At 36.2% G+C, this 137,230-nt stretch overlaps 6 protein-coding genes, 1 long non-coding RNA gene and 4 pseudogenes across 18 annotated transcripts; 8 read left to right on the forward strand and 3 right to left on the reverse strand.

Moving 5' to 3' along the window:
• Positions 1-1,825: 1,825 nt before the first annotated feature.
• LOC132274490 (PLASTID TRANSCRIPTIONALLY ACTIVE protein 6, chloroplastic) lies at positions 1,826-14,337 on the reverse strand. The gene is made up of 6 exons (XM_059775758.1): positions 13,798-14,337; positions 13,436-13,504; positions 13,162-13,266; positions 11,465-11,584; positions 2,564-2,653; positions 1,826-2,474 (listed from the first exon to the last, which is right to left on the reverse strand). Exons 1-6 carry the CDS (start codon positions 14,287-14,289, stop codon positions 2,358-2,360), a joined length of 993 nt encoding a protein of 330 aa, XP_059631741.1. The 5' UTR covers positions 14,290-14,337; the 3' UTR covers positions 1,826-2,357.
• Positions 14,338-15,818: 1,481 nt separating this feature from the next.
• On the forward strand, positions 15,819-30,635 carry LOC132274491 (ubinuclein-1-like). Its single transcript, XM_059775759.1, has 14 exons — positions 15,819-16,378; positions 19,743-19,829; positions 19,985-20,077; positions 20,227-20,303; positions 21,112-21,691; positions 22,563-22,662; positions 22,759-22,868; positions 23,016-23,102; positions 24,429-24,551; positions 24,909-25,046; positions 25,155-25,202; positions 25,590-25,691; positions 28,991-29,692; positions 30,461-30,635. The coding sequence occupies exons 1-13, from the start codon at positions 16,151-16,153 to the stop codon at positions 29,429-29,431; spliced, it is 2,214 nt and encodes a 737-aa protein (XP_059631742.1). The 5' UTR covers positions 15,819-16,150; the 3' UTR covers positions 29,432-29,692; positions 30,461-30,635.
• A 12,123-nt stretch (positions 30,636-42,758) lies between these two features.
• Positions 42,759-50,009, forward strand: LOC132274492 (NAD kinase 2, chloroplastic). 2 transcript variants are annotated; one of them, XM_059775760.1, is made up of 8 exons: positions 42,759-43,231; positions 44,536-46,503; positions 47,728-47,849; positions 47,955-48,096; positions 48,190-48,414; positions 48,624-48,698; positions 49,163-49,264; positions 49,567-50,009. In XM_059775760.1, the coding sequence occupies exons 1-8, from the start codon at positions 42,992-42,994 to the stop codon at positions 49,768-49,770; spliced, it is 3,078 nt and encodes a 1,025-aa protein (XP_059631743.1). In that variant the 5' UTR covers positions 42,759-42,991; the 3' UTR covers positions 49,771-50,009. The 2 variants fall into 2 exon arrangements, with proteins under 2 accessions (XP_059631743.1, XP_059631744.1); XM_059775761.1 differs by having other exon boundaries at positions 44,545-46,503.
• Positions 50,010-51,018: 1,009 nt separating this feature from the next.
• LOC132274493 (cysteine-rich receptor-like protein kinase 45) lies at positions 51,019-58,939 on the forward strand. Of its 9 annotated transcripts, none has more exons than XM_059775762.1 (8): positions 51,020-51,284; positions 51,523-51,597; positions 54,111-54,202; positions 54,469-54,533; positions 55,277-55,471; positions 55,553-55,691; positions 57,092-57,219; positions 58,669-58,939. In XM_059775762.1, the coding sequence occupies exons 5-8, from the start codon at positions 55,280-55,282 to the stop codon at positions 58,804-58,806; spliced, it is 597 nt and encodes a 198-aa protein (XP_059631745.1). In that variant the 5' UTR covers positions 51,020-51,284; positions 51,523-51,597; positions 54,111-54,202; positions 54,469-54,533; positions 55,277-55,279; the 3' UTR covers positions 58,807-58,939. The 9 variants fall into 9 exon arrangements, with proteins under 9 accessions (XP_059631751.1, XP_059631745.1, XP_059631748.1 ...); XM_059775765.1 differs by having other exon boundaries at positions 54,126-54,202; XM_059775763.1 differs by having other exon boundaries at positions 51,020-51,260.
• A 170-nt stretch (positions 58,940-59,109) lies between these two features.
• On the reverse strand, positions 59,110-81,941 carry LOC132274495 (uncharacterized). Its single transcript, XR_009470440.1, has 3 exons — positions 81,761-81,941; positions 74,925-75,173; positions 59,110-59,340 (listed from the first exon to the last, which is right to left on the reverse strand). It is a non-coding gene; the product is annotated as an uncharacterized LOC132274495 (long non-coding RNA).
• Positions 81,942-83,160: 1,219 nt separating this feature from the next.
• LOC132275497 (U2 spliceosomal RNA) lies at positions 83,161-83,279 on the forward strand (annotated as a pseudogene).
• A 168-nt stretch (positions 83,280-83,447) lies between these two features.
• Positions 83,448-83,562, forward strand: LOC132275501 (U2 spliceosomal RNA; annotated as a pseudogene).
• A 579-nt stretch (positions 83,563-84,141) lies between these two features.
• On the forward strand, positions 84,142-84,263 carry LOC132275833 (U2 spliceosomal RNA; annotated as a pseudogene).
• Positions 84,264-84,407: 144 nt separating this feature from the next.
• Positions 84,408-84,526, forward strand: LOC132275494 (U2 spliceosomal RNA; annotated as a pseudogene).
• Positions 84,527-94,463: 9,937 nt separating this feature from the next.
• LOC132274497 (probable serine/threonine-protein kinase PBL11) lies at positions 94,464-113,018 on the reverse strand. Of its 3 annotated transcripts, none has more exons than XM_059775773.1 (7): positions 112,843-113,018; positions 112,496-112,576; positions 111,982-112,202; positions 111,713-111,857; positions 111,148-111,275; positions 110,913-111,039; positions 94,464-95,029 (listed from the first exon to the last, which is right to left on the reverse strand). In XM_059775773.1, the coding sequence occupies exons 3-7, from the start codon at positions 112,192-112,194 to the stop codon at positions 94,608-94,610; spliced, it is 1,035 nt and encodes a 344-aa protein (XP_059631756.1). In that variant the 5' UTR covers positions 112,195-112,202; positions 112,496-112,576; positions 112,843-113,018; the 3' UTR covers positions 94,464-94,607. The 3 variants fall into 3 exon arrangements, with proteins under 3 accessions (XP_059631756.1, XP_059631758.1, XP_059631757.1); XM_059775775.1 differs by having other exon boundaries at positions 112,812-113,018; XM_059775774.1 differs by lacking the exon at positions 112,496-112,576.
• On the forward strand, positions 101,090-103,746 carry LOC132274496 (uncharacterized). The gene is made up of 2 exons (XM_059775772.1): positions 101,090-102,740; positions 102,843-103,746. The coding sequence occupies exons 1-2, from the start codon at positions 101,406-101,408 to the stop codon at positions 103,656-103,658; spliced, it is 2,151 nt and encodes a 716-aa protein (XP_059631755.1). The 5' UTR covers positions 101,090-101,405; the 3' UTR covers positions 103,659-103,746.
• Positions 113,019-137,230: the final 24,212 nt, after the last annotated feature.

Genomic DNA, 137,230 nt, shown 5'->3' on the forward strand with positions numbered 1-137,230 from the left:
GGGAGTATATTTCTATACGGTTCCCACAGACGGCGCCAAAGTGTAGGTGCAAAATTTCGCTCAACCAATAATGACTGAGAAAAATAAAACAACTCACTCAAAAACAATAAAAATAAATAAGAACAATCTGTAGAGAAGTGTGGAATTGCTTGATCCTTTATTGGAGGTCTTAGCCTCTATTTATATACAAAAGATTGCAAAATTATGGTAGGACTCGCGTTGCTTGCCCTCCAATTCTTTCTATATAACCATACTTTTCTAATAGAGTTCTTTCCATTGTTGAATTTTCCATACATAGAACTTGCCTTGTACAGAACTTCCTATCCAAATTTTCCTTCTACGGTAAATTCTTCAAATGGTAGGATTTGTGCATTCTTGGGCTGAATATATTTTGATCCGGCTGGGCTTGGGTAACAGGCCGGATGTTAAATACTCATATCTGGGCTGACGACAAGCTGGGCTGATGGCTTCTTGAGTCGGCCTTGATGGAATGGTCTTGGGTTATAAATACCCTCAACTTGGGCTTGAGCATGATGGACCTTATATGTCCTTGGCCTGTAGATATGGGTAGTGGTGACGTGTGCGTTTTTTATTGGAGGGAGTTTTTTTCCCTCCACAATATCTATTCCAATTGGTGAGGATGATTTGAAAAACACTTTAAAAAAATGTTGAAATGCAAGGTGAACGTCTCAATGTTGTAATATGTATCACAAACCATACTCACCGACTAAGACAGATTTACTGTTGCGCCAGAAAGAATTTTGGAGAGGTTGGAGGTTGGAGCCTACAGGGATAAAAAATATAAATATATAATTAATTACTTATTTATTTATTATATTGATAAAAAATACACTCATATATTCTTTGTCCACACCAGGGAAACCCTTCTCCACCTCTTTGAGGATGAAAAACTTATAGCATTGAATTAAATTTCTTTTAATAATAATAAAAAATACAACAAATATATGTTTGCTTGAGCTTTTGAATAAAAATAAAAACAAATCGTATCTTTCAATTTCATTTTCAATGCCATGAACACGACTTAAAAATCATTGGCAAATTTACTCCTATTTTCTTATTGGGTTAATATTTGGTATTCTCAAGCATAACTTAAGAATTTATCAATCAAAAAAGAAAATAATAATAAAAATAGCTCAACGATGAGAAGATTTTGAAAATGTTTGTATTTTATAGTAGAACCGTAGGACAAAATCGAATTTTACTTTCTTTATCAAGTTTAGAATAGAAAGAATCATTTAGTTACTCGAGTTATTTGGAAACATGCGTGTTTGTAAATTATCCGTGACCACATCATTGTTGATTTAAAATCAAAGTTCCTTTTGTTTAGCCTTTTTAAGTTACGAAAATGCCCTAATAAACCTGGTGCACACCCAAAACATACATGACCTACCTTACAGAATTTAAACCTATAAATAAACCACAGTTGATTTCAAAATCAAGATTGGATTGTTGCAACTTGCAACTTTAACCAACTTCCAGCCAAACAATGATAGTGCAATTATTCCTATATAATGAATGATATGAGGACACCAACCATTTTTGGTACTGCCATTGTATTACCATATTGACAAAAACAGATACTGTCATGAAGAGGTGATCTTCCTTTGAGCACCAAAGTCTCTTCAACTCAGTGATAACTTTGTTTAGATCCAGAAAACGCCACAAAATTTAAGGGAATGAACTTCCACCAAAGTATCAATTTACGCCGTTCAGGTTTAATCAAATTTTAGGTTTGATCTGGATCTGGTGCGAAGAAACTGAGTGTTAAAAGATAATCAAAATGTTGTAGCCAAAATACCATATGGAATGCAAAAGGAGAAGGATTTAGGCTTAATATATAAAGACTATCTAAACAAAATCAATAATCTGGCAAAGCATATTATCAAGCATGGTTACCCACTACATCAGAATTCAGAATGAACTAATTGCCTTCACAAATATTCCAAATGTTGCACAGTTCATTTAAGTCGATGCCTTTGCCAACAAATTAAAATAGATACAACCTAGACTCTGAAAATAAACAGTGGCACTTACTGCTCTTGAAGGATCTGAAGTTTTATGCTGCTTTGTTTTACAATTCATGGTCAAGGTATTGACTTTCACATACTTGCAAAATAGGAGCAGGGGGGAAAATGCCCAGAAGTTGACGAAACCAAAATGTTTCGTGCAGCATTCAGCATCAGCAGAAAATCCTTTCCTTTCAAAGGATAATATGCGCTCATCATTGGCAACCAAAAAGCTCATAGATTTTGCCCATGTGCCGAAAAATCTTAATCTTCAAGCACTTGGTTCTTCACACAGCAGGATCTGAGATTCCAAACCAAAGTATCAGTTGACTAGAACCAATTTGAAACGCTGAAGTCCCGTAGCTTTCTCAGATGTTTCTCCATATCTTCTCTAGTTTTATTCCACTCTTCCCTCTCAATGACGGTGGTTGGATCTTCTCTTTCACTCTGAGATGGTAAAGAAAATAGTAGTGTATCAGCCGAATGCATAGTGGGAATAAGAAATGGAACAAGTGTTTTGGGTTAGAAATAGTCACCGAATTAATTATCTTGAAGGAGTTCCCATTATCGCGTATAACAAGCAACTCGTCCTTTCTATCTCTGTTTCTTCCTCCTGGAACTGTGACCTATTTAAAGAAAAATATGAAACGGAAAAACAGGAACACAAGAAAATGCTTAGCAACTCTAGCAAGACATACATCCAAATAATTAATAAATCATAATAAACCAAATAAATAGAACATTTTTTTAATTTATTTTTAAAACAATTATTTTACAAGAACACTTTGATAGATTACAATAATAACAGAGGTTCCTCATACAATCAGAAAGTCATCACCACATCATGAACAATGTTCAATGATTTGGTCAAAAGGTTGCTCTGCCAAGTCTCTACTTCATTGTCACTTCATTTTAACATGATTTAAGTAGGCCAATTTGTGAAAATTGTGATGGAAGTTTCAACATAAACAATTATAGGAATGACTGGAATATGTGGAAGTGACTAAAAACGCAGTCAGTTCTTGACGGATTTCAATGAGGTAGATGGGATAAAAGAAGCAAATCCATCAAGGGGAGGAAGCTGACATTTCCCTTCCTCAAATAGATGAAGGAACAGGCTTGAAATAAAGTCCACTTTCCATTTTCTTGATATACTTCATCCCCAACTTTACTATTCCTGGCTAAGTGGCTCAAGAAGATTCAAAGGGATTTCTCATTGGGAGGTTTGAGGGAGGAAAATTAAATATTATGCATGATTAGTCGAGATGGGATGAGATGTTGATTCATGCTAAATGACAGTATCTCATCTCTAATCTCTGTCTCTTTAATGAAGCTCTTTTGGACAAATGATTTTGAAGATTTGACTCTTTAGGGGATGGATTTTCTGTTTTTACTTTTATTTTTATTTTTTTTTATATATTTTTTTACTTGTGTGTGTGTGTGTGTGCTAGGTAAGATTTGAACCTAAGACCTACCCAACCGTACTCCATCCCTCAATCACCTGAGCTAAGGCGCCGAGCAAATAGAAAGGGATTCTACAAAGAAAGTGGGGGAGGAGGGTTTTAAATGGGGGATCAAATGTAGAACATAGGTTGCAGTATGTTGAAAGCATTCAAAAGTCCTTACAAATGCGAGGTCAGAGAACAGAAATAATACCAAGCATGGATGCTTGACATCCTTAAGTTCTTCTAAAGTGTCCTCTATTCTTTTCTTTTTCCCAAATGTGTGTGGTGTTGGTGTTGGTAGGAGTGGAAGTGGAGCTGGGGCAATTATTATTCACAAGATCCATAGAACTGACAATTTTGTTGCAGTCCTCCAAAATTAGTGTTGCGTAAGTAGGCTCAGAAGCCAGCCAATCATTATGGTGTACTGTTAACAGGGATAGTTGTTATTTTGTAGTACTCTCCTCAGTTTATTCTCTCTAGTATGGTTGGAATTTTGTCTGAGACTTTGTTAAAGGTGTGTGGTGCATGAGTTTAAGCATCCACTTCTTAAATTTTTTATTTATATTTCTCTATTAATCGTCTTTAGTTGTTTGTGGAGTTTATGGAGGATATCAGTTTAATTGCGATTTTCTTTTCAAGGGCTTTCTACTTTGTCCATTTTGCAAGTGATGAAACTGTGCCGCCTCCTGTGCCATAATAAAAAAAAAACCCACCACATTTGTTAACTCAATATTATATATACTGAAAACCAACATCACCGAGGACGGAAAAATAACAAGTAAGCTCTCCAATGTCAAACGTTCAGAAAGGTATCATGTATTGGTCATCTTAATAAAACGACAGTGTCAATACCCTTTATTCTTTTTTTTCTTTGATAAGTGACAGTTGCAAGAACCCCTCGCACTCAATAACCTAGTCCTTTAAGTTTATACACTATAAAGTCACTGCTTTAAATAATAGATGGCCACTCACTTAAATGCAGTATAAACAAGAAATCTAGAGCCTTGTGGCTTAAGGAGGAAGAATCGTGCCTTTTCTGAGATTGCAGAGATCGATCGGAAGGAGGGGATGGGTGACCTTGAGGAGGCTTTGAGGAATAGGAGGGTGGAGTGCAAGGCAGAGAATGCAGAGATTGTCACCTTGGATGAGATTTCTTGGAGGCAGAAATCTAGAGCCTTGTGGCTTAAGGAGGCGGATAGAAACACAAACTTCTTCCATAGGCTTGCAAATGCTCATCGTAGAGGTAACCATATTGGGAGGACTCGTGCGGAAGGAGAGATGTCTTGCAAGGAAGAAGAGGTCTATGAGGAGGAGGGTGTTGCCTCTTTCTATAAGAAGTTCACAGAGAGTCATAGTTTGGTGGGATGCATTAACAAATTTACGGGTCCTTGCATTGAGGTTGAGGGATGTTTTGGATAGGGTCATTTCGGATTTTCAGAATGCTTTTGTTGGAGGCCGTCAAAATTTAGATTCCGTTCTAATTGCTGGTGAGTGTGTGGATTTTAGCCTTTACAGTGGGATCCCAGGTGTTAGTTGGAGCTTCCTTCTCTATTTATTGGAGAGGATGGATTTGGTGAGAGATGGATCAAGTTTTTATCTCTAATGTTCGCTTTCTCGGTCCTTGTGAACGGCTCTCCGACAGGATTCTTTAGTAGTTCGAGGGGCTTGAGACAAGGTGATCCGCTTTCACCCTTTTTATTCCTCGTTGTGATGGAAGCCCTCAGTAGATTGATGAGGAGGGTTGTGGATTTGGGCTTTTTGCGAGGTTTTCGGATGGGTAGAGACGTTTCTAGTCAGTTAAAGATATCTTATTTGATGTTTGCAGGTGACACTTTGGTTTTTTGTGATGCGGATGAGTCTCAGATGAGGTACTTGAGTTGTTTATTTACCTGGTTTCAAGTCGTTTCTGGCTTAAGGGTGAACGTGGGTAAGAGTATCTTGGTTCCCGTTGGGGAGGTTCCGGAGATCTCCACTCTAGCTGACATTTTGGGTTGTAACATCGACTCTTTTCCTATTTCTTATTTGGGGTTGCCACTTGGGGCACCGTCGAGGCGAGTGGGATGTTGGGACCTTGTTGTGGAAAGGTTTGAGTGGAAGTTGGCTGGGTGGAAAATGCAGTATCTTTCAAAAGGTAAGAGAGTCACTTTGATGAAGAGCACTTTGTCAAGTCTTCTAACCTATTTTCTCTCTCTTTTTCAGATTCCTTTTTCTGTGGTTGAGAGGATTGAGAGGCTGCAACGTAATTTCCTTTGGGGTGGGATGGGGGATGAGTTCAAGTTTCATCTGGTTCGATGGGATTAGGTTTGCAGTCCAATTCTTTTGGGAGGTCTGGGTAATAGAATACTGGTACCTTTTAACAAGTGGTTGTGGAGATTTGGGGTGGAGAGGCATAGACTATGGAGAAGGATGGTTGCGAGCAGATTTGAGGAGGAGAGAGGTGGTTGGTGTTCTAGGGAGGTGAGTATCCCTTATGGTGTTGGGGGTCGGAAGTCCATCCGCAATGAGTGTGATGAATTCTCAAAACACATTAGATTTTGAGTGGGGGATGGGAGGAGGATCTGCTCTTAGGAGGATATTTGGTGTTGCGATCACTCTCTTGCCATCACTTTTCCCAGGCTTGTAAGGATTGCTATGGATAGACACGTTTTTGTGACTGACTGCTATTGTCTTGATAGTAGGAGAACTGTTTGGGACATACGTTTCTTGAGGCATTTTCAGGATTGGGAGATCAAAGATGCCATTGGTCTTTTGGAAATGGCACACAGACAGGATTTTACGGGCAATGTTTCTGACTCATGGGTGTGGGTTCCTTCTTCCCAGGGTTGTTTTAGTGTTCGGTCTTTCTACAGGTGCATTATGGAAGCCCATGGGGAGTCTTTCCCATGGAAGGCTATTTGGAGATCCAAGGCCCCTCTCAAAATGGCTTTTTTTGCATGGACTTCGGTGTTAGGTGTAATACTCTTAATTTTAAAAGGATAGTCTCGGTATTTATTTAATTGTTTTAATTGCATTTTTAATTATTTAATTGATTATGTGGCTATTTGTTTATGTGTTTAATTGAATTAATTGTTTATATGTAATTTGTGTGCTTAAATGATTTATTTGAATTTATTTGTTTAGATGATGCGTTTAATTATTTGTAATTAATTGTAGAATTAAGTGATGATGTGTAATTCTTTGTTTACATGCTATATGTTTATTTGTATTTAAATTATTTACTTTATTTTATTTTATTTTAATTTAAAAGGAATGGTTTTGGATAGTAGTAATGGACCAACCAAATAGATCACATGGACTACTTGGATAGGAGCCTAAATGGATAGGAGCCTAAATGGATAGGATTATGACCCATGGGCATTGGTTTTATATATATATATGGATATTATTATTAGTATAATAATAGTTATTATTATTAATAATAATGTATGAAGTAGTTATATAGATATACATATATATAGTAATGGGCATATATATATATATATGTATATACGTGGATTAGCATGGTATGTATTATTAGTATTTATTATTATTAATAATACATGGTAGTTTTTGTAGATATGTATATATATAAATCAATATATATATATATATGGTATATATATAATATTATTATTATTATATTTAGTAATTATATATCATGGAGGAGTTATATATATATATATATTTTATGTGTGTATATATAAATATATTACGTATCAGATGATATATATAGTTAGTATTATTATTATTTTAAGTTATTTTATTTTCTTTTCTTTTTCTTATACAATTAGGATTTGTGTAGGGTTAGTTTATGATAGCTTATATATATCTATATTGTAGTAGTTTGGGGAAGGCTATTTTACGGGAAGTATATAGAGAGGGCAGAGAGAAGCCGAGAGTTGAGAGAGTTATAGAGAGGGAGAAAACGTGAGGTGGTGAGAAGAAGAAGAAGAAGAAGAAGGAGGGTTGCTGTGGGTGACGCACCAAAACAGCAGGGTGGAGGACGACGGCATCCAAGGTCACCGCGTTCAGGAATTGGCCGGAGAAGAAAGGAGATGGGTTTTTAATTCAAAACCCTTAAAAGCAAGTTCTTTGTTCTACTCCTCTTCTTTGATCTGGGGTTCAATGCATGTCTAGGACTACTTTAGAGTGATTATACAAGATTAATTAATCTGTTTGCATGCTTTAATCGGATTAAAACATGAACTAATTATGTATTTATTGTGGGTTCTTGATTGTATGTGATTCTGTAAATTAATGCGTGATTCTTTGTTTTAATTGTTGGGCCTGTGTATTTTTGTATTAAATAACACAGATAATCATATTAGAATTCAATACAACAATTTAGGACCCGAACAGTGGAATTACAGGTCTGGAACAGCCGTCGCGAGGAAGAAGACGACCTGTTTCGGTCGACCGATGTAGGTGTTTTGGTCGACCGATGTGAGTGCTTCGGCCGACCGATGAAGGTGTATCGGTCGACCGATATAGTTGTTTCGGTCGATCGAATTAGGGAATCGGTCGACCGAAATTCCTTGTTAAGGCAGCGTATTCTATTGTCTGTTTTTGGTTTGTTTTAACATTGTAAGTGGTATTTTTGTTAATTAGTGATTGGGTATTTGGATAACGTTTATTGCTACGTATTGGTAATAAAATATATCGTACATTATATTAATTTATTGATACATATTTTATCCTAAAACTATTATAACCAATAGAATAATATAACGTGTAACGTGGTTAATTAATATAACCACTTTTGGATACTAGTTAGTGGACCAATAGGATAATAACATGAATATCAATATAATATAATGTGTAACATGATATGTGGTTAATTAATATAACCACTTTTGGACACTAGTTGGTGGTTGGTTGGTTTTATCACTTTAGTGAAAAATAAAGATAATGTTTAAATTGGTAGTAACGTGGTATTTATTTTAATACAAGTAATTGGATTAATAAATGATTTTATAAATTATTAAATTGTAAATCATTTTTGGGAGAATGTTATATGCATTTAATTAAATTCATATTATTAATTATGATTTAATTATATGAACGGATGTCCTTGTGATCTATAAAAATGGTCTTTGGCTGTGGTATTTAATTTATCTCTAAAATAATATTGTGGATGAGACTAATGTTTATATGGGATGTGATCATGGAGGTAGTTAATAAGCTACGCTTATTGATAATATATTAATTAAATATGGTTGGATTAAATTGTTTTAATCAATTGTTTAGATTTAAATTAATTTAGTTAGAATGTGGAGGTGTACAATTCAATTGAGATGCATGTTAATTTCTTATGACGTAAATTAAATGCATGCTACTTAGAATTGTTACATTTTGCTCAATTAAATGAAAGGAATATTTGTATGATTTATATCATGCTATGTATGGATTTATTTGATGTGATATTATAACTGTAGCATCATTTGTGGATTGTATGCATTATATGCACCAGTATGGGATGGTGGCATATTAAGAACGGATTAACTAAAAACGTTAAATCCTACCTATTCATGTATAAAGAAATAGTTTAACTAAAATGTTAAGTCCTACTTATATTCATGTCAGGTCAATTGAATCAGTTAGATGACATACCAGATTTATTTTATGTTTGGATAGGACGGATTATATATATATAGTTATATGACATGATATGAGCTTGCGTCTCAGGATCATGGATCATGATTATGGTGCGTATATTGTCAGGGATGTGTAGCAAGATATAGTGTAGTTGTATACCCTGATAAGTCTAGGTATTTATGCCCACTATATGTGCGTTTTTGCATATTGCATACTATTCAGGTTGAGACAACCCTATAGTCTAGTGAGGTTCCTCTAGTGTGTATCTATATATATACGGACTACTTAGCTATTACATGAGTTGACTAGGATGTATTCGTTCCTTAGATCTCTGTTAGATGTAGTAGAAAGAACTTGTTTGTGGGCCTGACCCATTATTTATTTTTCAGGTCTATTTAGATTTTGATCGTACAGAGCAGAGACCAGTCATTATCATTCTTTCGGATCTTCTACATAAGATGTTACTTTATATTTCAGTATTTAGATGTAATCAATTGTTACTGTTGATTATCAGTTTGGGATTTTCTATGGGTCCACACAGTATGGATTCCCGAGTTGTATTTTGGAGGATTGGATGTATCAGGAGATTTATTATTTAATGGAAATATATTATGAGGATTTTAAATATTGGATTATCAATTTAGTTTTTTTTTTTTTTTTTTAGCATCTTATTTATTCTTATTTATCTTTTTGTATTCTGTGTTCGTTTATTACCAGTTTGTTTTTTATATCTCCGGGTATTCAGGCGTGGGCCTGGCCAACCCGCATTCGGAAATCCAGAAGTATCACATTAGGGAAGATCTTAACCCAGGAGAACTTAAGAAGGAGAAGACAGGTAGCGGTCAATCAGTGTTACATGTGTAAAAGAGATGGGGAAACGGTTGATCACCTTCTTCTGCATTGCACCGTGGCTTGGGCCTTACTGCTGAGTTTGTTTGGGGTATAGTGGGTTATGCCCAAATCCCCTAGAAATTTGATTGAGGCTTGGCGAGGTTGTATAGTGGGGGCACAAGTTCGTGATTTTTGGAGGGTTACGCTTTTTTGCATCTGGTGGCGTTTGTGGCTTGAAAGAAATAGGAGGTCCTTCGAAGGAAAGGAGACTCCTATGGGGGAGTTCAAATTCTCTATTATTAGCACTTTTTTTTGTTGGGTTATAGAGAGATATTGAAAATCATGGAGGAGATAGTTGATTTTTTGGACCCTCTGAGAGTTTAGAGGCCCTATTAGGCCTTGTGTATTTTCTAAGAGATGCGTTCCCCTTTTGAATGCTTCTTTATACAATTTTTACTGATTTAAAAAAAAAAAAAATCCAGGTCTTCACGAAGATGCAAGAGAACTAAATAAATTGGTACGGTAGAAAATCAAGATTTCTGGATTTCATTGTTAGTTTTCACAGGTAGTAAATATTCACTACATTTTGAAGGAACTTTTGGGAAGTTAATACCACGAGTATTTCCACTAAATTGGCCGCGTTAAGGTCAGAAAGAAAGAGGATGTATCATGGAATTAGGGATGGCAACGGGGCGGGTTTGGAGCGGGTTTCCCTAAATCCCGCCCCACCCCTTTTATTTTTTATCAAGTCCATGCCCGCCCCGAGACCCTCGACGGGTTGGATTTTCCTGTTCAGTCCCGCCCCGTTGGGAAATACTGTGCCCCCGTGCCCGCCCAGCTAACAAATTTTTTTCTCCCACTTTTTGGAACTTAAGCTCATGCTATTTGAATGTGGAAAGCCTGGGAATGGCACAACATAAATGAAATTATATATCCCAACAAAAAAAAAAAAAAAAACATGCACATAACATAATTCAGAGAACATAATAAACAAAAATAAAAGTTTAATACAACCAAATCACAAGAAGTTCTAAACTCCAACTTCCACCATATCCAAAACAAAAGCAAATTTAATACCAAGTTTATATATATATATATATATATATATCTATATATAAAATATAGTTATATGCTTAACGGGGCGGGGCTCCTAGGATATGTATACTGAACCCTTACCCGCCCCGTGACCCGCGACGGGTACAAAATTTGTATCCATGCCCGCCCCAACGGTATAAAAAGTGTTTCCATATCCTTTATTAACGGGGCGGGACGGAATGGAGTTCCGGCGGGGCGGTAAAAATTGACATCCCTACATGGAATGGATGCCTGTGTACTTAGGATTAAGAGTAAACAACCTTCAGTCCCACATTAGGCACTAGAGTTTTACCTGCTTGCTAAAATTAAGGTTCATGGTCAAAGTTCAGGAAACTATACAGAGGTAAAATGTTTTGTGCAGAACACAAGTAACGAATAATCACTGTAAATTAAAGCAGCTATTGTAAAGGAACTGCATACTTGGTTCTCTCTAATCAATGGGCTGCAAAAAGGTTAAAATGGAAGAAATTAACAGTCGAAATCATTCTTTACCAAAACTTTTGCTCTGGTAATTGACTTCGTTCTTGAATCAATAACATAAATCTCCTCGAAATCTAGCGCGAACTCTGGATCTCCCAATCTCCGGTTCCTGTAGTGCTTTGTCAAGAAAACCTGCAACAAATAACAAACTACTTAGACACTTCAATAACTCAATTAGTAAATGTTAACCTTTATCATCTACATTTGTTAAAACATCTTATATCATTAATTCTTGATAAAGTAGCTATAACCAAAATGTCAATATGAGAGATCAGAATGACCATCTGAAACTCGATCTCACGGGACTGCAACCGAAAGATATGTAGGATCCCAGCTACCAACATAGTTTTTAGAAAAATCATCCCTATAATGTTATATGTTCAGATGGGCTTAGATAATGGTCTAATATTAACTCCAGCAAGTGCAAATTAAGGTAAAGAGAGTCCCCAGCCGATTCTCTTTGTCTCACTCTCCCCTCTCAGTTTCATAAGTTAAATTTGTGTTCATCCACTGTAATAGTTGACCAGAAATGGTGAGAACAAGTATTATCAAGGAAGAGAAATAATATGTGGTGGAGAAACAACACCGAATAGGGTTGAACTACCTAAGAAAGATTGAGATAATGGTGTCTAGTGACTAAAAAGAATACAAATTGAAAGTGAATTTCTCTACCTTAGTGGACGCAGAGATGTGACTACAGCTTTTTTTATTTATTTTTAAACTCCTTGAACAAAATTATCCATTAATCATCTTAAACTCAACCTCATCTGGCCAGCCTCAAATGCAAAATGGAAAGGGATTATTCAGGTTATGGCACTTAGATCAAGGCTGGACTGGTTGTAGATGAGTAGCACAAGGATCACGGGTTTACCTATAGTTATTGGATTTACTAGAACAAATATGATAAATATCCACAACTCCAAGAAACATAACTTGAACATCACCTGTGAAGGACCCAACACCCAATCTCTTAACAGTGTTAAAAAGTTAAAACTATGAAGGAAAGATAATGATTTAGCTTTGTGGGATAAGGTCCATTTTACATGACCACTTCTACGTTAAGTATCTATGTTTGACACAGGCCCTGAAGGTATGGCTATGGCACGACCCAACATGTCTGATTGAAGATGCACCTAGGCTACGTATCATGCATATCCCATAATATTAAATATGTCCAATCCACCTTGCCAACACATCAACCATTTCTACCCAATTAATAATCTATGTTGTTGGCTATGATGTCTAGGAAAATTTAGAAGTCATTTCACTAAGAATGTGATCCAATGTCTTCTAGTGCAAATTATACCACATAGATCATTGTGTTATACATATTTGTTAACCATTCTTCAATTTTTCAGGTGCCCTGTAAAGAAACTACTTCGAGCTCACTTGTCAATGTAAACTTTTAGTTTCCATCCCTTTTAGACCAACAACAACAAAAAAATAAAAAATAAAATAATCATTTCTTCCTTGACTCCTCAGTTCTATAACTTTGTTACAGAAAAAAGAAACCATGATATGGAATTGATCAGCTGTAATACTTTTGTGAGATGTTTTGGCGCAATCCCCTAAGCCTTAAAATGTAGCAAAGCTCAAGACATAGATAACGACATATATAAAACCGCAACCATCCTCCAAGTCATTAAACAGAATTTTTATATCAAATACATTAATGGGATGGCATACAACATAGGATGGTTCAATCATACCTTTGAGATCTCCCTCTCAGATTTATATAAAGGATCTCTAGGAGCATCAATAGGTGGTTCCGTAACATTGTAGCATCCATAATCACTCATTGCACATCGGATGTACTATAAATTTAACACAAAGCGTAACAACATCAATTAAAACAATAAACACAAAAATTGTACATTAAAGTAGCTTCTTTCAAAATTCTATGCACAATAAACATCTAAAACAAGATCAAACAATAACAGTTCATGAACACTACCCTTTGATTAGAGACGGAGAAGCATGTACCTTCTGAGGCATCGGTGCGAGAACCCTAGGAATGGCGTAAATATCCGTATCTGGAGGAGTAACATACATCTACACCACCAAACAATCCCCTATTTCATCAGCATTTAAATACAAATTCTTTCTAGTAATGTTAAAAAAATAGTTCTTTGTGAGACTTCACCAAACAATCCCTGTATTTCATCAGCATTCACATTCAAATTCTTTCTAATATTCAAAAAGTGTTCATTGTGAGGGTTTCAGAGTTTGAATTATAATCTTATAAAATTCTACATTGACAAACATGTAGAAACTATTTAGCAACACAAATGTCTAAAATTAGTACTATATGTATATTGCGTGCGAGTCTAGAGAGAGTAACGCACTTCCCTGAAATCGTAAACATCGTTATCAGGATCAGGGGGCTTCCTGATAAAGAAATCGCAATCGAGCAAGCTAATCTTGTGAAACTCGTCCTCGTTTATTCGATAATCCACGATCGTCTCCGATTCCCAACCCTGAGTCAACACGAAGCTCTTGCTGTGGACCATCTCGATGTCTTCGTCACCGCCGCCAACGGCGGCTGCGGCTGCAGCGAGTGGGTCATACTCAACGTCATAGTCCTTCTTGTTGTCAACCTCCTCGGCTTCCTCTTCGTCCATGTCATAGTCGTCCGGGCCTCCGCCGTCGGCGTCCCCATCGTCGGCCCAGACCCTGAAGTCGGGCCTGGGGGCGGAGAATGGGCTGGGCTTGGGTTTGGGCCTAAGGGAGGGGAAGGTGAGGGTGGGAATCAGATGTGGTGACGGTGTTGCGGTGAGTGTGGAGAGCTTTGGAGGGAGGAGTAGTGGTGGAGATAGGAGGAGGGAAGAGGCTATCATGGCTTCGAAGTTCGAAGCTTTCAGTGGGTATTGTGGAGTGAGGAGAGAGAAAGTATTTGGAAAATGTTTGGATTGGATATTATGGTTTCGCTACTGTGCGGGTAGAAATTCTGTAAAAAAATACAATCGGCTATTTGTCCCACTGGAATGAAGCCATGTGGACACAACAAATGTTTTTTCGTTTTTTTGGGTCCAATTGCAAAATTCAGAGGGAAGTGATACAATAGTTTCTTTCCTTTTACTCATGTGTCATCTATATGGAGGAGGGATCGGCAACATAAACTATATATATTTTTTATTATTTCACATTATGCATTATGTATTATTTTAGATTTATTTTTTAAAATCTAACTCATTATATCCAAACGAAATGTAAAAATACACATAGTAATAATATACCAGGTAAAAAAATATATATATATATGTTACAAGAAATTTATCAATTAATTAAAATACATATCAATGTAAATCAGTTATAATATCTTTTTGTAATTTTGCTCAAAATTTAAATAGCACTTAAAATAGTAAATTTTACTTAAAATGAAATGAAATTTTAAGTGAATGTCAATTTTATCCTAATTTTGAAATTTTTAAAAATTAAATATTTTTTAATTACCATTTTAAAACTTTACTACTTAAAATTCAACCCAATTTTTAGTTTTATCTAGAGGTGCATACGGTACGGTTTAGATCAGATTGGAAGTTTTTTTGGACCAAACCATCTATAACGGTTCCACTATTTTTGAAACCAGACCGAACCATAATGTCAATAGAATCAAACCAAACCAAATCACAAAAACCGGTTTAATTCGATTCGGTTTTAGTTGATTTCCTATTTTATTTTTTAAAAATAGATTTTTTATTTTATTTTTTCCTATATATAATACATCAACAACAACCAACAATATGGGCTTAGCTTGTGAAATAACAAATAGATTCAATATATATTTATTATATATATATATATATAATACAATTTAACAAACACTACTCTTCCACTTTAGTGTTTAAAAAACCAATAATCTACTCTGGTCCATAATGGTTATGTTTTATTTTTGCACCATTTGGTCTCTAATTGCGTAGTTTTTTATTATTTGGTATTTTTCATATGATGTTTTTCTTCTTGTAGCCCATCATTTCGCTGCTAGCTTCTTCATGGCCCAAGAAAAGTTCAAAAAATATGAAAATTGGGTAAATTGGGAGTAGTTTTATTGAGAAAGGTGGGAAGTGGGAGTAACTTATGTCCACTCAGAATTATAAGTTATATCATATATATATATATATAATATAAATTATATAATGGTTCGGTTTAGACCGGGTTAGTCCGGTCCAGCAAGACTTTAAAACAGGACCGGATCGTAAAATTACGGTTTTATAATTTTGAGTCGGACCAAACTACTATACTACTAGCCCAAACCATCCAGTTCAGTTTCATCCGATCCAATTTTTCAATTTATTGAATTTTTTGAACTCCCCTAATTTTATCAAACATTTTACCAATTTAATCTCCATAAATATCATTTTCCAAATAAAAAAATGTGAACCTAAAAAGAAAAGAAAAAGAAAAGCGAGAGCACAAGCCGTCGAAGTTAGGGACGACGGGAAAGGAAAGGGAAAAAGTTGATTAGCGGTTAAAACTCCAGACGTTTCTGTGTCCCGCGCATTTCTCAAAGATCGAATAAGAAAAAAAAATTCAAAGAAGAGAGAGAGCGCCCACTCCCCCTCCTTTCTTTACTCTCTCTCACTACTCTTTCTCTCTCTAAGCAATTCGTTTCTTGAACCTAGGGTTTACAATCACCCTGCTCTTTGCAATGTCAAAACCCTAGATCAGATTCCTCTGCCTTCGATTCTGCACGATTCGATGGAGGAAGCCAAGGGCGGCACTGGAGGCGGTGAATCTGCGAAGATTTCGTCATCTTTCATGGCAGCCGGTGGTCGCAAGAGGTTCACAGTGGAACTCAGACCTGACGAGACTACAATTGTTTCGTGGAGAAAGCTTTTGAAGGATGCGAGCAAGGCCAATGGGTCCACCTCAGCCCCTGAACCACCGTCCAATGCTCGTCAGGCTCTGGAGTCTCGCATTGCTCCGGTAAGAGTTGGTTTGATCCGTACTTATCAAAAAAAAAAAAAAAAAAAAAATGAGTTGGTTTGATCCAATCGGTGTTAAATATGTCTCTGAATTTGGTTTTGGAGATTTATTTGTTGTCTGCTAATCACTGTTTAGTCATGTTAATTAGCTGTTTTTTACTAGTTGATGCTTTATGATGCAGCAATTCTGGTTGGTTGTTTCGGTTGTCTATTGCGTTAGGTATATGAAGAATGAGGCTAAACCACAAGTTTTGTCAGTTGGGGGATCCAGGAATTTAACAATAATAACGTAAACATTTTTTTGAAACAAAACAATTAGTACAAAAACTTTAATATTTGATAGAGTTAGAATATTTATAACTCTTCTGGACAAGTTTTTATGTTTCGAAAGCTTTGCACGATAACCTCAATCAATGCATTAAGCATGTCTTTCTAAACATACACAACCAAGCTACAGTAAGTGGTTGAATGACATAATGCACTGTTATTGAAGCTGATAGTAGCTTATTAGGTCAAGCTACAAGGTCGCAATAAAACATTCAACTTGTGAAAAAATGTCATTCATATCGTGGCTCGTTGGGTTATGAGAACTCAAATGTCACACAGTTATAATTTCTCAGCATTCAGGTATGTGGGTGTTAATCAGCATATGCTTGAAGACTTTTAGCTGATTGTCTTAGGTTATGTCATATACTTTTTCATAGATAATTGTAATTTGGTATGATTTTGAGAAAATGGTTTATATGAAATGAATTACAGAACAGTATAACACTACTTACCTTTTCTGGGGAAAAAAAAATTACATAACACATTATGTGAATACTAGTTTAGAAAGTAACCTAAATAGTAAACACACGGCATCAACCCTAAAACTAGAGTGAAAATACAACTAAAAGATTTGCAAGTTCATGGATTTCTTTTAATAAAATAGAAAATAAAATATATTATAAAGCAAATAAAGAGCAGAGACAAAGTTCTAACCCTACCCTGAGTAGGAAAAAAAAAGTAAGAAAAAGGAGAAAATTCTAACCTTAAGAACTTAAGCTATCGAAAACTAAACTTAGAAAGATGCTGGAACGTGCTTCTTCCGCCCTCCTCCTACTACTCTTCCTCTCTCTCTCTCTCTCTCTCTCTCTTCCTCTCCCTCTCTCTTGCTTTACATTGGAAGAGAAAAAAACTAATGATATTTTTCATTTTGGATGTCAAGACTAAATTATTATTATTATTATCTTCTTTTTTGCAATTTTGAGTGGGGACAGCTGGCCCCACTGGTCACCACGTCACTCCGCCACAGAGTTTTAGCACTGGAGAATACCAGATACAAGTGCACTTAAATGTAGGTGAATAGAAAATAGGTCATTGTAAACAAAGGATAGTTTGACCTTGATTTGCAGCTTGATGTAATTGGTGTTTTATTAATTTTATTATTATTTTTGGACAAGTAAAATATTTTTAAAAGGCTAACAGGGTTGGCAAGAGTGGCAAATCACCTAAAAATATTTAGAGAAGAATCAGTAGAGATAGAGGCAGCCTCATTAAGTCAAAGAAAGAGGTAGATAAGAATCAAGAGCTTCAACTTCTAAGAAAGGAGTTTCAGTCCTTCAAAAGGTCTTCTATTTCTCTGCATCAAAATATTCCAAATGACACACAAAGGGGCCACATCCCAAATTTAACACTCCTCTGAACGCAGCCCCTTCCCTGCTCTTTAGTAAGCCTCTCACTGGCATTGGCCTTAATCGACATCACTCCTCTGATTCAAGATATGTGAAACTGTGATACGAGGTGCTATCATGTTTAAAATTGTACCAGGAGTGATTTCATACTCTGAATGCAACAGATTAATGTCAGATTAATGGTTCCACAATGTTTGAGAGGCTCACTCATCTATTTAAACATTCAGTTTTTCTGTTGGATGACCATGCAATCAAAAAGGCATGTAAACATCTAATAGCTACACATCTCATTTCCTTATGCTTAGCGATGTTTATTTCTGTATAGAAATGTGTGACTGAATGCTACGGTTTCATACTTGATCCTACACTTTTGTCCTACCAAAAGCTTATGAATTGTCATGTATCCTGGGCATCAATACATAATAATTATATTGCAAATATTAATTTAGTGATCCTTATTTTATTCTTTGTAACTGAAATGATTCTGTATATCATGTCTTTTTCTTTTATTTGGCTTCTTTTTGTTCTCCAATTTAAAAAATTATTCTCAAGTTTTGAATTTGGTGGTCTCTATAATTACAAAAAGTTTGGCTTTTCTATGGCTTATGTATTATCTGCAGTACTTATGCTATTATCGTACTTGTAACCTGTTGTTGAATTTTTATTTCATATATGTACTTGCATTTATATTTATATTTGTTGGACATGTCTCTCAATGAAATTGATATTGCTTGATTGTGCTTGTAATTATGTGATTGTAGTTATGTGATTCTTTGCGTTTGTAATGGTCATTATATGTGTTAGTAATGAATAGCATTCGTGACTACAAATATCTCCAATACATTGCTTGATGGATGCTTGCCTATCTAAATATAGGACAAAAGTGGAGTTTAGATTAACATGTAAGGTAGTGACATGCATATGATATCGTTATGCGCCCTTTTTTGGTAGGCATGGATACTCATAATCAGTATTGCTTTTTTCATATGCCATGCAGCGTAATTCTTTTGTGGTATCACATGTTTGCGGTCAATTTTGTTTACATGAATATGCTCAGTTTTGTATCTTATAACACAAACTGTGCTGTATACATTGTTTTTTTTTTTTTTTTTTATTTATTTATTTTTAATTAAGATTTACTGCATGTGAAATAGTGGTTTTGTTTTGTTAAAGTGGCTTTTTCATAAGATGAACATTGCATGTTACCCAAGGTTATCTCATTATGAATGTCCTTTAGTTCCCTAGCCTCCATTTAAGTCTTTGTAAGCATAATCTAGTGCATAGTTTTGCAGACCAGTCTAGTCTCTGGCTCTCTGCAACTACGTCAAATTCAAGTCAGATGCCGATATATCAGTGGGAATTTGAATCACATGAGACTCAACCAAGTCCTTAGGCACTTGGGCTGAGTCAGTACAAGGCATCTGATGATGTGCGAGGTTGGGAAAATTTCACAACCACGATAACCAATTACAATATGTCACATCCGGTACCGCCCCATGTCCGTTACACTATGTCCAACGTCCGCGTTCATGTCTTCAACCGATGATCTAGTGTTAATTACATCAAGTATCTTTGCGTGCACTTTCTATGAAGTGATATTGGATAACATACAATATACCTGTATCCTTCTCCACTTACAATATTGTTTTGAGTCGAGTCCTTGCAGTTGTTAATTGTGCTTCACCTTTGTAGGGGCAACCTGCTGAGAAGGAATTGAAGGATGCACCCTCTGGTAGTCGTTTTAGCGCGGTTATTGAGAAGATCGAACGGTTATATATGGTGCGCAATGTTACTTTTTAATTAACTTTCCACTTGTATGAGTCTCTTGTGAGTGCTGTGCATTTGGACAACTGTTTTGATATTTATATGTGATGAAAATGCAACATTATGATATTTAAAATAAATTTGCTAATGTGAAGAGTTATACTGTTCAGGGTAAGCATAGTAGTGATGAGGAAGATCTCTATGATGTTCCTGATGATGATGAGTATGACACAGAAGATTCTTTCATAGATGACGCAGAGCTGGTTGGTATTGGTACCTATTGTCTAATATATCTGTATTTTTTGAATGGCTGGTTAATCTTTTTTGCTCAAATTGGTTATATTATTCATATGAGAAAATTGCATGCACTAATGTTGCTATTCATAATGCTCCTTGTTTTCCTATTGTGCAGGATGAGTATTTTCAAGTTGATAACTCAGGAATAAAGCATGATGGATTCTTTGTTAATCGGGGGAAGTTGGAACGCATGTGAGTTTCTCTGAGCACTTTGTTAGTATTGTTTCTGTTGTGATAATTTACATTAGTTGACTATATTCTAGTTTTTGTTTGCTTCCCCTTGTATTTGGCATAGTTAGAAGATTTAATGATAAATATGACCATCAAGACATCCAACCACATGTTGCCTGCGTTATAATTCAAGAAATTCCTTAATGACTTAATCGTGGGACAGTCCTGAGATTTGTAGTTTTGTATAGTAAAATGTTGTTTGAAGATAAAAATTTTCTCTCAAGATATAAGTAGGCATCTGGAGCTTTAATTTTTCAAATGCTTTGATAGTGTTATTATAAATAAGTTTGGAGGATTGACACAATTAATAAGAACTGCAAGGTAATTGAGTATCTTTCCATAAGGAATGGGGTGTCAACTGTCAAGATCTGAAATGGGATGTACACTGTCATCAGCAACAGTACAATTATGGATGCATACTTTTCTTCTTAATTATCTGATAAGTTTTCAAATTTTCTTTTGGTGGCGGAGAAAGAATCCATTATACCTTGTTGTTGATGGCATCAAGAATTATTTGTCACTCACCTTTGAACTTTCCTTTTTGGTACATTCATTTATGTTTCTTTTTGTTAAAACTGGATGTTGGTAAAGTTGACTTGTTTCACTATCCTAAATTTTTTTAGATTTTGGGAATAATTTTTTTGTGTTTTCTTGAGAAGGCTTTATTTATATTGGTTTATGCAAGACAAATGGATTAATGAACTTTTTTGCTATATTTATTTGGATATTCTTTTTTCTTTCCTGATTCAATCCGTTTCCCGATTCCTAGCAATGAACCCACTTCATCGCCTCACCAGCAACTGAAGAAGCGGAAAAGGAAAGATTCTGCAAAAGATCATGGTAAGAATGATGATGGTCATGTGCCGAATAAACAGGTAAAAGTCAGAAAGGCGGCTGCTGGAAGGTCACCGTCATTGTTTGTGAAGAATTCTTCTAGTCCCTCTCTGGGTATGGCCGTGACAACTGAACATTGTGAAGATGCGAAATTTCGGAATCAGATGAATGCTTCTGTAATTTGTTCAAAAAAGAAATCTGCTGATACTAAGTTGTTGGATCTGTATCCTTCTTCAAAAGTTCCAAATGGTGGTGCTGCTTTATCTGTTGTGGAGGGGAAGGATTTTGAAAACCAGAAGACTGGAGTCCTCCTGTCTAAGAACCATGGTAACAAACTGAAAGATGGCACTGAACTTTCTGATGCTTCACATCAGAAATCTCGTGACAAAAGTTCTTATCCACAACTCAAATCTCAATCTGGAAAATTATTGAACAATGTCGATGAGTTAGAGCAATCAGTTCAGCGGAAAGAACAAAATGGTATTCTTGAACGTCTTGACATCAATGTCCCAGAGGCAAGTATTCCATGCAAACTGTGGTTAGTAGTCTTAAGTGACTTCTTATTTCCCTATGTGTTTCTGTCACATCAATGGATTGGTTTGTTGTGTGCTAAATCTCCTTGCCTTTTACATCAATGGATTTTGGATTGGTTAGTAGTTTATGGCTTTTTGTGACTTAGTTTATTTACGCAACATGTCATTCATCCCCAATTTAGCTTCTAAATTTTGTTTGTCAAATTGAGCTCAATGCAAGTTTGAACGTTGTTATTTTCATTTCTGTCTACAGTACGTTACTTTACTTCAGCACAAGTTTGTGCCAAGATTCATCTGATGAATTTATCACTTTTGATATCTTCAAATTTGTTATCATCTTTAGCCTGCATTTTCATCATCATTCCTGCAAGTGATAAGCCTGTAAATTTCTTAAAGAGTTATGAAGGTTTCAAGAATGTCACAGGTCTCAATGCTTATTCTTTTAATTTGTAATTGTGTCATTTCCGTATGCTAATAATTTCTTATACTAGATATATTGTTTCCATACTTATGGCACTCTTTTAGCTACTATGGTTTTAGACTGTTGGGAAGTGAAAGACCGAAATTAACACAAACATGGGTAAAGTTAGTAAAGAGATATGATATCATGTCATTTGACTGAGCTATGACCTTAAATAGAGCATAATGGAAAAATAGGATTCATGTAGCCGACCCCAAGTAGTTGGGAGAAGGCTTTGATTGTTTATCGTTGTTGTTGTTGTTCTGCATTATGTGCTTGTAAGTGCAACTTAAGCAGTTATATTCTGCCTTAAATTTGCATTTGATATTATGTGGGGATCTATGTTTTATAATTTATATCACCGATGTTACTTTTGTATCTAAAATTGTGCAGAAGGTTCCTATCATGCACAAGAAGGAAGGTTCTAGTGTTCGGTCAAAAAGTACAATGCTCGAGAAGGCCATTAAGGAGTTGGAGAAGGTGGTTGCAGAATGTATGTTTGACTATTGTTCCGACAATTATGACATAAATTTATGATAATTCGAGGAAGTTCCTTTTAAATTGATTAATTACTCTGAATATGTGACAGCAAGACGACCAGTTATGGAAGTTCCGGATGCTGATATTTCATCTCAGGCAGTCAAAAGGAGGTTACCGCATGAAGTAAAGCAGAAGCTTGCTAAAGTTGCTAGATTAGCGGTACTGGAGATTAGCTAACATGACTTTACCTAGTTAATCCTTGTTTTTGTGCTTTTATGGAATTATTGTTTCTATCACATTTTCTATTTTATTTTTTCCAAACTGAAGCTTTTGAAGAAAGTAACATTATATTTTTGGGTGCTGCAGCAAGCAACCCATGGAAAAATATCAGAGGAGTTGATCTATCGTCTTATGAGTATTCTTGGTCACTGGATACAGCTCAGATCGCTAAAGGTATCTCTTTTGTAAGAATAACTGACATATGCATTTCGATATCTGCTTCTTCTTTTCCAAGTGCCCAATAATTTTAATTTTCTTCAAAGGCTCACTTTATTTTGCTGGCTTGTAGCACTGATCTGTACGATATGAAACTGGTGACAGAAATGCAAATTTGGCAAAAGTTAGGTGCAAGGATTGGAATAATTCTTGAAAATCTGGTAAACTAGTGTGAGTACACAAAATAAGAAAGAACAAAAAAAATCGTGGGAAAAGCTTAAGAATAATTTGGGGCTTTTTACGAATGATAAAATTTTAGTAAGAATGAGGAAAGCCCAGAGGGCCACGTAAATGTCAGGTATACCCAAGGAAAAAAAAAATACTACCCATTCGGGAAACCCAAGGACTTGATGAAAGAGTGATTCTTGTAAACCCCATAGAAGATCCTTAGTGCAATTCGTTTGATGGAAGATTTTTTAAATAAACGATCAGCTCTTTTGTTTCTTTCCTTTTTATTTTTATTTTTTGATAAGAAAAGTAGAAGCTCCTCTTCTTTGAAGATTGCTCTTCAATATACACAAAAAAGTGTGAGGTGTCCCACTCCTAATTCTTTTATCCTCCTATCCCAACTCCAAACACCCATCACACAACCAGATTGAGGGCCCTTTCTGTCAACAACAAATAGATCTCCTGCCAGAGAAAACATTGATCCCACACTACCTTGCAGTGCTAATCAAGTGATTTACCAACTTCACCTCTATGCCTATTGTATGTCTATTTGGGATAAACCAATTTGTGTGTAGCTTATATAGTTATATTCTTCACTAGCGTCCAAGGGAGAAAATTATTTTTCTTCTTCTTCCTCTTCTTCTTGTTTGAGTAGATGAAAGCCGTATGATTTCTCATGAGAAGCTGATATCACCATTATCAATGAACAAATAGGGATAGCGTTTCTGAATGTTTGGATCATAATCATTATATATATATATTTGACTATTAGTGGATCAAATTTCAGGTTTTATCGAAGTAGGATAAAATATTGTGTATTGCCCCCAAGCTATGTGAGAATGTGCCTGACTGTGTTAAGAAGTTGCAATAATTTGTGTAGAACAATAAGGTTGCAGGATGTGTTTATGGTTGTAGAATTTAGTTGCACTGCATTTGGCAAAGTTCATATATTCTACTCATTTTCCTGATTGCAATGATATTAGCATGTAGGCAAATTTAGATTTACCATGAATGAGTTTTTCGGGCAATCATATTCTTCTATATTATTTGTAGCATATGCTTTGTTTGCAGTAATTGTATTTGATTATTGATTAACACAGCATGTTCTTGCAACAGAGAAACTTAAAGGTCATGGTTAGTATGGGTTTGTCAGCTAAACAGCAGAAAGATCATAGGTTTCAGCAGATAAAGAAGGAAGTTGTTGAGATGATTAAAGTGATTCCCTCCCCGAAGTCCAAGGTACATCTTGGTTGAAGCACCCTCTTTCCCTTTCCCCAGCGCCCCACCACCCGCCCGCCCCCCCCCCCCCCCCCCCCCCCACACACACACACACACCAAAAAAAAAAAAAAAAAAAAAGGTAATTCCTGAGACATCTGGACTGGTATTTGTGTGAAGTCATATAATTATGGATTACTCACTGTTCTAAATGAGAAACTAAAGAGAAGATTTCTTCCTGAAAATAGTTGAGTTGGGAATAGGGCTTTGTCGAGTTATGTGGATAAAATAATATCTTCCTGATGGCGATTGTGCTGTATATTAATGAGAAAGTTTATATAATCAGATCTTGATACATAATGCATAATATATTTTGTCAGGCACTTGAACATCAAGCTGGAGCATCTGATGATTTTCAAGATATTGGTAATGAAAAGAAAGAATCACTTAAAAGAAAATGTTGCATGGATGAAGCATTGGAAGAGAAGATCTGTGATCTCTATGACCTTTATGTTGAAGTACTGTTTTCTGTTTGCAATATCCAAATTTAGAGGATAGTGCTCCATTGGAGAAAATTTTCTCTTATTGTATGATGTATCTGACTCAGTATTATTGTTTGTATCTAGGGACCGGAAGAAGTTGCAGGTCCACAAGTCAGAAAGCTGTATGCTGAGGTAGTTGGATTGAGGATACTTGTATATTTTGATAGATGGAAGGGCTATTACATAATTATTTCCCTGCTTTCAGAGGGTTTGATATTTAGCAGGACGTATTAGATTGCCCTGGAAGAAGTTGAATCAGTTCTGATAATAGCCTTTTCTGAATGCACTTGTTTGTTTGTGTCTAAAATTCTTAATTAAAATTTCAATATTTAAATGTCTTTCACCTTAGAAGGACATGAGAGTATGTATCATGTTTTTGTCTCTATTATCTTTTGAGTTTAGAAGTCTTCCTCTCTGTTCCTTTTCAGTTGGTTCATCGTAGTTCATTGTTGTGGCTGTGCAAACATTCTTCATTTATGTCCATAAAACTTCATTTTAGTTATTGTGGCTCCAACGCAGCTTGCAGAATTGTGGCCAAATGGATTAATGGACAACCATGGGATTAAACGTGCTATATGTAGAGCGAAAAATAGGAGGAGGGCAAAGTACAGCCAGCAGAAGGTATGGATGTTTTTCATCTTCTGTGTGTATAAACATTCTATTTTATACTCTCTTTTCTCTCTCTCTCTCTCTCCTTCCTTTTTTAAGCTTCTGCTTTCTATATGCAATTTATTTGACACTTAATTCTTTGGATGGTAGCAGAAGTCCGCTTCTCTCAACATACCTTCTTGTTCTCATAATTATCTACCTTTGTCTGTGATGTCTAAATTTGTTTTGATTTGGTTCAACATATCAGCATATGAGATTATTTGTAACCTAATACATTTGGACTCATGTCAGTCTAACTGTGCATTAAATAAAAGAAAATGAATTCTTATTCTATAGACATGTAGTCAGTTGCTGCGTACACGCCATTCCCAAAATCAAGAAACAAGTGCACCTCTTTTTCTATGAAAGAATTAATTGGAATAAGAGTGCACACACTTTCATGCATTTATTATGCCAACAATGTGGCATGTCCCTGATCACTAATTTGCTGTGAATAAATAGAAGAAAAAAAAACAATAGTAAAGGAGTGCAATGAAATTGCATAACCAACTTGCCCAACATCTAACTTTAAGGTTAATAAAGGTGACTACTTTTTAATGTTCAACAGGTGGTCAATATGCAGTTTTGATGGGAACCCCCCCCCCCCCCCCCCCCCCACACACACACACACACAAAAATAAATAAAAATTCTAGAGATATCACTAGTTATTTCTAGTGTGCAGAAGGTTCAATACATTGTGCGTGGACTTTAAATGAGTAGGTGTTGAGCAAGTTTAGGCATTCCTGTCTGCTAAGTTTCTACCAGGTTTTGGAGATTGATGTCTATGGATTTCACTGTGTCAGATTTTTCAAATTAGTCTACCGCGATGGCACCGTGAGTCTGTGATCATGACTATAGAAGAGATTGTGCTGGCTTTAAGACAGTTGCTGAAAGAGATGATCGGAAGGACGATCCGAACTCTTTAAGAGTATGTTGGCTTTACGATGGTCATTGAACTGTGTTTGTGATTATCGGCGAGATGATCGAAGATGTTGCTGGCCTTAAATGTTGTCAGAAATTCTTGCTGTTAGTGGAGAGTAGGAATGGTGTTGGGCAGGGGTGCTGAGAGAAATGTAAATTGTAAAAGAAAGTGAGGGTAATATATATATATATATATATGTATGTATATGAGGGTGTTTGTGGAACATTATATTGAAGGGTAAGATGTAGTTTCTCATGTAATTGGGGCGAGGCGGGATAGCCACATATATGTTCCCCCCCGAACCCAAATCGGGTTTATCCTATTTACTTAAAACCTCCTAACCCGTACAAAGATATACAATCCCCATCCCACTAAGGGCTGGGCAGGAACTTGCCAGGTTTGGGCAAATTGCTACCTTTTAGGTGGAACAGTGGAAGTGGTTAAATTTTAAAGACATGACTTCTTGTGGGTTCTGAATTTGAATTTCTTATAGTTAATACTTTGAATATTGACATCTGACTACCTTTCTTGACTAGGATTGTGACTAGCATAAGCAAATCATAAAAATCACCAAATATTCAAATTTGCATTGGTGCAGCTTCATATGATGGTAGAGCCATTTCTTGGAATTCAACTTTTAGACTTTCGAACTCTCTGGTCTCAAGACTAGGACTTTTAGCTTGTTATTTGGACCATGAAGTCATAAATTTAATTAAACTATAAGAGAAATGATAAATGCACTCTTCTTGAATAATTGGACTGTTTTTTTTTTTTCCTTAGACTAAATGACGTAAATGCCCCTCATACTTGATTCTCAGGTATTGTGTCAGGACAATAATGTCATTTTACATTAAAAGTGGAGTGCATTTATCACCCCCCAATAATAAAGAACCATAGTTTTTGAATGAAGAATGGATGGAAGATGAAAAACTGAGATCTAAGAGTTTTTTTTGAGGTACTTGTCATATTCACGTCTTGTAACAGACTATAATACAACATGCAAGAAACGTTGGATATGAATTTCTACAATGTATCAGTCCTTGATGGAATGGAGCCCATTGATACCATTACGTAAGGGGTATTGGCCCATTTCCTACAATCTTTCTTTTTTTCGTATTTTTTTTTTCATTTCTTTTTTTTTTTAAGGATTCTTAATTTAAGCCCTTTTATAAAATGCTCTCATTTGGGTTGGCCTACAAAGAGAGGAGAAAAGGTGAGTGGGGTGAAAACTTGAATTACGCACATACAACTTGGTGGAAAGGAAAAGAAAATCCATATAAAAAATATAATCAATACGATAGATGGCGGAGTGTTTCACGTGTTAGCTGGGCCCCTGATCTTTGGCCTCCCGCGCCAAGTCTATCTTTTAGGCTTGGCTTCATCCCGGAAGCAAAGCTTCTACGATGATTCGCTTCTCCCCTGAGAAAAATAGAAAAGAGAGATTAGTATTTGAATTTGAATCTGGCAGTAAACCTATTTATCCTCTCCTCCTGTAGGGATAAATTCACTTTTTAACACCCTCTATGGAAAAAATGTCTTAGTGTCGTGATTTTAGAAAAACTTTTTCTTCCTTAATTACGGTATTTTACTGAAAATGTTCAAGGAAATATTGTTCATAATACCATGGAATCATTTTTTCTGAAATTGCACAATAGACGTGTACCATTTTTTAACAAGCTTCTTCTTTTTGTGATGCAATTAAGTTGTTCGAATAATTATATTGTTTCAGTTTTCATCTCACTGATACCTAGGGAAGGCTACATAATTTTGGGGCTGAATAAATTAAAAGTTCATATTTTAGGATGCTTTAGTTTTTTGCTTCAAAATAAATTTGTGCCAAGGAGTTCTTAATAGAAGAGAGACGTTCTTTAATTTAAGAAAAGTTAATTGATATGCAAGAAATATTTCTCTCCCTCTCTCTCTCTCTCTATATATATGTGTGTGTGTGTGTGTGTGGAAATTCCTGAAAACTAATACCAAAGAAAATAATCAATTTGTAAATTAGTATTTAATAATAAATTTATGTGTGAAAATCCTCAGATAACAAAGAGAGAAAAAAAAAAGGGAAGGGGCAGGCTACTTGTATGAAGCAGGAGTATTTGGAACTGCTTTAGTCTCCATGTTGGCCGTATACTATAATGTGGTATCATAACTTGAAGCAATATGTAGACACTAATTTCTAAGCTCCTTATTTATTAATTTGGGTCGAGGCAGGATTGGGGTTTGAAAAAAAGACTAAAAAGTTCAGTCCCACAGTCTTGCAAATGTTGTATGTGGAGGTCTCTTCTTCTGTTGTGATGCAACTTTATTGTCCCGTTCACTGATCACTCAATTCCTACTTGTGTCTAGGATCAGGAGAAAATCAAGAAGGGGAGTGTTCCAGTTGAAGCTAATTCTATAGCTCAGCCGCAGCAAGAGAAGTTGGTTACTGATTCGGGTAACCATGGTCTAGCTTCATTCAAAAGGCCAGTGCCTGATACAGCAAGTGCACCTACAGCAGTCCGAATGCCCAGTCCGTCAGGGAATGGTCCAAGTTTGGTCTGCACAAAACAAGAGAAAGTAAAGGGAAGTTTAGGCAATTCCAACGACACAAGGAAATTGGATGCTTTGATGAAGAAAAAGGTAAAGAGAAAAGCAGAATTGGAGTTGGGCGATGCTTGTTTCCGTCAGCAGAAATTAACTTCTGCACAGGGAGAGGAAAGACGAAAATCTCAGAAGCAGGTTGGGGGTCCTCTCCAAAAACAAAACCTTCAATCTGCTGCTCCTCCAAACTTTGAAAAGCTCAACTGACCGTGATGTAGCTTAATTAGGAAGTTTACACAGCTTAATCATTTTCATTCATTTTGACAGAGTCGGTCTCTGGTTTTGTAAATAAATGTTTTTGACGTGTATTTTGACTAGGGGGTGACACAAAGCTGTAAAATTTGGCTGTTAGGTTTGCGGATGGACTTGACTGGAAATTTTTCATCTCCATTGTCATCCTCATTTGTTTAAGCTGTAAAAGACATGCGCATCAGCTGCTGTGAAGCTCAATTTGATGTAGAAATTGGGGTATTCTGCTCTATCAATTTTTTACATATCTTCTTCTTTTTTTTCAAAGTTTCGGGGTTGATTTTGTTGGGTTATGTTGACATTTGCGTCTAATGGTGCGTAAGGTTAATTCAATTGCTTTTACTTTCTAGTTGTGGAAATTGATCCTCGCACCACAATCCACCTTTTACATATCTTTTATGTAGCTGAAAATTCTGCCCTTTCAATCTGAACTTTTGACAATTAAGCACGACGGTAAAACCTTGGTATTGAAATAATTCATGATTACAGAGGTCTTATGAAAAGTATCATTGATAATTTTTAAAACAATCTAAGATAGATGTATGACTTATGAGGAGGAAAAGTGATTTGTGATACATTTGCCCTATGTTTTAATAAATCAAGAATATATATATATATATATATATATATCAGATCTTCTATGTTACTTAAGAATTTATGAGGTGTGGGATGAGTGGGGGCATTCCATGGCAACGAAAAGTTATTGAGGGGACTCACCATGAGCATTCTCCTATGATTTTTTTAATTGTTGAATTAAAATTAAAGTCACATAATTCTTTTTAACAGCTTTCGGTTCCACCTTGTGTGACTTAGATTTTATCATTTCTCTTATAATTTTTTTTCATTGCTAAATTAAAAGTTTAAGTCACACAATTCTTCTTATGTGTGATTTATATTTTATCATTTCTCCTATGATTTTTATTATTGTTGAATTAAAAGTCAAAGACACACAATTTCCTATGTTAACGCGTCTGTTTCTATTTGCAGTGGACTGAAGGAGTGATCGTAAATTGTGATGCTGAATGTTGTTGGTAGCAGTGGGTGGGTTAGGGAAGTTGAATTCTGGTGCTGCTATGGACGATATGAACTTAATTCAGCAGGCGCAGAGGCATCATCGTCACCTGGTGGTTAGGGAGCTTGGAGAAGAGATTGATTTGGAAATCGGGGCTGGGATGATTACCCCTCATCCTTTGCTAACACCCCTAATCACTGTGATTGGATTTAATCTAAGATGAAATTCGGATTATTGCTTTTGGAAATTTATACACTATTTCTATTTTTGGAAATTATATATTCCATTTTGAAAGCAGGTAAAGTACACCAATACCTCCTGAGGTTTGTCAAAAAAACACTCAAATGAAAGTTATATGTTTTTGGGACAATGACACACCTTGAAGATTGAAAAGTGGACAAAAGCACCCCTTGAAGCCAACTGGCATAATAAATTGACCAAATTGCCCTTTGACCATTTAGTTGACCTTTTTAACTTTATAAGTTAATAAATTGAACAAAACTACCTCTTATGAACAAACCGTCACAATGTTAGGAATACAGACTACATATATATATATATATATATATATATATATATATATACATCCTGGAACAAATTAATAAATTGGACGAGAGTACCCATGTGTGAATTAATAACAAAATTTTTGGTAAAAAAAATACCATTTGTTTTCATTCAGCCACAATTTCTCAAAATAACAAAATTAATAACAAAATTGCATATTTCTTTTGCTGTAATAAAATTTTAATTTCTTACAAAAAGAAAAAAGTTTGACCTATCTAAAAGGGTGTCTATGGGTGCTACTTATCCTACTTATATCTGTCAATGTTGTTCAATTTTGCCTTAAAAAAATTGTGAGATATTATGGATGGGTTATTCTCTGAATGATGTCTTTCAAGAGCTAGTTGATGCCACTGGGTGTTACTTCGCTTTGTAACCCACATTGAATTCACTATTTTAGTTATTTTCCATTCCATTTTATGGTAATAACAAAATTGATAACCCCCATTTGTTAAAATAAAAAATTAAAAAAAAATTAATTTCATTCTGTCACAATTTATCAAAATAAAAAAATTTTGGTAAAAAAAAAAAAATCACAAATTAGTAAAGAAAATAATTTTAAAAAACCCATATTTAGAAAACTGCATAAAGAAAACCCCATATTTTCTGTACATTATTTTTTTGCAAGAAAATCCCATTTTAGTAAAGAAAACTGGAACGAAATTTTCTGTACAATTTTTTGTAAGAAAATCCCATTTTAGTAAAGAAAACAAGAATGAAAATTTTGTTTTAAAAAAAACCCATATTTGTTTGTAAATTAATAGATAATATATTAAATAAAAGAGGAACAAAATTTTGTAAAAAAAGAAAAAGAAAAAACAGGTCTAATATTTTGCAATTCACGGGTTGTTAATCTGACGCCAAGTGGCATTAATTTGTGGCCCTAAAATTTCAGGGGCAATTGCGTCATTTGACATATCTAATATTTTGTAATAAATAAGAATTTAGTATTAAGGGGCAATTTTGTCTTTTCATATGATTTAAGACTTTGTTTGGATGAAATTTTTTCAAGGGGGTGTCATTGTCCCAAAAAATAGGTAACTTTCATCTACGTGTCTTCTAGCAAACTTCAGGGGTGATTGTAGGTGCAAAATTTCACTCAACCAATAACAATTAAGAGAAATAAAACAACTCACTCAATCAGCAATAAAAATAACCAAGAACAGTATATAAAAAAGCGTAGAATTGCTTGGATGCCTGGATCCCTTTTATTGGAGGTCTTGGCCTCTATTTATACATAAAAAAGTAGTAGAATTATGGTAGGACTCGCATTGCTTGTCCTCCAATTCTTTCCATGTATGACTTTCTTTACAATTAGAATTCTTTCCATTATTTAATTTTCCATGCACAGAATTTGCTTTGTGTAGAACTTCCTATTGCAAAGCCTTCCTTCTATGGTAAATCCTTCAACTTATAGGATTTGTCCAATCTTGAATAACTGGGCTGGTTATACCTTTAATCGGCTGGGCTTGAATAACGGGCCGGATGTTGATATTAGCAAATCGGGTTGATAACGTTTTGATTCGGCCTGGATAAAGGTTGGAGGGCAAATAACAGTGATCATGGGCTAAGAATACATTCAATTTGGGCTTGAGCATGATGGGCCTTTGAAAGACAAATTTGCATCCGTGATGACGTGGAGTAATCTTATTAGAGGGGATTTTTTCCCTCCACACTTTGCCCCCAATTCCTCTTTAATTGGACTACAGCTCCTAATTAAAAGGGAATTGAAGTTGTGCAGTTACCACTTTTGCACGAGGCGTTTCCAGTTGTGTCTATTGTTATTCTCACTCAAGGACTTCTTCAAGACTTGCTTTTGTTCTTACTGCGCTCGTTTCGTCCCTTGCGTTCTTCACATTCTCATATCACTAGGTTAGTTCTTCATCTTCTTATTTCAATCTTGCATTATGAGTACTTCGACTACTCCTGATCATGTAGAAATCGCGGATTTTGAATCCATGCTCTTGTCTTCTTCTAACCTCATTAGGGTTCCTCCTCTTAGGGTTTCTAACTTCCTTAGATCTGCAAATGACCCGACCAATCAGCCGGGTATTTCTCCATTCCAGGCTGAGACATCCACCTCTAGGTCGGATAATGTTTTTACTAACGAAGAGAGAAATGCAATTTTATCTGTTCGTCGTATTAAGTTTTCCATTGAATCCATAATAGAGGATTTTGAGATTCCCGAGGAGGTAGGAATTGTAGAATACCCCAAGGGCACCGATTTTTGTGCCGGTGAGGGCGTCGGCGATGACGAGTTGCTCCTCTCTGTTGGGCACCTTAACACTCTTCGATTCCCCCTTCACCCTTGTTATCATTTAGTTTTTAACAAATTAGGGATTGCACCCCTACAAGTAAACCCTAACTTCTTCCGAATAATCTTGGCATTCCTAGCTCGCCGAAGGCTGAAGAGTCTTGATCTGACTCTTGCTGACTTGCTGATTACTTATGCTATTTTCAAGCACGGGACCGAACCTGGTCGCTTTTACTTTACTTCTTCCTCGCACCAGAGGATATGTACAAACCTCTCTTCCTTTGAAAAGAAGTGGATAGAGAGGATGATAACCGTTAAGGGAAATGGGCTGTATCTCAATCGAGCAAGCTCCCAATCCCACGCAAGTTTGGGAAGCTAGGTATAGATTATGCCCCCTCTCTACATAAAAATTGTTCTGGTTGTTTCTCATGTCAAGTTTTACTCTTTCGGTATACTTATGAATTTTTTGGTCTTGTTTTAGTGACATTCCCTTCCTCTATTGCTAAGAAGAGACTTTCCTTTCTTGAAAAGAAAGTCTAGTGCGAGCCCCCTTCTATTGAGGATTTGCTTACCTCGGCAAACCTTAAGGAAATCGCATCCAGAGTTGAAGCTGTAGACCTCATGGATTTGCCTCTTCCGACCTTCGATAGTTTCCCAATGACTGAGGAAGGAAAACAGAGGGTTGAGGCCCTAAAGAAGAAAGCTGCTGAAAGACCGGCCCTTAGCAGTTATCAGGTCGAATGAGCATGAGACAGAGGTCGATGAGCCTCCTCTGAAGAAGACTAGGCCCAATCCATCTTCCTCTGGCAGGAGTAAGACTCCTTCTAAGAGTAAGGGGAAAAAAGCTGAAGAGACTGAGCCAGAGGATGAAGTCAGAGCATATGTTCTGGCTAAAATTGGGCACCTTCCTTTTCTTAGGGCTGATAAATCGGTCCTGCACTCTGGTGATTCTATGATCACCGATCCATCAGCTGCATTGGTGGTTGCCCAGGGAATGTGGTTCCCCAAAGACGAGAAGATTATCGGCAGAATGGGACTGGAATAGTTACTTCCATCTGCCCCCGTTCGCGCCATAGAGGTCTGTTCCTTCTTCCTTCCTTGCTCTTTTAGTTCTTGCTTCCACTATACTTACATTGTTATCTCTGTTGTTTGATGATGTAGGGTCTATATCATACTATGGCCCTGTGTGCCACTGCTGAGGTGCAATATCTCTCAATCAAGAGAAGCTAGAGAAAGACCTTGGCAATAATGAGAAGAAAGCCTCGAACGCATCCCTGAATGCGAAGATTGCTTCTAAAGCAAGGGATGCCTACAAGAAGCGCTTGGCTGAGTCTGCAACTAAGGTGGAGATGTTGGAGGCTGAAGTCCAGCGCTTGACTGAGTCAATTTAAACTTGTGTCACTGCTGGGAGACAGATGCAAGGCCGTTACTCCACTTTGGTGCGCTTGTCTAGTGCAAAAGCTTACCAGTCCGACTTCAATCAAGGCTCAGGCCCCAAAACGATGGATCCTGATACCTTTGATGCAAACATAGGGGTGTCCATCCCTTACGATGAGGGTCCGAAGGCTCAGGAGGCTGAGGTGCTTTTTGCATCCTCCAAGCTCATCAACTCCTGTAACTCCTGGTCCTTCAATTCCTCCAACCTCAAGCTCTACTGTAGTGGATGCTTTTGATTCTGCTCCCTTCGATCTGATATCTGAGGATTGCTTCTTCCTATAGTGTTTTAATTGTCAAGGGAACCTTTCTTGCCATGGAATTATATGGAGTATATATGTATATACTTGTTATTTCCTGTGTGTTTTCGCTATAGGACCAATGTATAACGGGCCTTACACTAGCGTGAGGCTTGTGAAGGAAATACCCATGAAGTATTTTCCTCAGCGTTGATCATAAAAGAGGAGATACTCTGAACCGGATACTTAGGGTCCGAAGCTTTTTGAACCGGACACCTGGGGTCCGAAGCGAATTATTCCCCAGCGTTGAGCCTGTGTGGGAATGTGCTGAGCCGGACACTTAGGGTCCGAAGCATCTTATTCCTCGGCGCTGAACCTGAGAGGAAGCTTTGCTGAACTGGGCACTTTGGGTCCGAACTGATTTCATTCCTTGGCGTTGAGCCTGAGAGGAAACTTTGATGAGCCGGACACTTTGGGTCCGAAGTGAATTGTTCCTCGGCGCTGAGCCTGAGAGGAAACTTTGCTGAGTAGGACACTTTGGGTCCGAAGCGTTTTATTCCTCGGCGCTGAGCCTAAGAGGAAGTATGCTGAGCTGGACACTTAGGGTCCGAAGCGTTTTCTTCCTCGGCGCAGAGCCTGAGAGGAAGTATGCTGAGCCGGACACTTAGGGTCCGAAGCGTTTTCTTCCTCGGCGCTGAGCCTGAGAGGAAGTATGCTGAGCAGGACACTTAGGGTCCGAAGCGTTTTCTTCCTCGGCGCTGAGCCTGAGAGGAAGTATGCTGAGCAGGACACTTAGGGTCCGAAGCGTTTTCTTCCTCGGCGTTGAGCCTAAGAGGAAGTATGCTGAGCCGGACACTTAGGGTCCGAAGCGTTTTCTTCCTCGGCGCTGAGCCTGAGAGGAAGTATGCTGAGCCGGACACTTAGGGTCCGAAGCGTTTTCTTCCTCGGCGCTGAGCCTGAGAGGAAGTATGCTGAGCCAGACACTTTGTGTCCGAAGCGAATTATTCCCCAGCGCTGAGCCTGAGAGGTAAAATGCTGAATTTGGACACCTAAGGTCCGAAATGATTAGTTCCTTGATTTCTGTATTCGCCTTAGAGGAATTTTATTGATGCCCTCGGACTCTTGAGGTCCGAGGCTTATATTTACTTTGATACATTCGGACTCTTAGGGTCAGAAGCTTGTGGTTTTTTGGCTTTGCGCCTTAAAGGAATTTATACTGATACTGTCTAAGGTGATAGTATTTACTAAGGATAACTTCCTTAGCTTGTGGGCTGCCCTCAGTCTGGATCGGTACACTTCTTCTAACTCTTGGTCGTCCTCTGATCTCCTATGTATTGTATGAATGAATTTTACTTGATTGCCCTCCACTTTCCGAGGGTTGACCTCCCGAGGCTTCACGTACTCTTTGGTGTGAGGTAGTCTGATAACTTACCTCTGGTTATCATGTTTTTCACTTGCTGCCTAAGGGATCTGCAATCATTAGTTGTATGCTGTCTAAGGGATCTGCAATCATTAGTTGTATGCTGCCTAAGGGATCTGCAATCATTAGTTGTATGCCCGTAATCCCTAATCCCTATGGTAGGCGCAGTGTTTGTTCATGTCCCTTTGCTCCAAGGGTTGCCTCATTGGCTGATGGGCTGCGAATCTCACCTTATTTTCTTGGAATAGTCGAGCCCAGGTGGTACGAAGAGGTGTGAACCTTTCATCTATCCTTTTCCTCTTCTCAAGTACCGGAGCGACCGGTGCTGACGCATGCTGGCTTCTTTAACTTTTTGAACTTGAAACTTTTTCCCGAGGCTTATTCTCCACTGTGATGAGGGTGGCATATTGTGCTCGGTGGGCTACATTCTCCTCAAATCGAAAGTATGTCTGTGCTCTATCATTGAGAGTCTACATGTTTGGAGGGGAATATTTGAATGTCTCTATAGTGAGATAATATATATTCTTCGGACTCGTGGGTTCGAAGATTTCAAAAGTAAGAGAATATATTTTCTTTTCTTAATAGCTCTTTAGGGCTACTTATCTTGCCCTCATTACAGAAGGTATTGCCCCCATTAAGGAAAGAAAAATATGTCTCGTTGCTGTTTTCATGAAAGTTTATTTATCGGCACTATTTTGTGCCTTACAAAATTTTTACATGAAAATTTAACCTTCGATTTATTTGAGTTCGAGGTAATTTTTATGTAATTTTATTCCTCGGCAGCTCTTTGTGCCTTTAGAGGAATTTGAAGTCTTTGGACTCTTGAGGTCCGAAGATGAATTTTCATCCTCGGCAGCTCGTTGTGCCTGAGAGGAAATTTGAAGTCTTCAGACTCTTGAGTTCCGAAGATGAAAATCCTCGTCGTGCCTTAGAGGAAATTTAGACTCTTCGAACTCTTGAGGTCTGAAGATGAATTTTCTTCCTCGGCAGCTCGTTGTGCCTTAGAGGAAATTTGGAGTCTTCGGACTCTTGAGGTCCGAAGATAAATTTTTTTCCTCGGCAGCTCGTTGTGCCCTAGAGGAAATTTGGAGTCCTCAAACTCTTGAGGTCCGAAGATGAGTTTTCTTCCTCGGCAGCTCGTTGTGCCTTTAAAGGAATTTGAAGTCTTCGGACTCTTGAGGTTCGAAGATGAATTTTTTGTGGTTAGGCTTGCCCCCGCTTTTTGGTGCTTTGACGCCACATATAGTATAACTGTATAGTTGGACTATTTGTCACTTCACTTGGGGATTGATCTTTATTGCAATGCGAATAAATCAAACCCAAATATTAAGCAACCTACGAACACAGAGCAAATACAAAGTTATTTGTAAGCAAAGTTATCAGTAGCATGCAAAATGATGACACGTAGCATATAGCAACTGATTGATGGAAAGTAAGAATTTTAAGAACTTCTTATATATCACAATTGAATTTGTAACTAGAAATTCTAATTAGCAATAAGTATTTACTCGCTCTTGTTTATTAAGTATATTGAAATTACTCAATGTATGTAATATTTTAGGACTTCAAGTAATAGACTAACTAGCACAGCTCGTGCATTCAATAATGCCTCTGGCCTCAGATCTTTATTCAATTGTAAATTTCAGAAGTCAATGTAGAGGGTCAAAATCTTCTTTTAGTTGAGTAGTGATGAAGTTGTGCATCCCTCTGAAGGGTCTGAACCAACAATATCAAGTGATGTGGTCCTAAGGCTCTGTTTAATTATCAACCTTCAGTGAACAACTAATGGGTATAATCTAAAATTTTGCTCAAAGTGTGAGCAAAACAGCTAGTGAATATAACTAAAATTACAATGCTGAAAATCCTTGATGAAGGAGAGAGGGATGAATCCGTAGAGGATTATAAATCAATAGAGTATACTGAATAAGCAATTTGGTTTAAACTAAGTCATAAATCTTTATATATAATGAGCGTCTACATGAATAACAAAATATGATTGCATCATGTGCAAATATATATAATATGTATTTTTAACAAAAATTCGTATCATGAAAAGCTTAACCCAGATTGTAAAAATCAAAGTTAGGAAACTTATCTGATTAGAGAGATAGAAAGATTCGCGTCTGAAAAGGCCTGGGATGTTTGAAATGCCCGGCCGATGAGTCTGCTAAAGTTTGTGGCGTTGAGCGGCAACCCATTTTTAAAAATTTTCTAAAAGCCTTTATTTCGCCGTTAGCCTTAAAAAAATAGAATGCTAGGAAGAACTTTGCCGACCTAAAAGACCGCCTTCTTCAGGTTCTTGGAAGACCAAGCTATTTTGGAAGACAAAGCTTTGAGTGCTCCAAAATGAGTCCCCACTTCGATTTTTTTTTCCCCGAACTAGGTTACCACAGAACTAGTTCTCAAATGAGGTTACAAAGCGGGTTTAGTTCTGAACTAATCCTAAATTGGGATAGTTTTACCTTTGCAGCCAAACAGTAGCTATTAGTTTATATATATATATATATATATATATAACTGATAAAGGTAGCAATCAACAGAGGAAGTGAGCGAGGAGAAGCTTAGATGTGATGGACGACGGGCTGTTCCGCTTGTGGGCGATGGCTCGGCGAGGATGAATATGGCCGACAAGCTCACTGCAGAGATGGACAGCTAGTGAGATGAACACCGCCGACAAGACAGAACCACGAGCTTGGAGAGGGAACACCGCCGGCGAGACAAATCCAAGAGCTTGGTGAGGATTTGCGGCCGGCGATGATGGAGGCAGCGGTACAGAGTGCAGACAGGTGGTTCGGTTGGGATGAGCTCCGGTCCGATTGTGAGGAAGCAGCTTCAGCGGTACACCGGCGAGCTTGGCCGGTGGTGACAATCATCTGCTCATCTCTACTAGTTACACACCAATACTCTGCAATGTAGAATGTTTATTCTCCGGTATACTCTGTAACAAAATAATAGTCCTACGAAGATTCCGCTAGTAGATCCAAATTATTTCGAGGAGCCTCCAACCCACCAACATGTCTTTTGTGTGCAAGAACTTTCTTGGCCATGCCAGAGCTAAAAACTTGTTTCACACCCTAGCTCAAATTCCAGAACTTGTAACCATATAATCGCCAAGAGTTTGTGAAATTCCAAGCAACAAATCCTCTGAACTTGACTATCATCAAGTGCATTGAAGATAAAAAGTAGCTGATTGACAGAGGATAATCGCTGAAAAGTGGAAGTTCAAAGCTGGGTCTGGTTTGAAATTGAAACCAGAATGATGACGATGATGAAAACAATAATAATTGAAGAAAAAGTATGCTTTTAGTATGAGAGTCCATTGCTGGAATGCTGTAATCCGAAAGAATCCTCAAAACCTTAGTCACAATCGCCAGACTATTGCTCGAAAATTCGACCGAATGTTCGATCAAACCGTTCAATTCGTTCTACAAAGTGGTGGCAATTGTCGTGACATGTAAGTGCCGAGATCAACCATGTCCTCGCGTCCTCAATTCTGGACAGTGACAGTAATTTCTTGTCGTCGTTTACCCCGTCATTAAGGATATCGAATCGTTGGGCAATCGAAAGCGTTTTCAAAAACGCTTTGACAAACAATCAACGCTTTCTTGGCTCGTTCGTTGCTGATCTTGGAGAGCAATGCTTCAGGCAACGACGACACCTTCACGAGCTCGTTGAGAGCCATGTGCAGAGACAGCTTGAAGATCTCTTTCGGGTCGGTGGTGGTCTCCTCTGCTACCAATGCTCTTGATGCAAGAATCTAGGTACTGGGTCACGTTACACACTGCCTTGACAGACGCGGAAGGTGTTATCGGAGAAGCAGAAACTTCATCAGAATCGGAGTTAGACTTCTTAGCACCAATGACGACGCCGGCGATGACAGCCACTAGAAAGACCGCGGCGACTACGAGGTAGATGACATGATTGTGGGTCTTTTGCCGAAATGCTTGGTCGTCGCTGACCTTGCCGTAGGTTTTGATGGACTTGATTGAGTCCATACTAGTAAGAGAGAAGAATGTGGTTTGTGCAAAGATAGAGAGAAGAAAGATGACTATGAACTTTCGGCGGTGCACCGGCGGGCTTGGCCGGTAGTGACGATCTAGGTCGCTGGGGTGATGGCAACTTGTGCAACTGTAAGCGACGGTTTGGCTTAGATGAAGGCGATTCGTGACAGATCAAATGAGAATGACGACGAGCATGGGCCTGATGGCGGTGCAGCGACGATAACTCGGTTGACCTCGGTCGGTGAAACGGACGATGGTGGCCAGCGACTGTGGCTGGGCTTGATGGCATCCGGCTCGAATGGATTCTGTTCCACCTTAGAGCTTAAATCAGAGATTGATTAATGATATTTGTAAAAACAATGATGCTGTGATTCACTTTTGTGTCCAGAAATCTACTAAAATTAAGGCTAAAAATGTTGACAAAAACTGCGAATTGTCTATTGTGACATCAGACTCGTCACAGTGCTGGATGTATCATGTGGAAATATATATATATAATGATGTATATATGTATAATATGTATTTAATTTTTAACAAGGATTTAACTATAAGAATCAAGTTGAGACTTGACATGGGAAACTTATCTTATTAGAAACCCATCACCAATGGGTGTTGAGCTGTGATTAAAATGTGTTGGCCGGATCTATATCCTTCGGTAGATCCTTCGGCTGTGTGAGGAACACGGTGCGTTGGGTTGTCTGAAAATCCTTTGGTCGTGTGTGGAACACGAGCTTCGAATGTCTGAAAAGGGTTGGATTCAAATCCATACTCTCCTTCGACTTCGTCACGTTGTTGAATTTTGGAATTGGGACTTGGAGTGACTTTTGTGTTTTCTCCGATTCCCACAGACGGCGCCAAAGTGTAGGTGCAAAATTTCACTCAACCAATAACAATTAAGAGAAATAAAACAACTCACTCAATCAGCAATAAAAATAACCAAGAACAGTATATAAAAAAGCGTAGAATTGCTTGGATGCCTGGATCCCTTTTATTGGAGGTCTTGGCCTCTATTTATACATAAAAAAGTAGTAGAATTATGGTAGGACTCGCATTGCTTGTCCTCCAATTCTTTCCATGTATGACTTTCTTTACAATTAGAATTCTTTCCATTATTAATTTTCCATGCACAGAATTTGCTTTGTGTAGAACTTCCTATTGCAAAGCCTTCCTTCTATGGTAAATCCTTCAACTTATAGGATTTGTCCAATCTTGAATAACTGGGCTGGTTATACCTTTAATCGGCTGGGCTTGAATAACGGGCCGGATGTTGATATTAGCAAATCGGGTTGATAACCTTTTGATTCGGCCTGGATAAAGGTTGGAGGGCAAATAACAGTGATCATGGGCTAAGAATACATTCAATTTGGGCTTGAGCATGACGGGCCTTTGAAAGACAAATTTGCATCCGTGATGACGTGGAGTAATCTTATTAGAGGGGATTTTTTCCCTCCACAGTGATGCTGTACTTTATCCTTGAAAGTATTTCTTGTTCTCTCGATCTATTTCTCTGCCCTAATAACTATGATTCGATTTAATCTAAGATCGGAAGCCGGCCATGCATCAATCATTATTCCGGCCATTGCTATGGGCTACGAATTTACCCAATCACGTTCGAATCACACAAATCACTAATTCTCTCAATTCCATTACGGGTGATTTAAATTTTGTCACTTTCAAAATGCTTATGCAGTCATCTGCATTTTCCGCAGCACATATTGGGCCTGGTCTCATCTCAGGCTATTTCAAGGATGGGCTCAAAACAAGGCTGACGCAGAGCCTGGTCCAACTTCACTGGTGACAATGTAAAACACGCGTTCTCAAGTGCGCGTGAACGTACCTCCCTTTCCCAAAAAAACTAAAGTGAAAAGAAAAAAAAAAAAATCAAAACTCAAAACTCAAAAAACGTGCATCATAAAATAATGGAGTACTAATATAAATAAAAAATTCTCAGCTCCCTTTCATTGAGGTCCAAAACACCAGCTGCGTACCGAGAATTTTTTATTAGCTGGTCAAATTTGTAATGTAAAAATAAATCTAAATAAAAATAATTATAAATTACTAAATGTATAAAATTAGAAAAATAATACTCCGGTATAAAATAAAAACTATATTTGATTTTTTTTTTTTTTTAAACATATTCCTTAACCTCTGGACTTCTAAAAATAAGAAGTAAAAGATTCAAATCCAGATTTCCTCTAAATTTTAGGACATTACATGTTCAAATATTAAGTATTTTAAAATTAACTATTTATAAGAACTACTACTCTATTATTTAAGAAATTTTACAAAAACAAAAAATAAATAAATAATTGTTTTCCAATCCTGACAGCAACATCACATCACATCAAAGCAACACAGAAATCGATCAAAATGAAAACTGAAACAAGAAAGATGAGAATACAACAAAACAGAATAAACACACCACCAATTATAATGCTATCACCCGCCAACAACGATATTATCCACAAAAGAAACACAATTCATCCAAAATCCAAATAAGAACAATATATCTCTCTCTATATATACTCCTATATAGATTAAACATACGCATATACATATATCTATATACACATTAGACCCACGATTTCTATGGTGGCATGGCGTATTGTTGCTCATGCCACCTATTCACCGCCGATATGACTCAATCCTTTGCTGCCGGAGCAACCCGTCTTTGTTCCCTCAAGTCTCACCAATTCAGGAACACCAAAATTTCCGGGTTCAAATTCGAGTTCTTGTTGCAGAAGAAGGTGCGGCTGTCGGAACGGCGTCGTCTCATCTCCATCGTCAGTGCGGAGCTCTCGAGCTCCGTCTCTGCGAACATTAGTTTAGACTCCCAGGTGATTTTGTCATTGTGTTCTATATACATATGTGTGTGTCTTTGTAGGTGTACAAATGTGTTTGATGAAATGACTGACTAAGCTGTGGGTGTAAGTTTTTTTTAGTTATATTTGCTTTGTTTCAATTGAGGGTATTGTTTAGATTTTGATAATTGGATTGTGTTTAGATTTTGATAATTGGGTTGCAATTAGATGTTTGTTGACTCAATAGGGGGAGAATGATTGCATTGCTTGTTTTCATCTTTGAGGGTGCATGCTTTAATTGAATTATAATGTACTATATTGCCAATAAAATTCATTTCCTGCTGTTTGGTATATGGCACAGCAATATTACAACTAGATTATTGTTGATTTTACCTGTGGGGTCAAAATCTAATGTACTATATTACCAATAAATTTCATTTCCTGCTGTTTGGCATATAGCATGGGCATATTACAACTATCTTGTTGATAATTTTACCTATGGGGTCAAATTCTTGAGACCCTTTAATTAATTGGGACTTGAACCATCTGCTGAAGTCAAATTGTTTAGCCGGGAATGTCCAGATCAGAAGGAGATAGGGAGATCATCCCTATTCAGCTTCATTCTAGCTTACTCTTTGCGTCAATTTAGCTAGTGTCTTCTGTTTATGAGTTTGAATATCTGAAAGCATTAATTGGTTAATTTTCTTGAATTTTTTCCTAATATTTTCCCATTTGGCTCGATAAACTGTTTTACACAACAATTCTAATAATAATAACAATTATTATTATTATTTCGTAGAAAGCAGTGGAAGATCTCAATGTAAGTTGAATGTAGTTGAAGTGTTAAAGTTCTGATTAACGTTGCCTGGTAAAATGACAGGTGACAAAAACTTGATGCGGTCTTCTTCACTAAAAGATCCTAGTTTGCTGAAAGACTATTTTTCTTGTTTTTCCACTATAAACAGATAGTTTGAAATTGTTTGGCTATAGAACACTGATTGTGTAAACTGGTCGTTGAATAAAATAAACTGAAATTTGGTTTTAATCTGCTCTTAAGCTTAAAAAAATTTCAAGTTGCGTTGTGAGTTTTTTGTGACATGCTTCCACTAAAATGCTCCTTGAGGTTATTATTATGCATCTTTCCATCCCATGCTGATATTGCACGTAACACTTGGATTTTAACACTGCTTCCCCCCCTCCCTTTCCTGCTATGGTAAATTGTTTTCCCTTTAATATACCTCGTATGATAGTGCTTGGCTGTGGATGTGTCCTTTTGTAGAAGAGATTATGAGTTGATTGCTCTATATTGTAGACTGACACAGCTTTATTTGGTTTTGGAGACTGTCCAGTCTCGTGATTTATCAAAATTGCCTTGGATTGGCCCTCTGCCTGGGGATATTGCAGAAGTTGAGGGTTATTGTAGAATCTTTAGAGCTGCTGAACGGCTCCATAATGCATTAATGGAGACGTTGTGCAATCCATTGACTGGTGAATGTAGTGTTTCGTACAGTTTCCAATCAGAGGATAAACCATTATTGGAGGATAAAGTAGTGTCTGTTCTTGGTTGCATGGTATGTCTCCTAAATAAAGGAAGGGAGGATGTTCTTTCTGGAAGATCTTCCATTATTAATTCGTTTCGTGCTTCAGATCTCAATGTAATAGATGATAAACTGCCACCACTTGCCATTTTTAGGGGTGAGATGAAAAGGTACTGTGAGAGCTTACATGTTGCTCTTGAAAACTATTTGACCCCTGATGATATTCGAAGCTCGGATGTCTGGACTAAACTGCAGAGGTTGAAGAATATTTGCTATGATTCTGGCTTTCCCCGTGGGGATGGTTATCCTTGCCATTCGTTGTTTGCAAACTGGAATCCAGTTTATATCTCCACAGTGAAAGATGATATAGAACCAACAGATTCTGAAACTGCTTTTTGGAAGGGGGGTCAGGTAACAGAAGAAGGTATGCAGTGGCTAATAGAGAAAGGATTTAAAACAATTGTAGATCTCAGAGCAGAGATTGTAAATGATATTTTTTATCAACTAGCACTTGACGATGCTATTTTGTCTGGAAAAGTTGAACTGGTCAAACTTCCAGTTGAAGTTGGCACCGTACCTTCAATGGAGCAGGTTGAGAAGTTTTCAGCTATAGTGTCTGATTCAACCAAAAAGCCCGTATATCTCCACAGTAAGGAAGGAATGCAGAGAACTTTTGCTATGGTGTCTAGATGGAGGCAATACATGGCTCGCTATGCATCCCAGTTAATTTCCAATCACTCAGTCACTGCCTCTGACATTCCATCACGAGATAAAAGAAGAATGGAAGAATTGCACATCCCATCAAACTTTGGAGAAGATAAAGCCTTTGACAATGGGAATGGACTTCTGCAAGAGAAATCGGATGCAGCTCATAGTGCCAAAGTACAATTTCTCAACCAGGTCTCTCCGGCCACAGAAAACAAATCTCAGAGCAGTAATGGGGCCTATAACGGCATCGTCTCTCACAAAGGCTCCACTTCAAGGCAAACATTTGATGGCAATGCAGTGGAGTCTTTACTGGACTTCTGCTTTGAACTCAACCCTCTTGAGTCCCAGCTACCCCCTTGTGATTTATTCTCCAGAAAGGAGATGTCCAGGTTTTTTAGAAATAAGAAAATTTCACCTCCCACTTACATTAATTATCAATGGAAAAGGTTGGAGACAATCTCTGAATCAAGAGACAACTGTTATGGTGAAGTTCAGAGAAGTGGCATCACCGAGACCAATCCTGAATCAAGGCTTATGGAAACAAGAAGTTCAAATGGTTCACCAAATGGTAAGAACTTATCCTTGGAGCCTCATAGTCCTCCTGCAAGTAATGGGACTTATCTAGGTCGTAATGGCTATGTGCCCTCTCTCCGCACTTCAAATGGACTTGTTACAAGGGAAAGTCATGCCATGAGTAAAATGGATGATCCTACGAGTACAACCATTGAGTTAAATAATAATTTTATTTCGAAAACCATCACAGAAGATAAGAGGAACAATATTGAAGGCTCCACAGCTTTGGATGATGATGAATTGGGGATTATTGAAGGAAATATGTGTGCTTCTGCAACTGGTGTTGTGCGGGTGCAGTCAAGAAAGAAAGCACAGATGTTCTTAGTACGGACAGATGGAATCTCTTGTACGAGAGAAAAGGTAACAGAATCTTCCTTAGCTTTCACTCATCCTAGCACCCAGCAGCAGATGCTTATGTGGAAAACTACACCAAGAACTGTATTGTTGTTGAAGAAATTGGGCCAAGAACTTATGGAAGAAGCCAAAGAGGTAGCATTTCATAATCTCGCTAATTAACTCAAAAGGAAATACTCTTTGTTGTGATATAATCTGTCGGTATTATTGAGTTGATACCTGTTTCCCCCCTTTTCTTTCTTCCCACTCCTTGATCTTGATGGTGCACTCTTGAGGGCAAAGTACTACATCAAGGAAGAATATGTGTATCATTGGGACTGAAAAAATATGCAAAGAAGGGAAAGCAGAGACTGGAATGTTGTATTAGGCAGTGCAAGTATTTGTTACAGTCATTGTTCTTGGCATCTGGTTTTATCACAATGAAGACATGATAAACCACCTTTTGTTCTCATTAATCTTCATATAATTGTGTTCAATCATATTAAATCTGGTAAGTTATGCTGAATTTATATTCTTTTTCTGAACATATTTGGTACTGATTTTATTTTCTCTATTTGAGGTGGTAAAAAGTATGACTTATTGTGCACCAACACCAGATCGGTTCAACTTTTATATATATTTTGTGCATGTCAAGGTTGGGCTGCAACCTACCCCCATGGTGCACTTTAATGATATTTTAATTTGGAAATATTTTTTTGAAAATTACAACTGGCAGATGCATCCTATTGTCATTTTCGAGAGCTAGTTGACATGTGACTTGATACTGCTGTATAGAACCATGGATATGTGTGACTTTCCGTGTCTTACTCGAGCTTCCTCTCCCTAAACAACTTGAGTTGAGATCAGTTTGAAGATTTAAAAGATTTTAGTATCTTGAGCGAAAGGTTTTTAGGCAACATCAGTTTTAGCTATACCATCTGGCCTCTGTGTGGTTTTTTCATGCTTTCCATTCTGTGATTTTTATGTATGACAAACAGCTTGAGATGAACTTACTATACTAGACCTAAACCATTCTTGTTACTCGTGAGGTGGAAGGCCTGTTAATCTGTCCCTAAAATGATTCGTTTTGATGTACATGCTTTTAAGTTTAGTTCACTTTTATGATTTTATATGATTCTATTGAGAAGAGCAGGAAATTTCCATTATGGTATTACCCAAACTTTTTTGCTCTTCCCAACGGAGGGATGTCTAGCTTGAGATGTTGATTTTTTCGGAGGTATTCTGACTATTATATGTCTGCTTCTCCTACTTGGAAGAGGGTCTGTGTAATTACTTCATCAGCAGCTGTATGTGCTTGTTCAATCATTCGTATATTTCTTTTTTAGCCATTGAACATAATTCTTTTTTTCTGTACTGCAGGTTGCCTCATTCTTGTATCACCAAGAGAAAATGAATGTTCTTGTTGAACCTGAGGTACATGATATATTTGCAAGAATCCCAGGGTTTGGGTTTGTTCAGACCTTTTATAGTCAAGATACCAGGTACTAGAACTCCTTGACTTGAAGTGCAAAAGCATTTCTACGTTCTGCATACAATTTATGTTGAGAGTTTTTCTCACCTTACGGCTTATGTTATGTCCTTGGCAGTGATCTTCATGAGAGGGTTGATTTTGTAGCCTGCTTGGGAGGGGACGGGGTTATACTCCACGCATCAAATTTATTTAGGGGTGCTGTTCCCCCTGTTGTATCATTTAATCTTGGATCTCTTGGATTTCTCACTTCTCATACTGTAAGCTTCTTAACTCAACTCTGCGATTGAACATTTTGCCCCCTTTACAAAAAAAATTGCCTTTTCAATTATCTTGCATTTCCTTTCTTACAGTTTGAAGGCTATAGGCAGGACTTAAGACAAGTTATCCATGGGAACAACACAGCGGATGGTGTTTATATAACTCTCAGAATGCGTCTCCGCTGTGAAATTTTTCGAAATGGAAAAGCAATGCCCGGGAAAGTATTTGACATTCTGAATGAGGTTGTGGTTGATCGTGGTTCTAATCCATACCTTTCCAAAATTGAATGCTATGAACATGACCGCCTTATAACAAAGGTATGGTCAATCTCCTCAACCAAGCCCTTAGCATTCAAATAGTAAACCAAGTTATATTTGCTTGTGCTCAACAATGCTAATAACAAAGTCAAAATTTATTCTAATCTTTGAGTGCAACCACTGTTTTTGCTGCATTTCTCACCTAAACTTCGAAATATCAGAAAATGTTTTTTTAACCCTTATGAAATTGTCAATCATTTATTTGATAGGTGCAAGGTGATGGAGTTATAGTAGCCACACCTACTGGAAGTACAGCTTACTCTACAGCTGCAGGAGGTTCCATGGTAAGATAGCCTTCTCAAATTTTGGGTTTTGTTGCCTTAGAAATCCTATTAAAGCTTGATACAGTATAAATTTGTTAGTTCTGGGAGTCAACTTTAACAATTTGTTCTTCCATTGCTGAGTGCAAGTTTAATTTCCTTTCATTTGCCTTCAGTAACATCAGTAATTCTTGATTTATTCTGTCCTTGTTGGGATTTGAACTGAGTTGTAAATTTATTGATGTTATTCTCTTCTTGCTGTCATCTACTGATGTTATATATGGCTGCAGGATACTGACAGAATAAATGAAAGATGGGATACTGCCTAATAGGAAAATAACTTGGACTCAGTTATAAATTTAGACCATAATTGATGTTGTGCAACAATTTGGATTATTGGTTTTGCCTGTCAGTAATTCTTGATTTATGTTGCCTTTTTATTTGTAAAATCTATGTATGTTTTTAATAATGTTTAATCTGTAATGCAGGTGCATCCAAACGTCCCTTGCATGCTATTTACACCAATCTGCCCACATTCCCTCTCATTCAGACCTGTCATACTTCCTGATTCTGCACGGCTTGAATTAAAGGTGAACTCATTTTGTATTCTATAACCATTACATATCTTCAAAAAGATATAGTTAAACAGCTCTACTTTCTCATTTATATATATTGATGTGCCCCAATGTTGAACCATCTCTTTCCCTCTCTTTAGAGGCAGTCATAGATTCTTGATTCCTATATAATTTCTGATTTCATTGCTCCACATAGCTCGTTGACTTATGCTTTTTCTGTCTTTGGCAACATGTACATGATTGTTGTTTTCATTAATATTCTTCGCTTTTGGAGGTTCTGATTTGTATATGTATATATATATTTGTGTGTGAACCAGATCCCAGAGAATGCAAGAAGCAATGCATGGGTCTCATTTGATGGGAAGAGAAGGCAACAACTCTCTAGAGGGGATTCTGTTCGGATATGTATGAGTCAGCATCCGCTTCCAACCGTCAACAAATCTGATCAAACGGGTGATTGGTTTCACAGCTTGATTCGCTGTCTAAATTGGAACGAAAGACTAGATCAGAAAGCCCTTTGAAGCCTCTCAAGACCTAGTCCATCGTCGGGTGGTTGTAAATTGCTAGCTAGCTAGTTGTACACAGTATAGGTCAAAAAGAATTACAATCCAGCTCTGAAAGAGCTCATATGATTTCATTTCCCGCATTGGCTCTCTTATTTGGAGATAGTGTGTCCTCTCTCTCTTCTCTCAAATGTTTTCATATTCTAAATGTAATTGTATGCTGGCTATATGAGAATATAGGTTTAATCTTACACTTCTCATGTGTGTACTGCATCAAATTGCGTTTTATTTCAACGCCAAGTGCATTGACTATGTGGCCACAAAGCCAACCCTGATCAAACAATACAGTGCAACATTGGTATTGTAGTCCCATGGTTCATATCTTCGGTTCAAGTCTTATAATGACAAATTGAGTGGATGTGTTGTAAATATATAGTTATAATACATTGGCTCCAAGGTATTGCAATTCCTAAACATGCAAGTAGAAGATGTGCAAAAATCACACACCAAACATAGAGGCAAGAGATTTCACTATGTAACGAAATACAAGATGTACAAGTCTCTCAAACTCTAGAAATTGATTTGAAATCTCTCCAAAATAGAAAAATGAGTCAAAATTATTTTTGCATGCGATGCGGCCTGGTCCAAACTCACACACACGTATATTATATATAATAGGAAAAAATTATTGGGAATTTTATAAAAAAATTCACATGTATTTTATAACTTGAAAAATATGATTAACAAAAACTACAATATTTTTTAATAATTAAATGAGTAATATAATAATTTGAATAAATAGAATCAACATCACTATTTAAATGATAAAAATAATAATGATACAAGTAAACTCATCTAAAAACACAATAAATAATATGATAATACTAATATGTATAAGAGTAAAATAGATTTAATAAAAGTAAGAGAAATTTGAAGTTTGAGGTTGAGGCATTATTCTTGTTCAAAGAATAATGATACTTGGTCCGATTTTTGAAGACCGAAAATCATCCGACTCTAATGTAGTAAATTCACGTCATCCTTCACAATTTTTTCTGAAAAATTAAAACTTCTTCTTTCTCGATTCCCCCTCTCTTGAGGTAGATCGATCAAGATTCAAGGATTTGAACAAGCACTTCGTTTAAACAACCACAGTTGAATCTAACAGGTTAACCCATGAACTAAGCACCATAATTGCGATAGATTTCAAGAACTAAGAGGAACTCAAAATATAAGTGGTGGGTAAAAAATGGGCTCCCAATGTACTCTCATATGGGCTATCAATTTTTGAGATTCTCAAATCTCATCTCAAATATAGCAGCTAGCAATTTTTTTTGGCAAATTTGTTATTTCTCTGCACGACGCCGTTTCGTATCTCTCTCCCTCAATCCCATCTTTCGTTGCATTCTATCTGTCCCTTTCGTTGCCCTGTCGTCTCTCTCTCCCTCTCATCTGCAACGACCGGCGATTATCGACGGCGACCGGCGCTTAAAGGCGACGAACACCGACCGGTTAAATTCTCTCTTCTCAGATCTGTATTTTCTCTTCCCCTCTCATCCTCATATATATATATATATCTATCTCTCTCTTCTCAGATCGGTAATTTTGCTGAAAAAACTCAAATATGTAATTATACATGTAATGTCTTCTAAGTAGCCAAACATATTACATAGCACAAACCCCTCCTCTCCTCCTTTACCACGCTTCTTCTGTGCTTCCCCTCTTTCACTTTTTCTTTCTCTCTCTAAAACTCTCTCTCTCTCTCTCTACCAGTTAGCATTGCATCGTCTCTACGCCATTAATTTCGACGCACGCGGTTTCAAAACCCAGTCTCTCACTTGAGTATCGGTATGTATGTCTTTCTCTAACTCTTTATACATGCAGGTCTCTGTTTTTCTCTTTAGATCTTTATGCTTATTTTCTGAACGATTGAGGAAACTTTTGTTCAACGAAAAAAAAGAGAGAAGAGTATGGATCTCAGATAATCTCAGTGTGTTCATCTTTTGTAGATATTAGTAGTTCTTGTATTATATATGTATTTGTATGTATATGTCATATGTGTGTGTGTATGTATAAAGGTTTTTTTGTTCGTTTCTTGGGTTTCTTGTTATTCTTTTCAAGCTGTTGGTATATGAATATTGGAGACTAATTGTGAAAGAACCTCATTGTTATTGACATTCACAGAATTTTTCTCTGTTTCTACTTCAATTCTTTCTTATTTCTTTGTAAGAATGGAATTTTACTTTCAATTTGCAAGGACATGGCTTTATGCAATGTATTGAGCATATATATATAAGAATAACCTCAAAACCACTTAACTTGCCACTTACTTTCAATTTCCATTGTACCAAAAAATCACCTTTCATGGGCTGAAGTAAGAATAACCTCACAACCACTTAACTTGCCCACCATACTGAGTTTTTCGCTCTTCAAAGCCCCTCAATGACCAATTCTTGAATGACTTGCTAAGGATCCATTAAGTCCAACATTGATTCCTTTAGAAGCATCAATTGGACACAAACACCTCTAGTGAAAACAACCAGTGTGGCCTAAACAAAGCAATTTTCTCCCGTTGGCCATTGAGTCCATAGATTAGAGATAATGGGAGTAAGCTTGCATCATGGAACCAACATAATCAATTCGCTACCCAATCCGGTTTTAAATTCCCAAGTTCTTGTTTCATGGTCTCTGTGATATTTCCCACAAACCGGGTTATAGCTTGTAGGTGCAGCAGAGATCATCTGAACCAACTTCTTCCTTGAATCAAGAAATATAATCAATACACCTTTGTGGTAGTCAATTAGTAACTAATATATTATGTTTTTGAAGATAGATGGGTTCTTATGATTTTGCAAAAATTGAAGAGGAAAACATTGCATTAAAATTTATTTTCTTGTTGGTTCGTTGGTATATCTCTTCCCGTTTGTCAATTTTTCCTCTATATTCGATTATGTCTTTCTCTCTTCATATCTTTTACATATATAAACCCTAATCTTCTATCTCTATCTAAATCTAAAATTGTAAACCCTAAATCTGAATAGATTCTCTCTTTTTTGATTGTTTTCTGTTTTCTTGGTAAGTTGGCAAAAATCTTAATTTCAATGGGCAAAAATCTTTCTCTCTATGTTTTTGTGTTTCAATGGGTATTCTGTTCTTGCTGTTCAAATAGACAAAATCAAAATAAATTCTAAAATGATCTAATAAATTCGTAATAGAGGCATAGAGCACCACAACATTCAATTCTTCTAAAGAAGAAACGTACATGTTTCTTCCTCTTCGTGCCAACCAACAGATCAATGACACTTTTCCGTCCCTTATAGTCTATGGCTGCCAGCATCATGTAATCATATACTATGATGCAGAATTGAACATTAGTGATAATTTAACTACTGCTGATTAGCTGCTGTTGATCTTTCACGGAAGTTGCATGCAACAAAGGTCTCATATCAATGAGAATGGGAATCTTTGTTATACGAAATACTGACTTCCACATTGTGTGTGGCAATTGAAAAAATTTGTTCATATAATTAGTATGGTTGAGAGGATTTGAGAAAAAAAAAAAAAAAAAAAAAAAAAAAAAAAAAAAAAAAAAAATCATATTACTATGTACAATATGCCTCGTGAAATGGAATTCTGCCTTTTGTCATCGGCCATGAGGTTTTGCAATCCGTTTTATCTTTCTTCATATACATGCATGAGTGCATGACTATGCTTCACCAAAATAAATAAATAATAATAAAACACACACTCAATTATAAGAACATAACATTTTAATACACTTAATTGAAATTTACAAGGGTACTGCTGCACAAAAATGGATTCAAAGATATTGCTGTAATGAATTTTCAATTCTGTTTTTTTTTGGTTAGCACCGACCTAAGTTACTGTCAAACTCAAGGGTGGTAATGATCCTCTTTTGTTATAAAACAACTAGAACAAAGTCAAGTTTTTAGTTTCAATTGGTGGCTTTTGGTCTGAAAGCTTCAACCCCTCTTTGCACCTTAGGAGAGTGTCACACGGTGGACTTGTTTCACTGCAAGCAACCCAGTGCCAGGTTCTCTATTTGAATACTGGTGTTAAAGAATTAGAATCAAATATCACAAAAAAATACTGCTATTTCGACTTTAGATGGTTCACTCTTCACCTCTCAGCAGCTTACATAGCCAGAATATGCAGTTATGTACTTGGTTAGTCTTTTAATTTTAGGACAATAGATAATTTTTGTTTTGGTGGAACTAAAATTTAAAGACCCTTTTCATTGCTTCAATTCGCTCCATTTGAAACTGCATTCACTGCACATGTACCATAAATAATGCAATGTTCCAAAGGTGTTCTATGAGTGAGTCTATTTAATGTTTTAGGTGCTATTCATATAGGAGAAGACGAGGGCTCTCTCTCTAGCGTGCGAGTGAGACAGCGATCCCAGGCTTCCAGCAGCAATCCACCTTCTCTGGTATGCTCTCTCTCTCTCTCCCCTCCTCCTCCTCCTCTTCTTCTTCTTCTTCTGTTAACAATTTAGGGCTTTTTTGGTTGCCCTAGCTGTGGCCAAATTGTGTGTCTTCTTAGCATTAACAATTTGAACAGGATTAGTATTAAAATGTTCACTGATAGAAGTGTGAAATGTGCTGGAAAATTAAATGTGTGGATGTGAACCATTTAATTTCATTGATTCGAATGACGATTTCTAAATCACATCTAAAAAATTAATTGACGATATAGGGCTCTCTCTAGGTTGCGAGTGCAACTGCGATCCCAGACTTCCAGCGGCAATCCACCTTTATCTCGTATGCTCTCTCTCTCTCTCTCTCTCTCTCTCTCTCTCTCTCTCTCTATTTATTTATGTTTACCACATAAACATTTAAATTTGAAGTTTCTCTACACTTAATTGATAATATATCCTCTTTTTCTAGTTCATGGTATTTTAGAACTCTTAGGCTCCCCGCCACATATTTGATTACCAATAAGCTGTCTTAGGGATGCGTTCCCCTTTTGAATGCTTTCTAATACATCTTTACTTATCTTAGCATTATTTTAATTTTTATTTTTTGGTTAAAGAATGGTCCATCTTATTTAGGAAAATTGTATCATTTTTTCCTTCGCAAAGAATTCCCACAATATTGAACCCTCGGCCTTTCATTTTGAAAGGAGAGGAGATACCAATAGCCACATGTCTGTTAAGACAAATTATATCATCGTCACTCGAAAATACTTCTTTAATTCACCTTCCTTTTGTAGGAAACTCCTTAAGTGCTTTTTTGTCCTTTTAGGGCTCTTTACATCAGCATGGCCAACTTAATGGTGGAGGGTATCTTTGAAATTTCTTGTAGGAGTAGGACGTCTTCTTACCATTAGTTTTTTTATAAAAAAAAAAAAATCAGACAGTTAAGAGTGATTATAGCCGGGTGAAAGTTAATTGCTTAATTGAATGTTGCTATATATTACTTGCTTGACTAATAAATCATAAAATTGTTAGTTTTCTCCAATACTCTATATATTTATTTTTTAATTTTACTTTTTGGTTTTCTAGGAGATGGCCATCGAGTTCTCGTTGGATGAGATCAATGGCATGACTAATTTTGACCAGATACTCGGCGGTGGTGGCACCTCAACTGTGTATAGGGGGAGGATCCATACCCCAAATGCTCATAATCTAAATGAGCAAGAAGTTGCCGTGAAGGTGATATCTGATGAAAACACTGGCAACCGTAGGGCGATGTGGCAGGTTTGTTGATTTAGGCACTTTCAATTATAAGTGTTAAATAACATAAATGACTACCTATTTGTTTTCTATTCTTTTTTGCAGGCTGAGGTGACTTGGCTACCACTGCTGATTCATCCCAATATAGTCACCCTGGTTGGATACTGCGAGGATCCCGCAAGCAACACATTTTATATTGTTTATGAGTATGTGTCCGAACACTCCTTGGAAGATCGTAGAAGAGGTGAGCTTCTGCCATGTGCCAAGAATACTATAGAATTAGTTAGGAGTTCAACTAGGATCAGTATTTAAATTTGATTTTGTACTTTGTTGGGATTCGTCACAACATTTACTCAAACACATCCAATAATAGATGCTCTCTATATCCATTCTAATACTACCACCATCACAATCATTAATCTGACTGCCATACTTGTACCATGAGATAAAATCAATTTTAGTTTTGAATTCTGTAGGATGATAGTTCCATTTAAAGTCATATTTCTCTCTCTCTCTCTTTTTGTGTGTGTGTGGTGGGCGGGCGTTGGGGCGGGTTAAGGAATTAATAGGATCTCTTAATTTCTTTGTAGTAGTATAACTTCGAGATTCTTTTCCTTTTTTCTTTTATACTTTACTTTTTTTCTTTTGGATGGTTATTTTTTCTAGGATATGTGATTTTTGCTTCAACCAACACTTCAGGTCATTGAATTGGATCTCCATCTCTTTGTCTATAAAGCTCACCACGTTTACTTCAAAATAAGTCAATCTTTTATCTACACGATTCTTCAGTTTTTACTTTTCACTTTCTCCCTATGTTATATGTTATACGCTCTCTTCTAGTATCTTTCGGATGAGTATTTGAATATTTAAAATTAGATTTTTTTTTTTTTGCTGTGAAGAGTTTTTGTAAAAATATAAATGATGACTCGTAAATCTTATTTATTTAATTCGATATTCTAACATGATGGGATATGTTTTATTTGAATTAAACATTTTTTAGCTAATAATTTGCTTATGTGTGACCATAATGTGCTGCAAAATTATTAGGGATAACTTTTGGGGGTTTTCGAGTTCCAAGTATTGTCTAGATCCTTTTTTTCCCATGTATTCTTTTAGAATTATTATTGCTCAAAAATCAATACACATTATACTTCTCATTTTGTGGAATCAATGATTCTAGACCCGATCTACAATTTGATCCTGATAACCCCAAATTGATGTTGTGATCGTGCTTTGCAGGTTTTTCTTTGGCATATAATCTAGTTCTGTTGACCAGTTTTGCCACTAAATGTCCATTTAAAAGCTGAAATGTTGAACTTCCTTTGAGTGGTTTATTATTCTAAGGAAGATGATGTTTCAGATACATTGATCAGTACACTGTCTTCAATGGTTTTTGAAGCAGCTGTTGAAGACCAGTTTATCACAGCTCTTTCAAAAGAGAGTCGAGTTTTTTAATATGCTACTTCCTGAACTGTCTAGTTTATTTAACAGTGAAAATGTTAAGAGAATAGATCTATATTCAGAAGGTTATTGATGTAACTTATTGATTGATCTTGGATCCATGCGTCTTTTATATAGTTGTCTCGTGTGCAGTTTTCTGTCCAATACAAATTCAGCCTTTATATTATTGTTATTTACTCGCAGGGTTGAACTGGGAGGGGGTGTTGAGGGTTTTAAGAGGTGTAGCAAACGGTTTGCTGCACATACACAGTTATCGACCTCAAATTCTTATGTATGGCGATTTGAAGCCAGAAAACATTGTCTTGCAGGAGGTCAGTGATTTTTCTCTTTTCCTTTTTGGTAGCTAACTTACATTTTAAAGATAGTTTTAATTGATGAAGATAGAGAAGAGGTGTAGTGCAAATTTGGAAAGTAAAACGATTAAGAAGTAGGAATATAATAAATATGTAGATTGTACATTTTTTTAAATATGGATATAAAAAAACAATTAGCAATGCAGTGAAGATCGAAGATCAAGAGATATCAAAAGTGAGCATTTCTACTATTTATACTCGATTGCACACAAAGGACAAATTAGAGATACTAATCGGAGAATAGAGGTGGAATGGTTAAATGGAGGAATGGGTTTGGAATATTGTGTGATCCTCTAAGGGCCCAAGTTTCCCTAAACAAATTTCTCTCTCAACCATTTGCAGTAAAATAGTGAAGGATATTCCATTAGTAATGAAAAAATATCAAATAAAATAATTAAAGGAAGAACGTCTTTCTCTGTTCATTACCTTCCTACATATATAATCTCTGAAACACTATAAAGCAACTATTGACACTTACCATTTTTTTATGGACAGAATGTTAGGGGTATGCATAAAATGATGCAGAAATGTGGATGTTTGAGATGGGAGCGCTGCAAGACATGAAATGGTGGAATTAAAAATGTTCACATGCATTAGGTGGTTGAAGTGCGCTTTTTATAGAAAAGTATCAATGCAACGATTTCATTCGTTCTTCAAGTTCTGTCTGGGTATCATTCTCTCAGATTACCCTGCATGAATCTCTCCTGGTGGAGAAAAGATTTAGCAACTAAAGTCACTAACATAGGGGAGAGGGGGCAACCAACGTTGCCTCAAAGCCCTTCCAGGGAACTCAACAGACTACTCTTTTTTTCTTGTCTTTTATAGTTTTTTATGGGAAATCTTCCCCAACATTTTTTTTCCTAGTTGATAATGTTGGGACATCGTCCCCAACATTATCTGCCCTAAGCCTGTATTCACTGATTCGGAATGTGACTCAGACCTCTCTGTGATTTTCCTTGTTCTCTAGTTCCATTTACTTGTAATATTTTTACTCATGCATTTCTTCATCTGCTAAAGCTCTAATCAAAACATTTCTTTTTTGTTTCTTTCATGAAAATCTTGCATATTCTGTTTTGTCATGGCCATTGTAGTGCGCAGCAATATTAGTACCATTGCTTATTTTGTTTGTAAGCCAGACCCGTTTCAGACTCAAGATAACTACATTTTTTGAGATCTCTTCTAAACCTTCTAGGATGAGAGCCAAACTAAACATAAAATGCCATGAATAATAAAAAAGATGCCGAATAGCAGGTCAAAGACAAGATGAAAAAACTAGGCAAAAAATTGGGGTTTGAGATCTAGAATTACTCTTGATCCAATACGCTGTTGTAGAAAAATTAAAATTTTACAGTTCAATACTTTTTTGTTTGTTTATTATTAGATTGACACTCTTGTTATAATGATCAGGATGGTGAACCGAAGATTATTGATTTTGGGACAATCACAGAGGAGAATCTGGAGCAGCTTAATTATACAATGCACTACGCGGATCCTAGTTTAATAGGCGGAGGTATTGAAATTCAGGCTTATATATGTAGAATTTGATATCAATGTATTTATGTATATAATACTTATTGCATTGAACAGAACCAATGATTTTAATTTTAGCATTGGGTTTGTGCTTGTGTGAGAAAGAAACGAGCCTTTTTTAGTATTGCAAATTGCAACTCTTATTTTTGATGAATCAAATGGGTGCATGTCTAAAGTTTGTTAATTTTTATTTTTAACTTGAAAAACCTTTCAAAAGGGTGATATTTTGATGATCGAATGATGATGTGCTTGGTGCTGGAAAATAATGACAAAATTCATTGATTGGTCATTTAAATTAAAATTCTCTCACATAAGTCATATATAAAAGGGTACTAGGGTATTATTGCTGGAACTGCCTGCTCATATGAACATTTATACTTGAAAACATTTGGAACTTCATACGTTACATGTTACAAAAAGAAGGATCCACCATCTCCACTTCAGGATACTTTAATATTTACATAACCCAAACTCTAAACACATCAATTAGTACAAAATATTATTCCCCATCAACTCATGTGACATGTATTTGTTCACCACCGGCAGGACCTGAAACGTTTTAGGAAATAGTGAGTTAAAAGAGCCCAGTATGAACTTCTTTCTATAAATTTTAGGAAAAGGATAACTGGGAAATTTCGAACCATGAACTGAACATAGTACTCCGCAAAACATACCATTTCAAATCACTTGTAATCCAAACTCCATAAAACTCATTTCAAATCACTAGCAATCCAAACTCATAAAACTCAACTCATCTCCACAAACAACATTAATTAATACTCCCTTCGTCCCATATTAAATGTCCCTTTTGGGGACTATAATTTTTTAAGAGGGCCTGTAATTATCGCATTTTCCCCTACATAATCAAGTTTGAAATTTTTTAAAAGTTTAAGGGTACCTTAAGGAAAGATGTGAAATGTGTTATTTAATATTTGAGAATACAAAATATCATAGCAAATCAAACAGTTTACCCTATTCTAGAGATTCCTATACGTGTTTAGTTAAAAAAACACACAAATCAAACTATGATTATACAAGAAAATCACCCAAAAGTATGCTAATCTCAAAATTTCCAGCAAAAACCATCTATCTTCGAAAATTTATAGAATAAAGAATATTAATTCATATTGTATCAACTAAATCAATTGGTACTTTAAAGTAAATATATAATTCCAACAGGGAAATTCATACGTGTTTCAACCCTTTTGTTGTTGATGAAAAATTCAATAACATAGAATCATGCCTTCACATATGACAAATCGAGGAATTTGAAAATAGAATCATACTTCCACATATGAAGAATCAAAATAATCTCTAAGCTTTTAAATAAACAACATATTTAAGCAAATAGAAAAAGTGGTGGTGGGAAACCTATCTCTCAAATTGAATCTCCTTTTCATTTTACTCTATACCTTTGTAAAGAATACTTTTGGTCAAAGTACGAAGCTTCTCTTAGAAGCTTTTAGGTACACCAGTTACCACACACGTCTCCCTTTACAAGTAAATTCATATATTTATTTATTTATTATCACCTTAAATATATAATAAACAACTCTCGCATTTCATAATTAAAATCATTGTCAAAATCTCAATATCAATTAACTAGTCTAAATCATGTAAATTTCAGCCATAAATCATAATGTTTAGAATTTCATCACAAAACTATACTTCAAGTTCAAAAATTTCAACCCTTTTGTTGTTGATTAAAAATTCGATAACATAGAATCATGCCTTCACATATGACAAATCGAGGAATTTTCACATATGATGAATCAAAATAATCTCTAAGCTTTTAAATAAACAACATTTTTAAGCAAATAAAAAAAGTGGTGGTGGGAAACCTCTCTCTCAAATTGAATCTCCTTTTCATTTTACTCTATACCTATGTAAAGAATACTTTTGGTCAAAGTACGAAGCTTCTCTTAGAAGCTTTTAGGTACACCTGTTACCACACACGTCTCCCTTTACAAGCAAATTCATATATTTATTTATTTATTTCATCTTAAATATATAATAAACAACTCGCGTTTCATAATTAAAATTAGACAATAATACACTAATCTCTTCTTGAGATTTCTTCTAGAGAGTTGGGTGGTAGTTAAAGGGGAGGTGATGAAACCTTTCCATGCTTTCATTCTCAGGTGTTTTGAGAAGAGCTTGAATACAACATTTATTGCTCTTATTTCTAAGAAGGGTGGAGTGAAAAAAAAAAATGTGAACTTTAGAACTATTACATTGGTGGGATGCATCTACAAATTAATTTATAAGGTTTTGGCTCTAAGATTGAGGAAGGTCTTGGATGGGATCATTCAAACTCTCAAAATGCTTTTGTTGGTGGACGTCAAATTTTGGATTCAATTCTTATTGCAGACGAATGTGTTGATTCTAGATTGTGCAGTGGGTCCCAGTGTTATGCAAACTGGACATAGAGAAGACTTGTATTCACGTCACTTGGAGCTTTCTTCTCTCTTCTTTAGCAAATGGGTTTGGGAAGAGATGCAAAAAATGGATTGAGTTCTGCATTTCCAGTGCTAGACTTTCGGTCCTCGTGAATGGTGCCCTGACGGGCTTTTTTGGCAGCTCGAGGGGGTTGAGGCATGGGGATCCGCTTTTCCCTTTCTTTTATGTTGGGAAATGCATAATATTTGATATATAATTTAAGATGCATAAAGTTATACTGGTACCATATTTTTTATTTTTAAGGAAAATAGATTGATTTAATTTTTTTAGATGAAAGAATTAAGTATCTTAATTTAAAAATAAAAAACAAAAAGAAAAGAAGTAATAACAAAATATAATTTATTTGACATATATGTATTGAATCAAAAAATCATTTTAGACGTCTACATTTTTAAGAAGTTGGGACATTAATAAAGTAAAAAAAAAAAAAAAAATGAACAATATAAAGTTTTTTTTTTACTTTTTTTTTTTATGCATAAATTATTCATAAGGGTATATTGGTCCAATTTATTAAATTGTAAAGTTAAAAAAGTGTCCTAAATGGTCAAAGAGTAATTTGGTTAATTTTTCATGTAAAGGAGTGTCTTTGTCCATTTTTGAACCTTCAAGGGATATCTTTGTCCAAAAAACAGGTAAGTTCTTTTACCAAACCTCAGGGGGTGTGGCTGTACTTTACCCTAAAAGAAAATAAGGTTAGACAATTAGAACTATATTTGTATTGTTCTCAAGGTTGTGTTTGTATTATATAAGACTATTGGAGAGTGTAAGGTGTGTCAGCCAAGTATTCAAATTAATAAATATATTTTTGAAATATGGACACGTCCATGAAGTATCAAACATGTCTCCATAAAGTTCCCATGGAGTGTTGTGCCTAACAAGGTGTCTGACACCGAGATGTCTCCTTTATAGAAGTGTCTATGCTTCTTATGATATACAATTACTAATTGTTGGGGCAACGGAAGTGCGCGAAACACAAAAATCCAATAAAAGCCAACAAAGCAATCACACACAAACACAAGATATACATGGTTCAGCTAAAATCGGCCTACATCCATGGATGAGAAGAGATTCCATTATGATTCGTATAGATATTACAACAATAGAGTACCAACACTACATACATGTTTTTTCACCATGTACCACTCCACAAGCCTATCTCCTCGCTACTAGTGTCATTGGTGTTTTTCCTACTCTACCAACCCGTATACTACCTCTACCCATCAACTCTCTCATGAGACTACATCTCTCTCAATCTCATAAGTCTCAACCCAAAGCCTATGTATCTATTTATAGAGTTCCAAACCCAATACCTTGTTGGACAAGGATTACAATTCCTTAGAGGCCAAGACTTGCCAAACAAGAAATTACCTAACTGAATACAACTCTAAAATGGAAACATAATTGGAGTAGGAATTGAGACACAAATCCCAACAATCTCCACCTTGGCTCAAATTCCACTGAGCCAATCATCACTTCCACGGCGCATTGATCAGAACAATTCTTTTGCAGCTTCAATCTTGTCGATACTCCTGCAAAACTCTGATTGTCCACATTATATGTTGCTCGATCAGTCAAACCTCCAAGGATCCACCTTGACTACTCAAGCTCCAGGCCATGTAACCAAGCCGATTGACTCCACCTACAATTGAAGCCCGTTACAGCACATGTTGAGACTTCTTGTGTCTTCTGGATCTCCTTCACCTTTGGCTCTGATACCAATTCTCTCAATTCTGGTACATGCCTGACATCAGTTAGTGTCCTCACTATGCTGTCATACATCTTGATTCGAACTGTACCGATACCTACAACCTTGCACGCCGCATCATTCCCCATCAGAACTTTCCCTCCATCAATAGATCGATAAGAGGTAAACCAGTCCCTGTTTGGACAAGCATGAAACGAGCAACCCGAATCAAGAATCCACTCATCACAAGAGCTGCCAACTGAAATTGTAAGAACATTACCACCATCTGAATCATTACCCTCTGCAAAAGCCACACTTTCAATTTCAGAGGATTTTACCTTTCCCTTCTTACACTTCAGACAATCCTTTTTGAAGTGCCCTTCCTTGTGACAGATGAAGCATCTCAACACCTTCGTTTTGTTCTTAGACTTAAAACGACCTTTACTGCCAAACCCTCCCTTTTGATTTGTCCTCCCTCTAACAAATAATCCCTCTGCCGAACTTTATATATTGCCCTCAAACGCCCTTTTCTACAACTCCTTAGAATTCAGAGCTGCCTTCATGTCTTCCATAGACAAGGCAATTCTGCCATACATCATTGTATCGACAAAGTTCTCATACGAGGGTGGTTGAGAACACAACCGAATAATAGCCTAATCTTCATCCTCTATCTTGACATCAATATTATTCAAATCTATGATGATACGATTTACCTCATCAAGATGGTCTTTCAAAGATGACCCTTCGTGGAGCCTAATCTTCATCCTCTATCTTGACATCAATATTATTCAAATCTATGATGATACGATTTACCTCATCAAGATGGTCTTTCAAAGATGACCCTTCGTGGATCTGAAGAGTAAGCAACCGCTTCTTTAGATACAAGCGATTCACAAAAGATTTCGTCATATACCGGGACTCCAACTTCTGCCACAGCCTATCCACCGTAGTCTCTCCAACAACCTCTCGCAGAACCAAGTTACTCAAGCACAACAAAATCGTCCTGTGTGCTTTCTCCATAACTTCATCTTTGTCCTTGATCTTTTCTGGCAGTGCATCATTCCCCTTCAACGCCTTGAATAACCTTTGTTGAACCAACAAATCCTACATCCTAACCCGCCACAAGTTGAAATTGTTTCTGCCGTTAAACTTCTCGATTTCCAAAAACTTGGACGACATCCCTGCTTCAAACCGAAAGCTCTGATACTAGTTTGTTATGACAAACGCAACGAACCCAAGTTGAATAAAGAATCACGACAGAAAAGTAAACACACCACACAAATAACACAAAAATTTGTACGTGACTCGACAACAGCCTACGTCCACGGTTGAGATCCGGCGAAAGTTTTCACTATGTGTAAAATCAGAGATTACAAGATTTCAGCCCCACTCTGTTTCTATACGAATACCAGAGTCTCAAATTCCTATTCTAATTATGTAGAATAGAATAGCTCTGATACCTAATTGTTGGGGACAACGGAAGTGCGCGAATAAATAAAGATCCAATGAAAGCCAACAAAGCAATCACACACAAACACAAGATATAAATGGTTTAGCCAAAATTAGCCTACGTCCATGGATGAGAAGAGATTCCACTATGATTTGTAGAGATATTACAACATTAGAGTAACAACACCATTTACATGCCTTTTTACCATGTACCACTCCACAAGCTTAATCCCTCGCTATCAGTGTCACCGGTGTTTTTCCTACTTTATCGACCCATAAACTCCCTTATGAGACTACATCTATCTCAATCTCATAAATCTCAACCTACAATATATGTACATATTTATAAAGTTACAAACATAATTCCTTGTTGAACAAGGATTACAATTCCTTAAAGGCCAAGACTTGCCAAATAAGAAATTACCTAATAGAATACAACTCTAAAATAGAATCTATACTCCTGCAAAACTCTGATTGTCCACATTATATGTAGCTCGATCAATCAAACCTCCAAGCCTCCACCTTGACTACTCAAGCTCTATGCCATGTAACCAAGCCGATTGACTCCACCTACAACTGAAGCTCGTTACAGCACATGTTAAGACTTCTTGTATTTTCTGGATCTCCTTCACCTTTGACTCTTAATACCAATTTGTTGGGGAGCGAAAGTGCGCGAAACACAAAGATCCAATGAAAGCTAACAGAGCAATCACACACAAACACAAGATATACATAGTTCAGCCAAAATTGGCCTAAATCCATGGATGAGAAAAGATTCCATTATGATTCGTAGAGATATTACAACAATAGAGTACCAACACCACATACATGACTATTCACCATGTACCACTCCACGAGCCTATCTCCTCACTACCAATGTCATTGGTGTTTTTCCTACTTTACTACCTCTACCCATCAACTTCCTCATGAGACTACATTTCTCTCAATCTCATAAGTCTCAACCCAAAGCCTATGTATCTATTTATAGAGTTCCAAACACAATATCTTGTTAGACAAGGATTACAATTCCTTAGAGGTCAAGACTTGCCAAACAAGAGATTACCTAACTAAATACAACTCTAAAATAGAAACATAATTAGAGTAGGAATTTAAGACACAAATCCCAACACTAATAATTAGCAAAAGAAAAGTTATAAATTACTAAACATCTACCAACAAATTTGATAATTTATCGTCAGATATGACATTTTAATAATTGAACTCAATATCAAAAGTCCTCAACATGTAGGCACGACTGACTTTATTACAGTCAGCAAAGAACAAATCCTTATGAATAAATAATATGATAAAGTGAAAATTACCTAAATCAAGAGCTTCAATGGGCATGTAAGCAATGTTATCCACAATCAAGCATTTCACAAATTTAGGTGTAAGGGAACTTGCATTGATCAAGGACACGACCTCAGGTGGACTCGGAAGCAACAGTGAAAACAAGAATAATTAAAATCACATAAGATTCTTTACCTTGAACAATTTAACTTCTACCAAACTTAAGATTTCAAAAACTTTGCAATTCTTTTCACAAGATTCCTCGTAGTGTTCCCATTTCTGAATTTCAGCCCACACTTTCTTTTTCCAAATACTTTGAAACTTTGATTTGAGGGGGGGGGGGGGGGGGGGGGGGAATGGAATGACCGTCTAAGCTTTTGATACTGAACTCTCACCACTGTAGGAGATTAAACTTCAAAATAACAAAAACTAACATATTTGTAGAGAGGAGGATCCAACACAAAAGCCGGCACTAATATTATATTCACTATTTCAATATTACTCCAATACAACAATACTAATCAAATTTACACTTCATTTTGATAGTCATGACACTTAAACAAGGATCCAAGTTCATAAGAAACTTTCAATGCCACAAACTTCATGAGAATGTACATTAGACGTAACTATAAAAAATCCAATCACGCGAATAGTGGCAAAAGAAATTCTATACAAAGACGAGCATCATTTCAATCACTAGTGGTAAAAGGTCCATAATTAAGTTCTATAGTAAAGGTTTCATAGTAAAGTCCATGAATCTGTAGTGAGGCAAAGTCTTTGATTGGAATTGATCAACGAATTCTTGAATTTTTTCTTCTCAGCTCTTACTAGCATAAAATGCCAAGCAACCCATTCCTACTATCGTATGTGAGACGATTGTGAAGGTTTCAACACGCTACAAATATAACGAAAACCAAACTTGAAAGGCAACTCATCTATAATCAAATATCTCGGTCATGTTTACAAAGACCAAAGCTACTATTATTGTCCTTTTCTGCTACCGATTGAAATGATAATTTTTTTGTTTCTTGTATTGAGTGTAAACATACTTGGCACAATATAAAATATGTTTTCTCAAAATGCTATTTCCATTCTAACTCACCCATGCAAAAATTGAGTTAAAATATTTACATTTAGCACCTTTAAATTTTCCTTCCTCTTCATTTACAATTTTCATAAAATGACATGAGACGATGACCACATTTTAGGACATACCTTTGCCTCAGTAACATTGGGGACATTTTTTTTTTTTTTTTTTTTTTTTTCGATAAGTCGGTAACACACTGGGGCATGAGGAAGCTCGCTAGTATTATTTGGCTCTCAGGAACTTTATAACTTTATATGGGGGAAGTGCAAAAAACACCCCTGATGTATACCTTTCATAGCACTTTTCCCCACTATTTAAAAAAGTGTGCAAAAAACACCCCTATTCTTTTCAATTTGTGCGAAAACACCCCTCAATTAATATAATGTCCATTTTACCCTTTACTCTTCCAAAAATGTCCTTACCAAACCTTATTCTCCACCCCAAAACCACAACCACCGGATCTTGGTCTGGAACGATCCGGTTGTCCAAATTCCAGAAGGGTTTCAAAGCTACCTTATTGCTGGTGTTTGGTCTAACTGTGAGAATTTGAGTCGGTGAAAGAAACCCAAAGAGGTTAATATGACGTATTGGAAACTGCAAAAGCATGGAAATCCTCTAGAGAGTACCAATTTGAGGAAAAATCCAGAACTGAGCCTCCGAACCAGTCATGGCAGCCATCATCGTGCCCAGATCCCCGCTCGCTGGCGGCCGTCAATTAGCCGAAGCTGTGTCTTTGCCGTTCAGTCCTCGTTGGTCAGATCTCCACAGCGTCCTCTCCACCCACTGCTGCACCAACGAGCTCTCCTCAGCCAACCCCTCCATCGCCGGTCAAATCATCCCGCCCATCACCAGAATAGCGACTTCTCTTGTCGTTGCTGTCACTGCCGCTGGGCCATTCCTCTATCGTTTGTTCACTGCCATTATCACATCATCGAGGTTGCCGTCCTCCAGGTTTTCTGCACCACCGATTCGTCTCGCCAGATCCTTGTCGCCGCTGTGCCAGTCCTCCATCATCATTGATTCAGTCCTCTTTGGCCGTCGTTCAGTACATTGTTCGCCTAAATTTGTTAGGTCGCCACCTAAATCTGTGCTAATCGTTGCGCCATTGCTTTCTCTGGTAGCCGCCGTGAAATTTCTGCTGATTGTCCCTTTTGTTGGGTCTCTACTATGTTACTCGTTTTGGATAGTGTATGTATTAAAGAGTACCACAATAACGCTGTTTGGCTAAGGACACAACATTATTCCAGTTTTGAATATGACAAGAACCAATGATGGTTTCACGGCGGTGGCAAAAGTCAGAAAGAGGGGGATGTGAGAGAAAAGGTGGGCCGGTGAAAAGTGGGTTTGAGGTGTCATCTTCTCTTCCTCCGACGAATGGTGCTTTTTAGTCATTTCACAAAATATTAATTTTTTATATATATTATTAAATGTGTAGCTAAGGGCATTTTAGGCACAAATGTGTGAGTAAGACCTATTTGCACAAATGTCATAGTTTAGGGGTTTTTTTTGCACGTGATGGGTGCAATATGCATTGAAAGCATACTATAGGGGTGTTTTCTGCACTTGACCCAACTTTATATCTAACATCAACAAGAACAAATAAAATAATAATAATTGGTTAACCCCAATTATCTAGAAAATGTATTTGCAAAAAATGTAAAAAACACTGAATTTGAGAGCTCAAAACTAGAAAAACAATTCAAATTTTGATCCTAATTATACAGATCATGAAAAGATCAATTATCAAGATCCCTTAAAAACAGCACACACACACACACACACACACACACACACACACACTCGCATTTCATACCAATTATATAAAAAATTGAATATTTGAACTCCATAACAATAATGTTTGCCGTAACTTAGAAAGATGAAGGTGTTTAACTTTACAAAGTTCAGAGTGGTTCCATCGCCAAAGATGGTGTGCGTGAGTGGTGAGGTATGGTCATTGGATAGGGTGATGTAAGACGGTCTGAGAGAGAGAGAGAGAGAGAGAGAGAGAGAAAAAGAGGAGGCAAAAAAGTGACAATGCCGGTGGTGTGACTTGTGTGTGTGTGTGTGTGTGAGAGAGAGAGAGAGAGAGAGAGGACGGTGGCGGCTGACAAAGGGTCGAGGGTAGTTGACGGTCAATGGTAGCGGTGGCTGAGGGTTGAGCCAATGTAGGTGAAGTGCTAACTCTGTGTGTGTGTGTGTGTGTGTGTGTGTGTGTGTGTGTGTGAGTGTGAGAGAGAGAGAGAGAGGTGGTTGATGGTCGAGATGGTACACGGTGGCCGGGAGAGAGGGGGGGAGGTTGAGGGCTGTGACATCAGAAATGATAATCTTGACTCAGGATTAGGGAAGACAAATATTATACATCTCATATATAAAATATATATTTATTTTGTTAAGCTTCGGTCTACTAGGACCCTAAACTGAGAACTGAACCGCTAGTCAACGATTCCTTATTATCTCTGTCGTCCAACACTTTTTCTCGCAAGCTTGTTGCTCATACTGTTCACACATCTGTCCTTCCTTAGAAAACTCTAAATGAATGCAGAGAGAGTTAAACTAATAGAGTCTGGCCGGATTCGGGGATCAGATAGTGAGCAATTAGGTAGGGATTTCATTAAGAGTTGGTCAATCAATACTAGGTTTCTTCAGTATGAAGAATGAGACATGGAATTCAGTCTGCCATCAAATCAAATGAAGAGGAGAAAAATGGCTAGTTATGTGGAAAAACCAAGAACATGAACTGAGATTTGATGACAAACTCGGTTACAAAAGTCATGGCTACAAATGAGGTGTATATAACTTAGAATTGCTTAAAAAACACATAACCCCCTCCAGCAGCATAAAGGACAGATACCTAACAATAGTGTCGGGTGCAATAATAAAACCATTAACAATAGCAAAAGCATGATTATATCCACAGAACTGATAAATGGTAAGATCTTAATAAAATTCCAAACTAAACAACACAGATACGTATAGGTGACACGGATAAAACGCGACATGGAGACACGGCGACATGACAAATAAAATTGAGACAAGACCACTACGGGGAGATAGCAAAAATATATATATATTTTACATATGCGATCATATATAATATTACTTTCCATCAAATTAAGAATTAAAAATTCCATGTCAGTATAACTAATGAACCACATCAACAATTCTCTATTTGAGCAGAATTAGGCTGCCTTTTTTTTTCATAGTTGGTACTCACACACACATGCCTATGGTGTTGAGAGAAAGAACTCATTTGAGTCCTTTACTCCTGTAACCTTTGTTCTTTCTTTCCTGTTCTTTTTACTTCTTGATTTCTTTTTGGTGTGAATCTTAAGGGCTCGCTCTGCTCTATTCGAGGAATTAAGCCAAATTCATTAAGGTAGCGACTATCCCAAATCTTCCAAAGCACGGAGTTGTTCAGAAGCATTCAGCAAGGGGCTTTGATATTTTCTCGATTATTCAAAGTACATTGGTGGGGAAGTTCGATCGAGATGTTGAGAATTTGGAAAAGATGGAAGAAGTTCGATCGAGATGTTGGGAAGGAGAACTCAATTGTTTGCTTATGAAGTTCCGCATTATTTCATGGAATGTCCGTGGTCTCAATGATACGGATAGGAGGAAGGTGGTGAAGTTGGTGGTGAAGTAAGTGGGGAGCTCAAGTGGTGTGTTTCTAAAAAACGAAACTTGCCTCAATTTTGAATAGGGTAGTTAGGGGTCTTTGGGGTGGGAGATTTGTGGATTGGGTGGCTATGGATATTTCGGGGGCATTCTTCTAATGTGGGACAAAAGATTTCCAAGTACGGTGTGTGGTTCAGAAGATAAACGGTGTATTGAGCGTTCTCTACAGAGGACGATACTTTCATTGGGTCTTTTCGGGTGTTTATGGACCTATAGAGGATGACGTGCGACACTTGTCATGGGAAAAACTTGGTTCTGCTTGAAGGAGATGGCCCTTTCCCTGGTGTGTTGGGAGGAGAATTTAATATTATTTGTTCCCCAATAGAAAGTTCGACCAAGGGTGGGTGGACTTCGGCTGTGGAGCAGTTTTCAAGGTTCATTGGCGACTTTCAGTTACGTTGGAGGGAGCGTCTTTCACTTGGTCTAGCAGAAGAATGTCTCAAACGCTCTCTCACCTGGATAAATCATAAACACCTGTGATAACTCATTAAGCTAGGAGTTAATTGGCTTATCCTGAGGTTAGTATGATCTTTGATGGAAGTTAATCTTTTGCTGGAAAGAGAAGGATAGTAGGTGGAAGATTGGGAACTCATACCATAATGCTTGACATGGTATTTAGAGGGAACAGAACAAGATAGCCTCTGGAAACATGGAGCTTCCTTGTTCTTATAATGCCTTTAGACAGAATTTGTAATAATATGAAATAAATAAATAAATAAGTAAATGAAAGAGCTCCTTAAAAAAATCATCAAATTGGGTTTATATTCCGTGTTAAATCTAAGGTGTCAATTGTAGACAAAACAATCCAGACACGCCCGTAAAAGACACTGGCAGTAAGAAAATCTAAGTAATGCATGTGGATATCGCACTCATGAATTCTTTGGACCTTGCATAGCTTGATAAAAGAAAATTATATTGACTGACAACTTCCAAGTAGATTTTGTTAAAAATTTACGGGTATTTTAAAACGATTCGGTTGTTCCTATATTTGTACTTTTTACTCAATTTATCGCCACAAAAGCACTTTAGATGTAAACTAAATGAAAAATAACCAAATAAAATGCATTAAAACAACATTCACGTATAAACTTTTATATATAAATATATACATTGGTTCCTTAAATCATACCAGAAATTGCATAATCTGCAAGAAAGAAGGCAACCGACAACACGCTCTGACCAGATTGCAAACACTAGATTTGTCAATTTTGAGAATCATTTGGTAATTGACAGATCGCAAACCCTAGATTAATAACTTGTCTGTCCTCGTTTTTTTTTTTTTAAGAGTTTGTTGGTCATTCAATCCAAATCCTTTGTTCTTGTGTGGGATGATTGAAAGCCTACCTTCCATCTACACTATTTTGATCGATCTCAGTGTTTTTGTTTCTAGAACTAAAAAAATTGTTCATTTTGGTTGGGCAACTGTTGTTGTTGGCTTCATCTTTTCAATCACTAGTACATTTTCAAGATATGATCTTGCCTCCTAATCTACTAATATAGATATACATATAAACAATACAAAGACAATTATATATAAAACAAATATATAAATAGAGTTGCTCATTAGCACGTGAATACGTAAAAGTATATATACTGCTAACATTGTCTTGTTGGCCTGTATTCATCTAATCTAATAAGGTGATTGGTATGGCTTCGTCTAAATTATTATTTTTTTGAATTAATTGTAGATCGATTTGCGTGGCATCATGTAATTTTTATTTATTTTTAACTAATCATAGATCTGAAATGTATTCAACTTTTTGTCCATCCTTTTTGGTATGTTTTAAATTTGTTTGATATCAAATGGTCTAATCTGTATTTTGAACGTATATCTGATTTGCTGGAATGTTTACCTCATTATGAGGTAGCTGATTTGTTTGAATCACTAGTGTATTTTCAAGATACGATCATGCCTCTAATCTACTAACATACAAATACATATATATAACGTATATAAATACACAAAACATACACAATTATATATATAATTCAAATATATAAATAGGGTTGCTCATACGCACATGAATACATAATAAAAATATATAGCGGTAACATTGTCTCGCTGGCCTGTATTCATCTAATCTAATAAGGTGTGGCATCATCTAAAATTTTTTTTTTTTTTTTTTTGAACTAATTGTAAGGTGATTTTCATGGCTTCATCTTTTTTTTTTTCTTTTTTTTTTTTTTACTTTAGATCTGAACTGCATTTAACTTTTTGTTTTTGTCCATCCTTTTGGTATGTTTTAAATTCGCATGATATCAAATAGTCTAATCTTTAATTTGAACGTATATCTGATTTAATGAAAAGCTTTTCTGTACAGTTTATTTGTTTGAACTAACTAGTATTCTTTCTTTCCTTGGCCAACATTTTGAAATAAAACTGGACCGACAGGTATGCAAGCAAAACAAAGGGCTGATATATATAGCCTTGGAGTGCTGATCCTAAAACTAATTACAAAAAAAGACGAAATGTTAATTGCAACTCCAGGTCATGCTGATCCCCTAACAATTGTTGAATGGGCTGAAGAAGAGACAATAAAACATGGGCATGCAGTGAACCGCAATCTAAAGAAAACCGGATGTAGAAAACAGCACGCTTCAGATATAACAGATTTGGCACTGCGGTGTGCAACGATAATACCTTTTGACAACGACTTTGAGGATATCAATGTTCGCCCAACCGTAGCTCAAGTTGTGGCAACACTTCAGCGTCTCTGGGATCATAGACGACGTAGTCCCTTCCAAAAACTAGTTCACAAAATTCAACGTTTGTCTGGAACCACATGAATGATAGATTTTTTTTTTTTTTTTTTTTTGTGTACAAAAACTGCATCCTCAAATTCAAAGATATGAAGCATATTGCCAGTTCATATTAATTTCCTCTACACATGTAGCATGTATCATGTCGCATTGAGAAATATTGCGATGTATGCTAGTAGCTATACCGTGAAACATGCAACAAGTAATCTCTATGTGATTAGTGATGAGCTTTTCTGTAACTTCATTTTCCGCATTCATGGCTTCAGTAAATATATGCCTCTGTTTGTGATCCGAAAATAGTAACCGTTGGCTCATCCAACAGATGTCAGGAAAACAATCACTTTTAGGTACTTCCAGTAATCTCATTCCAAAATTCATTCCGAGAATTCACCAAAGTAGCTTAAATATGTTTCACCTTGTTCTAGGAATCAAAGCTTCTACTTGACCAGCCTAAGTTCTGTTTACTATTCTCACATATAGCACCAACCGAAAGAATTGATGAATGGCAAGTTTCTAGAACAAAAAATAAGTGAAATAAAATTTCAATTGCAAGAGGGACGAGGAGTCTGGATCATCTCCTTCTCCATTGCCCGGTGATTAGATTGTTGGAAAATGCTTCTAGGCATCTTCAAGGTTCAATGGGTGGTTACACCTTTTTCTATGATGAATGCTCTTGAGGTTTGGAGAAGGGGCCTAGTGGGTGCTCAAGCTCGAGATGCTTGCCTTGTTGTGCCCCTGTGCTTTTGGTGGTCTTTGTGGGAGAGATAGATAGATCCTTCGAGATAGAGGAAACTCCTATTTGTGTGCTTAATTTTTCTAAACTCCACTCTCTTTATTTTGGCTTCGGGGGAGAAATTGTAAATCTATAAGGAAGAAAGCGGATTTTATGGATACGTTGAGTGTGTAGGGAACCTATTTGGTCCTTGTGTAGATTTTGGGATGCGCTTCCCTCTTGAGCGTTTTCTATAATACGTTACTCATCAAAAAAAAAAAAAGGGGGGCACTCCATACGTTACTTTATTGAAAAACTTTACTTATCTAGGTCATAGCAAGCATGAATAAATGAAAATGAAAAGATTGCATCTAGAAGCACTCCATAAGCTTGACAGAGTTTTTTACTGGCCCTAGGTTTCTACCTCAGTCCAAGCTCTCGAGAAAAACTTAGAGAACAGAAAATATAGTTGCCTTCCATATCCTTCAAATGTAAGACATAATTTTTGCTTCATAACAATTACACTCAATTCTTGAATTCATGAACCTAAGCTCCCAAACAACTATATGAGTGATGTAACATATTCAATGCAAATTTTTTTTTTTTTAATAAGTACATTCAATGCAAAAATAGGTTGGGGATATTGGCAATTGTAGAGTTCTTAATTTCATATTTTGCTGCTTCTGTTGAAACTTTGACGCCAGCAAGAACCCAAATTCGATTATAAAAGACAAGATTTGAGCTGTAAAATTTCTGAGACCTGAACTAAACCGGACTTCGGTTGAGGTATTGGGCACAGGGTGCCCAGAAACATGAAGTGATGACAATAAGTAGAATTCTAAATAAGAACATCAAGAGTTTTTATAAAAATGTAAGTGCAAACAAATCTATTATATCCACAAATATTTGGTAAGCACGTACAAAGATAGTTTTAGTATATAATTACCAACATTATTAAATTAATAAAATAACAATGAACAGAACTGAAGTAATTTAGGAAAGCAGTAGGAACTCACCAGATCTTCACCTTTCAAGGCCACAGATTCCTGCCGCCAATCTGGACTGTGTTTTACATTGCACAAAGGCACATTCATGAGGCAGTTTGTAGTTACCCAAAACAAGAAAGTCAGAGATCCGCATCCCACAAATTAGCCCCAATTTCTCAATCCGTAATTTCCGAGTTTAGAGCACATCCTTCTACTCAGGTGGGCAATCACAGGCATTTTCTCATCTCTCTCTCTTTTCATCAGCTCATTTTCTCTCTCCTAGAAAAGATGACAATTCATAAGGATTGTAAATTGACAGATGAAATATGGAAAAATAAGCAAAAACAGGGAGCAAAAATGGTCAGCAAAAATTAATGAGTCTATAATCTTAGAGCCAATCACATGATTTAAGTGCTCGTCTCCTTAAAGATGCTAGTTAAATTTATTTACAATATTAAATTATAAAGACTCGTCATCTAACTTGGAATTCCAATTCCAACAGTCTCTTTTCTTCTATGTTTCAGATAAGTTAGAATTTATTATCTGAAACAGCCATATGGAAATGGAAGAAAAACCACAGGAAGCAACAACAAGAAAGACAACGATACAACCAAAAAAAAAAAGAATTTACCCAAATGAAAGCACAATCTCTACTGCTAAAAAAACAGAAAACAGAATAACCATACAGAGACGGAAGAAAACCAAGCAGCAACAAGGAGGGGGGCAAAAAATTCATCAACTCGAAAAAATACCTAGCACAAAGAAATCCCAATCAAAACTGCTAAAGAGAGAAAACACAAACCACAATCCTACTCAAAGCCCAAGACAGGGCTCTAAATACAATGAGACTGCAAAAGAAGACATGAAAAGTCTCACTTAAGATCGATGTGAGCAAGGGAAGACAATATTCATAACAGCCTTCAAGAAGTTACGGATTAAGCAAAAAATGTCAGTCTTGTCAATTCCATGCAAATTTCATACATCAGCCGCCTGAGCTATTGCACCCTACGATTACGTCTTGGCCATTTGATGCATGGGGACTTGACGTAGTTGGACATTTCCTGAAATCTTCAAAAGGTCACTTGTACATCCTTGCAGCAACTGATTACTTTTCAAATATGGCCGAAGCAATCCCAGTCAAGAAAGTGAATAGAGAGACAGTGGTGGACTTCATCAAATCCAACATTCTCTTTCAGTACGGTGTTCCTCATCACATTATCACTAATAATGGAAACCCTTTCAAAAATAGTTTGGTGAGCAACTTATGTGAAAGGTTCAGTTTCAAGTAAACACAAATCCTCAAGGAACAATGCACCAGCAAATGGACAAGCATAAGCTTTCAACAAGACTCATTATAATTTACTGGAGAAAGTAGTCTACAAGTCCAAAAAGAACTGGTATGAAAGAGTTGGAGAGGCTCTTTGGGCGCATTGAGCTAGCAGTATCCAAAGCCTAACTGGAGAAGTAATCCAAGTGGGAGCAGCAAGCCATACAAACCATCCAAACAACCCTCAAAACCAACAAACACAACCTCTGGAAAGAAAAAAACCGGAACAATTATTCATCTCGAATCCAAAAACATCTACCTAAATACTAAAACAAAGCAAACCAATCTGGATGAACATATCTGAACAATACACCCTCTGTATCAGAAATTACTTAAGCTTCCTTTTTTAACATAAGAATGCAATTTGAAAGTGCCAAGAAATCTGAATATGCCTATTTATACCAGTATTAGAAACCTTATGCAAACTCATTAACTGAAACGAATCGGGTCCATAACGATCTTGATGATAGAATTAGATTCTGTATATCAGCTTTCAAACTGTATTTTATTCCTTTCGTTCCAAATATGATACACAGTTGTTGAAAAGCAAGCTTATAAAGAGTATACTTTGGATATATACCTTTATATGAATCTACAGCCAAATAAATCAAAATTTTCCAAGCGATAATACCAAAATCTTCAGCCCTCATTTTATTTCAAACCAAAATACCCAACAAGCATTAGGTCTCTCTGAAGAGGAGGTGATCCAGCCGCACCTGCCTTCGGCATCCCCCTCCTTGCAGTTAAGGTAACGACTTCAGGCATGGCCAGCTACCATAGTGTGAAGGGTGGTATTTACAAGGCCCAGGAACGAATTCACAGCCGGATAGCTGACCAGCGATTCCGGCTTCATGCGGGCGAGTTGCAGCCTGCAATCCGAACTGATGCCGGTTTTTTGGAGTTAGCTTACCCTAGAGGGATCGCGACCCTTTGTCCCGGCCATTGTAGCACGTGTGTCGCCCAATGCATAAGGGACATGATGACTTGACGTCATCCTTGCCTTCTTTTGGCTTATCACCGGCAGTCTGTTCAGGGGTTCCAAACTCAACGATGGCAACTAAACATGAGGGTTGCGCTCATTGCAGAACTTAACCCAACACCTTACACCACAAGCTGACAGCCTGTCCGAAGTCCCGAAGGCACCCCTCCCTTTCAAGAGGATTCGCGGCATGTCAAGCTTCTAAAGGAAAAGGAACAAATGGTCGAGATACCCACTAAAAGTCTTACAAATGCAAAACTAATGGAGATAATATTTCTAAGAGATTATCCTGAGTCAATAGTTTAGATCACGATATGTACAAAGCCATATCCGGGAATAGATTTTGGAAACCAGACCAATCCATACCATGAAACTTTAGGCAATAAGGCTTAAGATAATTGCAGGCTAATTTAGCAGTGAAATGACATGGGAAGAAGGAATCCAAACAATAATATCAGATTAGTAAACTTATCAAAAAATATATATATATCAGATTAGTAAAGATGTAAAGGTTGCAAAATGATGTCCATCAAGATCTGCAATTTGAAGATTAGGAAGGCCGGAATGATGGATGATTCTATCCCCCATGGGCTGCTCTATAGGCCCTATGGGAAGCCAATTGTCAAACCATAACGAAGTATAAGGTCCGTTACCAACAATATGCTTTATACAAGGTCTAGAAATAGCGCTAAGCTAAAGGACTTTCCTTTGTGTCTGAGAGCAGTCTTTAAAAGGATAATATCCCAAAAACTTCTATGCTTAAAACGTTGTATTCGATCCATCTATTTCAAACTAAAAGGGAGTAAAGCAGCATTAAAAACCAAGTTAGTTTGGCCATTGTTGCACGGTTCCAATAATATACATTCTTAATATCCAAACCACCTTCAAGTATATCACATGTAAGTTAACTGAAGACCAAGCAACTCTAAAGCATACAGAATTTCAACACCCTTCCATAGAAAAGATTTGAATTTTGCCTCAATTCAAGCAACCACTTTACCATGCAGAGTGAAATTTCTAGACCAATATACTTGAGTAATTAATAGAACTGCTATGACCAGCTTTAATCTCCCAGTATCATGGTTCCAAATCGCGAGTGTAGTCGCAGACGGAATCTAACAGTTTCGACCCCGTATCAGCGTAATGTAACGAAATCGGTTATCGCAATCATGAAATTTTTTTCAACCTCGCACATAGAGACCAAAATGCAAAGATACACAACTTTTTACAATAGAAACAATTTAACACAAGAAATGACCAATTCATGAATATACGCCATGTTGATAAAATATACTTTTAAAAAAATTAATGACTAAAAATAAACTTAATTATGAAACAAATAAAATCTAATCATAACATATGACTTATCAAAAAAACATATATAACGTATGAGATTTTTTTTTTTTTTTTTGTATAACATATGAGAATTAAAAAACAAAAAATAAATTTAAAAAGTAATATGAATTGAAAATATTATTTTGTCTGTATATAAAATAAACTATGTAGTATATAATGTGATTTTCTGATTAACATATAAAATAAATTAGACATATAACATGAATATTTTGCTTACAATACTCAATAGTGACAAGCTAAGGGGTCTTTATTGAAAAAATATGAAAGTTGTCCTAAATTGAGCACAAAATGATGTCTAGATGAGTGGCAGGAGCACTTTCCTACTCGCTCTAAAATTCTAAATGATGTCTAAAGGGTCTTTGTGATGTAATATTGTAATTAAAAAAAGATTGTTCGGGTAAAGTAAAGCTTTTCATTCTTAACATAGAAATTTTTCTCCAAAAAAAAAGGCAGAAGTTGAAGAGCTTCGCCACTTCTCTAGAGAGTTCTCTCAAGCAACTACAGTCTTTATGTGCCTACCTTGCGATTAGGAAAATCATTAAACAAAAGGAATGGCAACCAAATAAAAAAGAAGTGGAAACTAACTGCAGATGATCTCATCGGCGATTTGAATAGCTCCAGAGGTAGAGACGATCACATGAAGAAGGCCTCTGATTAAGTATTTCAGACTGCATCTTTGCCTCTGGAAATCAAATCGCATAGATATAAGAACCTAGATGTAAGAGATTTAAGCATTTTGAGTTTTGGAAGCAAAATTTGGAATCCAAACTGTGCAGTGATACTGACAATAGGATTCAGCTAAGTATCGGACCGGTTCTCTAATAACTGGCCGATACTCATGTATACTGGTCTCACCTGTACACTGGCGTGTCTCGGTTTCGGTAACCTAAAAAAACGTTGTGAACGGGACCATGCCCAGCATACAAAAGCTATAATTACCAAAAAAAAAATTGATTTTTGTAGTAATTGTGTTAACTAGAGTTTTGCAATCTGGAGTTTCATATCCAAAAGGTACGGTACCAAGAGAAAAACAAAAGCAAGAGCATATAGAAGCTTTGATAAACTCAAAACGCATTAAAAAATATGAGTTAGTTTTAGAAGGATCAGGATTCATGCCAGATAAGCTAAAAAATATGAGAATGGCTAAATAAACAGTAGAGTCTGAAGCTAAATCGCCATGACAAAAAAAAAAAAAAAAGAAAAGAATATCATCTGCCGAGCAAATGGATAAGACTTGTTTTCACACATCTCCAATGGTACTTAAATGGACGGGTAGCAGTAATCTTCCCTGTATGAATAGAGAACATCTCCATAGCCATTATGAATACACCGAGTCTTGAACCTTTAGAACTAGAGAAGAAATCCTCAAGAGAACCATTGATATTAACAGGAAATTTGGGAAGGTAATGCAGCTGATCAGGAAAGCCAAAGAGAACAAGCAGATCTAATTTGAATTCCCATCTAACTAAATTAAAAGCTTTTGAAAATCCAATTTAATAGAACATCTCGGAGATTCAGCATTCCTATGATAATATCTGAATAATTCTTGAACTAAGGTCAACAAACAAAAACTGAATCCGCTATTGTCCAAGTGATGATCGTAATCACTGATGGAGTCATTCCAGACTATATTATTCATTAAGTTTGAGGAACCTCCAGGATCGAGTGAGCTACCAAAACATTCTCTCCTATTTTCCAGACCTGAACAGGAGCTTATTTGAGTTTCAAAAAATATAGAAGGGAGGACAAGCATGAGCCTGTTAGAAATTATTTTTAAACAAAACTTGTATAAAGTGTTACAGCAATAAAATAGGCCTGAGGTTAGTAATTTTAATAGGGCTAAGAGATCTTGGAACAAGGTTAACAGCATTAAATTTAACTTTAGATAACAAGGACCCAAAGAAGAAGAATGATTAAATACCTTCTGTGATATCTGGTCTGATAATGTGCCACGTATATATAAGGAAATGGGCGTTAAACCATTTTGGTGACTTTAAAATTCCTATTGCATAGCAAACATGAAATAAAATATGAGGGAATGGCTGTTTTTCCATTATTCTTCTCTTTTTTATAAGTAAGATTGTAATTGAAGTACCAACGGGCTGCTGACCTAGCGCCTAGCGGTATCAGGCCCTTACTTCCCAAAGAGAGGTCTGGGGTTCAAGCCTCAGTGGAGGCATGTGTGAGTACCAACTATGAAAAAAAAAAGAGCATAATTGAAATGTTCAAACAGGGATCGCAGGCCACAAAAACAAGCCAGACATTATTTTTTTCCTCCTCCTTTTCATATATCACTTCCTTACTAAATCAGTAAATCCAATAAAGCCATTGAACTTATCATTAGCTATAGCCTATACTTTGTGACACATACCAAGAGCATTCTTATTAACACACAAAAAAAAATACCCATCTGTACTTGAAGCAACCTTATTGCTGGCTAGTAAGCCTAATTTCACATCATCTGGTATCAAAAATAATTTAATAGTATACAATTTCTTTTTTTCATTTACAAAATCTTACCAAATTAAATTTATTGTTGTGTCCGATGATATATATAGTGTTAACAGAATTGTAAAAAGATAATGAGTAGACAGTTTAACCCAATTTTTTCTCCAATTTGATTTCCAAGGCAGGGATTCCAAGTTTTCAAACACAATGACCCAACAATCCGGACCGTCAAAGATGGACATCAAATCAAGATGAAATTAATGAGGTCCTCGCTCTCAATATTCTGTTATCATTTCAAATAGTACACCTAACTAGTCAAATTTCATCTCGATTGGGCTCTTGTGCCCGTCAGAACTCAAAGACACCCATACACATACAGGGAGAAACAAAAATTATAACTAAAAACTAAAAAAGTGTTGCAAAAAACCACACCAAAAAATATATATATTTAATTAATCAAATATTTTCTTTAATTTTTTGAGGACACTGAGAAAAGAAAAGGCAGCAATGTCTATAAGGAAATCACATACAATAATAACAATAAAACATAATTACTTAGAGGAATCATGAAACAATCAATCAAATAAAGGAAATCAGTCGATATATATATATATATACACACGCATATGCATCATATGTATATTAGAGAATAAAACATACCAGATCTTTACCAAAGAAATATATATATATATATATATATATAAGAGAACAGATCTTTACAGAAGAGAAGAAGAGATATAAAAGAACAAAACATACCCGGAGAGAGGGGATGAGCAATTGTTGTAGGAAAGGGTGTGCCCAAATAGTGAAAGGAACAGATCTTGACAATTGAGAGAAGAATAATATATGGGGCTCATAACACAATAGAGAACACAATAGATCCAGGCTGTGGCGAGAAGAACGGGTCATCGTTTCAGAATAGAGATGGGAATTGGGACTTCTATTGGTTTCTTTTTATTTTTTATTATTGGTTTTTTTTATTATTATTAATTATTGTACTTCTTTTCTCTTTCTGTTCTTTTATCTTCTGATGACGTCATGTCATGTGCACGTGAGACGAGTTTAACCGGGGGTTCCAGTTCGAGGGATCCGCTGATACCAAATCTCGTCCGCTGTTTTCCTCTACCTTAAATCCAGCGGCCGAAAGGTAGTCACGTCACACATGTATTTGCTTAAAAGGACCCCGTTTGTTGGTTTGTTATGCTGTCGCTTTGACGGTGGGCGTGGCGCTTCGTAAATTTTCTCATATAGATACAAAATTTTACATTTCGAAAAAATAAATAAAAAGAGTACAGAATTTAATTTTTTAAGAGAATAATTTTTGTTTTTTTAATAGAATAACTTATTTTCTTATTACATTTAGGAAGGATGAAAATAAAAAGTGAACATTTATTTTGTGACGAAAATAATGTTTTTTAAAAATAATATAATAAATGACGTACTTAGATCTTCACTAATAAAAATTTACAATAAATTTAATACTTCATAATTTTTTAAATGATTTATTTTATTTAAATAAATTATTCTATTTGATTTAATTAGTTTGTTTTAATTAAATTATTTTGCATATATTTTATTATATTATTTTATTATGTTTGATTAGTTGTTTTGTATTTGTTTATTTTATTTATGGATAAATTATACTTACGTAGCGGAGCGAGAACGAAAGGGAGAGCGAATTATTAAGTCATAAATGGTGAGAATTTAAGCCAAAGCACGTGCGGAGCTTGAGAGTTACACCTATTGAGAAGGATTGTGTGACTTAACTTACACTCCCTCATGTTTGAGTTAAATACACCTAGTTACAACTTGAACACTACTTGGACAATAAAACACCCTAATTTTAGTAAAGTTAACAAAGATCTCCTCAAACCCATATAAATGGACATCTGAATTGATTAATTTAAATAATGAAACTATCATTTTAACCTTTCTAAACATGTAAATAAAATAACAAACGTTCATTCTACTCTCTTTACAACATCTATACTATTATTAAATGTGCAAAGAGTTTTAGTATTTATTTATTTATTAATATAAAAAAAATATTTATTAATTGATATAAAAGAGTTTAATTGTCTCACGTCGGTTTTGAATTATAAAGGATTGCATAAAAGTTTCTTATAAAAATATAGACCAAAAGAAATATTAATCATACATTTTATCGGCCTTTTGACTAAGATCAAGTATAATATATGTTCTTATAGGTTTAATATTTGATACAAGGGCCACCGGTCCAGTATTATGTGGAGCATGATATTGAACTAAAATTTTAATAAAATAAATTACCAATTAAAATTAAACAGGTAATTGTTTAATTAAGTTAAAAGTTACGTATTAAATATAATCTATATCTATACTATTATTAAACGTGCAAATAATTATAAATGATTACATAGAAATCTCTTATGAAAATATAGACCTAAAGAAATATTAATCGTACATTCCTCGCCCTTTTAGCTAATATCAAGTCTATTATCTGTTTTTATTGGTTTAATATCTGATACAAGGGCCAGCAGCCCTATATTATGTGGAGCACGATATTGAACTAAATTTTTAATAAAATGATTTACCAATTAAAATTAAATAGATAATTGTTTAGTTAAATTAAAAGTTACGTATTAAAATAATCTATATCTATACTATTATTAAATGTGCAAAGAGTTTCAATTTTTCAGTATTTCAAAACTAAATTTTTTTTAAAAATAAATTACTAATTAAAATTAAATAGGTAATTGTTTAATTAAGTTAAAAGTTACGTATTAAAATAATCTATATCTATATTTATATCTATAAAATTATTAAATGTGCAAAGAGTTTCAGTGTTTCAGTATTTATTTATTAATATAAAAAATATTTATTAATTAATATAAAAAGTGTTTAATTGTCTAAATTTTTAATAAAATAAATTACCAAGTAAAATTAAATAGGTAATTGTTTAATTAAGTTAAAAGTTACGTATTAAAATAATCTATATTATTATGAAATGTGCAAAGAGTTTCAGTATTTCAATATTTATTTATTAATATAAAAAAATATTTATTAATTGATATAAAAAAAGTTTAATTGTCCCACATAGTTGTAAATGATTATATGAAAACCTCTTATAAAAATATAAATCTAAAAAAATATTAATCATACATTTCTCAGCCGTTTGGCTAAGATCAAGTGTAGTATTTGTTCTTATAGATTTAATATCTGATACAAGGGCCATTGCCCTGTATTATGTGGAGCATGATATTGAAATAAATTACCAATTAAAATTAAATAAGTAATTGTTTAATTAAGTTAAAAGTTATGTATTAAAATAATCTATATCTATATTATTATTAAATGTGCAAATAATTATAAATGATTGCATAGAAATCTCTTATGAAAATATAGACATAAAGAAATATTAATCATACATTCATCGGGCTTTTGGCTAAGATCAAGTCTATTATCTATTCTTATTGATTTAATATCTGATACAAGGGCTACCAGCCCTGTATTATGTGGAGCACGATATTGAACTAAATTTTTAATAAAATAAATTACCAATTAAAATTAAATAGGTAATTGTTTAATAAAGTTAAAAGTTACGTATTAAAATAATCTATATCTATACTATTATAAAATGTGCAAAGAGTTTCAGTTTTTCAGTATTTCATAACTAAATTTGTAATAAAATAAATTACCAATTAAAATTAAATGGGTAATTGTTTAATTAAGTTAAAAGTTACGTATTAAAATAATCTATATCTGTTGCGGAGTGAGTTTGAGACTTGAGAGGTTAGGAACTTAGGTAAACTTAGGTTTAGGTTTTTGAGTTTTGAGTTTTGAATTTGTGATTTTAATTTTTGATATTTTATTATTTTATCCAATATTTGTCTATCTGATACTAGATTAGTGGATGATTGATAAATTAATAAATTGCACAGCTCACAGCGGCACAGCCCAGTACTAGTAGCCCAAGTATAATTATATAGTAATATATATATATATATATATATATATATATATATATATATATATATCAGTTCCGGTTCCGGAACAGAACTGTGAGCTAAGAAGCAGAACCGGTATCAACAGTTCCTTATTTTAGGAACCGGAACCAGAACCGTGAGAAGCGAAAATTCGGTTCCGGTTCCACGATTCTTTTGTTCACCCCTAATATCCGGTGGGGAGGTGAGTTTGGTGGTCTCGAATCTGTGCCTGGCGATCATCTTTGCTTCTTTTGCTGCACGCGGTTGTGGGTTGTGTGCGATGGTGGTGGTGGTGATGTGATTGTGGTGTGTGCGCGCCTGTGTAGTGTGTATATGTGTGTGTAAGAAAGGGAAGTAATTGGGGGTGGTTGTGGACAGTGGTGGGTGGTGGCGGCAAATGTGGGTGGTGACGGCGATGGTGGGTGGTGATTGTGAGGATGGAGATTGTGGTGGTAAGCGGAGAGAGAGAAGAAGGGTGGGAAGTGGTTGGTGGAGGTGGCGATGGCGAGTGGTATTAGGGTTGATACTGTATAATTAGATTAAGAGAGAAAACGAGGACAGTTTTGTGAAGACTTTCCTGTGCAAATATATATATATATATATATATATATATATATATATATATATATATATGGGTAAAGTGCACTAAATTCCTGAACTATGACCGGATTGCAAGAAACCCTGAAGTAAGCAAAACCCCCTAAACTATCATTTTTGTTGCACACAGTTAATGAGCCATTAACAGATATAGAAAATTACCTTTTAGGCCTAAAGTTGAACGACATCGTTCAGCTACTGATGTGGCAAGTACAATCTCAATGTCTAATAGAAAATTGACAGCACATCAACCTCATCAGTTATCACCATTGTTTTATTTGACTTTTTTCTCTACGCCAAACAGTCCCTCACTTTCATCTGTTTCAGTGATGTTGTACAAACCTAGATTGCTTCCATCATGCATACTGATTAATGCCCTTCAATTTCTGCACATATACCACAAACATGGATGGTGTCTATATATACATATCCATTACGATTTATTTATGTGTTCATCAATATATATTGTATATGTATTGCTTGTGCTTTTCAGGTTTATGTATGTCTATGGATCATTGATGATATATTTCCTCTTTAATAGGACCAACATGGTCTTCCATCCCTTCCCAGATCAAACTAAAACCATCAAAATTCAAGCAAGTCTCTCATATGGGTCTCTCAATTGCTCTAAAATCCTTAATTTTTGTGAGTATTTCGTATAACTTTAATTGGTGATCCATGCTATTACAATGGACGAAGTCAACTGGGACTGGGAGAGAGCATAAGGGACATTTCTGGGCTACCCGAGTGCCGACACACCTTGAAGAAGATGTACGGTAATTTGCTTCAGAGGGTGAAGCTATTAACTTACCGAAAACAAAAAAGAGTGAAGCTATTGAGCCCTCTGTTTGAGGAATTGAACGACGGCGACGAAGAACTTGGCAATGAAGAAGTTCGAGATGACGACGATGATGAGGTTCAAGAACTCGAATCATTAATGGTTGCTTTGAATTCAGCTAAAGAGCTTATTTGATCACATCAACCCATCAAAGAAAACCTTGCACGCCCACCAATCTCCAAGTTCTCCGTTGGAGCCGTCGGTCTGGGCTCATGGCCGGATCTTTCTCGGCGTCAACCTCGAATTCCCCAGCCTCCCCCTCCATCACAGAGTCCGCGCCGAGCAGTTTCTCGCTACCAACCTCGTCGTCCACGTCGAGCCTCGCTTCCTCTGCATAACCGTCTCCACCGCCCCATGCGACCACTGCCGCCAATTCCTCCAAAAACTCCGTAGCGCCTCCGACATCCAAATCTTCATCACATTATCATCATCCGACATCCAATTCCTCTAAGAACACTTGCAGGTGTAGAGAGATAGTGTGCGTCTAGAGTGCGTCTACAAAGAGAAATTGAGAACCCCATAAATTGAAACCTCAAGTTGTGTCATAAGGGCTAATTTTGTCATTTTAAAATTGGTTGACCCCTCACGTGACTTAAGTGCTCTCATTTCTGTTAAATTTTTAACGGTGGGTTAATATTTGCAACAAATTAAATAGTTTAGGGAGTTAAGTGTCTTTGTCATAGCTTAGGGGGATTTTGTGGGAAAGAGAAGAAAGCTCAGGAGGGTTTAATGCACTTTACCATATATATATATATATATCTATATCTATATTATATTATTAAATGTGTAAAGTGTTTCAGTATTTCAATATTTATTTATTAATTGATATAAATTCTATAAAATTCAAAATTACCTAATAAAATTCAAATTAACAAAATATAAAAAGTGTTTAAAAGTTAAACCTAATAAAATTGAAAATCTAATAATCAGGATTGCAATAGGAAGCTAGACACAAAATATAAAAACTATCCTCCTCATAAAAGAGTCTATTACCTAATAAAATTCAAAATCTAATAATTAAAATCACGATTACAGTAGGAAGCTAGAGACAAAATAACCAAATAAAATTCAAAATCTAATAATAAAAATCAAATTAACAAAATATAAATAGAGTTTAAATTTCAAAACCTAATAAAATTCAAAATCTAATAATTAAAATCACGATTGCAGTAGGAAGCTAGACACGAAATATAAAAACAATCCTCCTCATAAAAGAGTCCATTACCTAATAAAATTCAAAATCTAATAATTAAAATTCACGAAAGAATTCACGGTTACACACAAAATATAAAAACAGTCCATTACCTAATAAAATTCAAAACCTAATAATTAAAATTCATGGAAGAATTCACGATTGTAGCAAGACACAAAATATAAAATTAGTTCTCCTCATAAAAGAGTCCATTTTGGAGTCGAATAAGGTCGCTAACACAAAATATATATAAAAAAATTGTTAATTAAATCTATACTCTTTCTATATGTATAAGTCTATTTTTGCCTTCATCTAATCACATCAATTTTCTGTTTTCCCAAGGTACCTGCCACCGCTCCCCTATTGATAGAGTAACTCATTACCTATGTCTTCATCATGCATTGTTTTATTATTTGCCCATGCATTGTTTTATTATTAATCTTATGTTTTGACCATGCATTGTTTTATTATATATATTGCTACATTTGATGTATACAAAAATAAAAAAAACTTAATCAATTGTCTTTCTATTTTTCTTATTATTATTTATCTTATATTTTGATTATGCATTATTTTATTATATACATTGCTACATTCAATGTATACAAAAATAATTAAAAAAAACCTAATCAATTGTCTTTCTCTTCTTCTTATTAGTCCAAGTTTTGCCAAGATCGAAGCTTTTTTTTTCCAAAGTACGTGTCACCCCCACCCCCTATTGGTAGAGTAATTCATTAATCTTTTATTATAATTTTTTTTTGATTAAATTTCAATATTGTTATTATTCTCTCAATATAATAAATTTAATTACGAGGAGGACTGTTTTTATTAATTAATATAATTTTTTTTATTAAATTTCAATATTGTTATTGTTCTCTCAATATAATAAATTTAATTATGAAGAGGACTGTTCTTATTAATTGTAAATTTTAATTATTAGGTTTTGAGTTTTATTAGGTAAATGACTGTTTTTATATTTTATATTTTGTGTTTAGCCCTTCCGTGAATTTTAAGTATTAGGTTTTGAAATCTATACTCTTTATATATATATATATATATATATATATATGTCTTTTTTTGTCTTGATCTAATCACATCAATTTTCTATTTTTTCCAAGGTACGTGTCTCATGCATTGTTTTATTATTAATCTTATGTTTTGTTTGATCATGCATTGTTTTATTATCTATATTGCTACATTTATTGTATACAAAAAAAAAAAAACCTAATCAATTGTTTTTCTCTTCTTCTTATTATTAATCTTTTATTTTGTGTAATGCCTCTTATTTTTAAAGAGTTTATTTAAATTAATTATGTATTGGGTTAATTATTTAATGTGTAGATTTATTCACCTATTAATTGTGTATGTTAAATTATTAAATTTATTTTATTTATTTGTGCACGTAATATTAATTGTATGTTATATATATTATAATGTTAGTTTATATATTTTATTGGTTATGTTTTATATTAATTAATATTAGTTAATTAAAGTAGTACATTTGTATTGTAGTGCATTATTACGTAAAGAATAAAAATGTCACGATTTCAATTAAATATTAGTTTGACTGATAGGATTTCATTTACTATTATATAATTTTATGTCAGATAGGTTGACTACATTGCATTATATTAAATTAGACTAGGTAGGAATGTTTTGATATTTAATATAAAGTTAGATATTTGTAATATTTATATTATATTAGTTTGTATAAATATTAGTTAGCTTTGGTTGATGAGAATGGAAGTTAGAAAAATTAAAATATCATACAGTTATTTTATAAGAGAGAAAGAGAAGAAAAGTGAAAGGAGTAGCCTTAGACTGATGAAGGAGAATTTAACCTGACTACGCGCAATTGGCGGATTTGTTTCAAATCCTTAAGGCAAGTTATTATCTACTTTTCCCCTTTGAATCAATAAATTAATCATTTAATTTATTTCGGCTATTTAAAGGTTATAAATCATGCTAGGAATTTTAATAAATTAATTTTTAGTTTACTAAAGTAGTGAAATTTTAATTATTTAGGGTGTTTGATATTTGTTTATTAACCTATGTAATTAAAATATAGCTAAAAATAATTATTTAAGGCTTTAGGGGCTTTTTAGAATTTTCTGGAATTTTTCGAGAATTTTCTGTAATTTCAGCGGGGAAGAGGACCGGAGTAATCCGGTGTGATACGGCACACTGTAGTTAGTGTGCGCATGGATCCAGCGGCCGTTAAAGGGGTATTTGATCATCAGATCGATTCAGTGTAGCGCAGTACACAATATTATGGTACGCGCAAATTAGGACCCGTTAGATTAAAGGATGATCATCATATCGATCCAGTAAAGCGCGTCCACAGAAGTCTGGTACAACAGACTAATTAGAACACACCGCGTCAGCAGGAAGCATCAGCACGCCTGTGGCAGCGCATGGCAGACTCCAGACACGTGTAGAGGTGCGTGTAAGCGCGTGTGTGAGTGGGGAAAAGGTGGCAGTGCGTAGGGAGGCTTTGGGCGGCGCGTAGGGGGGGTGTGGGACCTCTGCAGCTGCTTGAAAGGTCCAGAATACCTATAGGGACTATTTTATAATTTCCAGAATCTTAAACTTTCATTTTTGGGCCTATGGTTGGTATTTACGAGTTTCACGGGATATTAAATTATTATTTTATTACCCGTTAATTATTATCATGTCCGATTAATATTTCTAAATATTAATTGTATTGTTTCCAGTGCGGATCGCAATTAAACAAATGTAATTAATTTAATGATATTGTTAATTATTAATTGTGTTATTATTAAATGGTTTTAATCATTAATGTTAAATTAAATGATTGCATGATTTTAATCGTATAAATTGTCTATTATACATTATGGGATTATTTATGTTGTTAATGAAATATAAATCATTATTATTATGCTGTGTGCATTTCAGGTAGTTAAGTGGACTGATTAATAAATTAAGTCGCATTTATATTACATGGATGTGTTGCCATATAGAATAATGTGAGTTGACTAATAAGTTTAGATTCATTTATACCTTATGCATTCGTTGCCATAAACAGATGTGTGATGTCAGGGTATGTGTATTAATATTATTGGCATGTGTTGCCTAAGTGATATGCGCAACATATTCATTAGTACCTTGAGAGTTGAGATGTGTTCCCACTGTGTAGAACTTATAATATACTGTGTATAAATAGCCGATTCCCCAAGTAGGGAAAGGAGACACTCAACCACCTCGTGTGAGTCTAATGACTAGTTTAGTGTGGTGGAACTGAATAAAAGAAAGTAGAATGGAATGGTTTTTTTTCCATTCTCGTGTTTGGTGCCAATTTTAAAGTTGGAATCATCATTCCCCACTATTCTTGCAGAATGCCCATTCCATCAAAATCATTCCACTTTTTAACAAAAAGAATGACCATTCTATTCTCTTCACATTCCATTCTCATTCCATTCTAATTCATTCCATCACACCAAACTAGTCCTAAGTGATCACCGTCTATTCTGGTTGAGGTCTTATTATACATTGTGTAGTTTCATTAGGAAATATACAGATATAGTATACTTCCGAATAATAATGAATAATTTATTTGATTCTCTGATTTGGGTCATATTAGAGAGAACTTGCTCGTGAGTTTGACCTACCATTGTTGTTATTTCAGAAACTTATCAGTACCCGTTTCAAGGTTGAGGCTTAGCAGTGTGGGACCACCATCCGAAATCATCCACTCTTACGGTCTTGTTTAGGGTAGAAGTTTTATGTATTATTTTGATTTCAGTTTTATTTACTTCCGACGTTGAACTTTCGGGTTTGTATTTAGGAATCCTTGACATAGGATTTCCAAGTATGTATAAAGGAGTATTGTATTTAATAAAGGACGGATGTATGTTTTATTATTTAGTTTTCCTTTTCTATCTAAATTCTTCTATTATGATCATTTTGTATTCCATGCTTGTATATTATCAATTGTTTTTGATATCTCTCATTTTTCGTGTATAAGCCTAATCAACTTATGCGTAGAAAATGTGGGGTATCATATTTTGATCATGCATTGTTTTATTATATATATTGCTACATTTAATGTATACAAAAATAAAAATAAAAACCTAATCAATTGTCTTTATCTTCTTCTCTTTAGTCAAGTTTTGCTAGGATCGAAGCTTTTTTTTTTGCAAGGTACGTGTCACCCCCACTCCCTATTGGTAGAGTAATTCATTAATTTATTATTATTATTATATATATATATATATAGGGTTGTAATTATATATATATTTTTGATTAAATTTGAATATTGTTTTTTATTCTTTCAATATAATAAATTTAATTGACATCCAGTCACAACCATTACTGTCAATAAGCACGGCCAATGGATCTGCCCTCATGTTGCCATTAACTGTCATTTTCATAGTTTTATATTCATAACCAACAAGCTTTTTGCTTAACCATCATTGTCGATGACTTTTGATTGATTAATTTAATTGTATTTTTTTTGATTAAATTTGAATATTGTAGTAATTTGTAATTTGAATTTTATTAGGTAATTTGAAAGTGGTGATTGAGTTTGAGTTTAATTTTATTAGTTAATTTATAATTTGAATTAAACTCTTTTTATATTAATTAATAAAAAAATTTAGAAACAAATAGATAAATAGGTTATTCGTGTTAGAGTTTTATAGAAATTATTTTTATATCAATTAATAAATATTTTTTTTATATTTTGTGTTAGAGTTTTATTGAAAGTCTTTTAATAATAATATAGAAATTTTTAGAAATAGGTAATATATTTTTACATTTTGTGTTAGAGCTTTATAGAAACATCAAGAATTATTAATATAAAAAATATTTATTAATTAATATATAAAATATAAATAAATAAATAAATACTTATAATAAAAAACTTAAAAATATTTATTTACTACGTATTATAGCTTTGACAAAGCTACCGATGATACGGGACCTATTATCAAGAAGATTTCCTTAATTCATTAGCTCCCCCACATAAGTTAACACTGAAAGTCGATTGTCCTATAATGTTGCTAGAATTATTTTGTGTTAGAGTTTTATAGAAACTCTTTTAATAATAGTATATATTTATTAGGTAATTTGTAATTTGAATTTTAGTAGGTAATTTGAAAGTGGTGATTAATTTTATTAGGTAATTTGAAAGTGGTGTTTTGATTCTTATTTGATTCTAAGCTTGTCCAGGCTTTCAAAGTTTCTATAAAACTCTAACACAAATTATCAATTTATCTATTTATTATGAGTTTTTTAATAAAAGAAAATCTAATTAGACAAGAATTATTTATATAAAAAAATATTTATTAATTGATATAAAAATAGTTTTTATAAACATAATTACTATAAAACTCTAACAATTACCTAATAAAATCAATCATAATAAAATATTTATTAACTGATATAAAAATAAATCATAATAATTATTTTTTATGGATAATTATCATAATATATCCAGCCCGACCGAGTTATGATCATGTCATTATTAGGAGAGGACACATGTCATCATCCTATTAATCCAAGAAGCCTATAAATAAAGGCATGGAGGAAGGAAGAAGGGATACATAAATTGAGAATTCTATAAATCTAGAATTCTAGAGTAAAATACGGACCAAAGAGTTTCAGTATTTATTTATTTATATAAAAAAATATTTATTAATTGAGTTTTTATCTATACTATTATTAAATTTGCAAAGAGTTTAAGTATTTATTTATTTATATAAAAAAGAGTAATGATATTTGCACTGATTTGTTACACCGAATGTTTCTGATTGGTTATTTATGCTGCATAGTACATGTAATTGGAGGGCTCCACTTCTTTATTTATGTGATTTGTTGTAATGAATTGTCAGACTTATTTCTTTTAATTGATTCATTTATGTATAAATAAAGAAAATGGGCCCTCCATTTACATTTACTATGCATAAATAAACAATCAGAAACATTCGGTGCAACAAATCAGTGCAAGTATCATTACTCGCGTGTATATAAAAATTGAGCCAAATGATGATCATCTCAACACATACATCACACCAAATAAGATTTATTCTTCCCCATAATAGGGTTTAATTATTTTTTTATAGGGATCTACTCTTTAATTGCCCCATTTTTTACTATATTGAATTTTTATTGTTTATAAAAATTCTCGTGTGTATATATACATATACATATATATATTATATATAAAAAGTTGCAGCAGTATGATTCAAAATTAAAGAAAAGATCTTATTTTCCTAATTTTTTTAAGTAAATAAATTATATCAAGAAAGTACTTGATTTAAGGAGAATAATTTAAGTAGTAGTATTTTGGAGTGTATTTTAGACTTGGATTTGAACCCGTGACCTCAAGGTTATGAGCCTTGCGAGCTACCAAACTGATATATTTTACTTAATCCAACTAAAGTGAAAAATGAGCTTTTAAAATAGACAATTTTGTTATTTAAAACTCTCAACTCTATTTAAGTGTAGTTTTCTCATGTAAATAAGCAATCAAAATGAGCCAAACCGTTATCTGTTAATTACAGTTGTCTGAGCACTAATCCGGAAGCAGCCCTAGCAAGTAGGAACAGAGCAGCGGCAATGGTTGATTTCTTCCCTCAATCCGGTGGGCGAGTTGGAGTTTTGCAGCAAGAAGCAGAATAATCTTTTATTAGGAACCCTAATAGTAGAATTGAAGAAATACTGCAACTCAGGCCAAGGTTACATAGCCTAGTGAGTAGAGACCGCGTCATATCATTTTCGCTACTTCATCAGTTCATGCAAAAATCGCTTCAAATATTATTTTTTCCACACACTAAATAGTTTGCACATAATACAAAGGAAAGTAAATCATCAGACGCAAATCGATATGAACATTAGTCAGAAGAATGCACATAATACAAGGAACGTAAAATTAGATGAAAACAAAGTAAAGTATTGTTACAGTGATCATCAGAGTTTTCCAGAATCAGATTAGCTTGAAGAATAATAAACTGAATCTTCCACCTGTACAGAGCACCTAGAAACATCAGATTAAAAACCCACATCTTTATGATGATGAACAGCATATAGATCCCCCAAAATTTGAACAACTTCCTTCATTGTTGGGCGGGGTCTCACTTTTTTGCCCCGGCAGTGTATCTCTTTTTGCACACAGCCCATCGCTAGCTTGGTAATTTTACATCCATCTCTCTGATTGAACCCGAAATCTTTTTCAAGGCTTTCACGTACAAGAGAAATCTTTGAGGGGCCAAAGCTGAAGATTGATTTCTTCCGTTTCTGCTGTGTGTATGCATTCTCTGCCCACATGTGCACAGGACATGGAAGTTCATTTTTCTCTAGCAACATGTGCACGGGAAGTCGAATTTCATTATTCTTCGCACGAACTCTTTTGGATATGAGTTCCAAAAGTAAAGTACCAAACGAAAAGACATCGGTTCTTGGCATAAATACACCTGTTGCAGGGGATTTGACATTTCCATTACGAAACTAATGTCAAAATTTAAGTTGCAAAAATAAATTAAGATAGTAAAAAAATTCAACTCAACTATTATACTGGACAAACTGAATTAATTAGGCAGGACTAAAACGTATAATGTCTATGCAAAGTGAAATCAGATTGAAAATTGATGCATGCAGTATATTACGCTGATCTCCCCTCTAATTAGGGTTTATTACACGTACATCCCGTGCTTTGGATTATTATAGTTACCTCCCTTCTAGTAACGAACCCTGCAGATAGTGAACCTGGCGGCAAGGGTCGTTTTGTTAAACACATGAAACTAAAATGAGGGTAACGGTAATAATGCTAAACACAGGGGAGGTAAGTGTAATAAACCCTAACTAAAGGGAAGGTAAGTGTAATAAACTCTAGTAAAATAACATTAGGGCTCACAAAAATTATTGAAGTAATACTTCAACCTTTTAGTATAAATGAAGTTCAAAAACAGATTAGTGGCTTACCCCGGTAGATCATCCTCATTAAGGTACTTAAAAGAAAGTTTCCCAGCTACGGGAGCTTTGCAAGTTCCAATGAGTCTTTAAAAGAATTTAGGAGAAGGAAAATTAAGACCATTGTAATTTGTAGCATTGCAAAATATCACAAACATAAGTAGCCAAATCAATTTAAATCCAAATCTCATGCTAAGCAAGTAAATATATAAATAAATAATCAATTCAAGTCTCATGCTTAAACATTTTCCCCACAGGATAAACCAGAAAGTACGAAGCAAAGAGAATAGGACGATCAGCTTCCACTCCCAAAATTATGATATCATATATTGAAAATCAGATAAAAAAAATCGGGAATTGAAAGGTGACAGTCAACAAATTCACGTGGGTTCACATGATGTTATCTCACTAATATGTGTATTGACTAAAATTTTCATTTTAAAGTAATTTTCCAAAGAAAGAAAAGGATAAAGTGCCTCCATGATATACATTGCACGCTGAGCCCATCTCAATGCCATAATTCTGTCGTCAGTATTGCTTACAAAAGAGTTTCAGCTGTTGGTTTTGGGGAGGGGGGGGGTGGGGGCGGGCCGTTGCGCTATGGATTTTTAGCCTACCATCTGTTATGTGTTGGTAGTTGGAATGACTGTAATCAGTGTGCACTACAAAGCTTAATTTGTGAGTGCTACATGGAAGTACGTGGAAGGATCAGTCTTTCCTTTCAATTCTATATTGGTTGGTAAAGTTTCTTGATCCACTACTTATAAATGTGGGAGAATTGGCCAAATAAGCTATCACCATCAAGCTGCTCTTTTTAATATATTGATCTCACCTCTTCAAACTGGACCTTCATGACTTAAAAAGAGACCTAGCAGCCTTCTGACAGTAATGTTTCTATAAACCACCACTATAACCCGTCAAAGGGAAAAAAAAAAGAAAAAAAAAGGCAATAGATAAAAGATTGCACGCTTCAGCGACTTGGACACGAAAATGCACCCTTCATCCACAGATGCTGCTTAGTGCAATAAAGCACATGCCTCTGGGGAGACATGTACAATTCAAGGCCTTTTTGCTGCAGTTTGCCTCATCAAGTACTTCAAAAATCAAAACCGCCCTTTAGAAAAATGATTATTTTATTATAATTGACAGATGGCCCAACACTGAAATATATTAACATTCTAAGTCTAGCATTATCTGCGGCCTAGCAAGCATGGACAAGGACACGAATACGACACAATCCGAACATGGCGATATGACAAATATAAAAAGAGGACACCGATATGTCAAAAAAAAAAAAAAAAAATTATATTATATGCAAAAAGAAGAAGAAGAAAAAAAACTTATACTCATTTTATCCATGTTATCATGAATGGAATTACTAATTTGTGCTGAAGAGCTCATTATTTTTACTTTTATTTTAAAAAAATTATATCTTTTTTCAAATAAACCATAATATATTTTAAACTTGCATCAAAACTTTTTCCTTCTGAAAGAAATATTTACAGAATTAACCCTTCACATCTTGAAAGTACCCAAAACATGTCCCCATGGTGTCCAAAAAGGAAAAAAATTAAAAAATCAAATTCCGAGACACTTCTAGTTGTGTCCCATGCATGTCTGATTGTGCGACACCTAGAGAAGTATCCATGCTTCCGAGCTTGTAAGCTTTCCTTAAAAATGGCAGGTTTGAAATTTCATAACATGTTGTCACAAATTCCATTGAACAAAATTTCACCAAATCTCAACATGAACATATGCACTAAAACCATTTAAAAAATATTTTCTTATTCAATAAATAAGGTAAATTACATTGACAATCCCGAGGTTTGCCCTAATTACACATGCTGGTCGGCAAAGGGCCTGATTACTCCATCTCCTCGTCAGGTTTGACGTGTGTGCTTGATGACCCCTATCTTGTTAATTAGCCGTTAGAATTGTCAAAAAATTTGACATTATGACGAATTTTTCCTTCCCACGGCCGAAAAGATGATAACAGTATTTGGAGATATAAAAAATTAAAATATACCCTTTAACCCACTCCCTCCCTTTTTTTGTGTTAACCAATTCACCATTGTAGCATTTCCATTTTTTTGTTTCTAATTAAATCCTCCATTGATACTCACAATAACAAATTCCTCAACAAACTTTTTTTTTATAAAAAAGTTACATAAATAAATTTGATTGGACAAACCCAATATCTTCTAAAAGAGAGAGAAACCAACGACTTACTGTTTTGGATTGATGGCTCTATGTAACCTAATCCAAATGATCTAAAGGTGTAGCAAGCGAAGATTTCTCCTGCCACTGTGCCAGCAGCTAGGGTTTCACTAGAAATCAGAAAGTCACCTACAAAATTACAACGGAAAGGTTGAATGGATTTTCCAAGTAATAATATATAACATGCCCCTCTCTAGAAGTCTAATGATAGAATCACCGCTGTTGTTGATGACAATTAACATATTTCACCTAGTTTTGGTTGTCAATGTTCTTCGTAGAAGAAGAGGAAGACGTTCTTGATTGCTAGAACAGACAAAGCCGCTACAGCTTCACATCCAAATGGAACTTGTGGTAGTTGGTGATCACCACTAATCGGACCTTGAGGATCAAATCTTCTTCTTTTTTTGATAATTAAAAATACGCATTAAACAAGCGTTCAAAAGGGCAACGTGCCCCAAGAACAACACACAGGCCATAAAGGCCCCAAGGAACCCAGAAAGTCGATTGTCTCCTCTAGGGATGAACAATGTCTACCCGAAACCCAACAAAAAAGAGAGCTAATGACAAAAGATTTAAGAACAACAATCGAAGAATCCTCCCCTTCAAAGGATCTTCTATTCCGCTCCCTCCACAAACACCACCAAAGGCACAAAGGCACCACCCTCCAATAATCTCGGGCTTGTGGTCCCACAGAGCACCCTCTCCAAGCATCCATCAAACCTCTCGCGGATCTAGGCATGACCCACGGAACACCAAATAGACCAAACAAAAGGCTCCAACAATCATATGCCACTGGACAATGCAGAAGAAGATGGTCAACTGACTCTCCATTACACTTGCACAAGCAACACTAATTAACAGTGATTTGCTTTCTCCTCCTCAGATTGTCAAGCGTCAAAATCTTACCTCAAACCACTGTCCAAGCAAATAAAGCCACCTTGAGTGACGCCTTAGATCGTCACACCGCCTTCCATGGAAAGGAAGTCCGGGCCAAGACCGAAAGACATCTAAACAGAGACCTCCCTTTGAATCTTCCCCGAGAAGAAGGCACCCAAACAATAGAATCCGGGCCTCCGCCGCCAACCTCCTGACTATACAAGAGCACCAGAAAACCATAGACGTCATCCAACTTCCAATCCTGAAAATGTCTTGAAAAATGCCCATCCTAGGTTAGCCTCCCGCTATCAAGCCGATAGCAATCCGCAACCAAGGCATGCCTATCCACAACAATCCTAAACAATTTGGGGAAAAAACAAGCTAAAGGACGATCTCCACACCAAAGATCTCCCCAAAAACGAATATCCCTACTATCCTGAGCTTTGAATCTAATATGTTTAGAAAACCATAAACGCCCTTATATATAAGGCCACAACAAAGTACTAAATAGGGCCCAGGACCTGCAAACGGAAAATACATCAAAAGCAATTTCCACACAAAGCACATTTTTCGGGTCAAAATTGGGTTGCACAAAATTTGAGCCACAACATCACAATATGGTAGGCATCTTCTTTTATTTAGATTTTTTTCAAAACTGGAATTCATCAAACTTCCACTCAATGTCAATACTCAATAACTTTATGAAAACAAAGGCCCCTCGGAAACAAATGAAAACTAACTTTATTGAAATTCTTTAACAAATGAAAGGGGATTTCCTCTTTTCACCACTATATGGATATGTATGTATGCAAGCAGATTAGAGCTACAACTTCATCAAAGCTAGAAATAAAGATAAAGATGACAATATCAAACATCTAAGAAACCATCGCTTCCACATGACGAGTACTTGGACCTTTGCAAGGTAAAGATGACTTTTTAGGGCAAAAAGATCAATATTAAGACTTCTCTTTCTACACACACACACACACATATCCATCTCTCTTAGCATCATATAACGTCTTTATTATTTCTTTCATTCACCCTTTTCTACAATCAATAGCCCATGACTTTTTTGTAGCCAAAACGAATAACAAAATTGTTCTTTATTCTAGATCCATTATAATTTTATTGATTCATTTTCATCTTTATAGCTTCAAAATGTGCAAGCTTACCTCTTGTATGAATAATTTTTTTTTGGGGGGGGGGGGGGGGTGGCAACGATTTTTAGCATATTCAACATGGGTGGAGCCATATCCTGCTACGGGTTTGTTGGGTGAGTTAACCCAACCCAAACTGAGGTTGAGTCGCGATAGGTTTTTTCATTGTCTAAGATGGGCTTGGATATATGTCTCTTAAATAGATCCCATTTCAATTTAGGCTAAGGTTGAGAGATGTGCAACCTGAACTCGAGCTATTATAATAATTTTTAGGGATTATTACATATAAATGGTGCTAATGACCCATATTTACCATTTAATGAAGTCAAAGTCTCATAATTTCAAAAAAATGAAGTTGACCAAAATGCTGATATGGACATGGAAAAACATTGTTTACCCTCACTGAGGTTCCACTTTTAGACATATAGGTACCATTTTTTGTGCACGGAGATACCACTTTTTGTGCATCAGGTACCACTTTTGTTTTGATACCTGTATGCACAAAAAATGGTACTTATGTGCCTAAAAGTGGTACCTCAGTGAGGGTAAACAGTGTTTTTCCATGTCTTTATTTTTTCGAAACTATGAGACTTTGACTCCATCAAATAGTAAATATGGGTCATTAGCACCATTTATATGTAATAATGCCTAATATTTATTATTTTATTTTTATATAAGTGATAATATTTATTATTTTCTCATTGTATTTAGAAGATTAATGTGAAATCGCAGCCATATTTCAGTATAGTAAATTCTTAAACTCTGTAGGCGAGCATTAACGCCCGTTACTTAAAAGGGAGGTAAGTGTAATTATCCAAAACATAGGAGAGGTCCGTGTATTTTTCCCTAACTAGGTCACCCTTAGAAATATCAGAATACCTCTCAAGTTGTGGGAGGATTTTTTTAGCGTCTAGGATCTTTTACTCTATTGAAGATGCAAGAAATTCCTTCTCCACTTTCTCTCTCTAGAATTCTTACACCTCAACCCCCAAAAAGATCCCCCTTCATTTCATTCCATCTCCTATTTATAGATATTTACAAGATATTTACAAGATATTTACAAGATATTTACTAATTGCTGGATCTGGGCCTATTCCTTCGTAAGCCTTGGTCACCTTTGATGGGCTTACTCTCGTTCGGCCCATATGGCAGTGTCCTTCTATGGGCTGGCCCAGCTGTACGGACTGAATGCTATGTTTGCGAGTCGGATCTGGCCCATGTCATCCGGGGCCTCCTCAACTGCCCCCATAATTGCCCCTTATTTAATAAGGGGTAATTATTGATGGCGTCTCATCATGACGTTGACGGCTCGAGATAACCACGTGGGGGAGTGGACGGTCAGATCCAGCATCAATGTTCCGGGGCTCGAGGGATTTCTCGCCTTCCCGACGCTTCGGCCCTCGGGCCCCCTCGCCTTTATAATGCTCTAGAATTCCACTTCACTTCCCTTTACCGTCTCCATCATCAGCCAAGTCTCTCTCTTTTCTAGAACAGTGCTAAGCTTTCCTTGGTGAAATTCTTCAAGAGTCATTCTTCCAGCGATCTTGCAGTCCTCCGAGGTTAGTTTCGTTCTTTTTACTTTCGGCAGGCTTCCATTTACCCTCTTGTAGATTCTTCTATCACTTCCACCATGGTTGTAGATCTGGATGTTCTTCGTATGAGACTTAGACTTCCTGACAACATCGAAGTTAGGGTTTGCCCCCAAGACGTTAACATTACGACCGGCGCCGGCCTCCTGCCCGGCGAAGTCTTATTCACGAACCTTCAATTGAATGTTGTTAGGTTCCCTCTGCACCCTTTCTTTAGTTATGTCTTCAATAGATTGGGGATATCCCCTCTGCAGGTCAACCCCAACTTCTTTAGAATCATATCTGTTATGCTCTTGTTGATGCGTGACAGAAATCTGGACCTCGACCTCATAGACCTCCTTCTGTGCTATAAGGTGAGTAAGATCCGTATTAACGAGCCCTTCTACCACCTCTACCCGTTCGAGAAGATGTCCATATGTACTGACACAATAAAATCTGAAAAGGGTTGGAGGGATAGCATAGTGGGCATTAGTGGGGCTTGGTCTTCGCCGGCTGCAGAGGGTTACCCAATCCCGAGCGCCTTTGGTGTCTGCTCTGTCTCCTCCTATAAAAAATTCAAATCCCATAAACATGACTGCCCCTGTGAAACATGCGTTCCTCGTTTTTGCACTTACTTATGCCGCTCCTTGGGAATACCTTGTGATGACTTGAGCTATAGTGTTTGCAGGGATAGGAGTAACTACTTGAAGAGATACGTTCTGAACGATATTCCTTCCTGCTCAGATCTCCTCACTTCAGACAACCTCTTAGCGCTATCATCACTCGGCTACAACATGAGCAGACTTCAGATTCCCTCTTTTGGCAGGAGGAAAAATACTCCCCCAGCCACTCCTGCTGCTGGGGCGACCTCCTCTCCAGCGTCAGCTTCTTCTTCAGCCACCATATCTGACACTGTCCCGAGCGCAGTGGCTACTAACCCTGTTGCCAGCGCCCCTGCTGCCAACCAGAACGCGCCCTCCCCAGCTACCATAGCTCCTGCTGCTGCGGGGGGCGGTCGGGACAAAGAACGAGGCAAAAGGCCTCATCCTGACAGTGAAATCGATCCTGAGGAGGAGCCTCTCATTAGAAGGACCCGGGTCTCTGGGCCGGGTACTCTCTTGCACCGAGCGATCAGAGCTCCTTCTCCCTCTGGGCCTCCTGCAGCTGGTGGCTCTGCTTCTGCTTCAGGCCCCCCTTCTATCCCCAGCTTACCGCCATGGGCCCCTCGGTACACCCGAACGGATGGGACGTTCGTGAAACCGAACGAGACCATGCTGAAGGATGGCCAGACCGCTATGGCCTACTACAGGAGCATGTGGACTCCGAAGGACCTTGAGGCGGCAAAGGGCCTTTCCCAGAAGGACGTGTTCAGTCGCTTTCCCCAATCTGCTATGGAGGTGACTTTTATTTTCTAACTCATGAATTCTCTTATATTACTTGGTCTTGCCTTCGCCCGTTCTGACTATTGGTTTAACCGTTTTTATTGTGCACCTATGCAGACATTGTTCGGGATGATGGCCATGCAGAAGCAGGTGGAGATGGGGAACGCCAGGGCCCGAAAGTATTCTGACAGCCTGGAGGTGGCTAATAAAGAAAACGACCTCCTTGCCATGAAGAATACCGAGGTGCTGGTTCGGCTTGACAAAGCCGAGCAAGAGAGAGATGTCCTGAAGAAGGAGAATGATTCCCTTCAGGATGAGAAGGACGCCCTCCAGCTTGAGAAGAGCGTCTGGCAGACTGAGCGGGAATCAATTAGAGAAGAGAAGGCAGAACTCCAGCGCCTTCTAGCTGATGAACAGTCTGCTCGGATGGCTTTTGAAAAAAGAGCTCTGGACGAGCGTACCGCTCTGATCGACGCGATCAGCAGAGTGGGTGGTGGGATGCTGGCCCTTCACGCTCGGTTCTCCAGGGTCGGTGCTCTTCGGTATGCTCAAGGATTCCGGGAAGGTTTCGCCGACCGGGTTCCGGATGAGGGACAGACCAGCTCCACTCCGGATGAGGTAGACAAGGATCTGGGGATCGAACCTCTGGGGGTCTATGTCGACCCAGAACCCACCGAAGCGGAACGTATATTTGATGAGTGCCAGGACATCGCATCCTCAAGGATCATCACAGCTCCTCCTACCGCTCTGCCACTGACCGCTCCCCAATCGTCAACCGTGGTTCCTTCTATAGCCACTGCTGACGCTGAACCCCAGCCGAACGATTCAGTCATTCACCTTGATTCCCCACCTCATGAAGGTGAGGCGGCTGATGGGGCCGAGGAGGCGAGTCGGCACGACCAGGATGCTGTTGGTACTGAGGCGTCTAGCTAGGGCTCCTTCGAATTCTTCTATTTCATATCTTCTTGTAATGATGGACATCTCTCTTTTGTAAACTCAATGTTCAATATTAATGAAATGACAGAACTCTTTTTCCCTATGCGTTGTGCTCTATTCAACTTATCTTCAGTACATACATATTTTTTCTCTCTTTTTCTTTTATATTTTCTTTTATATTAGAATGCCACTTGCCACTTGGCTTTAAATTTTTAGCAAGTGTCTGGCGTTCGGCTTATAGTGCCAGCTGCCACTTATCTTGCTTAAGTGCCTGGCGCTCGGCTAGAATGCCACTTGCCACTTGGCTTTAAATTTTTAGCAAGTGTCTGGCGTTCGGCTTATAGTGCCAGCTGCCACTTATCTTGCTTAAGTGCCTGGCGCTCGGCTAGAATGCCACTTGCCACTTGGCTTTAAATTTTTAGCAAGTGTCTGGCGTTCGGCTTATAGTGCCAGCTGCCACTTATCTTGCTTAAGTGCCTGGCGCTCGGCTAGAATGCCACTTGCCACTTGGCTTTAAATTTTTAGCAAGTGTCAGGCGTTCGGCTTATAGTGCCAGCTGCCACTTATCTTGCTTAAGTGCCTGGCGCTCGGCTAGAATGCCACTTGCCACTTGGCTTTAAGTTTTTATAGTAGACCGTTGGAAAAGAAAATTCTTTTTTTGTAAATTCCAGTAACTTGCTCATTCATACGTATTTGATTGACAACAAATAACATCCAATTAAAGCCAGAACTTAGCTTTTATTGGTAGTACCTCTTCAGAGACGTGGCGTTCCAAGGCTTGCTGACCAACCTTCCCGCCATGGTTTCCAACGTATATGCCCCCTTGCCAATGACTTCCGCAATTCTGTATGGGCCTTCCCAGGGTGGCATCATTTTTTTGACCATCCCCACCTTTCTTTTCAGAACCAGATCGCCAGGGGCAAAATCCCTGTGTTTTACTCTCTTGTTGTGACTATTCGCCAGCACTTGCTGATACGATGCTAGCCTTATAGCCGCTGCGTCTCTCCTTTCGTCTATCATGTCGAGGTTCAATCTTAACATCTTGTCGTTCTGATCCCGACTCCATGCTAAGCTTCTGATAGTGGGGACTAAATGCTCAACCGGTATAACTGCTTCGGTACCATACGCCATTGCGAACGGGCTCTCCCCAGTCGGCCGCCTTGGGGTGGTTCTGTAAGCCCATAGAACGTTCGGGAGTTCATCCAACCACTTCCCCTTATGATCTTCCAGCTTCTTCTTAATACAGGCGAAAATGGTTCTGTTTGTGATTTCTGCTTGTCCGTTGGCCTGAGGATGACTTACTGCAGCCAACTTCTGGTTGATTCCATACTCCTCCAGCAGCTTTCTTACTTGCCTGCTGTCGAGGTTTGTGCCATTGTCCATGACTATTGTTCTGGGAACACCGAAGCGGCAGATAATGTTGTTCCAGATAAATCGTCTCACCTGAGTCTGAGTCACGCTAGGATACGGTTCTGCCTCCACCCATTTAGTGAAATAATCCGTGGCCAGTAACACATACTTGTTCTGAGCTCTTGCAGTTGGCAGAGGACCGACCACATCCATCCTCCATTGCGCGAAAGGCCACGGCGAGGCCATTACGTGCAATTCCTCAGGTGGTTGGTGGATCAATGGTCCATATCGTTGGCACTTATCGCACCTTCGAGAGAACTCCTCCGCATCTCTTGACATGTTTGGCAAGAAATACCCTTGTGTCATTGCTTTATGCGCTAACGATCTTCCCCCAGAATGATTGCCACACACACCCTCATGAATAGCTCGCAATACCTGCTGCGACTCCGCGGGGGTGACACATTTCAAGTACGGGCCAGAATAGGACCTTCTGTACAGCTGGTTCCGCACGATGGCGTACTTGGCAGCATTCTTTTTGAGTTTCCTAGCTTCATCCCTTTGCATAGGCAAAACGCCATCTCGAATATAGGTAATGATTGGGTCAATCCAACTCGGTTCATACGGTATGACGTTGACTTGCCAAGGGTCAGAGTCCATCGGTTCTTCGAAAATGGATGGCTGGGTCACTATTCCTATTGGAATCACCCTCGCCAATGTTTCACCGCAACTCGAAGCACTGCATGCTAAACGGTCTGCATCTGCATTCTGTTCCCTCGGCAACTGTATGAATTCAATCTTTGCAAAGTCCTTGGCTCTACGCAGAACGGCAGAACGATATGCCCCCATCATGTCATCCTTGGTTGCGTACTCACCATTTACCTGCCGAACAATCAGCTGCGAGTCACTATACACTGTCAAACTTTTGATCTGTAGCTCTCTGGCCAACTTTAATCCATTTAGCAACGCCTCGTATTCCGCTTCATTATTGGTGGCTCGGAACTCAAGTCTGAGTGCTTGGCTCAAGGAAGTACCCTCTGGGGTTTGCAGTTTGATCCTAATCCCAGCCCCCATCTGGTTAGAGGAGCCATCCACAAAAAGTTTCCAAGAGCCGCTTCTAAGGTCCTCTTCCGTATCTTCGGCATCACATTCTAGTAGGAAATCGGCTACCGCTTGCCCTTTAACAGCTGTTCTCGGCTCATACGTTATGTCAAATGAACTCAACTCTATGGCCCACTTTGTCATTCTGCCCGAGAGCTCTGGCTTGTGCATGAGCGTTCTGATTGGGAAAGTTGTTAGAACAGCTATGGGGTGGGATTCGAAATAATGCCTCAACTTTCTTTTTGCATTTACAAGTGCAAGTACCACCCGTTCGGCCTTTGAGTATCTTTTTTCTGCCTCCATCAGTGTTTTGCTTACATAAAATACCGGGTATTGCACCCCTTCCTTGCAACGAATCAGAACGGCACTCGTCGCGACACCAGATACTCCAAGATATAGAAATAACTTTTCTTCCGGTTCTGGGGCTGACAGGACTGGTGGATTCTGCATATATTGCTTCAAATGAGTCAATGCCTGTCGTTGCTCATCCCCCCAGACCTGCCTTCCATGGCTCCGAATCGTGTCAAAGAATGGTTTGCAGTGGTCTGACAATTTTGAAATAAATCGACTTAATGCAGCTATTCGTCCTGTTAGGGCTTGCACCTCTCTGATCGTCTTTGGCTCGGCATTCTTAATCAAAGCCTCTGCTTGAGCGGGGCTAACTTCGATGCCCCTGCGGTTGACCACGTGTCCCAGAAACTGCCCGGAACTCACACCGAACGAGCACTTGGTCGGATTGAGCCTCATCCCATATCGCTTTAGTATATCAAATACCTCTTGCAGATGCTTCAGATGATCATCCTTTTTCCTACTCTTTACCACCATATCATCAATATAGGCTTCGACAATCTTACCCATTTGATTCTTAAAAACTTTGCTAACAAGTCGTTGATAAGTTGCTCCCGCATTCTTTAGCCCGAAAGGCATAACTTTGTAGCAGTATGTTCCTCGCTCGGTGACAAAAGAAGTTTTTTCTTCATCTGCGGGGTCCATAGGAATCTGATTATAACCTGAATATGCGTCCAGAAAGGTTAAACGCTCATACCCAGTGGTGGCATCCACCATTTGATCAATCTTAGGCAACGGGAAGCTGTCCTTCGGACAGGCTTTGTTCAAATTGGTGAAATCAATGCATACTCGCCATTTCCCATTTTTCTTCTGCACCACAACGACGTTGGACAACCACTCAGGGTAGTGCACTTCTCTGATAAATCCCGCATCAAGCAGCCTATCGACTTCTTCCGCTATGATCTGATTACGTTCTGGAGCAAATCTTCGCTGCTTCTGTTTCACTGGTTTGAAATTAGGATTGACATTCAGGGAATGACAGGATACAGAAGGACTAATTCCAGGCATGTCTAGGTGACTCCATGCAAATACGTCGACATTGTGGGACAAGAAATCCACTAGCTCTTGCTGCTCTTCTCTGGTCAGTCTTATACCTACTCTGGTAGTTCGTTCTGGCCTGGACTGATCGATCTGCACATCCAGAAGGGGCTCCTCGGTCAAGTCGGCTGACTCCTCCACCCTATTCTGCTCGAGCGGAGGTTCCTGTAATTGCTATCTGGGGCTTGTCGAACGGACGGGCGCCTTTCCTTTCCCAGCATGCTTTAGTGTGACGGAATAACACTCTTTGGCTGCGACCTGATCCCCCCGAATGTCTATTACTTTATCTCCATCGGGCCCGAGGCACCTCATGACCTGATGCAGAGTTGAGGGTACACCTCGGACTCTGTGAATCCATCCTCTTCCCATCAGGAGATTATACGAGGGGTGAATTTCCACAACCACAAAAGTTTCCATAAGAGCTCGTTCTGCAGCTTGAACTTCTACTTCCACCATCCCGACGGGTTCCACCCTCTTCCCATCGAACCCTAATAAGGGATTTCCGGTGGGCTTGAGCCTCTCTGGTTTAATGTCGAGCCTGTCAAATGTGTCCCTCGGCATAACATTCGCACTGCTCCCAGGATCGATCAGAACTCTGCGCACCAAGCAATCTGCCACTGTCAAACTGACTACCAACGGGTCGTCATGAGGCAGTTGAACACGCTGCAGGTCTGTCCAGTCGAACTTTATCTGCATTGACGGGCTCTGCTGGTGTAGAGTGGTCACATTGCCGACCTTTTTCTTCATCTGCGCCTGCCGCAGGCGCACCCGGAGCAGCTCATCTGACTCTTCACTAGGCTCGGGTCGACCATGGATAGCATTGATTATACGAACTGGTTGCGAATTGTGGGAGCTTTGTTTATGACTCCTTTTTATTTGTTCCACCGGTCGATTCTGCTCCATCGCCGAGCCTTGAACATAACTCGCAAACTCCCCTCTAGCTATCAACATCTCCACTTGCCTCCTCAGGTTCCTGCATTCGTTAGTCTGATGTCCGAAATCAGAATGAAAAGCACAATGTTTAGTTTGATCCCTCTGTTCGAGGGGTTGTCTAATTGGCAGTGGTGGATGAAACTTGTCCTTGTTCTCCTGATACAGCCTCGCCAGAGTGACCTTCAGCGGAGTAATCAACTCTTCCTCCCTGGACCTTTTTTCGGCCTTCCAAGTGGTCTGACGTTGCGGCTGAGCCTGCTTCTGCCTGATCTTTGCCTTGGACTTTTCCTCGGTCGACACAAGCGACGTTGTCCGAGCATTAGCTGCCTCCTCTTCTTCGAGGCGCACAAAGCCATCGGCTCTCTCATTGAGTTCATCCATGGTAGCCGGCGTGTTCACTACCAGACTGGTGTGAAACGGAGTTCCGCGTGTCATGGCTAACTTGAAGGCTTGAACTGCCGTAGAAGGGTGGCATTCGATCACCATACTCTTAGTGAGATTAAACCTGGTAAGAAAGGCCTGGAGACGTTCATCCTTGTGCTGCCGCATCGTGAACAGGCTCGAGATGTCCTTCGGCGGGCGTTTGTTCCCATAGTACTGGCTTATGAACCGATCGCACAGGTCCCTGAAACTGCCAATGGAGCTCCTAGGCAAGTTTTTGAACCAGCTGAGCGCCGGTCCGGCCAGGCTTGTAGGGAAACATTTGCACATTAAAGAGTCGTTTTCCGTATTTAGGGCCATTTTCAACTGGATATGATACACATGATCGATCGGATCGGTCGTTCCGTCAAACAGAATAAAGACTGGCATAGCAAACTTCCTTGGATGCGGCGCATTCAAGATCTCGTCGGTGAATGGTGAATCCACCGTCCGAGCTGCGGATCGGAGAGCTTCATTCTCTCTCTGGAGTCCAGCGGTAGCTCTGTGAGTTACGGTTCTGCCCTCCGAACCGTGATGAGTGACAGTAACCATGGAGGGCCGGTAAGACGGATCGAACGACCGTTCCTCTATGAACTCTCTTTGCCAAGGCGACGCTACTCGACGGCGATCAACCTCCATCACTTCCTCTCGGTCAAACCTTTCCCGCTGCGGATCAACGTGAGTCGATCCTTCGTGATCTTCAACTCGACGAACATTTGGCGGCAAATTGTCCATCATCCTTTCATCACGGTGGTGAGCTGACTGATTGTTCTCGTTCTGATCGCCTTGATGCGCGATATTGGATTGAACACCTCCTTCTCCGACCGGAGGTGGATGCGAAACCGCAGGTATTTGCCGATGTTGCAGTCCAGCTTTCAATTCTGCATTTTCTTTTCTGAGAGCTTCAATCAAGTTCATCAACTCTTCAAGCTTTGTTTGCTGGACAGCCTCCATCGGATTGGAGCTTTCACCTATCATTATTCCCGAACGGAGTAAAGGCATTAATCTCAAGCTCGCGAGTAGATCTGAGCTTCGTGAGTAGGAATTTTTTAGATCTGGCTTCTAATTCTCCGAATTATGCTCACTGTTTACGAGATCTGAATTGTCTGAACTCTAAATCCGTCAGATCCTGCCACAATCAAACAACTCGTAGATCTGAAGTCACTCCAAAGCTTCAAGAATTGTAATTCCTCCAGAGCAGGTCACAATCGCTCAGCTCTGGATTCAAATCCCAAAGATCGAGTCTCGATCAACCGAATTGGTTTGAATCCATTCGATATTCCTCATTGATCAACCAAACTTCCATGCGTTTCCCACAGACGGCGCCAATTGAAGATGCAAGAAATTCCTTCTCCACTTTCTCTCTCTAGAATTCTTACACCTCAACCCCCAAAAAGATCCCTCTTCATTTCATTCCATCTCCTATTTACAAGATATTTACAAGATATTTACAAGATATTTACTAATTGCTGGATCTGGGCCTATTCCTTCGTAAGCCTTGGTCACCTTTGATGGGCTTACTCTCGTTCGGCCCATATGGCAGTGTCCTTCTATGGGCTGGCCCAGCTGTACGGACTGAATGCTATGTTTGCGAGTCGGATCTGGCCCATGTCATCCGGGGCCTCCTCATCTATAATGTGAAAAGTTATGCTTATTAGCTTCTTTATGGTGTCAGTTATGATGCTTGATAAAATCATTCAAGCAAGCATTAAGCGACACTGTACATCTTTTTGGTAATACATTTGAACATAAGAATAATTTTCCAAGTTTTTAGTTGGCTGCGAAATCCAAGAGAGAGGTTCAAATATAAATGTTCAAACCCCTGTCATTCAGCAATGCAGATTCAACTAAAAAGAGTGCTCAAGAACAATTTATGATTATGCAAAAAGTCTTTTCCATTTATATGGTTAGATTTTCACTTCTCATTTCTACTTTTTTTTAACCCTCTATATAGCATATTCTTTAGTGATTGCAAAATTTCATAAATAATATGTCTCATGGTAAAGAAGGCAATAACTTATCTATCTAACAAAAAATTGTAAAACAAACATCAAATTGACATACCAGAAGCAGGAATCCTCAGATCAATATAACCAAAAGATCCAAGCAATAATCTGTTCGGGGCACTACTCTTATCACCAAGAACTCCACCAGTAAGCATACCGAAGTCAAATACTATTGGATTGTAACCCTGCATTTCAGGATAACATAATGTCATGTAAATTTCTCAAGATACTTTTCTTCAAAATGAGTTTCTTGCAAAGCTAGGTACAGTGAACACGTAGACAGCAAAATCAACCTGATCAAGCATTATATGTGCAGCATCAATATTGCGAACAATGTATTCCGGTGATTGACCATGCAAAAGCTCAAGCACGCGTGCAAATCCAATTGCCACTTTGATTCTTTGGAGCCAGGAAAAACTATCTACACCCAAAAAAAAAAAAAGTGTTGGTAAATAACAGAAACGAAGAAACTTTCTTAATTACATTAACATACCTGCTGCCTGCAGCAAATAACCACCACACTGTGTACTGGTTGCAGCAATTAATTGAATATATCCAATAAGGTGCAAAACTAAACAAATTAAATCCTAATCTGATCAGCTTAAGACCCAGTTTAAGAATTAATCGGATGTTGACTGCAAGGCAAAGCTATAAATGTCATCTTAGATCACGATATGATGAACAACAGAATTAGTTCGTATTGCGATCATGGTTATTATTCTGCAAGTAATGTTTCACCCCCACAAAAACTCTCCAAACATAAACTGAAAATTTTGATCTATATGCACAACAAAGCAATACATGATAAGATAAAATCTAGGTGTGACAAAAGAATCAAAGTGAAAAATGTTTTAATACCTTTAACTATGAGATTACGCAATGTATCCAAAGGATTAAGATCATAAACAACACCCAAAAGACCATCTTCACAGCAGTATCCCATCAACTTGGCCAAGTTTGGATGATGGTTGACACTCGGCTCTTTTAGAAAAGTACATTCTGCCTGGGAAGATAGAAACACATCATAGAAAAACTACAAGAACAACATATATAACCTACAAAATTCAAATTAAGATTATTGAAACACAAAACTGGGGAAAAAAATCAAAAACAAAAAATGTTATTACCATCAATTGGGAACGATTTTCATTCTTGCCAACATAAAGTAATCCTCCCTCTTCCCAGATCTTCACCGTCACATCCTGACCTTGCTGAGTCTTACCTCGGAACACTCTGCCAAATTGGGTTTCCCCAATCAGGTTTGCTTCGCTAAAATTATCAGTTAAATCTTTTAACTCCTCAGGAGAACATTTCCTAAGATCTAATCTTTCGCCTTCCATTGTTGGACCTATTCCAGTTTTGTATGGCAGAATATAAATGGTCAGACAAAGTTTCTTTTCATATGAACCATGTGAAATCAATATACTCACGAATACATCCTACATTTTTTTGTATATAAATTGCATCATTATGAGTAAAATCACATCAAAACAAATTTATTCCTATACACGCACACAGATATGAAGCCAATCCAAACACCAATTTGAAGATTTTGAGTACTAAAGTTGTCTAAAATGTTTCAACCAATATAGAACAATCTACAAAATCATTAAAGCTACGTTGGCAGTGAGAGAGCAATACCCTATAACTGAAATTGAAGACAATATCAGTCCACAATACGAATTAGATGTTCCCCAATTTCAGTTCCAAGGCATGAATTCCCTGGCGCCAAACAATGAAATTTAAATGAAACAAGGACAACACAGAAATCAGAACCATGAACGATTAATCAAACCAGGATTTGGGAAACAATAGATGATCAGGTAACAATGACACAAGTCGATCACGGTCTGCATTTCGCAATGAAATTTTAATAATAAAAACAAAAATTATATATCAAAACGAAACGGAAATTTTCAAATTGATAGAATATTTTGGATTCTACATACAAATCTACATATTAAATGGGGGAAACAAATGATTCTGACCTTCAATCAGGATTAGGTCTTCTCTCTCTACGCCCTTCTCTCCGGGCTAAGCTTCTGTTTGATTTCGAGCCTGAATACACACTCGGTTCGTATATACTGTGTGATAACCAGGGTTGATGTGTGCAAGAATCTTTGGGCCCACCTCAGACAGAGAACGTTGGGCCCATTCCACTTCACTTTACCAGCCCAATTAATCTGAAAGGAGAAGAGTAAAACACACCATCCTTTGGTTTTGATTATTAAATGACGCAGACAATCTCAAAAAAAAATAATAATAATAAATATATAAATAAATAAAGAATATTAGAAAAAATTTATTGTTGATTTCACATATATTTTAAAATAAATTTTGCAGCTAATATCCTCATTTGACAAATAATTTCCTAAACTATAGTAAATGTCCAATTTAATATCTACAATTTTCAAAAGCATTGGGAGGCTATGTTTAAATAGACTTAGGAGCTAAGTCACACAATTCTTGTTGTTTTTACGCTTCACACGCATTCTCGCTCAATTTTTCACTGTTTATAACTTAATTCTGTCACTCTCACGCTCACGCTCTCAAATTCGCTCTTGCTCTCGCTCTCACTCTAACTTTATGTGACTTAATTTAGGAGTCCTATATTATAAAGTAATCTATTTTCAAGTTTAATTTTTTACTTTCGTTAAATTAGGCAAAATAATTACACATGGATTGAAAATAATTATTTAGGTTTAAATTTTCCCAACTTCTTATTTTAAAATACTAAATTATCTTTCTAAATTAAAAAATATATTCACTCAATAAATTCAGCAAAATAACAAAACTCATTATCAGGAATTCCATTTGGTTTCTGTAAAACTGAAGGAGGATTTGCAAATCTTTGTCTTTTATTGCACCACAAGAAATCGAATTCATTACAACAAATTACAAAGTTAGCTTTATTTTATAGAGTATACACTCTCTATATATACATATACACTAAGATTACATATATTTACATATAATTTTGGGTCTTCTTTATCTATAGAATAATATTTTCATTTTCTAAAGCAAAAGACTTTGTTTAAGTTTGTTTTGAGATGAAATTGTGTGCAAATCATTTGTTCGGTTAAATGCCCTATTGAAGAGACTAAACATTCTTTCAAACCATTAAATATTACGTAGTAATAGGATAATATGACTTTATTGGTGCATGCAATAACTCTTTTCATGGCTTTATAGTAAAGAGGATCAATTTATTGAGAGTGAAATTTAAGCACAATCCATAGATAAAAACCGCCAATGAAAATTCCTTAATAATTAAGGAAAGTTTCGGATTTTGAAAAGTTGAGTACAAGTAAACTCCCAACAAATTCATCAATGAATTATTTAATTTAAGAAAATTATTTTCAGTCCATCCGTAATTATTTTATCTAATTTAATTAAAGTGAAAACTAGACTTTAAAAATAAATTCTACTCATTATCATATTCTGTGAAATATGGGTTCACATCGACCTACATACGGGGAATTAAGTCTGAACAATTATCGGTAACAATTAGATTGTAGTGATTGGCAGATTGCATCTCGGTATTTTAATGTGAACTTTATGCTTGCATTGACTGCTTTCCTTGTTTTATTGTTTTGACAATGTACCATCGTTCAATTTTCTTCGTAGTACTTCCTCGAGAACTGGTGAAGACGCATACACACAAAACCAAGAAATAATTTAATATATATATATATGTATATAACCATCTAAGAAATTCTTATAACAATATATGCATGCAGAAATCAAAAACATTTTTTTAAAAAATTATGGCACTTGGTAGCATTGACATGAACAAGGAAGTCATGCCACAAACATCAAACCTAGTTATTTACATTAAACCTAAACATCAAACGATAGGACATGAACATAAAATAAAAAATAAATAAATAAATAAATAAAATATTCAAAATTAATTATTTGCATAATTATTTATTACAAGGATGGGTTTAAAGCATTCACTGAATTAGACAAATATAAACTTTAATTAATTTTTTTTTTTTTATGCGCCAGAGGTAAAAAATTCGAAGATGATATGTAAAGATTATTTTATTGTATGTGTGACTACTCTCTTATTCTATATTATTCCAATCATTTTTTTTATTTTTTATTTTTAAAAAACACATTATTTCTGTTGGCCAAGGAAAGCTATGATATAGCACTTGTTGGTTCCAAATATTTTGGCTGAGAAAATTAACCTTCTAAGATATAAAATAAACGATAAAAAAAAATCAAGGACAGAGAGAAAAAACCACTAGACAAACTTTCACCATATATAGAAGAGATTCGTACTGAAGTCAAACACCTACATTTTATTGTCAGTATTTTTCAAACCTTCTAATTTACAGAGTATATGTTGTACAAATGCATATGGATGCATACACACACACACACACACACACAGCCATGAGTGAGATGTAAAGACTGTTGATTTTGTGGTGGTGGATGTGAAAAAATTGCCTTTTGCAACTTTATTGGGGACAGAGTTTAGGGTTTCTGCAATTTCTATTTTTGAAGATTTACATAGAAACAATAATAGGAGAGATGAGTGAAAAAGTAGAAGGAGGTGGTGGGGAAAGGTGCTGATTGAGATGGTGAAGGTGGAGACGGCAGTGGCGAAAAGGGAGGTGGTGGAAGGAGATGGTGAGGTGTTTTGGGGCTTTCAGTATATTTTTATTTACTTATTCAGCATATGGAGGGTAAATTGGTAAATTTATATAAAATGGTAGGAGCCATTTGAATTGTTAACTCTGACAGGGGTGTCAGAGTGATTTTGTAAAAACTTTAATCTAATAGTAATAAGCTTAAACCTTAGGGGACTTGAGAGTAATTTACCCTAACTGCATTTAGTGCTTGATTTTGAATATTCATGATAACATATGTTTATAGTTTGCATGATTACAGCTTTTAATTGTTGCGGATTTGTAATCACATTTACTATTGTTGAAGCATAAGGCATATGAAAGGATTTATGAGCATTAAATTAACCTAATCCTCCAAGTTGATATATCAAAATTCCATTTTATATAAATTTTAGTAAACATGTTCTCAAAAATTCCCAACTAAAATACGGAAACATATTTGTGCGCATTGATAGACATATTTGTTTGTATCTCTCTGCAATAAAGGACAATCCATACATGATATAATACTATACGTCCTGGAGATTGTAATTGCAAAAACTTGTAAAGATAATAAAGCCCTAATCCGCTTCGATTCTCAAGAATTGTTACTCTTTGTAATCTCCATGTATATTATATATATATATATATGTACAGGTGGTATGTAGATGGATTGATGGTTACGTTTTTTGGAGGCAGGTGAATATGGGTTTCTCTTTGAATTGATTCCACTTCGTTACTTTGTATTGTTTTCATCATTTATTACTAAACTCAATTACCAACTCTCAATTTAACAAACCCTAACAGAAAACTCAATTGTTATTATATGTGAAAAATGTATTAATTAACGGGTTAATATATTTTTACATGACTAATTTTTATTTTTATTTATTTTTTACTAAAAACTTACCAATCATGTTTTTTGTTTATCCTTTATAAAATTAAAGAAATAAATAAATATTATCAAACAAATAACTGTTTTTTAAAAAACTATTTTGATGTTTACAAATTTGTGTTGCATAGCTAATTATTCTTTATATGCATTATTTTCGTCACCCTTAGATTTATTTAAGTCCCGCATCACTGATTCACTATGATGATGAAAAGCATATAGATCCACCAAAATTTACGAATGATGAGTCATTTGACATTCATTTTCATTGCGAAACTAATGTCAAAATTTAAGTTGTAAAAATAAATGAATAATCAAATAAATAAAAAAGTTAAGATAAGGAAATATTTTCACTCCATCTCTTCAAATTCCGTTCGATTCCTTTACTCAATGCTTATCTTGTCTTCATGGAATTTTTTTATTTTTTTATTTTTTTTACACCCTTGCAAACAAGCAATAACAACCCAATCAAAACCCACAATCTTTGGCTGCTAGGGCAAGAATATCAACAAGGAATATGAATCAAAGCAGTAACATGTGTAATGTACTGACGTGAAAGCTGGGCAAGAGCATGGGCGACCCCATTACCATGTCTAAGCACATGGCTAAGTCGAGAAAAGGTGAATCGCCGAAGAGCCACTCGAACATCGAATGATACGGATTGGGTTTCAGCCGGACCACAATCATTTCCATTAACTGCTTGGACCAGCAACAATGAATCGCATTTAAACCAAACCCGGGCATGGAATGAAGTTCAAGCCCAAAGAACTGTTTTACGCAGACACATAACCTAAACCAAAGTAGCAGAAGAAACGTGGAAGGGAGAAAAAACCATTACCTGCAAAACAGTTCCCCTAGAATCTCTAAAAACAGCACCCAACAGCACCCCTGCCTACAACCTGGGTAACAGATGAAAATGAAACATCCACATTACATTTAACTATACCTTCTGTTGGAGGCACCCAAATGGACGGGGAAGGATGGGGATGCAAAAAGGACGAATACCCGAATGGAGTAGAATTCAAAGCAAGACCTGTGAAAGTAGAAGCTTCCTTAAACTCCGAAAAGGAAGAACAAGCCAACGAAACTACCTTAGATGGATCAAAAAGTTACCCATCAAAAGCAAACTTATTCCGAGCCTTCTAAATACCCCAACAACAGAAGGCCACCAAACTTAAAACAGCCCGATCCTCATCCTTTGACACCAATATCCTCTGTAAGTTCATCCACCAATCTGCAAATGATGAAGGCGGCGCCATCGAGAAATCAAACCTTAAAGACAATAATTTCCAAATCTGCATAATATGAGGACAAAGGAAAAACATATGTTTTAAAGATTCCTCCTCAATACCACACCTAGGGTACACAACATCAATAACCATCCCATGGACCTTGAGAAGTTGGCGAACCGGTAACACAATATTACAATATTTCCATAAAAAATGCTGTAATTTTGGAGGGATTTTACATTTCCATATACTGCTCCAACTAAATTGTTTTCGGGACACAAGAGAGGTAGCATCCTGAGAGCGGACCTCACCTTGCTGCCCCAATCAAGTAGCCAGATAATATGCTGACTTTACCGAAAACTTACCATTAGGCTCGCTATCCCACCCCAATTTATCTTCCATGGAAAAAAAACTGAAAAGACACCGAAGAATATCGACTTTAATAGGAGGCGGAAATAAAGATTTAAGCAAATCCACATTCCACTAGTCCGCCAATAATCGAATAACTCCACCACTAAATCAGGAAGCACCACACGAAGAGGTCGAACCAGCTTACCAAAATCACCAGGACCCAGTGATCATTCCAGATATTAATATATAACCCATTCCCTACAATCCATTTGGATCCAGCAATAATAAGAGACTGAGTAGACCAGATACTACGCCAAGCCTAATAAGGATTGGATCCCAACTGCGCTTCTAAAAAGGAACAATTGCGAAAATATTTGGCTTTAAAAATCTTAAAAGCCATTCCTTTTTCGTGGACCAGAAAATTCCAACCTTACTTAGCCAATAAAGCATCATTATAGGCCTTAAAATTACGAAATCCTAACCCCTTTTTATTTTTAGCATCATATAAAAGGTCCCATTTAACCCAATTGATATGGGCAGAATCACCCTTTTTACCCTACTAAAAACTACGAACATATTTTAGAATAGAATTGCAAAGTTTACGTAGAAGCTTAAAGCATGACATGACATAGGTGGGTAAAACACTTAAAACTTATTTAATTAAAATTTCCTTACCTGCTGGAGATAAGAATAAAGATTTCCAAGATGCTAAGCAAGTGGCAACCCGTAGTAAAATATAGTGAAAAACATCCCACTTGGAACGTCCAATAATCGCAGGCATACCCAAATATTTGGCACGCAGACCTTCCTCCTGAATATCCAGTAATTGACACAATGCAAGATGATCCTCCAAATAAGTATTACGTGTAATACCCCTAATTTTAAAATGATAGTCTCTGCATTTATTTATTATTTTCATTGTATTTTTGCGTGATTATTTGGTTTAATTATTTTTATTTATTAATTTTATTTAATTGTTTACCTATGTGACATGTATTTAATTGGCATTTATTGTTTAAGTGTTTTAATTGTTTAATTGGCATTTATTGTTTAATTATGAATTTTATTTTCGTTAATTGTTTCTTGTTTTCTTTAATTGGGTTGTGTATTTAGTTATATGTGTATTTTCTGTAATTGGATTAGTTTGGTCATTCTAATGTGTAATTGGTTTATTTAAATGTTTTAATTAGATTAAATTATAGATTAAAATAAATTAATAACTGGTCTAATTTTAAACAGTAGGGTTCCCTAAGAGATTACGCGTATGTAGCCGAGTATCTTATAACCTAGATTGCTATATGGGCCGACTGACTAGAGTTTTACATTAGGGATCTGGCTTTAATTAAACAAGGATTAGGGTTTAGGATTTTTATGCCTATATATATATAGTTATAATCTGTATTAAGTTGGAAAAAAAAACCTACTCACGTAACATAGATACAGAGAGTTATAGAGTGAGGCTTTGAGAGAGCAGATCAAGTTTGTGAGGTTTCCAACCGAGGCTTCAGGATTTGGCTTAGGAAAAGGGAAGAACAGAAGTAATAGGAGGCTAGACAGTGTTGCAGTGGTTGCCGGAAGTTAGGACGATGGCGACAAGTTTTGAGTCTAAAACTACAGGCAAGTTCTTCTCTTCCTCCTTCTATCTGGCTTGTGTTCTGTGCACCTAGATAATCTCTAGGGTTTAATTAATTATTAAATCAGAACTTAAATGCTTACCATATAAAATATTGATCTTTGCGTGTTAAAATAAATTCTGTTTAATGCTTGCAAGTCTGGTTTCAGTTCTCTGTTTAAACATGTTTTGTTGTTAGCAATTTTAGTTTCTGTAATTGTTTTTAACCTCTGTAAATAAATCATGGGGATGATTATGGGGTGTTATAGGACTCTTAAGATCAGTAGTGAAGAGGAACAGAGGGGTTGGACTAGAACTGTTATTGCAAAATAGTTGCAGATTTGTTCCGAACGCGTGTTAATTCGGTAGCCAATTTAACCTCTGTAATTGATTCTAATGATTGTTATCAAACCTTTGGGATGCTCATGGGTGTTAATAAGATGCTTAAGATATATTTTAGAAACCAACAGAGTGGTAGGAATTGATCAGAGAGGGAGCAGACAGACTGAAACGAAGCAACGGGGATAGAGGCTCTCAAATGAGGTGAGAGCCGGCTCTAGGCTGAAAGTGCCTGCTCCCAAAATTTGGAGCAGGCTCTGTGATACCCATCGGATCTGAGATACGGGTTGATCAGGCCCAGACCCAAACCCGAGGGAATATCAAACAATTAAAGTATTTTAAAACGAACACAGATGACAAAAAGAACAATAAAGATAGAATAAAACTGAAAGAAACATTAATTATAAAATCCTCCATGTACAACTGAAAATTGAAACTCCAATCCTCCAAAACTTCAAAGTTACAACTAGGGAATCCACTGATGGACCCCTAACTAAAAGTTCAAATGAGAATGAAACTGAAAATAGATAATACTAGAAACATCGAGAGAAGTCCTACGTAATCAGATGAAAGTGAGACTGTCCTCGACAAGCACGATCAAGCTCTAAAGCTGGAACCGTCCTGTACCTGAAAAGAATAATAAAGGAGTGGGTCAGACCCACGAGCAAGTTCTAATCTAACTGCAATACATACAGTGACCCGATACGCAGATACACCGTAGACACCTCACAATATCTATCTAGTCCATACGTATAAATATATCCACACTAAGGGACATTCACTAGTCTATAATAGGGGTCTCAACCTGAATAGAAGGCAACATGCGAATACGCACCCAAAGGTGGGCATGAATACCTAAACCTAACAGGGTACACCTCAACCTATTATAACCAGCTACGCATCCCCTGCATATACGCACCTTAACCAACGAGTCTGAGACTCAATCTTAACTCGTGGTACCATAAACATATATATAAAGTCTGTCCAAATCCAGGGTAAGCAGTTCAACTATTTATTAAACTGACCTACAATAAACCAACTAGTTAGTCACTCAACTTATTCAGTGGATATGACTTAACTACCATCCGTTAATCCAGGAAGTCATCCAACTTGGTTACAGCTGATCTGACTTAGCCACAATTAGGATTCGATATCTTTCAATCCATTCCATTAATCCATTAGGTTAGGTTTATGCGTTTTGAGCTAAACCGTCCCTAGTATGTCACCGTCCCATACCGGTACATACAATCCTCCATATCCATGTAAATTACAACATATATAACAGTTCAATAATTTACAGTCCAAAAACCACCATCCAATACTTACAGAAGGAATCTTAACAATCTAGCAAATAAAATCCAGTAATAATCCATGTAATTGCATTAGAAAATAAACTATTCTAACAATTAACATCCAACACATGCATAGTTCAAATTTAATAAAAACAATGACCCTATCATGTATTTAAAATTAGTTCTATAATAATATTATAGTCCAATAAATCGCTAAATTAAACTAAGCGATCTAGTTCCCTCCATCCGGTAACAGAATATTAAGTCATATACTTATACTGTGTTGTAACCTTTAGCACAGAGCCCCCACTATGCCACAAGTCCAATATATTACTTTAAAAGACTTCATCGTGCATCAAAAATAAATTTAAAATCATTTTATAGCACCCTAAACCATCAGATTAAAATTAATCAACAAATCTCCTTCCAGCCGTTAACTGTACGCAAAGTTGTCAAATAGCGTACTGTTAATTCCATTTAAACTAAGGGGTTAATTTATGCAATTCAAGACCTTAGTTACAAGTTAAAATTATTATTTAACACCGAACTAAAATTTTAAAACTGATTAATAACCCAGATTGCCCAAACAGTGAACATAGTACGTAGAAAAATTTTAAAAAAATTAAAATAAACCAAAAATAACAAGGGAGCCTGCTCCAGAATTTGGAGCAGGCTCTTTTCCAGCCTAGAGCCGGCTCTAGGACTTCTTAGAGCCGGCTTTACTTTGTTGTGGGAGCCGGCTCCCACTTCCATGGAGCCGGCTCTCACATCCTTTGAGAGCCTTGTCCCCGTTGCTTCGTTTCAGCCCGTCCGCTCCTTCTCTGATCAAATCCAACCACTCTGTTGGTCTCTAAAACTAATCTTAGGACTCGTAATTTAGTCTAGAAGCATTCCCCAAGATTGTTTACAATAGTTTTGCAAACAATTACAGAGTTTAATCAAGCCATTTAAACTAGCATAGTTGAAGAACAATACTGAAACTAAATTGCGACATCAGTTTTATCCCAACCCCTCTGTTCTTCCTCCAATTTTAAATTTGAAGTCTTAAATTACATCTAGTATCCAATCAGACCTCGGTTGATTTCAGTAAGATTCAAAATAAAAATTAAATCAGTGAGACGTTACGCCAAAACAGAGTCAAGAAAACATACGTGCTATAATTGTTTTGTAAATAAATTTCACAGATAAAACGATCAAGTAAAACATATATAAAACATGCATGGTTCAGTTTAAGGCCAATTAATCTCCTAGAGATGTCCAGGTGCACAGAACACAAATCAAAGGGAAGGAGGAAGATAAGAACTTGCCTTTGAGTTTCAGACTTGAAACTCTAAATTCCCAGTTCTGTATTACCCGTTCAATTTCTCCACTGCTGTTCCACAAACCCACGTTCCTTCTACCTTGCTTCCACCTATCCTTCCTTTCCTATCTCTCTCTATTCTCCCTCTGTATCCCACGGTCTCTGTTGTGTTTACAGAAATTACGTTTAATTCTTTTCAAACCCTAAACCACCGTGACACACATACTTATAGGCTTAGTGATTAAACCCTAATCCATGTAACCTTAAAGCCAGAGCCCATCTCGGCCCATAAACCGACCTAAGATAAATACCTACGTCGGCCACCCTATGTAAAATTGCAACCCTAAATTCACGTAAAGAACCCAATTAAATAAAATTGAACTAAATTCCCTTAAATTTAAATTTTCATTAAATAAAATTGATTAAACAATTACATAAACACAATTAAATAAATAAATAAATAAAATTATATAAACAGTTACCAAAAACATATTAAGTAACATGACTGATTAAACAAATAAACCATTAAGCAATTAATTAAACCAAATAATGCACATACAACCAATTTAAATAAATGAAATAAAATAAATAAAAATGCGATTAAGACAATAAAATAAAGAAAAATGCAATACAATAAATATTAAAAATGCCGAGACTATCCTTTTAAAATTAGGGGTATTACAGGCTCCATTTGCAATATACGATTAATTTTATTTTATTTGTAGTTTTTTAGGCACTGTTTGGTATTCTGGACACTGTTTGAGCCTTGGGATGTTTCTAATGGATTGTGGGGACTTTTCAGAGGATCTAATTACTTGATTCTAAGTGTGGTTAAACTAGTTGATGCATGGTTTAAGTCTCTAAGATAAAGGATAAAACAGTATAAAAGCGTATGACTTAGTACACTGTTATCGGATGGGACGAAATAAATTGTTTAGGTTAATTTAGCAATTTGTTAGACTATAATAGGATTATAGAATTTGTTCTAAATGCATGATAGAGTCATTGATATATTGGATTGGGTCTATGCATGCTTTGGATGTTAGTTGTGTAAACTATTAAACTGTTTCCTGCAATTACATGGTTTAATTCTGAGATTTAAATTGCTGAAATCTTAAATACTTTTCTGCAATTATTTGGATGGTGGTTTTGAACTGTAAATTACTTGTTCATTATGTATACATTGTAATTGACCTGGATATGGAGGATTGTATGCACCGGTATGGGACGGTGACATACTGGTGACGGTTTAGCTCCAAACACCTAAACCTAACCTAACGGATTTAAGGAATGGATTTATAAATATTGAATCCTAATTTTGGTTAAGACATGTCAACTGCAACTAAGTTGAGTGGCTTCCTGGATTAATGGATGGAGGTTAAGTCACATCAACTGAATAAGTTGGGTGACTAACCAGTTGGTTTGTTGTATGTCAGTTTATTAAATATTTAAACTACATACCCTGGATTTGGATGGATTATATATATATATTTATAGTACCACGAGCTGAGTTTGAGTCTTAGACTCGTTGGTTAGGGTGCGTATATGCGTAGCTGGTTATAATAGGTTGAGGTGTACCTTGTTAGGTCTAAGTACTCATGCCCACCTTTGGGTGCGTATTCGCATGTTGCCTTCTATTCAGGTTGAGACCCCTATTATAGACTAGTGAATGTCCCTTAATGTGGATATATTTATATGTATGGACTAGATAGATATTATGAGGTGTCTACGGTGTATCTGCGTATCGGGTCATTGTATGGATTGCAGTTAGATTAGAACTTGCTCGTGGGTCTGACCCACTTCTTTATTATTCTTTTCAGGTACAGGACGGTTCCAGCCTTAGAGCTTGATCGTGCTTGTCAAGAACAGTCTCACATTCATCTGATTACGTAGGATTTTCTCGATGCTTTTAGCATTTTCTATTTTAAATTTTCAGTTTCAGTTGAACTTTTGGTTAGGGGTCCACCAGTGGATTCCAAAGTTGTAACCTTGAAGTTTTGGGAGGATTGGAGTTTTATTATTTCAGTTATGCATGGAGGGTTTTATAATTAATGTTTCTTTCAGTTTTATTCCATCTTTATTATTTCATTTTGTCATCTGTGTTCGCTTTTAAATACTTTAATTGTTTGATATTCCCTCGGGTTTGGGCCTGGGTCTGATCAACCCGTGTCTCGGATCCGAGGGGTATCACATTACGAGAGAAGAAAATAGAGGATTTAGAAAAGTTAATCTGCTGCCCCGATACCCGTTCATATCTCTGTAAGAGATTCTTAAGAAAAATAATTTCTGCTGTAGAGACTTGACAGAAAACAATTGAATCATCTGCAAAAATTAAGTGAAAAATAGATGGAGCTTGGGGGCAAACATGGATCCTAGATAAAACGCGATGCTGAAGGGCCACCTGCAAAGAATAAGAAAGAGTTTCTGCACACAAAATAAATAAATAAATAAAGGGATAAAGGATCTCCTTGTCTGAGGCCTCTTGTGTGACGAAACAACCCCACAGGTCTACCATTAATCATCACAGAATACGAAACCGTGGAGATACATGCATGAATTAATTTAATTCAATCAGCATGAAAACCCAATTTCGCAAGAACAAAAAAAGGCCATTCTATACGATCATAGGCCTTACTCATATCAAATTTCAAGGCAAAAAACGCTTTTTTACCTTTGCGCTTATTCTTAAGATAGCGGATAATCTTATGAGAAATCAGGATATTATTCGTAATTTGGTGGCCTGAAAAAAACGTACTCTGAGATTCACTAACAATAGAAGGAAGAAATTCTCTAAGCCTATTAGCACGCACCTTAGCAACGATTCGATAAGCAACAGAGCATAAAGAGATTGGTCTATAATGGGAAACATGGGTAGGAGATTCAATTTTAGGAAGTAAAACGATGTTAGTGTGATCAAACTAGATAAAAGATGACCCGAATGCAAAAAACTACATACCGCATCAATGATCTCTGGCTTAATAAGATGCCAATATCGCTGATAAAATAACACAGTCATACCATCAGGACCCGGTGCTTTGCATGGCTGCATATCAAAAACAACACACCGAATTTCCTCCTCATAAGGTGGTCAAATTAAGCTATTATTCATATAAGGAGTAACTCGTGGCTGAATGTGCTGGATAAATTGAGCAATATGCATCGGATCTTTGGAATGAAACAAATCCTGAAAATAAGAAAGAAAGATATCCTGAATCTGTGAGTCCTCTTCAATCCAATTACTAGAGGAATCCTCTATCCCAGAAATATGATTTCACCTTTGCCTACGAATAGTAGATGTATAAAAGAATTTTGAATTTTTATCCCCCACCTGTAGCCATTGAATCCGAGACTTTTGAAACCAGTACAATTCCTCCTGATGCCAACAAGATTGTAACTGGCTTTCCACTGTATTCACCTATTCAGAATAATAATCATCCGTGTTCTCTTTCAATTGTTGCAATCTAAATTTAGCTTGTTCAATATGTCGCCGAGAATTAAATACTTTATTCCGAGCCCATTGGATTAATGATCTTTTACAAGCCTTGAGTTATTCAGACCACCGGAACAAACGAGACTCAAAAACTGGAACACGCCAAGCTTTCCTAACAATGTCATCACACCTAGGATCGTACACCCATCGTGCATCAAAATGGAATGGACAAGATTTCATATGAAAAACCGGTAAAAGATCAAGAAGCAGAGCACAATAACCAAACCTTGCCAACGTAAGATGACGAAGTCGAATCCGGGGAAACATCTGTCGCCAATCCTTACTACATAAAGCACGATCCAATCGTTCCTTAATATTGGCAAAGCCACGATGGTGGTTACACCATGTAAATGGATAGCCCTCAAATCCCATAGCCCTTATATCCCAAATCCAATAGCCCACAATCATTCACCAGATTTGTAACATTTTTTAAAACCCAACATGGTTTAGGAACACCACCTTGTTTTTCCAACGGAGATAAAAAATCATTAAAATCACTAATAATAAGCCAACGAGCACCCCACGAACACTGCATTCTCTTAAGATATTCCCACTGAGCCGCACGAATGCCATCAACAGTACTAACATAAATAAAAGTAAGAACCCAACAGCCCTTCCGAACTAAACAAAGCTTCACTGTAATCTGTTACTCGCAAAAATCAACTATTCCAAACAAATTATTAACTCGCCAAAGTAAAGCTATACCCCCAGCCGCTCCCACTGAATCCACACACCAAACGAAATCCATCTTTAATCGTCTTTTCAACTTTTGGATTTTACTTAATCCAGTTTTGGTTTAAAAAACGAGCGATAACATCCCGGCAGTGAGGTCATTAGTTGTCGAACAGTAATAAGATTACCAATCCCTCGACAATTCCAAACCAACATTCGTAGATAATTATGATGAAACACACATTGAGGGACATCTAGAGAATTATTAAGAGACTGGACATTAGAGATACCTGAGGACGACGCTATACTGCTTGTCAATGCTGAGGCTAAATCGGTGGGCGAAAATAATTCATTCGGCCCAAAGCAGTAGAAGTAGAGGCCTAACCGAAGTCTGAAACCCGGCCCAATCGGCATGTCCCATCATCCTGATGTATTCCATACGCTTGAGAAAATGCATGGGATGCGTGCATAACATCAATGGAACCGGCCGCTGGACAATCCATGAACCGATCCAACAAGAACACTAACAGGAACCCAAAAAACAACAGCGGCAAGGTGAAAAGACGCCCAGGGAACAAATTCTTCGAAAACCTGTAATCAAAGCCACCCACACCACATAAACAATATAGCCTGTCCACCGTGACAATCCAATTCAAACAGACAATCAACTTTCGACAACCAAAATCACTAGATCCATAATAGGAACCAACACGATTCCAACTACTCGACCCAAGAAGCCCGAAGGACAACAAGGGAGTGGGATGAATCTGTGAAAAACCAAACCCGACTAGATCGAGAGAGAGAAAGAAGCAAGAAGCCCCTAAATCGGCTACTCTAACAAGTAGAAAACCCTCATGAAAGGAGAGAACTCCTATGAAATGAGAGATTTTGAAAAAAACTTAAATACTTCCATAATCTAATATGGACACATGTAGGAGAATTGCCATCAATTTGGTTTCGTGAAAGTAAAGTAAAATGATTTGTTCATATTTATTAGATCACGATGCTTATGTTTTTTTTTTTTAATATAACATTGAATATTTTAGACGTGACAAGACATTTTACCAATCCTGACCTAAAAATGTAATGAAGACGTGTCTTTTTAATATTTCTGTTCATCTGAAGTATTTCTTTTCTAATGTCTTAAATAGTAATCCGGTAAATTTTATGAGTTCGAGTTAAGTTAATATATGTGCATTATTTTCATTTGGATTATTTCTTTTCAAATGTTCTAAACTGCAGCGCCATAATTTTTTAACTCAATTTACTTCTTATGTTTTTTCTTACATAATGTATTCATTTTTTTGGGATTCTGAGTTATATTTGTGCGTGAACCCGATTCGAGAGGAAGTATAATAGATACTACAATGAGTCGTATTATTACATGTCAGTGATTATTTAGGAGGTGATATCATGCAGTGACGGACCCAGAAAATTTGGTGAGGGGGGGTGAATTTTTAATTTATGGATACAAAATTATATGATGGGTTCATTTTTGTAATTTTAATAGGGTTTTTTTTCATAAATTTTAAAAAAATTTAAATATAAAATGAAAAAAAAAAAAATCAGTGGGGCAAATTATAATTATAGTGGGGGCATCTTTATAAATTATCAAAATTTGAAGTATAAAATGCTAAAAAAAAAGAATCCAGTGGGGGCGAATTGTAATTTTAGGGGGGGCATTTTCATAAATTTTAAAAACATTAGGGTATAAAATGAAAATATTAAAAATTCAGGGGGGGCATCTGCCCCCCCTAGTCCCCTGTTGGGTCTGTCCCTGATATCATGTCTTGAGAGTATCTCCAACAGTTGTGTATATATATTTTTGGAAATATGATGTGTCATAATAGATTTACACAAAACTTCAGCAGTTATTTTATACATTTTGTAAAAAAATATATTATCCAATAACAACTAACCAGTGTCATGCCTGGAGCCCACATAATTTTTACAAACCTCTTTAATATATGGTTGATTCGTTAATGGAATGAGAAAGACGGAAAAGAAAAGGAATATGCTGATGTGGCTATGTAAAAAGATTGTGTAAAATATATAACAATTTTACATGTTGGTAACGTGACAGTATATCTTAACTGTTAGAGATAAAAAAAAAAAAAAAAAAAAAACTACACGTTACACGTGGCGTGTATTTTTAATGTTTCATAGTATCTCCAACATCCACAGTCAACAAATCTGACCAAACGGGTGAATGATTTCACAGCTTAATTCACTGCCTAAATTGGAAGGAAAAGGTAGATCAGAAAGCCCCTTTGAGTCCTCCCTTTTGAGACTTAGACTGTGTTTATTAATCAGAAACGTTTTCTGTTGTCAGTTCGTAAAAAGACAAAACAAAAACAAAAACATGTTTAATAATATATATATTTTCTGTAATAGAAAACGTTTTCCATTTTTGTGAAGAAAGAAGGAAACATAAAAAATGTATTTCTCATGTTTTCGACACTGTGGAGCAAAAATATTTTCACTATTATTATTACATATACACTGTTCATTTCAAATAAAATGTATGTTAATAGTATTATATACTAATGCTACATATTAAATACTAATAAAAATATATTTTTAATATATAATTATATTTATATTATATATTAGTGTAAATTCTTTTTTATTTAGCAAAAATATATTTTTAAAATATAATATATTACATAATAGTGTAAATTATTTTTTGGGACAAAAAAAATTATGATTTATTATATATTTATTATTTACTTTATATAATATTATTAAATTATTATGCAACAGATATAATATATTATTATATACCATATCTATATTATATTATAGTTATATTATTTAATATATATTTTTATTATAATATAATATATGTTAAATATATTATATATTTTATAATAAATGTATAGATGATGCATATGCATGCACTTATATAGATAATTGGTGAGAATATTTTTGTCCTAATATATCTTATTTTGTACTTATGTATTCAGTATTATTAGGATTTATGGTTTTAAATTGAATATTATATTTTATTATACTGTATTCAATATTTTTAATATTTGTGAAATAATTGAATTGCATACATATTTAAGGATTTTTTATACTAATGAAAAAAATAAAAATAAAATAATTAAAATGTTATGTAAATCTGTAACAAATATGTATTATTAAACACTGTTATTATTTTCTGTTTTCAAAATTGTGACAACAACAAGTGTTAATAAACGTCATTTTTGCTTTTTATTGTCACTCAAAAAAACAAAATTATGTTTATGCTTTATTGAGATTGTAAAAATATAAAACAAAAACGTTATAAAACACATCTTTAGTTTATCGTATTTTCAAATTCTTGTGAGTTATTATAGAAGTGGTAAAATTTAAGTCAAGTAAAATCAGAAGAAAGACTGTGAACGTGCCTATTTAAACGAAATGTGTCACTTAGATCCGTCATCACTCTCTCACAATTATTTTCATATTCAAAATGAAATTGTATTCTTATTAAATGAGAATATAGGTTTAATCTTTCACTTCCCATGCACCAAATTGTGTTTTATTTAAAAGCCAAGTGCAATGTCAGTATTTCATAGTAGTGACGTGGTATCTTTGGATCTCTTCTAACCCATGACAACGACTTTTTTTTTTTTTGAAAGATATATGTCTGTATATTTGTAAGTTGCATATATTAGTATTATTGCTATTAAAAAACGATATAAAATATGACATAAATATAAAATCGCACTATTTATTTTGCATTTTAGTAAGAAACTCGCCTAGTGATGAACCTTAGCCTATCAATAAACAAAGAATTAAGAAAATAAAGAGTCTAATTCTCAAGAAATATATAATTGTTTAAATTTTTTTATTTCCCCCCTTTATTTCTCCCACCAAAACTATCTAAGGAGGGTGACTTAGCAAACTGAAGTTAGTGGAAAGAGAACTAAAATAAAAATTGACTTATTTGAAATTTGTGAGTGCATCTTGATTCTTTTTTATTAAATAATCTAAATGACATCATTTATATTTATTTATTTGTTAATATTTTACTAGATTGTCAAGTTCACATTAGTCATATGGAAGAAATAGATTTTTTTATAGAGAAAATTTATTTTGAAATATAATAAAAGAATAAGAAAAATATGTAGGCATAAATAATATAAAAAAGAAAAAAAAAATTTAGGCATTATTTCTTGTAGCGTTCCTTTAACAAATATGTATAAAATGAAAATCAATAAAAACCAAAGAAATGAATGCACAATATAATTCTCAATATATATATAGGGTAAAGTGCAATAAACCCCCCTCAACTATACTCCAATAGGCAGAAAACCCCCCTAAATTTCTAAAGTAGCAGAAAACCCCCTTACACTCACTTGTTTGGTTGCAACTTACCCATTCCGGTGCCTTTACCTACGAATTGTTGGTTTGACACACATTTTGAATGTATATGACCATAGTGCCCTTATGAATATGAAAGGACAACAATACCCATTTTGTTACCATCAATCCAAACACTTATAACTTATTCACACAGCCAAACACCACTGCTCTTTTCACTGTCTATATATATATATATATATATATATATATATATATATATATCGTCTCTGCTCGTTGAACCTCTCTCCCACCCACTGCACCGTCCATATATATGTATATATACACAAATATATCATTTCTCAACACTGAACCTCTCTTGCACTACCTATATATATATATATATATATATATATATATATGCAACTTATTCAACAAAAAATAAATAAAAGAAAATCTCTACAATTTAGCTTAACCCAATCTCCATCACATGGGGAGAGCAGAAAAAAAAAATTCTCTATCACTCTATCTCATTCACACATACTTCATGCCAACATAGTTCAAATCAAGCATCTAAGAGTAAAACATAGTTCAATGCTAAAATTAATTATTTTTGTGATTAAATTTATCTTCTGGTTACAATATTCACAAAACACAGATTTTTTTTTTTCCCTTTTCTGAATGGTAATGGAATGTGAAATTAGAAGGAATCAAAAAATGGGTTTCAGATAATTTGCTTCTCCCCCTTCACACACATAAAACGATTTTGTTATAAGAAAACAGAACAAAAATGTTAGGCTCGGGTGAATATAGGAACCGATTTGTCAATTTCAGAGTTGGGTTTTGAGAGGATTGTAGTGGGAATGATGGGCACAAGGGGAAGACCCACTTCGTTAGGTCTCATTAGGAGAATGAGTTGAGATTGGGCATCCAGTAAGAGATGAATGAACCGCCATACCCAACCGAACAAGACCGATGCCTCTCCTCCTTTGGTGCTGCCGTCAGTGTACCTTTTCTTGCTTAATACGATCATGAGGATGAATTGCTCCGGCGTATTTTCAAAAACCCTTTTTAATTGATGGTTAGGGTTTCTGATTTGGGACCATGGACTGAGAATTGTTCTTCGAAATGAAGGATTGCAGAGTAGTAGAGAGAGAAGTTTAATTCTCTGCATCAGTGGGAGGCCCAGAGAATTAACCTCCGGCAGAACAGAGGCGTAAAACGCCGGTAACCCAGAAGAAGAAAATGATGTGATTATAGAGGCTGATTCGTACCAAGGGAGTATGGATTTGAGGAGGTTCTATAGAAGATGATGATGGTTTCTCATAGATGTTACCTCTTTGTGGTTCTTTTTCTTCCACCATGGACGTCGTTTCTTGAGTTCTCTCTTTGGTCCCTTCTTTCTCTCTCTATACATTTCTCTTTCTCTATCTCTATTTTATTAGCTGCGTTTGTGGTTTGATGAGGGGTAAAATGGACTTTTCCAATTTCCAGTGAAAGGAGATGACCGAAATAACCTTCTCTGTCCTAAGACTAGACCAAAACCATAGTTGAGGGGGTTATTTGTAGTTGAAGGGGGTTAGTTGCACTTAAGGTATAGTTGGAGGGGGTTTATTGCACTTTACCCATATATATATATATATGATAAATTTTAAGAAAAGTACGTGTTACTGCAATGGTAGATGACATGCGACTAAGAGTGATAATGGAATAAATATATATAGAAAATATTAAAATAGGTACAAAAGCATTTTTGTCTCAAAAATATATAAGAAAACTCAATACCTAACCATCTTTCGTTGGTTAAATATTTTCTTAAAATTGAGTGAGCAAAAAAAACAAAAAATTGGGTTCAAGAGAGACTAATATGATTCTTAAGGAGAGAGAGAACATGACTCGCTCCTGATTTGGGACTGGTCCGGCCTTGGTTGTCTTCAATGGGCGGGTTAGCCTTTTTTGGGGTGGGTTTTTCTCATATTGGGCAGGGCTTCTTTGTATTTGGGTTAATTACAACGACATCCCCTAAGGTTTACCCTATTGACAGTCATATACAACTTAGCCGTTTTTTGAACAAAGACACCCCCTTAGATTTGACAAAATTAACAAAGACACCCCAATGATCGTGAATTGACATTATTGTCGTTTGACACATTCAATTACCAATTTACCCAATACAACTATTTTTTATTGACCAAAATATCCTAGAAACTATACTCATACCAGTTCACACCCACCACCACCATTTCACAACCCTACCATAGCCACCGCCGCCGCCGCCATGGTGCTTGAAATAAAGCTATCAAGTATCACAAAATACAAAATAGAAAGTGCAAAGATCAAATCCTAATCTCTCTGTATAATATACAAACAAATATGTGTATTTATAACCCGTAATCCATCTTCTTTCCCAAATCCACTTCCCCTAAATTCCTGTAATCTATCTTCTTCCTATATATATATATATATATATATACATACATACATACTTACATATATAGATAGTGATTAATCGAACCACAACGTCATCATCATTCTTCTCGCTGGAGCAGTGGAGCCTCGGCATCGAGGCGTTGTCAGGAATTTCTCTAGCCGTTAATGTTGTCTGGTATGATGGTCGCCTTTGTCGAAGCTTCCATTGGTCGTCGCCATCATCAGGAATCACGGTTGGATCACAAGCTTTTGTTTAGTGGTGGGTTAGCGTCGGTGCAATGGCAACGGTTGTGGTTGTTGGGGAGAGGCGGCGGCGGCTGTTGTTGGCGTCGGTGCGATGGTGGTGGCTGTGGATGAGAAGTGGTGGCGACGGTTGTGGTTGTTGGGGAGAGGCGGCGGCTGTTGTTGGCGTCGGAGAGATGGCGACTGTTGTTGGCGTCGGAGAGACGGCTATGGTTGAGAAAGGCGGCGACGGCGAAGGCTATGGTTGAGAAGGGTGGCGACGGCTATTGTTGATCATGAATCGGCGACGACGGCTGTTGTTGATCATGAAGCGGCGACACGGTGGATCAAGACGAAGAGGCGACGACGACAGCGGGTCAAGATGGCGGCGGATCAAGAGGCGGCGGCGACGACGGCGGATCAAGACGCAGAGGAGATGACGGATCGAGATGGTGATGGTGGCGGATCTGGATGAAAGAGGCTTTGAGATTGGTTATATGTATATATATATTTATATATGAGATATATATATATATATATATATATATATATATATATATATATATATATATATATGATGGTATTGATGTAATAGTGAATATGTATAAGAGCAAATTTGACTTTTCATGAGTTATAATATTTTACCATAAAAATAATTAAACATTGAAGGGCAATTTTGGCTTTTCAAATGTTTTTAAGGGTCTGTTTGGATCAGAAATTCTCGTAGGGAGTGTCTTTGTTCAAAAAAGGGCTAAGTTGTATATAGCTGTCAACCGAGCACCGATCTTTGCTATTTTGTTCGTGCTTTAGAGCCCTTTTCAGTTCGGTGGTGTGGTATAAGGGATAGGGTTATAGTTGACGTAATTGTAAGGGTTAGACATGCCTCTTGAATCATCAGGTAACTAACTCATCTTTTTCTTCTTCCTACTTTTAAATCTTTGCTGATATACTATTTTATTCATGTTTTGTGTGTGTGTGTGTATATATATATATAGATATTATCAGATGTAAATATAAATGCTTGTAAATATTTAAGTTAAGTTTTTTTAAATCTTGTGCTTTTAATATAGGCTTACTTCTTGCTATGGAAGAATCTTTTGGATTGAGCAGTGTCGGTAAAACAGAGTAAGTTTTGTATTTATTTTTATTTTCTGTTTAATTTTTTATTTACACAAGTTAAAGTTATTTTGACAAATTTATGTAGTGACTGACTGCTACTTTGTGATAGTTTTAGAGGATGAGTTGCAAAAGTTTAATAGTATAAAATTTGGTTACTTATTGCAATTAGAGACAGTACTATATCAGTTGTACAAAACATTACCACCATAGTAAAGAAGTATCCTTTTTTTTCCTCTAAATTAGTTTACAATTAAACATTACCACCACCATAGTGAAGAACAAAGTTAAACTTCACTCACTCCAACAACAATAGTGAACTGATTATTATTAAAAAAAATTGATCATTGAAGTTGTCACAGGATAGGGAGATTTATCTTCTTTAAAGAAAACAAACAAAACAAAAAAGGACTTCTATACTCTCTTTAGTGGTGACACTTCTGTCTAGCATTGAGTCTGATTTTCAAGCAAATGTTGAATTCCAGTTTATTGTGCTCACAACTCTTTCAGATGCATTGATCAGTATACTGGCATGTTGAATTCCGTTTATTGTAATCACATATCATTAAAAAGAGATCATATTTTAATTGCCACTTCCTGATTTGTCTAGTTTTTTTATGTAAAATATTAATTGATCTTCAATGCCTCTTTTATATTGTCTCATGTGCGGTTTTCTATCCTATACAATTTCCTTTAACTCATTAATCTAAATTATTGTTATTTACTTGCAAAGTTGAACTGGGAGGGTTACACAACTTGTGTATGGTGTGGCGATCTGAGCCACAAAACATTTTGATTCCATGTTCCATACATTTACTTCTATGGTTAACTGTGCGTTTTTTATAGCAGCAAAACATTTCCATTTGCCATGTTTTTTTCCACTTGTTTTTCCTTATTGGCATATAAACTTGCATTTTGATAATACTCTCTATTTATTTATTTTTTAATTGTACTCTTTGTGCTAATATTTTATGTCTTTTCTAGGAGATGGCCATCGAGTTATCAGTGGATTAGATCAATGGCATTACTGATTTTTGCCAACGTGTATAGGGGAGGATCCATACCCCAAATGCTCACAACATAAATGAGCAAAGGTTTGTCAATTTAGACACTTTCATTTATAACAAAGGTTGAATTCCAGTTTAACAGCTCTTTCAGATACATTGATCAGTATACCGGCATGTTGAATTCTTGTTTATTGTGATCACATATCATTCAAAAGAGAGCATATTTTAATTTGCCACTTCCTGAACTGTCTAGTTTATCGAACAATTAAAATGTTAAGAGAGTAACTATATGGTCTGAAGGTTTTTGATGTAAATTATTAATTGATCTTCAATGCCTCTTTTATATTGTCTCGGTGGGGTTTTCTATCCTATACAATTTCTTTTAACTCATTAATTGAAGTGGGAGGGGGTTTCACAACTTGTGTATGGCGATCTAAAGCCACCAAACATTTCGCTTCCCATGTTCGATTCACTTATCTTTTTCAATTCCCATTCCCACTCCAAGATACATAGACTTGAAGCCGCTAAACATTCATTCTCTTGCGGGCGGTCAGTGATTTTTTCCACTTGTTTTTCTTTTTTGGCATATAAACTTTTGCATTTTGATGATAGTTTTAATTGACGAGGCTATTGGAGAGGTAAGTGCAAATTTGGAAGGAACCTCTAGAACTAAAAAAGGATCAAGATAAGTGGATAGAATAAATATATAGATTGTACAATTAGTAAATATATATATGTTAATAAAAATAGAGACGCAGTGAAGCTTGAAGATCAAGAGATATCAAAAGTGAACATTTTTGCTACTTATACTTGATTATGCACTAAGAAGGAAAAATTAGAGATTTTAATTGGAGAATCGATGTTTCATGTGTTAAATTGGAGGAATGGTTTTGGAATATTTTGTGTGATCAACGTATTCCTAAGATTGAAAGTGAAGTTATATAAAGCAACTATTGACACGTTATTTTTCTGGCCTGGGAAACAATATATACATAACATGATGACAAAAATGTGGATGTTTGAGATGATGTTTTGCAAGACATCAAATAGTAAAATTAAAAATGATCGCATCCATGAGGTGGTTGAAGTAACATCATTGGAGATAAATTAAAAATTGAGATTGTTTGGATATATGAAAAGAAGTTCACTAAATGTATTAAATTTTTGAAACCAACATTAAATTGAAAAATAAATAGATAAAATAAATAATATTATATATATGTGTGTGTCCTTCATTCTTTTAGAACCATCTCAGTGCTTTTGTTTCCAGAACAAAAAGAATTGCTTGTTTTGGCTGGGCAATCATTTTCATCTCCTTTTCTCTCACTAGTGTCATTTCAAGATATCCATACAGATAAACAATACATACACGATTATTATATATAATACAGATATATAAATAGAGTTACTAATATGCACGTGAATACATAAGAATATATAAATTTGTAGCATTGGTTTGCTGGCCTGTAATCATCTAATCTAATTAGGTGATTTGTGTAGCATCATCTAAATTTG

The sequence above is a fragment of the Cornus florida genome, unplaced genomic scaffold, assembly GCF_030987335.1.
Source record: "Cornus florida cultivar Cherokee Brave unplaced genomic scaffold, ASM3098733v1 CherokeeBrave_3.0.0_Hap2_Chr09, whole genome shotgun sequence".
Classification (NCBI taxonomy): Eukaryota; Viridiplantae; Streptophyta; class Magnoliopsida; order Cornales; family Cornaceae; genus Cornus; species Cornus florida.

Bases quoted from the DNA above. Each gene is read 5' to 3' on its own strand.
- LOC132274490 (XM_059775758.1), bottom strand. From the start codon at position 14,289: ATGATAGCCTCTTCCCTCCTCCTATCTCCACCACTACTCCTCCCTCCA. The intron at 11,585-13,161 runs GTATGATTGAAC...TATTTGTTGCAG, and splicing joins CTGAGAGGGAGATCTCAAAG to GTTTTCTTGACAAAGCACTA. The intron at 2,654-11,464 runs GTAAAGAATGAT...TTCTTTAAATAG, and splicing joins TTACCAGAGCAAAAGTTTTG to GTCACAGTTCCAGGAGGAAG.
- LOC132274491 (XM_059775759.1), top strand. From the start codon at position 16,151: ATGGAGGAAGCCAAGGGCGGCACTGGAGGCGGTGAATCTGCGAAGATT. The intron at 20,078-20,226 runs GTTGGTATTGGT...CCTATTGTGCAG, and splicing joins TCATAGATGACGCAGAGCTG to GATGAGTATTTTCAAGTTGA. The intron at 25,203-25,589 runs GTAGTTGGATTG...GCTCCAACGCAG, and splicing joins TCAGAAAGCTGTATGCTGAG to CTTGCAGAATTGTGGCCAAA.
- LOC132274492 (XM_059775760.1), top strand. From the start codon at position 42,992: ATGGCGTATTGTTGCTCATGCCACCTATTCACCGCCGATATGACTCAA. The intron at 47,850-47,954 runs GTACTAGAACTC...TGTCCTTGGCAG, and splicing joins TTTTATAGTCAAGATACCAG to TGATCTTCATGAGAGGGTTG. The intron at 48,097-48,189 runs GTAAGCTTCTTA...CCTTTCTTACAG, and splicing joins GATTTCTCACTTCTCATACT to TTTGAAGGCTATAGGCAGGA.
- LOC132274493 (XM_059775768.1), top strand. From the start codon at position 55,280: ATGGCCATCGAGTTCTCGTTGGATGAGATCAATGGCATGACTAATTTT. The intron at 55,472-55,552 runs GTTTGTTGATTT...TCTTTTTTGCAG, and splicing joins ACCGTAGGGCGATGTGGCAG to GCTGAGGTGACTTGGCTACC. The intron at 57,220-58,668 runs GTCAGTGATTTT...TATAATGATCAG, and splicing joins AAAACATTGTCTTGCAGGAG to GATGGTGAACCGAAGATTAT.
- LOC132274496 (XM_059775772.1), top strand. From the start codon at position 101,406: ATGGTTGTAGATCTGGATGTTCTTCGTATGAGACTTAGACTTCCTGAC. The intron at 102,741-102,842 runs GTGACTTTTATT...GCACCTATGCAG, and splicing joins TTCCCCAATCTGCTATGGAG to ACATTGTTCGGGATGATGGC.
- LOC132274497 (XM_059775774.1), bottom strand. From the start codon at position 112,194: ATGGAAGGCGAAAGATTAGATCTTAGGAAATGTTCTCCTGAGGAGTTA. The intron at 111,040-111,147 runs GTTGATTTTGCT...CCTGAAATGCAG, and splicing joins CACATATAATGCTTGATCAG to GGTTACAATCCAATAGTATT. The intron at 95,030-110,912 runs GTATGTCAATTT...CCCCTGCAACAG, and splicing joins TCTGAGGATTCCTGCTTCTG to GTGTATTTATGCCAAGAACC.